Below are 144,179 nucleotides of genomic sequence, written 5' to 3'. Positions count from 1 at the left end.
TGCCTCCCGCCTCTGGTTGTGCTGCTAGACGCCGGAGCAGACGGAGCGGCTGCGGCGTTTGTCTTCTTTCGTGCTTGCTTACAAGGCGGAGGAGAAGGAGTACGACACACCGGAGAAGCCGGGGCGGTGGCGGGTCTCTTCTGCCCTTGCTGGCGAGGCGGAGAAGGAGGATGCTGCTGGCTACTCGGGAGCGCCGGCGCAGGCGGAGAAGGAGGCGGAGTGCCGCCATGCGCCGGAGAAGGAGGCGGAGTGCCGCCACGCGTGCCCTGATCGTCACTCGCCGGAGGAGGAGGCGGTGGAGGAGGCGGAGTGCCCTGACTCGCCGGAGCAGGAGAAGGAGGCGGAGGCGTCCAGTTCAAAAGGTTGATGAGCTCCTTCTTCCATAGGCATGGAATCTTCAGAGCAGAACCCAGCCTAGTCTCCCCTTCACCGGTAGGGTGGTCAAGCACGAGGTCCTCAAATCCCTCCATTATTTCATCCACCATCACCTTAGCATATCCTTTTGGAATCGGCTGGCAGTGATAAGTTGTGCCGGGTCCACTAGGATAAACTTGGCCAACAGCCGCCTTGACCTTCAAAGTCATCCATCGCGCCATCATGTGGCAATTTTGAGACTCCGTGATACCATCCACGGGATAGCTGGTAGGAGCCGTCAAGACATGGTCCGGCTGAAGCAGCTCGGTGGAAGCCACGCTGCTTCCCGGCTGAGATGGCGGGGTAGCTTCGGGGGAAGCTTCGGCAGGTCTTTTGCTGCGATCTGCTGCTTCTCGTTCCTCTTCTCGATCCTCTAGCCCCATTACCATTTCGTGTAGCGCCTGCAGTTGGTCCTGCTCCAGTTTCTTCCTCCTCTCGTGGGTTTTGTAACCCCCTGCGTCCGGAAAACCAACCTTCCACGGAATGGAGCTTGGCGTGCCTCGTGTCCGTCCAGGGTGCTCAGGATTCCCAAGGGCCATTGTGAGCTCGTCCTTCTCCCTGTTTGGAAGGAACGTCCCTCGCTGCGCTGCATCGATATTGTGTCGAAGGTTCTTGACTGGTATTTCCAATTGCTTGTCTGTCCACTGGCAAAACCCTGTTACAGGGTCCAAGGTTCCGCCAGACCCGAAGAACCAAGTCCGGCAACGGTCTGGCCATCTCATTGTCTCTGGTTCGATCCCTTTTTCAAGCAGATCATTCTCAGCCTTGGACCACTTAGGCCGGGCTTGCAGGTAGCCACCTGACCCCGTGCGATGGTGAAGCTTCTTCTTCGCAGCATTTTTCTTGTTTGTCTCCGACATCTTCTTACTCTTTTCTGATGTCTTGTGGGCCACAAATGCGGGCCAGTGATCTTTGATCTTCTCATATTTGCCGATGAATTCTGGTGTCTTTTTATCTTTGACAAACTGGTTCAGCTCTTTCCTCCACCTCCTCATTAGGGTTGCCATCTTCTTAAGAGCACAAGACTTGATTAATTCCTCTTTAACTGGCTTCTCCGGATCCTCCTCTGGCGGTAGGGTGAAATTTGCCTTCAGCTGAGTCCAAAGATCTTCTTTCTGCATATCATTGACATAAGACACCTCAGCGTCTTCCTCCTTAGGCTTATACCATTGCTGGATACTGATCGGGATCTTGTCCCTAACAAGAACCCCGCACTGAGAAGAAAATGCCTTCCTTGTCCGGAGGGTTCAATCGGTTCGCCGTCGGGCGCGATTTCTATGATCTCAAACTTTTCATCCGAGCTCAACTTTTTCTTCGGGCCTCGCCTCCTTACCGAAGTTGTGCTCGATCCGGAGGGCTAGAAATTATAAGGAAGAAAGACGAGAGTAATTAATATGTGTACATATACCAAAACAATGGAAGCATCAATTAACTAGTCAGCACGGGCTTAACTAATATATATATACCTGGCCGGGCTCGGTTCGGTCACCGGAGCAGTCAGCACGGTCTCCTTCTTGTTCCTCCATTGTGTCACCGGAGCCATCATGAACATAGTCCTGTTCTTGTACCGGCATTAATGGGCCGAAGCCATCATGAACATAGCCCTCTTCTTCACCCCGTTCTTCCAGCTGACCAACAACGGTGTCGAGGAGAAATGACGCAACTTCATCCCTTCCATTTGAGATTATGTCCCTCAATATCGCTTCTGTTTCTTCGTCTCGGCAGTGCTCCATAGTTTCTGCAAATATTTACAACATGTTTATATATGGTGCAGATGGAACTAGTGGCAAACGTAGAACTAGCCAGCTAATCACAATAAGGAATCATGTTAGTGGCCTCGACGCTGCTTCTCTAGGGTTTGGGGTCGCCTCGACACAACAACGCTTCGAGAGAGTTAATTTGTCGGGTAGGGGCGCGGCGGGAGGGGGTAGGAGACCAACATCGTTTTCTCTCTAGGGTTTGGGTGTCCTCGAGAGTTTTGGTCGAGCGAGAGGGCCGAGGGGGGGGGTATTTATATCGACCGCCCCTCATGTCGAAGTTATCTCGAGGGGGTTATATCGACAACGACGCGACAACGACGAGAAAGGAAAATTATTAAGGAAAAGGAAGAAAAGAGGAAGAAGGAAGAAGGAAGAAGAAGAAAAAAAAGAGGAGAAGAAGAAAGGAATAGAGGAGAAGAAGAAAAAATAGAATTTTTTTCTATTTTTCTTCTTCTCCTCTATTCCTTTCTTCTTCTCCTCTTCTTTTTCTTCTTTTTCCTCTTCTTATTTATTTCTCCTCTTCTTCCTCTCCTCTTCTTCATCTTCTTATTTTCCTTTTTCCTCTCATTCTTTTTCTTCTTCTTTCTTCCTTCTTCCTTCTTCCTCTTTTCTTCCTTTTCCTTATTTTACTTTAAATTTCTCCTCACTAACCTAAAATGCACTAACCTAAAATCGATATCTACTAACAACTTAAAAAAATAATACATATATGAAAAAATGCATATATGAAAAAAAACATCATCATATCATCAACAGAAAAAATAGTATTTTTTCTAAAAATCTATCTTTTGCATATATACATCAACATATATATACACTAACCTAAAATGCACAAAAATGCTATCGGAGAGGGGGTATATCGACCCCCCTCATGTATCCACATACATACATCTATACATACATATATACTTACATATATGTATAAATTTTGCATATATAAATTTTGCATATATAAAGTTTTTCTAAAATCTAACTTTTGCATATATGAACATATATACACAGAGAACATATACATATATATACACAGAGAACATATACATAAAATGCAAAAAGAAAGAGGAAAGGGCGCCGGCGGCCAGACCGAAGGCGGCGGCGTGTGGTTGGGGCGACGGCGACGGGGTTGGGGAAGGGGCAGCGCGCACGGCGACGGCGACGGGGTCAGGGAACGGGTGGCGCGCGCGGCGACGACGACGGGGTCGGGGCAGGGGTGGCGCGCGCGGCGACGGCGACGGCGACGGGGTCGGGGCAGGGGCGGCGCGCGCGGCGACGGTGACAGGGGTCGGGGCCGGTAGGGGCGGCGGGCGCGGCGACGGTGTCGGGGCAGTGGCTCGGCGGCGGCGACGGCGAGGTGGACCAGCCTGACGGCGTCGGGGTAGGGCTCGGCGGCGACGGTGACGAGGAGCAGAGGCGTCGGGGCGAGAAGAAACAGATGGATTTTGGCGAAAACTGCCAAGTGCTGTATATATACGAAGGGCATTGGTCCCGGTTCGTGACTCCAACCGGGACTAATGCCCCCTTTAGTCCCGGTTGGTGCCACCAACCGGGACCAAAGGCCTCTTTTTCGGCAGCCCAAAGGGCGGGAACCGGCGGCCTTTGGTCCCGGTTGGTGGCACCAACCGGGACTAATGCCCACCCTTTAGTCCCGGTTGGTGCCACCAACCGGGACCAAAGGCCTCTGTGCTGCCCGCCTCGGGGCCAAAGTTTAGTCCCACCTCGCTAGTCGAGAGGGGCGCGCAGTGGTTTATAAGCCCCACTGCCGCACCCCTCTCGAGCTCCTCTCCACCGCAGGCTTTTGGGCCTACTTGCTATTGCTTTACCTGATGGGCCTTCTGGGCCTACTGCGGGCCTGAATCCTGGCCCATAGTAGGGTTTCTAGTCGTATTCAGGCCGTGGGGGCCCAGTAGGAGGCATTTTTTTTGTTTTTTTGTTTTCTTTACTTATTGTTGCTATATTTATTTTTTTTCTAGTTTTTTTCTTTTGTTTTCTGCATTATTTATTTTCTTTTGTTTTTTGCTTTATTTTTTAATTGTTTTTGCTTTTAGATTTAGGAAAATTATAAACTTTCTGTTAGTGCCATTAGTTTTCAAATTTGAAAACACTTTTTTTGTTTTTTTGTTTTCTTTCTTGCTTTATTTATTTTATTTTGTTTCTACTTACAACAAAATACTTATTGTTGTTTTTTCTTTTGTTTTCTGCATTATTTATTTTCTTTTGTTTTTTGCTTTATTTTTTAATTGTTTTTGCTTTTAGTTTTAGGAAAATTATAAACTTTCTGTTAGTGCCATTAGTTTTCAAATTTGAAAACACTTTTTTTGTTTTTTTGTTTTCTTTCTTGCTTTATTTATTTATTTGTTTCTACTTACAACAAAATACTTATTGTTGTTTTTTCTTTTGTTTTCTGCATTATTTATTTTCTTTTGTTTTTTGCTTTATTTTTAATTGTTTTTGCTTTTAGTTTTAGGAAAATTATAAACTTTCTGTTAGTGCCATTAGTTTTCAAATTTGAAAACACTTTTTTGTTTTTTGTTTTCTTTCTTGCTTTATTTATTTTATTTTGTTTCTACTTACAACAAAATACTTATTGTTGCTATTTTTAATTATTACGAGGGCCGAACCATAAGACATTAAAGCATTTCAAATGAACTATGAAAAAGTTGAAAGTTGGCATGGTATCATAAATTGACCCACATAGCATGTGCATGTACAAAACGGACAATGGTATCATACTCGTCAGTTACAAAGTTGGCATGGTATCATCATAATAGTTGCGGGAGAAAGTCTTCACTTTTTCTTCGCTTGTGTCATTTGCTTATTGCGCCGTAACCATGGATAATCTTCATCGTTTATCAGGATGCTGGGGTCAGCCTTGACTTTGAAGGGAGGAATTTCATGAAACTTTTCATAATCTTCAGACATGTCTGTCTTGTCCTCCACTCCCACGATGTCCCTTTTTCCTGAAAGAACTATGTGGCGCTTTGGCTCATCGTATGATGTATTCGCTTCCTTATCTTTTCTCTTTCTCGGTCTGGTAGACATGTCCTTCACATAGATAACCTGTGCCACATCATTGGCTAGGACGAACGGTTCGTCAGTGTACCCAAGATTTTTCAGATCCACTGTTGTCATTCCGTACTGTGGGTCTACCTGTACCCCGCCTCCTGACAGATTGACCCATTTGCACTTAAACAAAGGGACCTTAAAATCTACTCCGTAGTCAAGTTCCCATATGTCCACTATGTAACCATAATATGTGTCCTTTCCCCTCTCGGTTGTTGCATCAAAGCGGACACCGCTGTTTTGGTTGGTGCTCTTTTGATCTTGGTCAATCGTGTAAAATGTATTCCCATTTATCTCGTATCCTTTCCAAATCAATACAGTCAAAGATGGTCCCCTGGACAACAAGTACAGCTCATCACAAACAGTGTTGTCACCTCTGATACGTGCTTCCAACCAACTGCTAAAAGTCCTGATGTGTTCACATGTAATCCAGTCGTCGCACTGCTCCGGGTGTTTGGAGCGCAGACTGTTCTTGTGTTCATCGACATACGGGGTCACCAAGGTAGAGTTCTGTAGAACTGTGTAGTGTGCTTGAGACCAAGAATATCCGTCCCTGCATATTATTGAGTCCCTTCCAAGCGTGCCTTTTCCAGTCAGTCTCCCCTCATACCGCGATTTAGGGAGACCTATCTTCTTAAGGCCAGGAATGAAGTCAACACAAAACCCGATGACATCCTCTGTTTGATGGCCCATGGAGATGCTTCCTTCTGGCCTAGCGCGGTTACGGACATATTTCTTTAGGACTCCCATGAACCTCTCAAAGGGGTACATATTGTGTAGAAATACGGGGCCCAGAATGACAATCTCGTCAACTAGATGAACTAGGACGTGCGTCATGATATTGAAGAAGGATGGTGGGAACACCAGCTCGAAACTGACAAGACATTGCACCACATCACTCCTTAGCCTTGGTATGATTTCTGGATCGATCACCTTCTGAGAGATTGCATTGAGGAATGCACATAGCTTCACAATGGCTAATCGGACGTTTTCCGGTAGAAGCCCCCTCAATGCAACCGGAAGCAGTTGCGTCATAATCACGTGGCAGTCATGAGACTTTAGGTTCTGAAACTTTTTGTCTGCCATATTTATTATTCCTTTTATATTAGACGAGAAGCCAGTCGGGACCTTCATACTAAGCAGGCATTCAAAGAAGATTTCCTTCTCTTCTTTGGTAAGAGCATAGCTGGCAGGACCTTCATACTGCTTTGGAGGCATGCCGTCTTTTTCGTGCAAACGTTGTAGGTCCTCCCGTGCCTCAGCTGTATCTTTTGTCTTCCCATACACGCCCAAGAAGCCTAGCAGATTCACGCAAAGGTTCTTCGTCACGTGCATCACGTCGATCGAAGAGCGGACCTCTAGGTCTTTCCAGTAGGGTAGGTCCCAAAATATAGATTTCTTCTTCCACATGGGTGCGTGTCCCCCAGCGTCACTCGGAACAGCTAGTGCGCCGGGACCCTTTCCAAAGATTACGTGTAAATCATTGACCATAGCAAGTACGTGATCACCGGTACGCATGGCGGGCTTCTTCCGGTGATCTGCCTCGCCTTTGAAATGCTTGCCTTTCTTTCGACATTGATGGTTGGTCGGAAGAAATCGACGATGGCCCAGGTACACATTCTTCCTGCAGCTTGCCAGGTATATACTATCGGTGTCAAGTAAACAGTGCGTGCATGCGTGGTATCCCTTGTTTGTCTGTCCTGAAAGGTTACTGAGAGCGGGCCAATCGTTGATGGTCACGAACAACAACGCCTTTAGGTTAAATTCCTCCTGTTTGTGCTCATCCCACGTACGTACACCGTTTCCATTCCACAGCTGTAAAAGTTCTTCAACTAATGGCCTTAGGTACACATCAATGTCGTTGCCGGGTTGCTTAGGGCCTTGGATGAGAACTGGCATCATAATGAACTTCCGCTTCATGCACATCCAAGGAGGAAGGTTATACATACATAGAGTCACGGGCCAGGTGCTGTGATTGCTGCTCTGCTCCCCGAAAGGATTAATGCCATCCGCGCTTAAAGCAAACCATACGTTCCTTGGCTCACTTGCAAACTCATCCCAGTACTTTCTCTCGATTTTTCTCCACTGCGACCCGTCAGCGGGTGCTCTCAACTTCCCGTCTTTCTTACGGTCCTCACTGTGCCATCGCATCAACTTGGCATGCTCTCCATTTCTGAACAGACGTTTCAACCGTGGTATTATAGGAGCATACCACATCACCTTCGCAGGAACCCTCTTCCTGGGGGGCTCGCCGTCAACATCACCAGGGTCATCTCGTCTGATCTTATACCGTAATGCACCGCATACCGGGCATGCGTTCAGATCCTTGTACGCACCGCGGAAGAGGATGCAGTCATTAGGGCATGCATGTATCTTCTGCACCTCCAATCCTAGAGGGCATACGACCTTCTTTGCTGCGTATGTACTGTCGGGCAATTCGTTATCCTTTGGAAGCTTCTTCTTCAATATTTTCAGTAGCTTCTCAAATCCTTTGTCAGGCACAGCATTCTCTGCCTTCCACTGCAGCAATTCCAGTACGGTACCGAGCTTTGTGTTGCCATCTTCGCAATTGGGGTACAACCCTTTTTTGTGGTCCTCTAACATGCGATCGAACTTCAGCTTCTCCTTTTGACTTTCGCATTGCGTCCTTGCATCGACAATGACCCGGCGGAGATCATCATCATCGGGCACATCGTCTGGTTCCTCTTGATCTTCAGCAGCTTCGCCCGTTGCAGCATCATCGTGCACATCGTCTGGTTCCTCTTGATCTTCAGTAGCATCACCGTATTCAGGGGGCACATAGTTGTCATCGTACTCTTCTTCTTCGCCGTCTTCCATCATAACCCCTATTTCTCCGTGCCTCGTCCAAACATTATAGTGTGGCATGAAACCCTTGTAAAGCAGGTGGGTGTGGAGGATTTTCCGGTCAGAGTAAGACTTCGTATTCCCACATATAGGGCATGGACAACACATAAAACCATTCTGCTTGTTTGCCTCAGCCACTTCGAGAAAATCATGCACGCCCTTAATGTACTCGGAGGTGTGTCTTGAACCGTACATCCATTGCCGGTTCATCTGCGTGCATTATATATAATTAAGTGTGTCAAAAATCATTACAGAACATCATGAATAGATAATTAAGTGACCAAATTAATAGAAGTTCATCATCACATTAAAACCAAAGTACATACATAGTTCTCATCTAACAACATAAAGCTCTGCAGAGCATCTAAATTAATTAAACCATACACTGAAACTATGTAAAACATTTCAATGCGAAAACAAATGCGATCATAATCGCAACCAATGTAACAACTGATCCAACGGCATAATGATACCAAGCCTCGGTATGAATGGCATATTTTCTAATCTTTCTAATCTTCAAGCGCATTGCATCCATCTTGATCTTGTGATCATCGACGACATCCGCAACATGCAACTCCAATATCATCTTCTCCTCCTCAATTTTTCTAATTTTTTCCTTCAACAAATTGTTTTCTTCTTCAACTAAATTTAACCTCTCGACAATAGGGTCGGTTGGAATTTCCGGTTCAACAACCTCCTAGATAAATAAAATCTATGTCACGTTGGTCGGCATAATTGTCATAAACAATAAATGAACCAATAGTTATGAAAAGATAATATATACCACATCTGAATCATAGACAGGACGAGGGCCGACGGGGGCAGATACCAAAACCATCGCACTATATAAGATGCAATAATAAAAATAAGAAAATTATACAAGTATCTATATAAACATACAAGTAAGAGTTTTTTTCCTTTCAGAAAGAAGATAAGAACAAGAGGCTCACCACGGTGGTGCCGGCGACGAGATCGGCGCGGGCGATCGACGGCGGTGAAGACGGGGACGGGACATGACAGACCGCTAAACCTAGACAAATATTGAGAAAAATGGAGCTTGGAGATGGAGCTTGGAGGGGAGAAAGCTTAAGTAGTGTGGCTCGGGCATTCCATTGAACACCTCGTGTGCATAGGACGTGAGCTAGAGCACCACAAAGCTCTCTCCTCGCCGGCCACGAAAAATAGAGCAGTGAGAGTGCTCTGCTCGCGGGGTATATATAGGCAATTAATTGGTCCCGGTTCGTGGCTTGAGCCGGGACTAAAGGGAAGCCTATGGTCCCGGTTCAGGCCACCAACCGGGACAAATGGTGGTGGGCCAGGAGCAAGGCACATTGGTCCCGGTTCGTCCCACCAACCGGGACCAAAAGGTCCAGACGAACCGGGACCAATGGCGCACGTGGCCCGGCCGGCCCCCGGGGCTAACGAACCGGGTCCAATGCCCCCATTGGTCCCGGTTCTGGATTGAACCGGGACTAATGGTCTGACTCGGCCTGGACCATTGCCCCCCTTTTCTACTAGTGCCCTTAAGGCGTTATCAGGCATCTGCCGGTGGTGAAACAATCGATCCTCAGGCTTCACTATAGTACCCTTCCCCACATCCACCAACCCGCCCTTCATGTTGTAAAGGAGGGTGCACGGAGTGGAGTCGGCCTACAAAGACATATACGTGCGGCGTTAGAGATCCAAAAAGAACGGCAACTGAAGAATAATTAATTAGTTGAGTTGATGAAGGTGCAAGACGCGTATTTACCGTGAGGGCGTCGATCTCAGCCAATGTCGACGGCCCGACATTCAAGCCAGAGACGGAGCTAGGGCTCCTGTGAGAGCTGGGCGGAGGAGCAGGTGCTGGAGGAGGTGCGGGTGCGATTACCATACTAGGCATGGGTATGGGTGCGGTATTCATTGAGTTGCTCCCGGTGAAGCTGGGCATGGGAAAATCACTTGGTGGCGCATTTGGATTTTGTTGCACCCATGTGACCACTGTTGGAAACAAGCTTGTAAAGGCAGCCACCATATCAGATCTACACGCAGCGATTATCTCAGCTTTGGTCTCAACTTTTGCTTTATCCATCGCCCATGCCACCTTCTCGTCGATAGTCACTTGACTGAACTTCTTTCTCTGTCTTTTGGCCACGGGGTCCTCGCTATAATAGTACTTCCAAGTGGCCCCATCCCCGGCGCCATGCACACGTCCATATTGCAGCCGCTGGCCGGGCGGGTGTCCCATCATTATGTTCATGGCCCGGTTGAAAGGAGTGTCCCACTTCTACTTCGCCGATGACTGAGCCGACGAGTTGCTCTCGACCGCAATCTTGTGTTGCTCTCTCTGCAAAAATGGACCGTGAATCATTTACGAATGCGACTAGAATGTAATAGACTTCGTTGATCAGAGCCTAATATGTAAGGTGGTAAAAGAATAATTACCAGTAATCTCATGAATTTCCTAGTCGGCCTGTCGGTGAAAAAAAATCTTTTTCTTGGGGTCCCACGAGAATCGGGCCCCGATGAAGTCGTGCTCCTGCTGGTCGGTGAACTCAGCCAATGGGTCTGGGATCCCCTGACGTTCACGTTTTGTGTCCTCCTTAGCCCACACGGGCCTCTTTCCCGTGTAACCACGACTTCCAAGGGAACATGAATCTTGCGTGCAACGTAGTTAGAAGCAGCTTCTTCAATTGTTCATTCTTCCGTATTTTTGTGGTGTTGATGTTAGCGGTATCCCGTAGAATGCATGCTAGTTGGTTGCCATAACACGCTGCCACTTCTTGTGGCTCTATTGGCTCGAACTCGCCAGGGTGCACCGCCATGACCACCAGTCTTCCGGTGTCGAGCTCATTTGGGAGTCGTGTCCTCTTTTCCTTCTTTCCCTCACTGGCTTGGGAGGTCCCACCTTCCGTGCTATAGTTAGGAATATCATCAGCGCCAGTCTCAGTGCCGGTGTGGTTGGTGGCATCAGTGTCGGCGTCGGCACCACCACCGTGGTCATCCTTCATGACAAGGCGGTCTGGACACCCAGCTTCCTGTCTCTCCTGATCCGCCAGAAAGTCGAGGTAGGCGTGTGCTCGACCTAATTGGGAGTGAGAACCTCCGGCCTCATCGGTGTCGGTCATGTTTCCTAGGGTTCAATGTCGTAGTCGTTTAATTATCGAGCTTTATATAATAAAGTGAATAATGACAAAAAAGTGACCTTTCTTTTGCCAGAAATGTCGTTTCATTCCCGTCGCGACAAATCTCAAGCACTCGATATGTCCAATTTTCTAGCACAAGTCATACCGAAATTCATGGAAAATTTCGGCATGACCTTTGCAAGAAATTGCACATATAGAGCGCCTGAAATTTGCCGGAATGGAAATGAATCAACACTTCCGGCAAAACATAGGTCACTTAGCAATTGGTTTCCCTGCAAATGACAATAAGCACTATGTGGTGAAGTGATGTGTGTCATCACATGCATGTCAAGTGGATTCACATTACCCAGAGGTGTGCAACAATGATCAAGTCTCACAACATCAAGTGCACTTTAGTTTAGGCAACAGAAGAAAACTCATTACATCTCCACATGGCTAGGCAAATAACAAAAGCAGTAGACTAAGAAGGCAGCATTGCCTCTATTTAGATGCAACAAAATAAGAAAAAGCATATTAACAGCATTCTAACAATAGGCATTTTAACATCAAGCATTTGAACAACATGCATTTTAACAAAAAACATTTGAACACTCTAACAATAGGCATTTTAGCATTTGAACACTCTATGGCAGCAAGTGTGGACTATTGTGCCGATGAATGACAACCCCTATCTCCAAACCCCAAACTCTCTAACACTTAGCTCGCCTAAACGTGTCCCTAGACAGGCTTAAAATCCATGGAAACCACAACCAAGGAAATGAACATGGTGGCCGTCAGCTAACAAAAACCAGATCAATCAACACTACGTTGTCTGTCCTGCGGCTTCGGCATCAATAACAAACTCTGATATACGTCTTCAGTTGCTGATTCTACCAATTATTTCATCTTCAGCTAATTACCTAAACTTGTTGCTTTCACCTAAGTTTATTTTCATTTGTTAACAACAATCAGACTAGGCCACGGATGTCTCAAACAGGACAAGAGTCGGAGAGGAAGGAAGAGGGGGCGAGGGGCCATACCGGAGCGGGAGGGGGTCGGTGGCCGGCGTCGGGGTCGCCTTGTTGATCTGCAAAGACCAAATTTGGCCAGAGAGAGAGAGAGAGAGCTGGGGCTGAGGGGTCGGAGAGGAAGGAAGAGGGGGCGCAGGGCCATACCGGAGCGGGAGGGGGTCGGTGGCCGGCGTCGGGGTCGCCTTGTTGATCTGCAAAGACGAGATTTGGTCAGAGAGAGAGAGAGAGAGAGCTGGGGCTGAGGGGTCGGAGAGGAAGGAAGAGGGGGCGGGGGGCCATACCAGAGCGGGAGGGGGTTGGTGGCCGACGTCGGGGTCGAGGCGGCGGCGGCGGCGGCGCGGGAGGGGGTACTTCTCCTCCTCGTCGATCTGCAAAACCAAATTTAGTCAGAGAGAGAGCCGGGGCAGAGGGGTCGAAGAGGAAGGAAGAGGGGGCGGGGGGCATACCCGAGCGGGAGGGGGTCGGGGCAAGGTGGGGCGGGGCTGGCGTCGGTGGTGGCGTGGGCGGGGCGGCGTCAGCGATGGCATCAGAGGGGATCGACGAGCGGAGCAAGTGAGAGAGACAAGAAAGAGGGGGCTAGCGGACTGGTGCTATAGCTAACTTAGCTATAGCGCGTGTTGGCAAAACGCGCTATAGCTAAGTTAGCTATAGCGCTGGTCCAACAAAAACGCGCTACTGCTAGTTTTTTTCCTTTATTTATTATTCTTTTTTTAGTTTCCTTTTTCTTAGCTATAGCGCTTCCCTGGATAAAACGCGCTACTGCTAACTTTTTTTCTTTATTTTTTTATTTTTCTTGCACTTCATTTTAACTTATTAGTTCCTTTTTCTTTTTCTTTTCATTTCATTTTGCAAAACTTCCTTTATTTTTCTTTTTCTTTTTATTTCATTTGCACTTTTCTTTTTCTTTTTCTTTCATTTTGCAATATACCATTGTTACCCTCCGGATAATAATTAGTATAATATATATCTTACATCATTTGACTGCTATCGGCGGTATACAAGATAGCTAGACACGTACACAAACTTTGGGATTAGTTTGTCAGCTTGGGCGACGACGACTCTTCAGACTGATCTTCTTCCCTCTTTTGTTCGTTGTCGAATAATTGAGCCCATGGTCGTGACTTTTCCTACTCCAGGGATTACGATCTTTCGTAGGTAATGTAGTCTCCATTCTTCTTTTGACATATGTTTCATCGTCATCAGCATCATATTCCCTCATCGGATCACCGTACTGGTCATAGTCTTCCTCGTTGGCGATTCCATCCATTCCGGCGATGCTCCTTTTGCTTCTCCTCACGACAACACGGCTGGGATTGATCGGATCAGTTATCAAGAAACATTGTGTCACGTGTTTAGCGTGTACCCATGGCTCATTTTTGGCGATGGCGTTGACGGTACCGCTATCATCGGAGTCGGGTATACACAGGGTAGTGAAATGTCGGTTTTCTCTGTGTACATTTTTAGCCCATCTGACACGGAACATCGTCGCACTATGCAATCCAGAGTAGTTAAGCTCCCATATCTCTTCGACCCTTTCGTAATATCTTTCAATTACATTCCTGGTCATGGCTTCCATCGTCACCCCTGAGTTTTGGTCATCACTATTTATATCTTTCTCCTCCGTGTAGAACGTGTATCCGTTGATATCGTATGCTTGATAAGTCGCGAGGTTTGTCGAGGGGCCATCTGCTAAGGCGCATATGAGTGTTCCATTCGGACAACCCTCTTCCGGGGGATTAGCCAGAACTCGCTGTTTGAACCAATGCAAGAAAGTGGAGTTGTGCTCTCTAATAACTTCAACGTCCGTCCTGTGCACCCCACGGTCACGGTACTTCTTTGCGATGGTCTCTTTGTGCAGTGTCACGAAATCTTCTAGCACATCTAGGTGTTGTAGCACTACTAAGTTTGCCCAGTCAAGGTCGTTTTGTCTGCCCGAGCGTAACACATTCACATCCCTATGACCCTTGGTGTGACCTTCGCCTTCGAGCCTTCCATAGTGCTTGTTGACGGGCAAACCAACAACAGGGTCTTTGGTCAGATAACTCTCACAAAAAGAGATGCACTCTTTGGTCAGATATCCCTGGGCTGTGCTTCCATCTGGACGGGACATGTTACGAACGAATCCTTTGATGATGACCCCATTCATCCTCTCGAACAACATCATGCTATGCAGGAACGTCGGCCCTAGGTCGATGATGTCGTCCACGATGTGGACACATACATGCACCATGACATCAAAGAACGCGGGCGGGAAGTACATCTCTAGCTCATTGAGTATGACAACGATCTCTTCCTGTAGCCTATGCAGTTGCTTCACACTGATCGACTTTCGAGAGATAGCATCAAAAAAGTGGCATAGTTCAGTAAGCGTCTCACGCACATGTGTGTCCATAATCCCTCTAAGTGCAACGGGAGTAACTGTGTCATCATCACATGACAGTCGTGAGACTTCATCCCACTGAACCTTTTTTTCTTAGTGTCCAGATATCTGCTTATCTTCCCATAGTATCCAGAACTAACTTTGATTCCGGCAAGGCACTTGATCAATTGATCGGCCTCCTTCAGATCTAAGGTGAAGCAAGAGGGGGGGGGGGCAATATTGTTCTTCCTTCTTGTTTACTTTTTTGCCCCTATCTTCCATCTCCGTCTCCGTCCCGGTCTCCTTTGACAACCTTTTACCGGGCATTTGGAGATCTTTCCTGATTTTCAAAAATTCCAAGTCTTTTCTTGCCTTCGGCCCATCCTTGGTCCTCTCCGGCATGTTCGTTAATGTTCCAAGCAAACTCTCAAGTATATTTCTTGTGATATGCATTTGATCAAGGCTATGTGGCATGTCGAGTATGGGCCAGTATTCCAAGTCCCATAAAACAGATCTTGTCTTACATATCTTCAGTAGGGGCTCCGGCGCCTTTTTCTTAGTCTTTCCAGGCGAGGGGCACTCTTCCTAGTTCTTCAATAACTCATATATTTCTGGATCGCTACGCTTACGTGGAGGACCTCGATGCTCAGCCTTACCATTGAATAGATCTCCACGCTTTCTCCATGGGTCATCCTTCTCGAGGCATCTTTGATGCCCCATGTACACGATTTTCAAAGACCCTCCATCTTTCGATAGCTACAGAGATGTTGTGTCATCCATGTACCTCGTGCATCCGCAATATTCGTGGCACACCTGGCCGGAGAGATAGCCGTAACCGAGATAGACCTGCACCGTCGTGATCAGCGCGGCTCTCATGTACAAATACTCTCCTTTGCTTACATCCCGTGTCTTGGCCGATGTTGTCCATAAGGTCTGTAACTCCTCTTTCAGTAACCCGAGATAAAGATTTATATCATTTCCCGGTTGTCTCGTCCCTTGAATAAGCATAGCCATGTGTATGTATTTTTCCTTCATGCACAACCAGGGGGAGGTTGTACATCCATACAAACACGGGCTATGTGCTATGATTGGTGTTCTGGTTGCCAAATGGATTCATGCCATCACTACTAGCGCCAAGCACGATGTTCCTTGGATCATTTGCAAAAAATTCAAATTCAGCATTTAATGCTGTCCACTGGCTAGCATCTGCGAGGTGTCTCAGCTTCTGTTCATCTCTGTCATCTAGCTTCACCCTCTCCGCGTGCCAGCGCATAAGCTTTGCTTCTTTCACTACTAGGAAAAGGGCTATAGATAGGATTGATACTAATGGCGCACCAGGTAAGTAGTGCGCCACTACTATATTCTAATGGCGCACCGGTTGGAGGTGCGCCATTAGTGTGGAAGACACTAATGGCGCACCAGACACACGGTGCGCCACTAGTATTGAATTTTTTTTCCATTTTTCCATACATACTAATGGCGCATGATGTCAAAGTGCGCCATTACTAGTTCTAACTAGTTATGGTGCACCTTATAGACAGTGCGCCATTAGTATATTTTTTTTACTTTTTTGCAAAACTACTAATGGCGCACCGTGTCAAAGTGCGCCATTACTAGTTTAAACTACTAATGGCGCACCTTTCCACAGTGTGCCATTAGTATGTATATATATATATATATATATATATATATATATATATATATATATATATATATATTACTATTCTGCAAAAACTACCAATGGCGCACCACCCGCAGGTGCGCCATTAGTAACCAGGGTTACTAATGGCGCATTTGCTGGTGGTGCGCCATTAGTAACCTGGGACCGACAAGATATTTTGGACAGCCCACCTACCCACTCACTTCCCCACTTCATTCTCTCCACCTCGTCCTCCAAGCTTGTCTCGGCTGCCTCCTCCTCCTCAACTCATTTCCACCATAGATTCATCAAAATTAAGTGGTGAAATTACCTTTTTCGATAGGTAAGTAAGGGGAAAGCTATCTTCATGATGTAGATCTACTTTTTTTCTCCCTAGCTCGCTCCAACAACGTGCACATGCACTTTTTGTGGCCTAGCTAGCTCTATGTATGTTTGTGGTGTTGCTTGTGTTTGTGGTGTTGCATATATGTTTGTGTTGGCAGGTACCGGTATTTGAAATGCGATAGTTGGCAATATTTTGCCAGAATGTTGATTCATTTCCGTTTCGGCGAGAATTTTGCCACTATGCATTCTTTTTGGTCCTATTTTTAGGGAAGGTCATGCCAAATTTTTTCTTGGTTCTAAAATATCGTTTTGCTCCACCCCGCAGGCGACCATAGTTTTTGAGCTCCGCGAAGGCCGAGATACTTCAAAAGAACGAGACGGATATAAGATGTCCGTGTCGAAGATGCAAGCTGAAGAGCCTTATTGCGGACCCGGATTCCGGGCAGTTGCGGGACCACCTGCTCTTGCATGGTTTCATGGATGGCTATCGGTGGCAAGGTGATGAAGATGACTATGAAGTCGTCCATGGGGGCCGGGCAAGAAATGAGGAAGGGCAACAAGACAAGTACCACTGCGGCGAGGGCGGGCGAGAAGACGAAGAATCTCCAGGACATGATCACGACGGTGATGCTATACACAGTCATCATGTAGAAGATGTCGTACATGACGATGAGGAAGATCAAGACGAAGGGCATGATCATGAAGACGAAGATGCCGGAGCAGACGACGATGGAGGCTGGGTGCAGGACCCTCATATTCAAGAGCTGCTTCTCATCCAGACAGATAACACAAGAGCTGCCGCACGAGAGAAAGCCAAGCTGGATCAACTGGAGATAGACGCGGTTACTCCATTGTATGAAGGATGCAGGCCTGAGGATACCCGCCTGAAAGTAACGCTCATGGCTCTGGAGATGAAGGTAAAACAGAAAATGACCGACGCATGCTTCGACGAGAACATGTCATTCTGGCACGAACGTCTTCCCAAGGGGAACAAGTGCCCGACCAGTTTCGAGGAGGCGAAGAAAATCGTGTGTCCTCTGGATTTACCGCACGTGAAATACCATGTGTGCATGAACAATTGCATCATTTATCGGGACAAGCACGCGGAGTCTACCATATGTCCAGTGTGCGGCGTCACTCGATACAAGAAGAGGAAGAAAGCTCCTCGAAAATCGGTGTGGTATTTTCCGATCACTCCTCATTTGCAGCGGTATTTTGCGGACCCTAAGGTAGCAAAGCTCCTGCGTTGGCACGCGGGAAGATGATGCAAAATGATCCGGAGAAAAATAAAAGAGACAAGATGCTGAGTCACCCTAAGGATGCGAGCCAGTGGCAAGTGTTGAACTTCGAATACCTAGAATTTGGGAAGGATCCAAGGAACATCGTGCTGGGCACGAGCACCGATGGAGTCAATCCGTTTGGCAACCAGAGAAGCACACATAGCACCTGGCCTGTGTTTGTGTGGATGTACAACCTTCCCCCCTGGTTGTGCATGAAGAGGAAGTACATTCACATGAGTATGCTAATTGAAGGGCCGAAACAACCAGGGAACGACATCAATCTGTATCTGGGGCTGCTGAAGGAGGAGCTAGACACGCTGTGGAAAACGCCAGCCAATACGTGGGACGCCGCAGAGAAAGAATATTTCCCTATGAGAGCCGCACTGCTCATGACGGTGCACGACTATCTCGGTTACGAATATCTCGCGGGGCAGGTAGTCCACGGCTTTTCTGGATGTGTAAGGTGCATGGATGACACAACGTATCGCCAGCTAGATAGAGATCCCGGGTCTTCGAAAACCGTGTTCATGGGACATCGAAGGTGGCTTCGCGACGATGACCCGTGGAGGAAACGCAAGGATCTGTTCGATGGTGAAACCGAACCCCGAAAACGCCCGTGTACGAGGAGCGGCGAGGAAATAGACGAGATGTTGAAAAATTGGAAAGACTTCCCACTGCCGGGAAAGAAGCAAAAGGCGCCAGAGCCAGGAAAAAAGCGAAAGGCGCCAGAGCCGCTGCTGAAGGTATGGAAAACAAGGTCTGTTTTCTAGGACTTGCCGTACTGGAAGATCCACCGTGTGCCTCACAGCCTTGATGTCATGCATATCACGAAGAACATGTGCGAGAGTCTGCTTGGTACCCCTGCTCAACATGCCAGAGAGGACCAAAGATGGGCCGAAAGCAAGGGCAGACTTGAAATCAATGGGCATCAGGCAGGAGCTTCACGCTAATGATGATGATGATGATGATGATGAGGCGAAGCAGGACACAGAAAGTCGTCGCAAAGGCAAAAAGGCCAAGAAGACCGGAAATGACTACCCTCCCGCGTGCTTCACTCTAAGTCAGGAGGAGATCGAGCAGTTTTTCACCTGCCTCCTAGGAGTAAAACTTCCTTACGGTTACGCGGGGAAGATAAGCAGATACCTAGACCCAGCGAAGCAGAAGTTCAGCGGGATGAAGTCTCACGACTGTCACGTGCTGATGACGCAGATACTTCCAGTTGCAATCCGTGGGATCATGGACGCGCACGTCCGTGAAACGCTATTTGGCCTATGCAACTTTTTCGACGTCATCTCTCGGAAGTCGATTGGCGTGAGGCAACTCAGAAGGCTACAGGAAGAGATCGTGGTGATACTATGCGAGCTTGAGATGTACTTCCCGCCCGCATTCTTCGACGTTATGGTGCATCTGCTGGTCCATATCGTGGAGGATATCATCCAACTCGGGCCGACGTTCCTGCACAGCATGATGCCGTTCGAAAGGATGAATGGTGTCATCAAAGGATACGTTCGCAACATGTCACGTCCAGAGGGAAGTATAGCCAGGGGCTTTCTGACCGAAGAGTGCATCTCCTACTGCACGAATTATCTAGGCATCGAGAACCCCGTTGGTCTGCCCGTCAACAGGCACCTAGGCAGGCTCGCTGGATGGGGTCACCGTGAGGGTCGCCGCGAAATGCATGTCGACTTCGAGGGTCGACTCGCCGACTTTGAAAGAGCAAACCTAGTCGCGCTACAACACATAGACGTGGTCGATCCTTGGGTGGTAGAGCACAAAACCTTTATTGAGAAGACGTACAATGACCGAGGCCAACAGAGGACGGACGGAGATATAATCAAAGAGCACAACTCATGTTTCACGCGTTGGTTCAAGCAGAAGCTTCTGTCGTACCCTTTACATGAGGATTCTTCCGCGGAAGAACAACTCATATTCGCCTTGTCACAGGGCGCCGAGCACAACCTGATGACCTATGAGGCGTACGATATCAACGGCTACACATTCTACACCGAGGACAAGGACATGAAGAGCGATGGTTATCAGAACTCCGGGGTAACGATGGAATCCTACACCGGCAACGACAAGGACAGATACTACGGAAGGATCGAGGAGATCTGGGAGCTGAGCTACGCTGGAGAGAAGGTCCCGATGTTCCGTGTCAGATGGGCCAAGAGCGTCCTAAAAGAAGACCGGTATTTCACCACCATGGTTATACCCGAAGCCAAATCCAAGACCGCGGGCGCAAACGTCACCGCGAAAAATGAGCCATGGGTACTGGCTTCCCAAGTGGACCAATGCTTCTTCATTACCGACCCGTCAAAGCCCAGTCGTGTTGTCGTGAGGAGAGGCAAAAGGAAGATCATCGGAATGGATGGAGTAGCCAATGAGCAAGACTTCGACAAGTACGGCGACCCGAAGATCGAACATGACGACGACGATGAAGTAGCAGCACACACCACAAGAAGAAGCAGGACAACCCTACCTAAAGGACGTCCGTTCCACAGAAGAACTCCATTTGCGAAAAAGAAGGGCAAGAAGATTGTGAACAGATAGCTAGCTAAGATCGATTGTATTTAAATCGTAGTCTTCATTTCTCGATTGTATTTCATGGGCACTTTTTGATATCATGAATATTTTTAAATTTCATGGACACTTTTTGATCTAAATCTCGATCCCACCCGCACCCTCCCCCGCTAGCTCCACCGCCGCCGACGACCCACCGCAACCTCCCCGCTCCACCGCCGCCGACGAGCACCCCCCCCCGCACCCTCCCCGCTCCACCACCGCCGACGAGCACCCCCCGCACCCTCCCCCGCTCCACCGCCGCCGACGAGCACCCCCCGTTTCATATTCATATTCATTTTTTAAAAAATAATAATAAAAAGTGTAGACTACAATTGTAGTTAAACAACAATTATTACTGTTTTTATAAAAAATATTACTGTTTCATATTCATATTCATTTTCTAAAAAATTATTACATGCAACAAAAAATAAAAAAAAGATTACTAATGGCGCACCTCTGCCTGGTGCGCCATTGCTATGTAAAAAAATTACTAATGGCGCACCGACCGCGGGTGCGCCATTAGTAAGATTCCCCCTAGCTAATTCCCTCCCTCTCGCCAGATCCCCTTCGTCCCTCTCCCTCGCCAGATCCACTTCCCCCCGCTGCCCCGACCCAGCGCCCGCCCCCGCGCCTCCTCCGTCGCCCCCCAGTCAGCCCCTGCCCTGCCCCCCATCGCCGTCCGCTCCCAATCCACCCCCTCCCTCGCCTTCACCGCACCCACCCACCCCCTCCCTCGCCTTCCCAGCCCTCGAGCTCCACCGTGCGAGGCGACAGGCAAGGCGGCGGGCAGAATCTGCTTCAACACCGGGCCGGCGAGCCGCGGAACCAGGGCGCGATGGCGCTCGACCCCTCCACCCCCCCTCCACCTCTTCTTCCTCGGGTCGCCGCTGTCTTCCTCAACTCCGGCCACCTCTGTTGCTACTAAGCTGTCGCAGGGCCTCCTTGCGCCTCCCCGGTGAGCTCCGCCTCCTCTCCCCTCTTCCTTCTCGCAAACACTCTGTTTGTCCAGCAAATCGGCGATAATCCTGTTGATTCCGGCTGTAGTATTTCAATCCAACAGTAGCGCCGAACGGCAGTGGCATCATTCTGGGGTATAGTTAGGGCCATGATGGCACAAGCATTTAAACAACTGATACAATATTACAAAAAACAATGCACAATGATTTTGCTAGTAGTTAAGCAAAGAGCAACTTTTCCCCAAGAAAACGAAGAGAATTAGTTTGTAAATACCACTGACAAATGGAACACGCCGATCAGTTATCACTGCAATTTCCAACATATATATGACATTTGCTGTTTGAGTTGTTAGTTTTTCCCATTTCTCGTTCAGTCAATTCAGCCAAATGCTAAACCTTTATACAGAGAGATGGAAACAGATGCTTCCTGTGTAGTATAATTTTTTTACTAGGTTGCCAGAAGAGGGGGGCTTACAGGTAAAACTACCGGGAATTGTTATGCACAAATTGCTAGTGGTTGCTTGGCCACTCACTACAACTAATTTCACATAACCAAAATGATAAAAAGGGAGATGATGGCAACCAGTTTAGAAAACATTGTACTAGTGAGTGGTAACTAGTTTGAAGAAAATTGTAAATAAGATTCCAACTAGTTTGAAGAAAATTGTAAATAAGATTCCAGCAAATTAGTGATCTAATTGTGATAATCCTGCTCACATCCCCACTTGCAGCAGAGGCAGGCAATGCCTCTATATGCTCTGTTTTACTGCCTAGCTAGAGCACAAACCTAGCCCCAGTTGTGTATTCCCAATTGCTAGTGGTCTAACTGATGTTTCCCTAGTTGGGTGAGACTGACTTGGCTCTTTCTTGGAGGAGACAGATCAAACAAGTGTTGTCAGTTTTTGTTTGAACTTCAAAGAGTGTTGTGACTTGGCTCTTAATCAAAAGACTGTTGTCAGTTTTTGTTTGAACTTTGTTTGACTGGAGGAAATTACTCTTAAATGCTAGTCCTATTCTGGTGGAGATTTTTCTTGTCCTGAGTTACACTGAAGATATTTTTCTGATAATATTATAAAAACTGCCTGGTGTGTGTTCAACTTGTATCTTCTAGCTTAAGTTTAACTTGTCCTGAGTTACACTCAAGTTATAATGTGTTTAACTTGTAGCTTCTAGCTTAAGTGAGTAGCCAGTACTGTAGTCAGTAGCTTAACTTGTTTAAGTACTGCTAGTTAGTTGTACTGATATTAAATGATGCCTGAAATGATGTATCATGTATCTTTAGCATGATCTGTTTCAGATAATAAATGATGCTTGAAATGAATTCTTGTGTAAGTGAAGGCTTGCTATGTTGTTGCAGCCAGCTATTTTCTGTTTCCTCATTTGGATTACTCAGTTATTTAGTTTATTATTACTTGGGAAAAGTACTATGAGAAAAAAATGATTATCTGCATTCCATTGTTAAATGTTGTACTTGGGCACAATACCTTTTCATCCATACTTTACACTGTGAATCCAATACCAGTTGCCCATGCTGATTATTTCACTTCAAACAGGCCACCTAGTGGCACAAAGCTCCATCAGAAACAGAATCAAAGCAGTGTAGTGGCATGGCCATTGACCTGTGGCTGGCATCTAGACACCACACACATACATACAGAGGCACATTGACTATTACTATGGCAAGTACTGTGTCAAGTACTCCATGTGTTTTTTTTGGCAGTTTATCATGAAATTGCAGGTACCCCGAGAGGCCCTTGAGTTTGCCGGAATGTCGATTAACTTCCGTTCCGGCAAATTCGGGTACTCCATATGTCCTATTTTCAGCAAAGGTCATGCTGAAATTTTCCGTGAATTTAGCATGACTTTGCTAAAAATAGGACATATGGGGTACTTGCGACTAATGCATGGGCCGGGGTATCTTAGTACTTAATTAAGTAGGATCAACTACCCCGCCATTCTTGCTGCATTAAACCATAGGTGGCAATAGAGCCAAGTGATTAGGCCCAACTTAGAATTCTCCTTAGCATCGATAAACCCTAGATGATAAACCCAACATAGGTGGCAATAGAGCCAAGTGATTAGTGCCAAGTGATTAGGCCCAACCTAGGGTGCCTCGGCTTAGGCTTTTAGGGTGCCTCGGCGTCAACAAACCCTAAATGATAAAAGCTTAGCTTTTAGGATGCCTCGGTGTCGACAAACCCTAAATGTTGAGACCATGATCTTGTTCCTTGACAATAACCAACTTTTTGACCAAACTTTTTTTCCTATTTAGAGCAAAACATGGCCCACAACGATGAGGCCGGTGGTTCGGGCGGCAAGCAATTCTGGGAGCTGTCCCAGGAGATGGAGGAACAACCTCACCGCTATGAGGACGCCGCGGAAGACACCGATCCTGACTACACAACCCCTAGTGGCTTCGGGGATGACACCACTGATGGTGCCGCCGAGGATGCCACCACTGATGATGGCGGCGCACACACAGATGGCAGCCAACCGAAGAAGCAAAGGAAGGACCGGCGCCCGAATGCGCTCCGCACCCTCAAGGAGGAATTCACTCAAGTGGACTCCGACGGGAATCCAACGGAGCCCAAACATATAGTCAAGGGGTACGCGCTTCAGCTCGGGTGCATTCTCCGGAGCACCGTCTCGATCAACACCGATAACCTTAGGAATAAGGACCACGGGAATTTGCGCAACCTCCTCTTCACGAAGCTGCACGAACGATACAAGTTCCCCGCCGAATTTGAAAACACACGCCTCTCAGGGAATAAAGTGAACAGTGCCGCCCTCACGAAGATGAGCACGGCCCTGTCTACTTGGAGAAGCGCGGTGAAGAGAATGATTGATAAAGGTGATACTTATGAGAAGATCAAGGCGAAATATCCTTTGATGAGCGAAGATGAGTACAAGGAGTTCAAGATCAAGTGCGAGAGCAGCGCAACCTCCGAATCAAGTCAGTGGGGGAAAGAAATGCGGGAGTTGAACTTAGGGGAACACAAACTCGGTCCCGGCGGTTACAGAGTGGCGGAGCCTATATGGGACAAGGAGGACGCGGAGCGTGCCGAGCAAGGCCTACCGCCCCGCTTCGAGAAATACAGCGGTAACAAGCAGACCAGGAACTATGTCAGGGCCCGGTACAAGGAGGACCCGATAACAAAGGAGCTTACCACGGATCCGAAGACCAGGGCGCTTGAGCTTGTTCTGGTAAGGAATACACCCCCGCGTAATTAGCTCCATATGGTTGCACTCTAATTAATCCCCAATATTTCTAAATGGTTCACGTTCCTTTCGCAGGACACTAAAAGCAGTAGCGCGGGGTCGTCTCAGAGCTCCCCTTTTGACACCCCTTTAAATAGGGCGTTGAACATAATGAAAAGCAAGGATAAGCTCACTAAGCCGACGTCAGCTGGTCGTGTGGCCGGCAAAGGCTTGTCCACAAAATGGGGGTCATACTATACCGCTGGTGTGCGGAAGGAGAAAAAGGCCAGCTCGGAAAGCCAGACGCGCGAGGTTGAAGCACTCAAGGCACAAGTGGCGCAGATTCCGGAGCTTGTCCAAGAGCAAGTGGAACAATAACTGGGAACAAAGCTCAACGCCATGGTGCCTACGTTGATTCATGGGCTGACGACGTGGATTGCGGGCGGCCAACAGGGGCCTCCCCCGGTTCCCAGCTTCACGGCCAGCAACTCACACAGCGCGCAGGCGGCGCCATTGGTGTCTCCGGCGGCGGTGCCATTGGTGTCTCCGGCGGAGGCGGTATTCGTGTCTCCGGCGCCGGCACGGGCATTGGAGCTTAATGCACCCGGGTGTACGCCGGCCGGCACCTCGCCAGCAAGCGCCCCCTCCGCCAGTTGCACGCCCGCTGTTGGCGGTGCCTCGACATTAGCCGAGCTCGACGGCATCATGGTAACTAAACCTCTCGGCCGATGACTTCATCTCCTTGCCTTTCACTGGGCATCCCTAACGCCCTGTACATGTTTTCGCAGGGCACCGCCGATGTTCCTTGCACTCTTCTGCACTTTGTGGGCGCCGAGTTGGTCGATATCGCCAATGGCAGAATCGTTCAACCAGGCAACCCCATGTTCCACGGTAATCCGATGCCACCCACAGTGTATAGGGTTGAAGTGGTTAGGGTGCTGCCAGGCTGCGACGAGATATTACTTCCGGTTCGACCCGCTGGGGCCGACGAAGAAGATGAGATGACCCTCAGCGCCTGCGTAAACTGGCCCCTGCTTTGGCCGAAGAGCCAGATTCGTTTGGGGGCGCCAAGACCGCCAGCCGTGCCGGCGCCAAGCCATGGCAAGAACGCCGCAACGCTACCGGACCTGCCGGACATCCCTATGTCGGACATCCCTATGGCACAGGATCCGGACAACCCTATGGCACAGGATCCGGACGACAACGACAACGATGATGGTACATTTACCAAAGTCGATAAGTACTTTGCCGAACATGGGTACGCTGACGAGTTTTGCGGGCCTCTTTCTCAAGAACCCAACCAAGCCGACCGCAATCTAGCTGGTATGGCGGAGAAATCCAATTGCAATAGGCGTCGTCTGGCTTTCAGTTCTCAGGAGACGCCTCCAGCTCCCGCCTTCACCGAGCCTCAGATAGCTGAGGTGCGAAATATTATCAGCCCCAACACGCTCAAGAAGGCGGTCTGTGAGCAGAACTCGGTCCCATTACAGGAGATCAAGAAGAAGGGACGAAAACGAAAGACTAACAAGGGCGCCGGTGCGAGCCAGCCGGCACCGAGTTCGATCCATGCTCAGGAAGGGCCACCTTCACCAAAGGATATCTGAGGAGGGTGCATGTGGCGGGTAGGGTGATGCTACCGCCAAATATGCTGAATGCTGCAACCGGTGCTATGCGGAGTCTGCACGACAGTGTTCTTTCTTTGGAGAAGCGGCGTCTCAGAGAGAAGGATGTGGCATACCCGGTTTTCGTGGCCAAGGTGCCAGAGGGCAAGGGCTTTGTGGATGGCGACATCGGGGGTACGATCGTCCTGCGGTTTGATGACATCTTTGCTATGTTTAACCTTCATCCGCTGCACTACACCTTCGTTCGGCTGTTTTCGCTGAGTATGGAGATGCGGATCATTAGAGACAAGACCCCGGACATCGTGATAGTCGACCCCTTCTACATGCGTGCCAAGCACTTGAGCAGCGCTGGGGACCGCCAAGTTGCGAGTTCACACCTCGAAGGCGTCATTCTGGCAAACCCAGATAAGGATAACTTCCTTGTGGCTTACTTTCCCGAGTAAGTCATCCCTTAACCGCCCCGTAACATATGATTTCTTAGATTTCGATCGTTCTTTTTTTTACAACATTCCATGTTCTGTGCAGTGACACACATTGCACACTCATCCTCTTAAGCCCGAAATATTCCATGGCCACGTATTTCGACCCGAACCGTAACTCCAAGATAGACTACACAAATGTCAAGAAAGTTCTTGATGATGTTCTCCCCGGCTACGCCAAATCTGGAGGCACCTTCACCAGGGCAGTTCGTAAGTACGGCAAGCACATGTTCTCACACAATACGAAGTTCTGCTGCGTCAAGCAGCCGCCTGGCGGTCAGAAGGATGCCTACTACGCCCTCCATCACATGCGGGCGATCGTAAGGGACCATCATCAACTTCTGCTACCAGATAATCTCAAAGGTTGGGCCGCGAAGGTTGTCGGCAATCCAGGACGCGGACCTCAGACAAGAATTCTTTCGCATCCAGTCGGACTTTGCGGACATCATCCATCAAGATGCCCTTCATACCTCGGGGCAGTTCTACCTCAGATATCAACCGTCCAACAATGAGATAGATGGAATGCTACAAATGCAGGGTGACAACGACCACGATTTCATGACCATCACGACAGACGGCGGCTTCATCCACGCTCCTGTCCGATGAGTCGAGTCGAAAGTAGTGATGTGTAGTTCTGAAACATTGATTGGCTCATGTTGTAATTAAACTTTAATGAATTCGTATGTCTCTTTGGTTTGGACAGTCGTTCAACTTAGATGTAATCGATGCTATTTATTAGTAGGACCATGAATCGTGCTATTAATGTCTTGCTTTTCTCTTCCGATCCTTTTGTTGCATACTTACATATTGCTTATGTATTGTCTGTTGTTTTGGCTTGTGCATAGAGATGCCGTCGTATGTCGTGTACAAGGGTAAGGTTCGCGGAGTCTACGACGACTGGGAGGAGTGTCGGAGACAGGTTCACCATTTCAGCGGTAACAGTTACAAAGGGTACACCACTAGGGCGGAGGCCGTATCTAGATATGCCCGCTATCTAGCGGGAGAGAGGAGAGAGCGTTGGAGGAACCGGATGAAGACCAGTTTGATCGCGATGATGCTCATCGTGATGACCACAACTCTCTTTTATGTGATGGTAGTATAGATGATCGATATCGACTTGTAATGTGAAGACAAACTCGATACTCGCGGTCTTGAGACTTGTAATGTTTTATCTTTGTTCGGTCTTTTGAATTCTGAGACTAATATGATGAATTGTATTCGGAGACTAATCTTCTATTGTATTCGATGAATCTGATGTTGCTGTGTGCTGCTGTCTATATTCTGTCCAATAATATATTTTGTAACCTGTGCAAAAATCAGAAAAGCCAAAAAAAAACAACAAAATTCATACTAATGGCGCATCACCACCAGGTGCGCCATTAGTATGCCAAAAGGATACTAATGGCGCATCAAGGCAGGATGCGCCATTAGTATGACAAAGCACATGGTTACATATGGGCCCCCGGGAGGCATACCAATGGCGCACAGTGTTACATACTACTGGCGCACTTCCTGGTGCGCCATTAGTACACCAGATACTAATGGCGCACAAGAGGTGCGCCATTAGTAAAAAATACTAGTGGCGTGCTACTAATGGCGCACCGGTAGTGCGCCATTAGTAGGCAAAACCGGTGCGCCATTAGTAGCCCTTTTCCTAGTAGTTTTTAGGATCTACGAAATACTGCTGTAGACGCGGAGTGATGTAAAGTACCATACAACTTTCTGTGGAGCTTTCTTTCTGGCCTTTTTATATTGTGAAGCATTGCACTTTGGACAGATGGGTTTTTCGGCGTGCTCGTTCCGATATGTGATGAAATCATTGATGCATGCATGATAACTAATATGTGGCAGATCAAGAGGGCACACGATTTTCTTTGCCTCCTCGACACTAGTAGGACACAGGCTTCCTGCGGGAAGAACCTTCTTTAGGTACTTCAGAAGCTCATCCAGGCTTGTATCTGTCCATTTCTTTTTTGCCTTCATCTTTAGAAGTTCTAGTGTGAAACTCAAGCAGGTCACCTCGGGATTATTGCAACCATCATACAAAGGAATCATCGAGTCTACCTCCAGTTGCGCCAGTTTGGCCTCCTCTCTAGAAGCAGCTATGTCGCTAGTCGTCTTCTTGCGAAGCAGGTCTCGAACATGCGGGTCCCGCATGGCTGAACTTAGTAGCGACGAAGATGGTGGCGTGTCCACGTCTTCTCCGCCTTGAACTGCCTCTTCGCCATCGACATTTCCAAGGCCGTCTTCCTCTTCGGGCACATAATCGGTCATCTCTTCGTCTGGTGGCCCCATGTTGTTATTTCCTGCCCCGTCATCCTCCTCCTCCTCATCATCATCATCATCATCACCTTCACTTATCCACCGAGTATGCCCATGCATGAAACCATGCATGAGCAGGTGCGCCTTGAATTTACCACCCTTAAACGGGTTGAGCCTGACTCTTCCTTTGCATTTTCGACACGGACATAAAACATCCCTCAGTATTTTTTCATACATGTCATCCACAACGGATTGCTAGTATCTTTCCACCATCCTTCCATTGACCTTCATGATCACCTGCGGGTGGAACAAATATTATAACCGCATATATATGCATGCATGGATCAAATTCATACAAAAATTCGGCATGACCTTCCCTAAACATAGGACATATTGAGTTTGCATGCCCGAAATTCGCCGAAACAGAATTGAATCGACAATTCGGCAAAACATAGGCAACTCATGTCACCCACATTATTTCATCAAATACACAATGTAGGCAACTCAAATTATGCCACACACAATTCGGTATATTCTCATATCACCCATATATATATATAGTTTCGGTCCTATCCACACAAACATTTTTTTGCTCACCTATGTGTCAAGAGGGATATCGAGCACCTTTCTTCTTAATTACCTAGTAGCTCTATAGATGGGAGGGCTCTAATGGAGGGGTGGTGGAGGTGCAAAGAAGAGGGGGGTGATGGAAGGGCAAAGAAGAGAGGAAGGGAGGGCTCTAATGGAGGGGTGGTGGAGGGGGAGCATTGGAACAAGTAAGGTGCAAGGAAAGGGGGGAGAAAGGAAGGGGGTAGGAAGAAGGAAGGGGAGGAAGGAGGGGAAAGGTGGTAGGTGGCTGGCGGGCATAGCAGTAGTCGGGTCTCCTATGCGCGCTACTGCTATGGCAGCATGCAAATGATCTACGGCTGGTGGTGCACTACCTATAGCGCGGGCTAAAATAACACACTACTGGTAAAATTTTATAGATAGAAAAAATAGCAGTAGCGCGTTGATATCAACATGCGCTATAAATCCAAAACTAACAGTAGCGCTGGTTGGGTGACAAGCGCTGCTAATATTTAGTGATCAGATATTGTGATGTGTTACACTTAGCAGTAGCGTGGGTTTAGGTAACAAGCGCTACTGCTAACTTATACCAGTAGCGCTCTTTCTACCCAGCGCTACTACTAACTACTAGTAGCGTGGGGTCACAAACAAACGCTACTGGTAAACTTCTATCTATAAGCGTTTTCCTACTAGTGCAGCCACCTGCCACCAATCCATCTTCAGAGATGTACTGCTGCTTCTACCTTGCCCGGTCTAGCTGCCATCGACGCCACCACGATGCCAAACAACGCCACCATCCCGCACTTCTACCTTGCACGTTCCTCCCTCGCAGCCATCTACCTTGCACGTTCCTCCCTTTCTTTTTTAGTTTGCTTTATGCAACTCTATCATGTTAAAAGATGCAATCTTTCATTCTCAGAAAAAGGAAGTGCCGATCTGTCCATGAATCATATTTTCGGTAGCATTTTCATTTTTGTATGCATACACATGTGCTGGTCCAGCAGCACACTCTAAAAGTTAATTGACTTTCTTTCAACTTATTCCTTCAGCCACTTGCCCCCTGTTTAGCCATTCCAGGGAGAGGAACCGGAGCATATAGAAAGTTACGCAGACGGTCAAAACCTACCTTACTAATTTGTGAAAAAATTGAAAGGTTAATAATCGCCCACAGTTTGGATGTTTTTACTGCTGTTAAAGTGTTAATCATGCTTCCTGAAATGGCATTATGTGGCTTCTGGCTAAACAAACAGATTGGGATGCTCAGTGCAGTTCTACCTAAGAAGCAAAGACCGCTTTCTTGAAACTAAAATACACACACCGAAGCGCGTAGCTTTTTCCGGTTTGGGTGCGACAGAAGCATATTTAACAACACTAAGGAATGCTTTTCAGCAAGATTAGCATAACGCAGAATCACAGAGCATGCAGCGGTTGCCCTCATGGTGTAAACCGCTCAATATATATCATGTGAACACTTGTGCCGATACCAATAGTTCTTAGAGCATGTATGCGAGTGCTTAATTGGATAGGTGCTTTTTGTAAAGAAGTTATTTTTCTTTGGCATGTGAGCTTGGAGATGTACGGGTCTATGACATAACTTTTCATTACAACCTATCCTAAATATGGTAGATCCTCTATAAGAATAGTGATCATCCATATCCTACTAGTGGTTCCGTAATGTTATTAGTGCTCACAAGCTTTGATAGAACATATCAACAAAGTGTGCTTTATGCTGGGGCTTAAAATACTTTTTGAGAATAACTGCAAAAGTTTTTGTAATAAATTAACTTTAGAAGTGCTCGGAAAGCACTGCACTATTTAAAATATGGGACAACTTCTCTTTTGCAGAATATTACTCCATCCTTTTCTTGTTTGGCACAGGTGATCCCTACCCAAAATTCGATCCAATTCGTGTTGCATGGAATATGCAAAAGAAATCTGCATCATGGAAAATGCAATGGTACTGTCTCCACAAGAGATGCTCTTATTTACATAGGATTACCGATCAAGATCTTGCACGATGGCAAATTAGAAATTAACCACTTGATACTACATAATGGGTGGCACCAGTCTACAATAATTAGGACTTCCGGTGGATAATCACCTCCACGGACCGAGATCTAGCAAAATTTTTGGTGCTCATCCATGCCCATCCTTGGTGGCACCCTGCAATTTGTCCCCCAGCCAATCTGGCTTCCACTTTTCTACCAAGAATGTTCCCTCCCTTTGGTTTATTCAAGTTTAAGCATATTGTGTGTGGCTGAACAACCATTTCGCCATATCCAATTAGAAGAGGAGGTAGAGCCGCAGATTCCACCAGGCCTGTATAGGAGAATAAAGGCAGCGTATGGAATGCACCAGCAAATGACAGGTGATTATCCATTTTTTTCTCCCTATATACCTTGTATTGCAATTGAATAAGCCCACGTGCCAAATGGTGTTCTTTCTTTTCTATTTCCTTGCAAGTGGCTCATATGTTTGTGATGTTAGATTTGTTAATTTTCTTGGAGTTTGATGACATCATTTTCCTCCTTGAAGGTTAAAATGATGAAAAGTTATCAGGGACAAAATTTGGAGGAATGATCTGATTTAAGTACATTCTTTAGTAACAGTAACCATGTCTTAAGCTCAGACTCTAATGCCGGTCCATGTCAATTGTGAGCATTTTCAAACTAATGAAGGAAGTGTAGACACAGATCTCATGACTCAAGACCCAGTCCACCGAACTGATTATTGTTGTGAGAATCAAAAATATTCCCTAGAGCAATGAACACACAGTGGATCGACATGCCACAATGTAAATCATTACGTTCAGGATCTATAGGATCTAGACCTGTGCTTGGCTTGCCATGAAAAAAACGGCAAAACATATCCATCTTCATAGTGAACCTTGTTAGTCTATCTGCATGGCAAGTATTGGGCAGAACAACAAATGCCCTAACTAAATTCTTCTTGTCTTGAAAACTTGTGTTCCGACAAGTCGGTGGGTACATGAACATGGATGGAGCATCGGCAACCGTCATTCTTTTGATCTCTGCGACGCAATAGCATAACACAACAAGGCACAATTGATCGGACAAGCATTATTGCCCCAAACTCAAACAGTCCGGGGGATGCTACCTGCCGTAGCACCACCCGACATGACTCGTCGCAATCAATCTCTTGCGGACCATGTAAGTATGAAGAAAGTGTCACATGGTAAGCGCACATAGCATCTTTTGCCTACTTTGTCACCTCTTGGCCCATTTTAAATTCCTGCTTTTTTTGCAGATAGGCCGAAGGCATTCTACAATATTGCCCTTACAGAAATTGGAAAGTACATCCAAAAACGTTTGAGTGCCGAGGTTTTTTCCTTCCTAAATGATAAGTGCCACGGTTGTAGCACGAAACACTCATGTCCTGATGTTTTTTACAACCAAAGTTGTCATCTGAAAAGAGAAAAAAAAACAAAAAAAAAACTGAAACTTGCCGTCCGAAAAAAGTTGTCATGCTTGACAACTAAAGATTTCTTTCTCGCGTCACTAAACTTGCCATAAAGAATGTTCGGAACTTCCATGTGTTCATGCCACACGGGTGACACTTATCAGGGTCCTTTTCCTTCAGCATCCATCGATGGCGTACCGTGAGAAAAAAATGTTGCCTCCACTCGGCCTCCATTGGAAGTCCAACTTCTCCGCAACAAACAACCCAAAACAATCCCACGGACATGCCAAAGAGTCAACCACTGCCATCACCCTGCCATCATTGTCAAAGAAATCCCGACACCACAATCGCCACCTTCCACAAGTCTCTCTTGCCGATGCCCCGCTTAAAAATTGATCATGTGAGGAGGGAAGACGACACAGAGATTCCGCCATCATCAAATGTCATGGATATAGACCGGAAGAGCGCGACATGGGGTTGAGCGGTTGAGAGCCCACATTGTGTTTCGGGTCATGTGTGTGATTGCTTACCCCAGTTGTTTGACTTGGCAGACGACCAATTATAGAACCAAGTTCTATCTGTCTTGAAGAAATCGTGTTCCAGGATCGATGAACATGGAGGGAGTATCCCCAACAGTCAGCCTTGCCACCCTGCCACGCATGGCCAACCCAATCAGACTGCTTGACTTGGGTTGGGGGAGCACGACCTCGACACCACTGTGCGGAAGCTCAAACTCACTGGCTTAGTATAGACGAGGACGAACAACTGGGCGGGTGAGACGTGTAATGTGTGAACATGATTACTGGCTTTTCCCGTTGTGTCCAGCATGAGCTCGTCTCTGGCCAAAACTCAGGAGTGACGATGGAAGCCATGACCGGGAATGTAATTGAAAGATATTATGGAAGGGTCGAAGAGATATGAGAGCTTAACTACTCTGGATTGCATAACGCGACGATGTTCCAGATGGGCTAAGAATGTACAGAGAGAAAATCAACATTTCACTACCATGTGTATACCCGACTCCGATAGCGGTACCGTCAACGCCATCGCCAAAAATGAGCCATGGGTACACGCTAAACACGTGACACAATGTTTCTTCATAATTGACCCGATCAATCCCAGCCGTGTTGTCGTGAGGAGAAGCAAAAGGAGCATCGCCAGAATGGATGGAGTCGCCAACGAGGAAGACTACGACCAGTATGGTGATCCAATGTGGGAAGATGATGTTGATGACGATGAAACATACGTCAAAAGCAGAATGAAGACAACATTACCTACGAAAGATCGTAATCCCTGGAGAAGGAAAAGTCACGACCATGGGCTCAATTATTCGACAACGAACAAAAGAGCGAAGAAGATTAGTCTGAAGCATCGTTGTCGCCCAAGCTGATGAACTAATCCACAAATTTTGTGTGTGTTTATTTTGTATACCGCCGTTAGCGGTCAAATGATGTTATATATATTATACTAATGATTATCCGGAGGGTAACAGTGGTATTTCTCCAACGACATACCACATTAAACCCTAGCTAGCTAGAGCTATATATACCCCTTCTGTACAAACTTGTACAAATGCAAATGGAAGATAAGAAAAAGAAAATTGTAAATGAAAGAAAAAGAAAAAGAAAAAGAAAGGAAGTTTTGCAAAATGAAATGTAAGAAAAACAAAAAGGAACTAATAAGTTGCGGAGAAAGAAAAAGAAAAAGAAAAAGAAAAAGGAAAAGTTAGTAGTAGCGCGGTTTGTGCTGGGCAGCGCTATATCTAAGTTAGCTATAGCACGTTTTGCTGCACCGAGCTATAGCACATTTTGCCACTCCTCGCTATAGCTAAGTTGCCTACATCACCGAGAGCTCCTATCTATTCCTCTGCCCTCTCTCTCGTCGGCCGATCCCCTTTTCTCCCACGCCACCGCCGACGCCGCACCACCCACGCCACCACCCACGTCACCCGTCACCCCCTTCCCCTGTGACGCCCCATGGCCCGGACCCTCCCCCCGTGCCGCCGCTCCCCGGACCACCTCAACCGCTCCCCAACGCAGGTCTCCCTCCCTCCCTCCCTCTCTCTCTCTCCCTCCCTCGCTCCCTCTCTCTCTCTAAACAAATTTTGTCTCTGCAGATCGACCCCGACCCCCTCACCCCCGGCGACCCCTACCACGACGCCGACGTCCTCAACCCCGACGCCGACCCACTCAACCACCGCAATCCCGACCCCGAGGCGCGGTCAGCCATCTCCTTCCTTTCTTGTTGTTCTTAAATTAGCATCTTCCATGTAGGGTGTCTGAGGGAGTCCCGGACTAGGGGGTGTCCGGATAGCCGAACTATCATTATCGGCCAGACTCCAAGACTATGAAGATACAAGATTGAAGACTTCGTCCCGTGTTCGGATGGGACTTTCCTTGGCGTGGAAGGCAAGCTTGGCGATACGGATATGTAGATCTCCTACCATTGTAACCGACTCTGTGTAACCCTAGCCCTCTCCGGTGTCTATATAAACCAGATGGCTTTAGTCCGTAGGACGAACAACAATCATACCATAGGCTAGCTTCTAGGGTTTAGGCTCCTTGATCTCGTGGTAAATCTACTCTTGTAATACCCGCACCATCAATATCAATCAAGCAGGATGTAGGGTTTTACCTCCATAAAGAGGGCCCGAACCTGGGTAAAAACATCGTGTCCCTCGTCTCATGTTACCATCCGCCTAGACACACAGTTCGGGACCCCCTACCCGAGATCTGCCGGTTTTCACACCGACATTGGTGCTTTCATTGAGAGTTCCTCTGTGTCGTCACCGATAGGCTCGATGGCTTCTTCGATCATCACCAACGACGCAGTCCAGGGTGAGACTTTTCTCCCCGGACAGATCTTCGTATTCGGCGGCTTCACACTGCGGGCCAATTCGCTTTGCCATCTGGAGCAGATCGAGAGCTACGCTCCTGGCCGTCAGGTCAGATTCGGAAGTTTGAACTTCACGGCTGACATCCGCGGAGACTTGATCTTTGATGGATTCGAGCCACAGCCGAGCGTGCCGCATTGTCACGATGGGCATGATTTAGCTCTGCAGCCGGACAGTGCCCTGGAGGCCGCACACGAGCCCGCTCCGACCCTCGATTCGGAGCCGGTTGCGCATATCGAGGCCGGGTGGCTAGACACCGCCTCGGGGGCTGCAACCTCTACGGCGATGGAGCCGAATACTGGCCTTGTCCCTTGTGAAGCTCGTGACTCCGAGGTGCCGGACTCCGTACCTCCCGCGACCCCTCCAATCGAATCCGATTGGGCGCCGATCATGGAGTTCACCGCCGCGGACATCTTTTAACACTCACCTTTCGGCGACATCTTGAGTTCGCTAAAGTATCTCTCGTTATCAGGAGAGCCCTGGCCGGACTGCGATTAGAACGGTTGGGATGCGGACGACGAAGAAATTCAAAACCCACCCACCACCCACCTAGTAGCCACTGTCGACGATCTAACCGACATGCTAGACTTCGACTCCGAAGACATCGACGGTATGGACGACGATGCCGGAGATGACCAAGAACCAGCGCCTACTGGGCACTGGAAAGCCACCTCATCATATGACATATACATGGTGGATATCCCAAAGGATGGGAACGGCGGAGGAACAGAGGAGGATGACCCGTCCAAGAAACAGCCCAAACGCCGGCGTCAGCGGCGCCGCTCTAAATCCCGCCAAAGCAAGAATGGAGATTCCGACACCGGAGATAATAACACCCCAGACAGTGCCGAAGACAACCCCCTGCAGCAAGATTCAGCACAGGAGGACGGAGACGCCAGCCCTCATGAGAGAGTGGCAGATGAAGAGGTAGAGGATGATAATTACATGCCTCCCTCCGGAGACGAGGAAAGCCTCGACGACGACTAATTTGTCGTGCCTGAGGATCCCGCCGAACAAGAGCGTTTTAAATACAGGCTTATGGCCATGGCAAACAGCCTCAAGAAAAAGCAGCAACAACTTTGAGCTGATCAAGATCTGCTAGCCGACAGATGGACTGAAGTCCTTGCGGCCGAAGAGCATGAGCTCGAACGCCCCTCCAAAAGCTACCCCAAACGCAAGATGCTACCCCGATTAGAGGAGGAGGCATATAAACCCGCATCACCAGAGCACGATACGGCTGACCGGCCACCCCGTGGCCGCGACAGAGAGGCCTCTAGGCCCTCCATTAGAACCGTACCCCGGCATCGCTCGAAAAGCACAAGACCACAGGGGAACGCTCCGGACTTGCGAGATATATTGGAGGATAAGGCAAGACAATCAAGATCGATCTACGGCTCGCGGGGGCGCCCCATGATACGTGACGACAACCGTCGCGCCGGACACAACACCTCCAACCGGGCCGAACACAGTAGACAAAACTCTTTTGAGCTTCGTCGTGATATAGCCCAATACAGAGGCGCCGCACACCCACTATGCTTCACAGATGAAGTAATGGATCATCAAATCCCCGAAGGGTTTAAACCCGTGAATATTGAATCTTATGATGGCACAACGGACCCCGCAGTTTGGATCGAAGACTATCTCCTTCATATCCACATGGCCCGCGGTGATGATCTCCACGCCATCAAATACCTCCCACTCAAGCTTAAAGGACCAGCTCGGCATTGGCTTAATAGCTTACCACCAGAATCAATTGGGAGTTGGGACGACCTGGAAGACGCATTCCTTGATAACTTCCAGGGCACGTATCTGCGACCACCAGACGCTGACGACCTAAGCCACATAATTCAGCAGCCAGACGAATCGGCCAGACAATTCTGGACACGGTTCTTAACTAAGAAAAATCAAATCGTTGATGGATTTAACCTCACCAGAGTCCTGATGGACGGCGGCAGCAGCCTGAACCTGCTTTATCAGGATACAGTGTGCAAAATGGGCATAGACCCCTCAAGGATTAAACCTACAAAGACGACCTTTAAAGGCGTCATACCAGGTGTAGAGGCCAATTGTACAGGCTCAATTACACTGGAAGTGGTCTTCTGATCCCCGGATAACTTCCGAAGTGAGGAGTTAATCTTCGACATAGTTCCCTTCCGCAGCGGCTATCATGCTCTGCTCGGACGTACCGCGTTTGCAAAGTTCAACGCGGTGCCGCACTACGCATACCTCAAGCTCAAGATGACGGGCCCTTGAGGAGTCATCACGGTCAACGGAAACACGGAACGCTCTCTTCGAACGGAGGAACATACAGCGGCTCTCGCGGCAGAAGTACAGTGCAGCCTCTTAAGGCAATTCTCGAGTCCGGCCGTTAAGCGACCGGACACGGCTAAACGCGCCCGGAGTAACCTACAACAAGACCACCTGGCACGTTCCGAGCACGCGTAGCAATGCGGCCCCAACCCCAGCCCCTGCAAAATTGCAAGACCGGTCCTTCGCGTACATCATATCGTTCTGCATTCACAGCAGTATTACTTGAATAAAAAATGCAACACCTTTTTGCTTATAATTGCATTTCTTTCTTATACATATGTTCATTTATGACATGTTGCATCCGTACACTTTGGTATGGCTAAATACACCAGGGGCTTATGTTTCCCACATTATGGTGTGATAAGTCCGAACACTTTCACAAGTCCGGCACCCCGAACTTATAGCATTATATGCATCGACTCCGAATCATGTCTTGGGTCAATAGTTGGGTTTGCCCAGCTCCTATGTTTTGGTACCTTACGTTCTGTTATATCGGCTAAGGTAGCACTGGGAGAACCACTGCGATTGCGCCCCAGTTGAGCTGGGCGAGCGCCTCAGTGGAGAAAGCTAAAACTGACCGTCATGATGAGGCGAGAGACGGTCGCTGTTCGAGATCTTTTTCTTGAGTCCCTAAAGACTTATGCCGCTTAGAGCGAGGAACTGGCTTTGTCCGGCCCAGGCGTGGATAGCGCCCCAAATTCGGCCTTCCGAACACCAGGGGCTTCGCCAAAATTTAAAATTATAGAATTCTATGGCTAAGTGAGAGTGTTCAAGCATTATAAGTCCGGTTGCCTGGTTTGCTATGTTGAGCGCCTCCCTAGATGGACCCAAAAATGGGAACAAGAGTGCTCAAATTTATCCCGAACACCCCAGCACTCGTGGCATGGGGGCTGAAGCCGACGACTTGCCATCTCTCAGATTTGATAAACGGCCGCACAGAAGGTAATATTTTAAATTAACAAGCGTTGCTTAGCGCATATGAACAAAGTTTTCAGCGCACAGGATAACAAAATGCGAGTCTACTCAAATATTACATCTTTGGAGCACTCACCCGCAATAATGCGGGCACCCTTCAGGACACTCTTATAATACATCTCGGGCGTGCGATACTCCTTGCCCGGCGGTGGGGCGTCCGTCACAAGCTTCTCAGCATCCATCTTGCCCCAGTGCACCTTTGCGCGGGCAACGGCCTGACGGGCACCTTCAATACAGGCGGAGTGATTGATGACTTCAACCCATGGACACGCATCCACCAGCCGCCGCACCAGGCCGAAGTAGCTCCCAGGCATGGCCTCCTTGGGCCACAGCCGAACTATGAGGCCCTTCATGGCCTGTTGGGCCACCTTGTGGAGCTCGACCAGCTGCTTCAGCTGGTCGCTAAGGGGCAGCGGATGTCCGGCCTCAGCATACTGAGACCAGAAGGCCTTCTCCGTCGAGCTCCCCTCCTCGGCCCTATAGAAAGCGGTAGCATCGGACACGCTGCAGGGCAGATCTGCGAACGCTCCTGGAGAGCTCCGAATTCGGGTAAGTGATAGGTAATTCACACTCGCATGCTTACTTTGCATGAAAAATGCCTTACCCGCCCCTATTTTCTTCAACGCCTCGATTTCCTGGAGGGCCTTGTAGTCTTCGGCCTTAGCGGCTTTGGCACTCTCAAGAGCCAATGCGAGCTCGGACTCTTGAGTCTTCGAGTCGCGCTCCAAACTCTCATGTTTTTCCACGAGAGCCTGGAGCTCTTGCTGTACCTCCGCCACCCGCACCTCCTGCTTCTCTCGCTCGGTGCGCTTTGCGGCCGCGTTACGTTCGGCTGCGGACACCGCCTCCTTCAGGGTCGCCACCTCGTTCGTGGCCCCTGCAATACCCACGTTATCCTTGTCATTTTTCTCGCAACCAAATCCTTTTCTGTAAGGTACAATTTTAATAAGGTGTTACTCACCTTCCTTGTCCTCGAGCTGCTTCTTGGCACGGCCGAGCTCGTTCTCGGACCGCTCGAGGCTTTGCTTCAAAGTATTAACCTCCGCAGTCAGTGCGGCAGAGGTCAGCAGCACAGCCTGCAATCCCATATTGACATAATTTTTATGACTCCTGCGTGTATCTTTTTAGATCCTCAGTCCGGTTTTTCTTTCCAAACACCGAACCGAGCATCAGGGGCTACTGTCTATGCGGTACTATTTTACATATATCAAAATTCTTACCTCAAAGCCTGTTAGAAGGCTGCTGCAGGCTTCGGTCAGCCTGCTCTTGGCGAGCTGAACCTTCTAAATCACCGCACCCATGACGGTGCGGTGTTCCTCTTCGATGGAAGCGCCGTTGAGCGCCTCCAGCAAGCTATCCGGCGCCTCCGGTTGGACGGAGGCCGCTGGTGTCACGGTCTTGCCCTTCTTACGAAGGGGCCGCCCGCCGGACTCCGGAGCCACTACAGGTTTCGGTGCGGAGTCCGGTGCAAAGTCCGGGAGGTTGCCCTGCGGCACCTCCGGGGCCTCCTGCTCCTGGTGGGTCCCTTCTCGGGATCCCACCTCGGCATCATCCGCATCACGGGGGGAGGAGGCGGTCGGAAGGGAATCCATATCCGACGCACCCAAGGACCCGCTCGACGAAGCGGGAAGATCCTCCTTGGGCGGACTGCAGGGTTGTATGCGGCATTAGAAAGACACCATGTGGTGAAAATAAAAATCATGAACTTATTTGGGAGTCCAGATACTTACGATCTTGCCAGGGGCTTGGCCCTTGGAGGCCAATCCTCGTCGTCGTCGCTGGCGTTGGCAGAGCAGTCCGGGGAAGAGTCCTTCCCTTCTTGGACCCTTCGGCCTCCCTCGTTGGGGAGGCCTTCCTTTTCTTCCCTCCCCCTGCTAGGGGAGAGGCCTCTTTCTTCTCCTCCATGCCTTCATGGGAGGAGTCCGCCTCGGTGTCATCATCCAATGACACCTGAAAACGGGAACTCTTTCGAGTGCTCGTGTCCTTCTTCTTGGCCTTCTTCTCCGGCACCACATGGGGTGCCAGAGCTAGCAGCCCCGTTAAGCGGGCGTCCGCTGGGTCTTCTGGCAAAGGGGCCGGACAGATAGTCTGCTCAGCCTTCTTCAGCCAGTCCTGTCAAAGGAGAGGGAGTTTAGATCCCACATAGAATCAAACTATGGAAAACAAGCATCCCGTAAAGGGCAAAATCGCTTACCTCGCTAGCCGGACGCTGCGAGCTGAATCCGCGATCTTCGGTGGCGGATGCGGGAGCCTCGGCGCCCTTAAACAGCACCCTCCAGGCCTCTTCGTACGTAGTGTCGAAGAGCCCACTCAAGGTCTGGTGCTGCGCCGAATCGAAGTCCCACATATTGAAGTCCCGTTGTTGGCACGGGAGAATCCGGCGGATGAGCATGACCTGGACTACGTTGACAAGCTTGAGCTTCTTTTTCACTAGCTTTTGGATGCAGGCTTGAAGTCCGGTCAGCTGCTCCGAATCGCCCCATATCCGGCCACTCTCCTTCCAGGAGGTGAGCCGTACGGGGATGCCAGATCTGAATTCGGGGGCCGCTGCCCATTCAGGGTCACGCGGCTCGGTGATGTAGAACCACCCCGATTGCCACCCCTTAATGGTTTCCACGAAGGTGCCCTCAAGCCAAGTAACATTGGGCATCTTGCCCACAATGGCGCCTCCGCACTCCGCTTGGCTGCCCTTCACAACCTTCAGCTTGACACTGAAGGTCTTGAGCCACAAGCCGAAGTGGGGCTTGATGCAGAGGAAGGCCTCACACACGACGATAAACGTCGAGATGTTGAGGATGAAATTCGGGGCCAGATCATGGAAATCCAGGCCGTAGTAGAACATGAGCCCCCGGACAAAGGGATGGAGTGGGAAGCCCAGTCCGCGGAGGAAATGGGAAAGAAATACTACCCTCTCATGGGGCCTGGGGGTGGGGATGAGCTCCCCCTCGTCGGGGAGCCGGTGCGCAATGTCGCTGGACAGGTATCCGGCGCTGCGCAGCTTCTGGATATGCCCCTCCGTAACGGAGGAGGCCATCCACTTGCCTCCCGCTCCGGACATAGTTGGAGAAGGTTGAGGTGAGATGTGCGGACTTGGGCGCTGGAGCTCGAGTTCGTGGAGATCGATAGGCAAAGGAGGAAGAAGGCGTAGGTAAAAGGGTGGATCTTTATCCCCTTATATGGGCGGACGAAACCATACGTCCCCACCGGCCTGATAAAACTCGCTTATCTCCCAAGCGCCACAATCAATGGTGCGGTTGGGTTACCCACGTCGGTATTGATGGGAATCCCGGAATAAGGGGAACACGATCTCTGCTTCGACAAGACGTGCCAAGGAAACCGCTTCGCTAAACGCGCTGAGGTGGTACAATAAAAACAATTCGAGTAAAGGCTTGGTAGTGGTGTGACGTCACGCCACAAAATACGTCAGCAGATTGAACTTGTGTAAATATTATTCTCGCTACGGTGGTATGTGGAATTTATTTTGCAGAGCCGGACACTATCCTGGTGTTCATAATCTTCTATAAATTATTCGGAGGAGGGACCCGCCTTGCAATGTCGAAGACAATATGCGCGCCGGACTCATCGTCATTGAAGCCTGGTTCAGGGGCTACTGAGGGAGTCCCGGACTAGGGGGTGTCCGGATAGCCGAACTATCATTATCGGCCGGACTCCAAGACTATGAAGATACAAGATTGAAGACTTCGTCCTGTGTCCGGATGGGACTTTCCTTGGCATGGAAGGAAAGCTTGGCGATACGGATATGTAGATCTCCTACCATTGTAACCGACTCTGTGTAACCCTAGCCCTCTCCGGTGTCTATATAAACCGAATGGCTTTAGTCCGTAGGACGAACAACAACAATACCATAAGCTAGCTTCTAGGTTTTAGCCTCCTTGATCTCGTGGTAGATCTACTCTTGTAATACCCACATCATCAATATCAAGCAAGCAGGACGTAGGGTTTTACCTCCATCAAGAGGGCCCGAACCTGGGTAAAAACATCGTGTCCCTCGTCTCCTGTTACCATCCGCCTAGATGCACAGTTCGGGAACCCCTACCCGAGATCCGCCGGTTTTGACACCGACAGTGTCCAAATTGAGTTCATGAGAAGCATTTGTTACTTTATGTTGCTGTCCATTTGATGTTTTTTAAATTTGTAGTTGATGTCCATTTGTAGTTCATGAGGCAAAACAAAAAGTAAATGAATATGAAACTGAGGATTTTTAATTTGTAGTTGATGTCCATTTTGAAAATGATGATAAATGAAAATGAAATTAGCTTATGTTGCTACCCATTTTGAAAATGAAAATTAGCTTATGTATTTGATATTACTTGATTTAGTTCAACTATCTGTCCTATTGTGTATTTTTTTGGTGCATGGTGGAGTGCTAAAAGTAGTTTATCCATAAGAAAATTGAGACCATGTGGTTCCTTCAGGGCTTGATATTATTCATTTCCATTCGCTCTTCAAGATGCGATTTCCTCATGCAAGCGCACAAGAGAAAGTGTGGTGCATGTGGCGGAGAAGGCACCCAACATTACCAGCGAGTTCGTCAGCCTGTGTCGGTGATCACTCGAGGCCTCCCACCCTGCCCCTCCGGTGGCCTCTTCTTCTTCTTCGATCGGTAAGCCAATCGGTTCCTCTCTCCTTCTTTCTCTTTTGTTCACTAATATGCTTTGAGTACTGCGACCATTCAAATTTCACTGGTGAGTGCAACACTTGGAACTGTTAATTCTGAGTATTTTAGAGTTACCCCACAAAAAAATAAGTGTATTTTACACGTAGGTCTAAACAACTAATCATCGTCTACCACCTGATTAGCATGAATTTTGAGAAATAAAAGCAATTGATATGCTAACTAAATGAACATTGGTAGAATTGAACCTAAACAGAGAATGATGAGCAATAGCATGGATGTGATGACACACATCACTTGACATGCAGATGAGTATGCTCATGCTCACACTTATTTACACTGTACTTATCAAACTTTCACTTTGATGGCTGCATCTCCGTGATTGTTAGTGAAATGCTACTTCAGCACATAGTGCTTGTTGTCATTTGTAGGGAAACCGATTGCGAGTGACCTATGTTTTGCCGGAAATGTTGATTCATTTCCATTCCGGTAAATTTCAGGCACCCTATATGTGCACCTTCTAGCAAAGGTCATGCCGAAATTTTCCGTGAATTTCAGCATGACTTGTGCTAGAAAATTGGACATATCGAGTGCTCCAGATTTGTCGCAACGGGAGTGAAACGACATTCAGGCAAAAGAAAGGTCACTTTTTTTGTTCACTTTATTATATAAAGCTCGATAATTAAACGACTACGACATTGAACCCTAGGAAACATGACCGACACCAATGAGGCCGGAGGTTCTCAGTCCCAATTAGGTCGAGCACATGCCTACCTCGACTTTCTGGCGGATCAAGAGAGACATCAATTAGCTGGGTGTCAGGACCCCTTTGTCATGACGGACGACAACGGTGGTGGCACTGGCGCCGACACTAATGCCACTAATGACATAGGCACTGAGACTGGCGCTGATGATGTTGCTAACTACAGCACGGAAGGAGGGACCTCCCAAGCCAGTGAAGGAAAGAAGGAAAAGAAGACACGACGCCCAAATGAGCTTGGCACAGGAAGACTGGTGGTCACGGCGGTGCACCCTGGCGAGTTCGAGCCAATAGAGCCGCGGGAAGTGGCAACGTGTTACGGCAACCAACTAGCATGCATCCTACGGGATACCTCTAACATGAACACCACGAAAATACGAAAGAATGAACATTTGAAGAAGCTGCTCCTGACTAGGTTGCACGCAAGATTCCTGTTCCCCGATCGGAAAGACGATGTTTACCCATGGGATGATGATGGCATGAAAAAATCAACAACAAAGCCCTAGGGAAGTTCAGCAACGCATTGAGCGCTTGGAAAACGAGGGTGATAAAGGCGATTGAATTGGACCATGAAACCTATGCCGAGATTGTTGCAGACAATCCAAAATTTACGATAGAGGACTTTGAAAAGTTAAAGGAGACTTGCAATGAAGAAGCTGCCAAGGCCAGGTCGGAGAGAGGCAAGCAGCTGTAGGCAAAGAACATGGGGAACCACCGCCTTGGCAGTTGTGGTTACAAGGGAAAGAGGCCCGTGTGGACTAAGGAGGACGCAAAACGTGAACGTCAGGGGATCCCAGACCCATTGGCTGAGTTCACCGACCAGCAGGAGCACGACTTCATCAAGGCCCGATTCTCGTGGAACCCCAAAAAAAAATCACCGATGGGCCGACTAGGAAATTCATGAGATTACTAGTAATTATCCTTGTACCACCCTACATATTAGCTTCTGATCAATGAAGTCTACTACATTCTAGTCGCATTCGTAAATGATTCACACTCCATTTTGCAGAGAGAGCAACACAAGCTTGCGTCCGAAAGCGACTCATCGACTCAGTCGACTCAGTTGTCGGTGAAGTACAAGTGGGACACTCCTTTTAACCGGGCCATGAACATAATGATGGGACACCCGCCAGACCAGCGACCACAATATGGATGTGTGCACGGCACCGGGGACAACGCCAACAAGGACCCCGAGGCTAAAAGATAGAGAACGAAGTTCAGTCAAATCACTATCGACGAGAAGGTGGCGCGGGCGATTGAGAAGACAAAAGATGAGACCAAAGTTGAGGCAATCCGGGAAGCGGTAGCTTCCTGTAGGCATGATATGGTGGCTGCCTTTACAAGCTTCATTCCAACTGTGGTCACCTGGGTGCAACAAAATCCAAACGCGCCACCAACTGATTTTCCCATGCCCAGCTTCACCGGGAGCAACTCAATGAACACCGCACCCGCACCCGCACCTACTCCAGCACCTGCTCCTCCACCCAACTCTCACAGCAGCCCTGGCTCCGTCTCTGGCTTGATTGTTGGGCCATCGACATTGGCTGAGCTCGATGCCCTCACGGTAAATATGCGTCATACCCTCATCAGCTCAACTAATTAATTAATCTTCAGTTGCCATTCTTTTTGGATCTCTGACGCCGCACGTATATGTCTTTGTAGGCCGACTCCACTCCGTGCACCCTCCTTTACCACATGAAGGGCGGGTTGGTGGATGTGGGGAAGGGTACTATAGTGAAGCCCATGGATCGATTATTCCACTGCTGGCAGATGCCTGATAACGCCTTAAGGGTCTCCATGGCGACTGTGAAAGCGGGCTACGAGGGTTTCCCTCGTCGGATACAAACTGATGGAGAGAATGACGAGACCCCCATGCAGCTTGGCCAATGCAAAAATTGGCCGATCCTGTGGCCAAAAAATCTTCTTCGTGCCGAGGTGACCAGGAGCACACCAATGGGACCTCAGGAAGGTATGACAACAACCCCACCTACACAAGTACAACCATCATCTGTGCTACTTGCCGAGATCGAGAGACACGAGGAAGGAGGGTCAACCGTTCCGGCAGATGATGCCATGTGCCCCATGGAAGAGGATATGGATCATGACATGGAGGAGGCCGATGACCCTCTCTAGTATTTCAATATCGGCTATTAATACGAAGTAACAATGAGTCAACCATATGAATATGAGATGCATGTACCAGAGTCGGAGCGTCCTCGGGAGTGCAAGAAGTCTTTGTTCATGCAATCCTTGCAAGACACGCCTCCAGATGCCGGTTCCACCCAAGCTCAACTAATTAGCTAGAGTCGTCTAATGCTGAGCCTGACAACACTAGGGGTGGTGCTCAGGGATGGTCTGACAGACCCACCAGCACCTAAGCCCACCAAGAAGAATCAGAGGAAGAGACCGACGGTGAAAAAATCCAAAAAAGCTAGCAATGTTGGTTCTAGCAGCCAGCCGCCTTCGACCAAGGTTGACAGTGTACCGATGAAACATGCGCCATTAATCCATGTCAAGGGAGAGCCAATGGTACCAGCGAATGCACTAGCTGCCATAACAGGGGATCTCAGGAGACTCCATGACCATGTGCTTTCGACAGAGAGAAGCCTCCTAGCCTCGGATGATCCAGGATACCCACTTAATACGGTTCATGTGCTGAGTAGTTGCAAGATATACATCCACACATGCCCCACGGACCTCTCCTTCCTGCGATTGTATTACATCTTCCAGATGTTTGAAATGAGGACACTCGATTTTACGTTCATCCGCCTGTATGCGTTGCACATGAACTACATCGTCAGGAGAGAGCTAGTCACTGGTCTTGCGGTCGCGGACCCATACTACATGCATGACGGCTTGTTGTCAATCAACGACGCCAACCGTGCGACTCAGTGCATCGAAGAATTCTTGGTCAGCAATAAGGACAAAGAAACGATTCTCCTACCTTAACATCCCGGGTAAGTCATCCGCGGATAGCACTATAACACATACATCCTTTCGTGCATTTCAATAATTAATTTGCACGCATGGAGGCTAACTTGATCGTGTATTTTGCGCAACAGGGGGTGTTGTGTCGTTCTCATCGTTCTTTACCTATGTTACTCACGCGCTCTATATTTGGACCTGTCGAAGAACATATAGAACAAAGATTACACGCACATAAAGTATGTTCTGGACAGAGCTATGTTGGGCTTCAGCATGCGGGGTGGCTACATCCAATGAAAAAATTAAAATATGGTTGGGCTCTGTTTCGGCCACAACACTGACTTCTGTTGCATCCAGCAACCGGCAAGAAGTGAGAACGATAGATTCTACGTCATCCATCTAATGATGTAGTGCAGAAGGGATGTGCAATCACCTTGCATGAAATCTTCATCCGATACCCATATCAAGATATGGGCCGAAGCCTTTGGAGCCGTGCCGGATAATAGACTTCAAAATGATTCCTACCGGATCCAGTAGGAAATTGTGTCCATCATCATGAAAGATGTCCTCGAAGAGAATGGGATGTTCTACGGCGGCCGAATATCGCGAGCTGACGTCCGAACCCGCATTGCCCTACAGCGTCAGGACATGACCCTTTCACTAAGCTTGAGTCTATCCTCCCGGATATGGACAGATGGGAAGAGCCCACTACTTAAAAACAATGTGTCTCTTTAGTTACTTGTTACTTTCTGTACGATGAAACTATTAGATGTAAATGGTGTTGCGCTCTAGTTAATTACTTTCGGTAGATGAAATTTGTTAACTATGTTTACTATATATGTTGCTTCTATTTCATAACTATTTCGTTGAATTCACTTCATGATATATATATATATATATATATATATATATTTCGAGTGTGTATGATGAGTGGCCAGAGCGTCAGGCCCAAGTCTCTGGCTTCTCGAGCGGAAGGCAGAAAGGGTTGGATAGCAGAGCGGAAGCCGAAGCTAGTTACTTGAGATTCATAGCAAAATAGGGGATTCAGAACCAGCGCCACAGAAACTACTACATACTATCGCTTTTGATCATCGTGATCGCTCTTATCTTCTATGCGGTCATATCATAATCTACATAGATGATGAAACATGAGTATGTGACCATGTAGTTGGGAACTTGTAATGACTTGTAACGCTATTTCGAGACATGTGTTTGACCATGATTGATGATGATGAGATACTTGAGACATGTCGAGACTTCTAATAACTTTGGCTCATCGATGACTCACTTGCATTTCAATGAATATGCATGTTATTGTAAAAATGGTGGATCTGTTTAAATGTGTATAGAGCCAAAACGCCAAAAAAAACTACAAAACTTAGCAGTGGCGTGGGGGTAAAGATTACCAGTAGCACTCAAATAACAGTAGCGTTGGCTAGCTACACGCGATGTAGATAATTATCAGTAGCACTGGAGGGAAAGAGCGCTACAGCTAGCTTCAGCTACTAGTAGCGCTGGGTCAAACAAGCGCTACTGCTAAAAAATAGCTGTAGCGCCGTAGCAGTAGCGCGCCTGCCCCCACTACTAATAGCAAAAAAACAGCGCTACTGGTAAGGTTTTTCCTAGTAGTGCGTGCGGATCCTACGGGTTCGAGAACTATGTAGACATGATCGAGACACATCTCCGACCAATAACCAATAGCGGAACCTGGATGCTCATATTGGCTCCTACATATTCTACGAAGATCTTTATCGATCAAACCGCACAACAACATACGTTGTTCCCTTTGTCATCGGTATGTTACTTGCCCAAGATTCGATCGTCGGTATCATCATACCTAGTTCAATCTCGATACTGGCATGTCTCTTTACTCGTTCGGTAATGCTTCATCCCGTAACTAACTCATTAGTCACATTGCTTGCAAGGCTTATAGTGATGAGCGTTACCGAGAGAAGCCAGAGATAGCTCTTCGATACACGGAGTGACAAAATCCTAATCTCGATCTATGCCAACCCAACAAACACCTTCGGAGACACATGTAGAGCATCTTTATAATCACCCACTTACATTGTGACGTTTGATAGCACACAAGGTGTTCCTCCGATATTCGGGAGTTGCACAATCTCATAGTCAGAGGAACATGTATAAGTCATGAAGAAAGCTATAGCAATAAAACTTAACGATCATTATGCTAAGTTAACGGATGGGTCTTGTCCATCACATCATTCTCTAATGATCTAATAACGTTCATCAAATGACAACACATATCTATGGTCAGGAAACATAACCATCTTTGATGAACGAGCTAGTCAAGTAGAGACAGGGACACTTTGTTTTGTCTATGTATTCACACATGTGGATGATGTACAGAGAATTAATAGTATATCATGATAAATGTTTATATCATGATAAATGTTTGTTTTGTTTATGTATTCACACATGTGGGTGATGAGCATTACCGGTTAATACAATTCTAGCATGAATAATAAACATTTATCATGATATAAGGAAATATAAATAACAACTTTATTATTGCCTCTAGGGCATATTTCCTTCACGTGCAGATTGGGCTATGCGATGTGGATGATGTACTTGTTGAGCCCAAATATCAACCAAGGGAAAGCAATCAACTTGGTCAATCAAGCAACAGAGAATTAATGGACGGGGATCTCAGAGTAGGGAACCTATACTGGATCCGCGACGGCAGGGCCGATCTGGCAAGCTCGATGCGCTCTTCAGCGAGATGACGGCGGCGCGAGGCGGAGGGGCCGGATGTTGACATGTTAGGTGGGGCGGGTAGGGCCAGGGTCTGATCAGGCAAGGAAGTGAGACGGACGTTGCTGTCTTGCTTCCTGCCTTGCCTAATTGTCTCTTGTGCTAGGGTTGCCGCCGTTGCGCCTGATACATCACCACCTATGAGGATGGGAATGATGAGAGTGGTGTCACAGAGCGAGAACAGATGGCGCCGCCACTGGAGGTCATGGTCAGGGTGGCGAAGGTGGAGGTACCCCACGTCGGTCGTCCATGGTGAGGCGCCGCAACGTGAGTGTGCGAGCGAAAGAGGCCAGCGTCACGAGCGTCCAGTTTTAGGGTTTTCCACTTTTGTGTTGGACAGGATCCTAATACAGGCCCAGTAGGCCCAATTGAATCGCATATGTCCAAAAAACCACCGGACCAGCGGCTCGATAAGGTTAGCGCTCGTCAGCAATGAGGGTCCAATCAGTAGCAAATCTGACGGCCAAAGAGGCCTAATAGTGATGATCCAATGGCTAGAAATTCTAATACCCTGAGAGGGCAGGAAAAGCGTCAGTTATAATGTATCTAAATAATCTTAGGGCATCTCCAAAGGAGACTCATCTCTTATGGTGTCCAGATCATTTGTGTCAACTTTTATCGTTCAATGAGAACGCCATTGGATTGGTGCGGACGTCCGTCTTTTGACAAATCCGAGACAAACTTGAGGGAGCTATACCCAAGTCCGGACATGCAGCTGACCAACCAAAAGCCCTCATTGTATTCCTCCTACACAAGCATGGTCCCTCTCTTATCTATCTCCTTCCAACTGGACATATAAGGAATAATTTATGAATAACATTGAATGACTCTCTCTGGCATCATGTCCGCGGACCATGTCCGGACACAAAAACGGAGTTGCATGACACATCGAGTACGATAATTAATGGAAAACAAAGTTTGATACAAGGCCAACAATGACCCATCCCGTGACACAGCGCGGAAGACCCTATGTTAACAAAATCTAGTGACCTATTGTAGGCCGGCGATGCACCGTGGGCGAACAAGGACAAAAGCCACCCTAGCTTGTGTTGCGAGTCCTCGATGCCGCACGGAGTTGAGTACACTTGGAGCGGATGTTGTTGATAAACGCATCAAGCCACGCACTGTCGTGGTTTTTCCCAAAAGGTCTCTAAAGCTGCAATAAGACCATAATTTTTTAAATGAGGTCAGTCGAGTGTTTTAAAAAAACACTCTCAATGAGCGCGATCAACAGCGCCCACCTCTATCCAAGCTAGTATATCCAGCACCCATGACACATCGTGAGTGTGCACCGTCTCTTACACGGTGGAAAATGTGGCACACTTGAATCGTGTCCGTGTTACGGATATCGACACAAACTTGACTCACAGCCGGTGCTGGGCGCCCCAGTACTTCGGCGGCAGCTGTGACATCGGATACGAAGCTCGTGGTGCTGGCGCAGTGGCTCGAAGCTGCGGCAGTGAGGTGGCGACGGAGCTCGGAAGGAGTGGGTGTCGAGGTCTGAGAAGAAGACAAGGGGGCACTCTCGTCCGTGCGGGGAGCGGTGGCGGCATTGGGGATGTGGCCTCGGAATCTCGGAGAGGCGGCGGAGCTCAAACGGTAGCCGTGACATCGGGCTCGAGGAAGGCGGTGGTGGCGGCGGCGGCTTGAATCGGGGGCAGCGGTTGGAAAAATGGGTGAGCGGTGGGGGTGGCCTAGGGTTTTATAGCCACTGCCAGGGCAATGAATGCTGGAGGGGAGTAGTCTCCCCATTTTTACTAAGAAGGCCTCCTTCTAGAGCAAAAATAGGCCAATGAGGACGGAAGGTTTTGAGAATGAAAAGCTATTTTTGAAGGATTAAAGCTTTTGGAATCGGCTAGCTGGATCTTAATCCCCAGACCATAATTTTTTCCCCAAATATAGCCTTTGCAGATCTGCTAGAGATGTGCTCTAAGAGGTTAGAAAGCAGAGAGAAATATGGTATCTAGTAACCATTCGGGATGAAGCTATCTCAAAAGCAACGAAAACATATGGTATTTAGTCATTTTCTTCACGTGCAGATTGGGCTATGCGATGTGGATGATGTACTTGTTGAGCCCAAATATCAACCAAGGGAAAGTAATCAACTTGGCCAATCAAGCAACAGAGAACTAATGGACGGGGATCTCAGAGTAGGGAACCTATACTGGATCCGCGACGGCAGGGCCGATCTGGCAAGCTCGACGCGCTCTTCAGCGAGATGACGGCGGCGCAGAGGCGGAGGGGCCCGATGTTGACACGCTAGGTGGGGCGGGTAGGGCCAGGGTCTGATCAGCCAAGGAAGTGAGACGGACGCTGCTGTCTTGCTTCTTGCCTTGCCTAATTGTCTCTTCTGCTAGGGTTGCCGCCGTTGCGCCTGATACATCACCACCTATGAGGATGGGAATGATGAGAGTGGTGGCACAGAGCGAGAACAGATGGCGCGGCCACTGGAGGTCATGGTCAAGGTGGCGAAGGTGGAGGTACCCCACGTCGGTCGGCCATGGCGAGGGGCCGCAACACGAGGGTGCTAGCGAAAGAGGCCAGCGTCACAAGCGTCCAGTTTTAGGGTTTTCCACTTTTGTGTTGGACGGGATCCTAATACAGGCTCAGTAGGCCGAATTGAATCGCATATGTCCAAAAAAACACCGGACCAGCGGCTCGATAAGGTTAGCGCTCGTCAGGGATGTGGGTCCAATCAGTAGCAAATCTGACGGCCAAAAAGGCCTAATAGTGATGATCCAATGGCTAGAAATTCTAATATCCTGAGAGGGCAGGAAAAGCGTCAGTTATAATGTATCTAAATAATCTTAGGGCATCTCTAAAGGAGACTCATCTCTTATGGTGTCCAGATCATTTGTGTCAACTTTTACCGTCCAATGAGAACGCCATTGGATTGCTGCGGACGTCCGTTTTGCGACAAATCCGAGACAAACTTGAGGGAGCTATACCCAAGTCCGGACATGCAGCTGACCAACCAAAAGCCCTCATCATGGTCATCCTACACAAGCATGGTCCCTTTCTTATCTCTCTTCTTCCAACTGGACATATAAGGAATAATTTATGACTAACATTGAATGACTCTCTCTGGCATCATGTCCGCAGACCATGTCCGGACAGAAAAACGGAGTTGCATGACACATCGAGTACGATAATTAATGGAAAACAAAGTTTGATACAAGGCCAACAATGACCCATCCCGTGACACAGCGCGGAAGACCCTATGTTAACAAAATCTAGTGACCTATTGTAGGCCGGCGATGCACCGCGGGAGAACGAGGACAAAAGCCACCCTAGCTTGTGTTGCCAGTCCTCGATGCCGCATGGAGTTGAGTACACTTGGAGCGGATGATGTTGATAAATGCATCAGGCCACGCATTGTCGTGGTTTCTTCCAAAAGGTCTCTAAAGCTGCAATAAGACCATAATTTTATAAATGAGGTCAGTCGAGTGTTTAAAAAAAAACACTCTCAATGAGCGCGATGAACAGCCTCCACCTCTATCCAAGATAGTATATCCAGCACCCATGACACATCGTGAGTGTGCGCAGCCTCTTACACGATGGAAAATGTGGCACTCTTGAATCGTGTCCGTGTTACGGATATCCGACACAAACTTGACTCACAGCCGGTGCCGGGCGCCCCAGTACTTCGGCGGCAGCTGTGACATTGGATACTAAGCTCGGGGTGCTGGCGCAGTGGCTCGAAGCTGCGGCAGTGAGGTGGCGACGGAGGTCGGAAGGAGTGGGTGTCGAGTTCTGAGAAGAAGACAAGGGGGGCACTCTCGTCCGCGCGGGGAGCGGTGGCGGCATTGGGGATGTGGCCTCGGAATCTCGGAGAGGTGGCGGAGCTCAAATGGTAGCTGTGACATCGGGGATTGGGCTCGAGGAAGGCGGTGGTGGCGGCGGCTTGAATCGGGGACGGCGGTTGGAAAAATGGGTGAGCGGTGGGGGTGGCCTAGGGTTTTATAGCCACTGCCAGGGCAATGAATGCTGGAGGGGAGTAGTCTCCCCGTTTTTACTGAGAATGCCTCCTTCTAGAGTAAAAATAGGCCAATGAGGACGGAAGGTTTTGAGAATGAAAAGCTATTTTTGAAGGATTAAAGCTTTTGGAATCGGCTAGCTGGATCTTAATCCCCAGACCATTTTTTTTTTCCCAAATATAGCCTTTGCAGATCTGCTAGAGATGTGCTCTAAGAGGCGAGAAAGCAGAGAGAAATATGGTATCCAGTAACCATTCGGGATGAAGCTATCTCAAAAGCAACGAAAACATATGGTATCTAGTCATTTTCTTCAGGTACTTCGGTCTTGCTGCGGTAGGTAGCATCCCCAAGTCACAAGTCACGGTGCACTTACTATTGATTTCTCCGGACTGTTTGAGTTCGGGGTAATAATGCTTGGCCGGTCGGCTATTGTGGTCAGCTATTGTGTCGCGGACGGTGAGAGACTGACTGTTGACCATGCTCCCAGTGTTCAAAATACCCACTGATTTGCGGGAGATAGGTTTCCGGTTTCGTTCCGCCACATTTTTCCCTAGGCAGACAGACTAGCAAGTTTCCCAATAAAGATAGGTTTTGCTGGACAAAATTTTCATGGCCGGCAAGCCAGGCACAAGCCGGATTCTGGTGGCCAAAACAGGGCTAGTTTTCAGTAATCGAGTTCAGTTAACACTCTGACAGGCTCGTTAACATCCTTGTAAACTTCTGGAGAATATTCTGCTTCCCTGAACAATTTATGAGTTCGGTGGACTGGGTCATGGCAATGACTTGTGATGACGGACCGAAAATTTGTGTCACTACTAACTACACTTGGTTCCTTGGTTTGAACATGCCTTTCCATTGAAGACCATTGACCTGTACTGGGACTAGTGTCTACGTTTTTCAGATAACGCTCTCCGGTGGTCAGTGTCAGGCCTTACCATCTTTCCGATTTACTCTTTTTTTGTGGCAATCTTTCCGGATTACTTACAGTTCTGATTAACTGAGATCATCCCTCCCAATTTTGTATGCTTTTTCCATCGCCATTTTTTGAGTTTTTCCTTTACTTTCATCATTTGGACCTCCATATGGAAAGTGTGATGTCATAAACTTCCAAGAAAAACAACAAATATGACGTCAGAAAACATCTGACTCACTTGCCAGAAAATAGAGAACAAAACACATCGAACGGGCCCTTCACCTTTTCTTTGCTGCTGTATTCCATATGCCGCTGCCTTTATTCTCATACACACTTTGTGGAATCTGGTGCCCTCTCTTCTGTTCTCACTCAATATGGTGAAATGATTGACCATCCACTCAACGATATACTTAATCAAGAAGAAAACAAAGGGAGGGTACATTCTTGGTAGCAAGGGAGGGGGGGGGGGGGGGGCAGAATTGGATAGGGAACAAGTTGCAGGGCGCCACCAAGGCACAGAGGATGGGCATGTATATGCACTGAAAAGTTATTTATAACTCAATCTATGAAGGTCATTGTCCACCGAAAGTCTTCATTATTGGAGATCGATGCCACTTGTTATGGATTATGTTGTATCAAGTGGCTAACTTCTGGTTTACTCACGAAGATCTTGATCGGTATATGTAAATAAAATCATCTCACTGAGAGATCGAATATTTGGTTTTTCACGATGGAGATTTCTTTGAATATTCCATGCAGGTGGAATTGGATCAAACTTTGCAGTGGGATTGCCCATGCGAAACTAGAATTAAATTCTAATATTTTGCAAAAGAGAAGTTGTATCTTCTTTTAAATAGTGCAGTGCTTTTCGAGATGTTCGTCAGTTAATTAATTAAATATAGTTCTGCAGTTATTCTCAAAGTATTTTATAAGCCTCGGCGTAAAGCACACAAGCTTTTGTGGAGACGTATATCACCTAACTAAAGGTCATATTGGAAATTCTCTATAATTTACAATGATCTGTCTGCACCTAAAAAGCACCCGAGCACTTTAGAATTAGGGAATAACTAGTTGGATACAGACGGTCACTGTTCTGGTGGAATATCCATGTTTCACTATATAATCACTAAGTTAAGTACACATGACCAACGGAGTGAGCACTCATCTAATTAAACACATGTGTACATGCTCTAAAAGTGATTGTTATTGCCTTATTGACACTTATCTTCACAAGATAGACCTTTTCTGTCTTTGAAATAAGGTTTATTTTTACTCTTAAAACAACCCCCAAGTTCCTTTGTGCTTGGTTGTGAAAGAAATATGTCCTAGAGGCAATAATAAAGTTATTATTTATTTCCTTATATCATGATAAATGTTTATTATTCATGCTCGAATTGTATTAACCAGAAACATAATACATGTCTGAATACATAGACACACATAGTGTCACTAATATGCCTCTACTTGACTAGCTCGTTGATCAAAGATGGGTGTGTTTCCTAACCATAGACATGAGTTGTCATTTGATTAACGGGATCACATCATTAGGAAATTATGTGATTGACTTGACCCATTCCGTTAGCTTAGCACTTGATCGTTTAGTACTTTGCTATTGCTTTCTTCATGACTTATACATGTTCGTATGACTATGAGATTATGCAACTCCCGTTTACCGGAGGAACACTTTGTGTGCTACCAAACGTCACAACGTAACTGGGTGATTATAAAGTAGCTCTACAGGTGTCTCCGAAGGTACTTGTTGAGTTGGCGTATTTCGAGATTAGGATTTGTCACTCCGATTGTCGGAGAGGTATCTCTCGGCCCTCTCGGTAATACTCATCACTATAAGCCTTGCAAGCATTGTGACTAATAAGTTAGTTGCGGAATGAAGTATTACGGAACGAGTAAAGAGACTTGCGGGTAACGAGATTGAACTAGGTATGATAATATTGACGATCGAATCTCGGGCAAGTAACATACCGATGACAAGGGGAACAACGTATGTTGTTATGCGGTTCGACCGATAAAGATCTTCGTAGAATATGTAGGAGCCAATGTGGGCATCCAGGTTCTGCTATTGGTTATTGACCAGAGAAGTGTCTCGGTCATGTCTACATAGTTCTCGAACCCGTAGGGTCCGCACGCTTAACGTTCCTTGACGATATAGTATTATATGAGTTATGTATGTTGGTGACCGAATGTTGTTCGGAGTCCCGGATATGATCACGGACATGACGAGGAACTCCCGAATGGTATGGAGATAAAGATTGATATATGGGATAATAGTGTTTGGTCTCCGGAAGGGTTCCGGAATTCACCGGAAGGGGTTCCGGATGTTTCCCGAAATGTTTGGGTACCAGAACACTTTATTTGGGCCAAAGGGGAAAGCCCACAAGGTTTTTGGAATGCGCAAAAGGAAGTTTTGCGGAGTCCAGGGGCCAGGCGCCATGGTCCCTGGCATCTGGGTCCAGACGCCGGGAACCCTGGCGTCTGGCCCTGGAGTCCGAGAAGGACTGTTGCCTTTCGGGTGAAACCGTCTTTGTGGAGGCTTTTACTCCAAGTTTCGACCCCAAGGCTCAACATATAAATAGAGGGGCAGGGCTAGCACGAAAGACACATCAAGAAACACCAAGCCGTGTGCCAGTAACCCCGACCCCTCTAGTTTATACTCCGTCATAGTTTTCATAGTGCTTAGGCAAAGCCCTACGGAGATTGCCCTACGGAGATTGTTCTTCACCAACACCGTCATCACGTCGTCGTGCTGCCGGAGCTCATCTACTGCTTCGCCCGTCTTGCTGGATTGAGAAGGCGAGGACGTCATCGAGCTGAACGTGTGCTGAACGCGGAGGTGCCGTACGTTCGGTACTTGATCGGGGCGGATCATGAAGGTGTACGACTATATCAACCGCATTGATAAACGCTTCCGCTTAGCAATCTTGAAGGGTATGAAGATACACTCCTCCTCTCGTTGCTATGCATCACCATGATCTTGCGTGTGCGTAGGAAAATTTTGAAAGTACTACATTCCCCAACAGTGGCATCCGAGCCAGGTTTTCTGCATAGATATTATATGCACGAGTAGAACACAAGTGAGTTGTGGGCGATACAAGTCATACTGCTTACCAGCATGTCATACTTTGGTTCAGCGGTATTGTTGGATGAAGCGGCCCGGACCGACATTACGCGTACGCTTACTCGAGACTGGTTCTACCGACCTGCTTTGCACATAGCTGGCTGGCGGGTGTTAGTTTCTCCAACTTTAGTTGAACCGAGTGTGGCTACGCCCGGTCCTTGAGAAGGTTAAAACAACACTAACTTGACGAACTGTCATTGTGGTTTTCATGCGTAGGTAAGAACGGTTCTTGCTCTGCCCGTAGCAGCCATGTAAAACTTGCAATAACAAAGTAGAGAACGTCTAACTTGTTTTTGCAGGGCATGTTGTGATGTGATATGGTCAAGATGTGATGCTCTATTTTATTGTATGAGATGATCATGTTTTGTAACTAAGTTATCGGCAACTGGCAGGAGCCATATGGTTGTCGCTTCATTGAATGCAATGCAATCGCCCTGTAATTGCTTTACTTTATCACTAAGCGGTAGCGATAGACGTAGAAGCAATAGGTGCTGAAACGACAACGATGCTATGATGAAGATCAAGGTGTCGCGCCGGTGATAATGGTGATGATGATGGTGCTTCAGAGATGGAGATCACAAGCACAAGATGATGATGGCCATATCATATCACTTATATTGATTGCATGTGATGTTTATATTTTATGCATCTTATTTTGCTTTGATTGACGGTAGCATTATAAGATGATCTCTCACTAAATTTCAAGGTATAAGTGTTCTCCCTGAGTATACACCGTTGCAAAAGTTCTTCGTGCTGAGACACCACGTGATGATCGGGTGTCATAGGTTCTACGTTCAAATACAACGGGTGCAAAACAGTTGCACACGCGGAATACTCAGGTTAAACTTGACGAGCCTAGCATATACAGATATGGCCTCGGAACACTGAGACCGAAAGGTCGAGCGTGCATCATGTAGTAGATATGATCAACATAATGATGTTCACCATTGAAAACTACTCCATCTCATGTGATGATCGGACATGGTTTAGTTGATTTGGATCACGTGATCACTTAGATGATTAGAGGGATGTCTATCTAGGTGGGAGTTCTTAAGTAATATGATTAATTGAACTTAAATTTATCATGAACTTAGTACCTGATAGTATTTTGCTTGTCTATGTTTGTTGTAGATAGATGGCTCGTGCTGTTGTTCCGTTGAATTTTAATGCGTTCCGTGAGAAAGCTAAGTTGAAAGATGATGGTAGCAAATACACGAACTGGGTCCGTAACTTGAAGATTATCCTCATTGCTGCACAGAAGAGTTACGTCCTGGAAGCACCGCTAGGTGTACCACCTGCGCCAGCAACTGCAGACATTGTGAATGCCTGGCAGACGTGTGTTGATGACTACTCTATAGTTCAGTGTGCCATGCTTTACGGCTTAGAACCGGGACTTCAACGATGTTTTGAACGTCATGGAGCATATGAGATGTTCCAGGAGTTGAAGTTAATATTTCAAGAAAATTCCCGAATTGAGAGATATGAAGTCTCCAATAAGTTCTATAGCTGCAAGATGGAGGAGAATAATTCTGTCAGTGAACATATACTCAAAATGTCTGGGTTTTGCAATCACTTGATTCACTGGGAATTAATCTTCCTGATGATAGTGTCGTTGACAGAATTCTTCAATCACTGCCACCAAGCTACAAGAGCTTCGTGATGAACTATAATATGCAAGGGATGAACAAGACTATTCCCGAGCTCTTCGCAATGCTAAAAGCTATGGAGGTAGAAATCAAAAAGGAGCATCAAGTGTTGATGGTCAACAAGACCACCAGTTTCAAGAAAAAGGGTAAAGGGAAGAAGAAGGGGAACTTCAAGAAGAACGGCAAACAAGTTGCTGCTCAAGAGAAGAAACCCAAGTCTGGACCTAAGCCTGAGACTGAGTGCTTCTACTGCAAGCAGACTGGTCACTGGAAGCGGAACTGCCCCAAGTATTTGGCGGATAAGAAGGATGGCAAGGTGAATAACGGTATATGTGATATACATGTCATTGATGTGTACCTTACTAATGCTCGCAGTAGCACCTGGGTATTTGATACTGGTTCTATTGCTAATATTTGCAACTCGAAACAGGGACTACGGATTAAGCGAAGATTGGCTAAGGACGAGGTGCCGATGCGCGTGGGAAATGGTTCCAAAGTCGATGTGATCGCGGTCAGCACGCTACCTCTACATCTACCTGACTAATTGTTATTTGGTGCCAGCGTTAAGCATGAACATTATATCGAGATCTTGTTTGATGCGAGACGGTTATTCATTTAAATCAGAGAATAATGGTTGTTCTATTTATATGAATAATATCTTTTATGGGCATGCACCCTTTAAGAGTGGTCTATTTTTATTGAATCTCGATAGTAGTGATACACATATTCATAATGTTGAAGCCAAAAGATGCAGAGTTGATAATGATAGTGCAACTTATTTGTGGCACTGTCGTTTGGGTCATATTGGTGTAAAGCGCATGAAGAAACTCCATACTGATGGAATTCTGGAATCACTTGATGATGAATCAGTTTGTACTTGCGAGCCGTGCCTCATGGGCAAGATGACTAAAACGCCGTTCTCCGGAACTATGGAGAGAGCAACAGATTTGCTGGAAATCATACATACTAATGTATGTGGTCCAATGAACATTGAGGCTCGGGGCGGGTATCGTTATTTTCTCACCTTCACAGATGATTTGAGCAGATATGGGTATATCTACTTAATGAAACATAAGTCTGAAACATTTGAAAAGTTCAAAGAATTTTAGAGTGAAGTGGAAAATCATCGTAACAAGAAAATAAAGTTTCTACAATCTGATCCTGGAGGAGAATATTTGAGTTACGAGTTTGGTTTACATTTGAAACAATGCAGAATAGTTTCGCAACTCACGCCACCCGGAATACCACAACGTAATGGTGTGTCCAAACGTCGTAATCGTATTTTACTAGATATGGTGCAATCTATGATGTCCCTTACTGATTTACCACTATCGTTCTGGGGCTATGCTTTAGAGACGGTCGTATTCACATTAAATAGGGCACCATCAAAATCTGTTGAGATGACACCTTATGAACTGTGGTTTGGCAAGAAACCTAAGTTGTCATTTCTTAAAGTTTGGGGCTTCGATGCTTATGTGAAAAAACATCAACCTGATAAGCTCGAACCCAAATCGGAGAAATGTGTCTTCATAGGATACCCAAAGGAGACTATTGGGTACACCTTCTATCACAGATCTGAAGGCAAGACTTTTGTTGCTAAATTTGGATCCTTTCTAGAGAAGGAGTTTCTCTCGAAAAAAGTGAGTGGGAGGAAAGTAGAACTTGATGAGGTAACTGTACCTGCTCCCTTATTGGAAAGTAGTTCAGCACAGAAACCGGTTCCTGTGACGACTACACCAATTAGTGAGGAAGCTAATGATATTGATCAGGAAACTTCAGATCAAGTTACTACCGAACCTCGTGAGTCAACCAGAGTTAGATCCGCACTAGAGTGGTACGGTAATCCTATTCTAGAGGTCATGTTACTTGACCATGGCGAACCTACGAACTATGAGGAAGCGTTGATGAGCCCAGATTCCGCAACTTGGCTTGAGGCCATGAAATCTGAGATGGGATCCATATATGAGAACAAAGTATGGACTTTGGTTGACTTGCCCGATGATCAGCAAGTCATCGAGAATAAATGGATCTTCAAGAAGAAGGCTGACACTGATGGTAATGTTACTTTCTACAAAGCTCGACTTGTTATGAAAGGTTTTTGACAAGTTCAAGGGGTTGACTATCATGAGACTTTCTCACCCGTAGCGATGCTTAAGTCTGTCCGAACCATGTTAGCAATTGCCGCATTTTATGATTATGAAATATGGCAAATGGATGTCAAAACTGCATTCCTGATTGGATTTCTAGAAGAAGAGTTGTATATGATGCAACCAGAAGGTATTGTCGATCCAAAAGGTGCTAACAAAGTGTGCAAGCTCTAGCGATCCATTTATGGACTGGTGCAAGCCTCTTGGAGTTGGAATAAACGCTTTGATAGTGTGATCAAAGCATATGGTTTTATACAAACTTTTGGAGAAGCTTGTATTTACAAGAAAGTGAGTGGGAGCTCTAAAGCATTTCTGATATTATATGTAGACGACATATTGTTGACTGGAAATGATATAGAATTTCTGGATAGCATAAAAGGATACTTGAATAAAAGTTTTTCAATGAAAGACCTCGGTGAAGCTGCTTATATATTACGCATCAAGATCTATAGAGATATATCAAGACGTTTAATTGGACTTTCACAAATCACATACCTTGATAAAGTTTTGAAAAAGTTCAAAATGGATCAAGCAAAGAAAGGGTTTTGCCTGTATTACAAGGTGTGAAGTTGAGTCAAACTCAATGCCCGACCATAGTAGAAGATAGAGAGAAAATGAAAGATGTTGCCTATGCTTCAGCCATAGGCTCTATCATGTATGCAATGCTGTGTACTAGACCTGATATATGCTTAGCAATAACTTCAGCGAGGAGGTACCAAAGTAATCCAGGAGTGGATCACTGGACAACGGTCAAGAATATCCTGAAATACCTGAAAAGGACTAAGGATATGTTTCCTGTTTATGGAGGTGACAAAGAGCTAGTTGTAAATAGTTACGTCGATGGAAGCTTTGACATTGATCCGGACGATTCTAAATCGCAAACCGGATACGTGTTTATATTGAACGGTGAAGCTGTCAGTTGGTGTAGTTCTAAACAAAGCATCGTGGCGGGATCTACATGTGAAGCGGAGTACATAGCTGGTTCGGAAGAAGCAAATGAAGGTGTTTGGATGAAGGAGTTCATATCCGATCTAGGTGTCATACATAGTGCATTGGGTCCAATGAAAATCTTTTGTGACAATCACTAGTGCAGAACCGGGCTTTAGCGCCGATTCGTAAGGGCCTTTAGTGCCGGTTCTACAACCTGCACTAAAGAGTGGAGACTAAAGCCCCCCCCCCCTTTACTACCGGTTCGGCACGAATCAGCGCTAAAGTGCCACCACGTGGCATGAGCCAGACCCGGATGCTGGTAGACCATTAGTACCGGTTGGTAAGACCAACCGGTACTAAATGTTTGGGAGCGGGGGTTTGGTTTTATTTTTTATTTTCCATTAATTTTGTGTTTTCTATTTAATAATTTTTTTGTTTGCTGGTATTTTATGATACTACATATTGTACACGTTATGCATATATATAAATAGATTTTCTCGTAGAACCGCGTATATATATAAATATATATCATCGAATGTCTCACAACCAACACCATTAATTATTCACACATACACATGTGTATATATATATATATATACACAATTTCTCCTACATGTTGCCTTGGTGCCTTCGGAACACGATGACAAGTAGTTCATGGGGGCGGTAGCGGGTAATAGTATTCTCCTTTGGGATCTATGACCTGGTCGAGCAAAAATCCCGCTATTTCCTCTTGAAGTGCTAGTATGCGCTCCTTTGGTAGGAGCTCCTCCCGCACCTCTCTGAACTATTAAGAAGGAGATCAATATGCATGTGTATTAGTTGTGTGACTAGATATCTATAATGGTGTAAAAATTTGTGAATAGTGTTCTGACAAACGTACCTAGTCCTGTCTTTGAGATCTGCTCCTTTAGGACGCCATCATGCGAATGTTCTCGCAAGCGTACTATGCACACAGATCAGTCCCCGACGCCTGCTTCAGTGCCTTCACGAGAATGGAATTGAATCAGATAATGATTAATCAAGCATGATAATTAATTAATGGTATTGAAACAAGAATTAAAGAGATGGTAGCTAGCTAGCTAGCTAGTACTACTTAATTACTTACCTTTGGTCGATACCAAAACAGCTTTTTTGCACATTTGCCTGGAGTCACCTTGATGAACTTTGCCCAAGCCCTGCCTGTCGCGAAAGAAAAATTAATAAAGGGGTTATTAAATAGTTCATATCAGGAAATGAAGAACTAAATAGGCCAAGATATAGTTAATAATGATTGAAATTACCTGTTGACTATCCCCTTCAAGATGGTGTAGTCACTTTCTTTTTTAAGTAGTGAGTCCAGTACTTCAACTTTTCCTTCTTCAACTTTAATGTCTAACAAGATCCGGTGGAAACTGCATGCGCACACATTTGCATGTCTTAATTAAGAGGGCATGTGCATAACACTAATCAACTACCGTAAACCCTATACACTTAATTATTAACATCTAGCTAGTTAGTAAGCAAAAACAGAAGTTGTAAGAAAGTAGTATATCTTCATTGGTATTGAGGCACTTGAAGAACTCTAGCATGATTTCCTCTAAACTTGCTCAACAACTTGGAATATTCCATGTGTACTCATTAATGGTATTTCGGTCAATAAACCTAATGCCATAGCGTCCAGAATTTTTTCATTTCATACATCTTCATCCTGCATATAATACCACAGAAAAGAATATAGTGAGGATAACTACATGTAATGATTGATCAAAATGATCACTACAGCTAGCTTGAGACTTAAATTACAGAAAGAAATCACTTACAGACAATAGCAACTGACGATAGATTTGTCGAGTGCATCTTGATTGTATAATTGAAATAGTTCTGAATACTCAACGAACACAGCTTTCTCATGGAAGTAATGCTGCTCCTTGACATTCACCATGAGGGACTCTCGATTGAAAATCTTGGTAATGTTCATGTACCATTGATGCAATTCATACATTCTCGTTGGGAGGTTCTTGACCTCGTCTGGCTCGACCAAAGGTTGGCCCCGGACATATTTCCGTTTTATTTCCTCCTCTCTAAGGGGAGACATGGGCTCGATTTCGAGGATTTGTCCAACAGTGATCTTGAGCATTTCAGCCTGCATTATATGCTCCTCGGTTATTACCACATCGCCCAACTGGGAAACGTTAACGGTTTGCACACAATAATATTGGGCGCGCGTACTCTCATGTGTTGTTGGCACAACAAGCGGGGGGGATCGATTGTGCCGCCTGTTCTTCCAGCTGGGGAACGGTTTTCCCGCATATTTTGACAGCTGCTTGTTGGCTCGAGCTCGAGCTCGCCTCCTTCTTTAGTCGTGCTTGATGTAGCTTCCTGAGTTGGTGCTCAAAGTCTGAGTCAACAGGCTTGGGAGCTGGTTTTCTTGCCATATGAATAAAGTTGTCCACTTTCTCAGGCACATTCTCCCTTGGCGGCGGTGTCGGTTTCGGTCCAAAATGGGCGTCCATTTGGGACCGCACTATGGCTGCCTTTTGCTCCTCGGTCATGTCGTAAGGCCTCTGGGGAAGAGGAGCGAGGCTTGGACCATATTTATAATGGTTGTCTCCGCCTGTACTTCCTGTACTACCTCAACTCGTAATGCTACGCACCATAGCTGCAGCGTGTCTCTTCTGCGATTGCTGAGACGGCGGAGACGGCTGACGTGGCTGAGCTGGAGCAGGAGGAGTGGCATGACGCTATGCCAGACTTGAAGCAGGAGGTGTGGCCTGACACGGTTTTGGACTTGAAACAGGAGGAGTGGCCTGACACTATGCCGGACTTGAAGCAGGAGTCTCCTCACGCGTTCATGGACTTGGAGGTGGTGGCAGACTTCGAGGAGGAGTCGGCTCACGCGTTCGTGGACTTGGAGGAGCGGGAGTCTGCTGACTCGGTGGCGGACTTCAAGGAGGAGTCGGCAGACGCGGTGTCGGTGGCTTTCGAAAGATGATGCAATCCTTTCTCCATAGGATGATACGAAGTATGGCCTCTCCCAGTGTGTGCTCGTCGTCACCTCCAGGAAAGTCAAGCTATAGCCCCGAATATGGGCCCACCACTTCATCAACCAAGACACGAGCATAGCCCACTGGAATCGGGGTGCAATGGAAGGTTGCTTCAGGGGTAATTGTAAAAGAACCGGCGTCCGCTACCTTCATGGATATGTTCTTCATTTTGAAGTGTAGCTCACAGTTAGTGTTCTCTATGATGTCATCCACAGGGTATGTATCCAACAGTGTGTCGCCCGGGGTGGAACCAACGCTGCTTCTCGGCATGGATGGGACGGTGCGATCCAATGCTAGATGATCATTCGCTTGCTGCTGCCGCTGCTGAGACCCCCTTTCCTGGCTAAGTGAGTCGATCTGCTGCTGCTGCTGCTGGAATTTGAGTGCCAAGTCGGCATGCCTTGCTTCTAGGCCTTGAAGGCGTTCTATGTCCTGCTTCCTCTGCTCCTCCTCCAGCTTCCTCTTCTTCTCCTCCTCCATCTTCTTTCTTGCACGGGCAATGTAGTCGTCGTTCCATTCCGAAAATCCCTCATACCAGGGAATAACGCCCTTGCCTCGTGTTCTTCCCGGGTGTTCAGGATTTCCCAGGGCGCGCGTAAGCTCGTCGTTCTCTTTGGTGAGCGTGAACATCCCCTTTCGAGCATCTTCTATTGCGTCAAGTAACTTTTGTTCGGCTCCTTTTAGACTTGCCTTCTTCGAAACCAGGCCTGTCTTCGGGTCCAATGCCCCCCATGCGCATAGAACCAAGTTCTGTACCTGGGGGGCCATCTCCTAGTAACCGGAGTGACCCCTGCACCATCCATCTCTTGCTCAGACTTATCCCACTTAGGCATTGCCACCGCGTAGCCACCTGGACCCAGCCTATGGAACTGCGTCTTTTTTGCGGCACTGGCCTTGTTTTTTCTCGACCGTTCCTTAGATAATTTTGATTCCTTGAATTTCAAGAAAGCGGGGCAGTCTTCTCTTTGATTCTCCAGTGTTCCCTTGAATTCTGGAGTCTTCCTTTCCGCAGCGAAGTAGTTGGCCCATGCAGTTTTCTTGTGGGTGTTGTATGCAATTGCCATCTTCTTAAGAGCAGCGTCCTTGACTTTCTGCACATCTGCATCAGTGAAATAATCTGGTAGGGTGAAATGTTCCATCAGAGATTCCCAAAGCTTTTGTTTTGCTCTGTTGTCGACCCAAGTAACATCTGGAAGTTTAGTTTTTGTCTCTTTCCATTCTTGAATGGAGATCGGGAGTTGGTCCTTCACAAGAACTCCGCACTGACGATTCCACTTGTTCGCAATGTTCTTAGACGTGAGGGGTTTGCCATTAGCTTTGATGGAGTCGATGTTGTACTTTACACCCTCCTTCAACTTTTTACCCGAGCCTCGCTTTGTCCTGCTGTCTGTAGAAGCAAATTTGCTCGATCCGGAGGGCTGAAAGAAGAAATATCGATTCGTTAATATATCTTCAAATAAAAAAACATGTGATGATTGAGGGAGTCCTGGATTAGGGGGTATCCGGACAGCCGGACTGTGTACAACGTCCGGACTATTGAAGCGTGAAGATACAAGACTCAAGACTTCGGCCCGTGTCCCGATGGGACTTTCCTTGGCGTGGAAGGCAAGCTTGGCGATCCGGATATTATATTTCCTTCCTTGTAACCGACTCCATGTAAACCCTAGCCCTCTCCGGTGTCTATATAAACCGGAGAGGTTGGTCCTTATAAGGCCGATAACAATTACATTCATACCATCATAGGCTAGCTCCTAGGGTTTAGCCTCTACGATCCCGTGGTAGATCTACTCTTGTACTACCCATATCATCAATATTAATCAAGCAGGAAGAAGGGTTTTACCTCCATCGAGACAACCCGAACCTGGGTAAACATCTGTGTCCCTTACTTCTTGTTACCATCAGCCTTGACGCACAGATCGGGACCCCCTACCCGAGATCCGCCGGTTTTGACACCGACATTGGTGCTTTCATTGAGAGTTCCTCTGTGACGTTGTTGCAAGGCTTGATGGCTCGACTCATCTTCAAGGACGATATTACTTCGGAGGGAGCTCTGGCTGCAGGCCAAACGCTCCGGCTCAGCGGCTTTATCATGGCCGCCCCATCGGCGACGGAGCCGACAATGGCCTCTCGGGTCATCAATCATAACCTTCGGGTCAGTTCAGAACTTGTCGAACAGATGGATCCAAGAGCTCTCCTCCTTTAATGAACTGTTGGATCGCATCGCGGCTCTGGGATTCGCGATGAATTATGAATGGATTGGGCTTAAACCCGACCGAAGGGACATCAGATCCCCACCGGCCACCCATGAGATGGCGATTGTGGAAGAACCACACGCAGATCGTCCCCCAACTTTGAGGATGAATTATGTTTGGATCGTCGAACTCTTTGAGCCGAAAATATGCTCAGAGGACAACTTGCCCTAGGTCCCGGACATAGAATCGGGCATTGGGCCAAAGGAATTGGGTAACACTCCGGATTCCGAGTTGCTGGGCTTGGAACCGCCCGCACCCTTGGGCGTTAGATCGTATCATAATCCGGATTCTGCTAACAATACCTATTTGGACTTAAGTTGTCTCTCCCGCATCAGGAAAGAGCCCCAGAAGACGGCGCATCATTACTGGGCCAGATTCCTCCTTGCGCTTAACAAGGTTAAGGACTGCCGCGAGGAGAACATGGTCTCACTCTTCTGCAAATACTTCACGGACGAAGAGCTCCTTAATGCTTTAGCCGCCGCGAAATAATATGTTTCGCGGACTTTGCAGTCATAGTACGTAAGTACTGTGCGATGGAGAGCGCTTGGAAGACCCAAACAGAATTTTGGGACAGTACCACTCTCACCAAGACCTTTGTCCGAACCAAATGAACGAACTCTCGTAGGACTTCCGATCCTATCCCCAAGAAACTGAAGCCCACCCCAGGGTGGGGATCCGTATTGGAAGGATGGCTCGACAGGCCATGTAAGCTCCACGGTACGCTGGATACAATGCCAACTCATAGCCTTAGGGCATGTTGGATACTCCGTCAGGTGGCAAAAAGCGGCGAGGATCTTCTTGCGAGCCATAAAGCGGAACAATATCCTGCCCGCGGACACAATACGGTGCTAACAGTCTTCGAGACTTTCACCTCGAACAACAGGCGCAAGCGGGCTCACCGAAGCTCTGCAGAAATTTGCTGTGTGGCAAAGATAAACCCCTGGAGCGACACGGCTATAAATTTCAATGCCAGTGACGAACCTCGATTCCAGACTGTCCGGGCACCGGCCGCTTTGGTCCTTAGCCCAGTCGTGGACGGCTTCCGGCTCACCAAAGTACTCATGGACGGCAGAAGCGGGTTAAACTTGATATATGAAAAAACGCTCAACAAAATGGGGATGGATAGAGGCCGCATTGAGCAAAGCGGCACCACCTTCAGGGGAATCATCCCTACTCGGGAAGCACGGTGCGCGCGAAAAATCACACTTGATGTGGTGTTCGGCACCCCGGAGAATTATAGGTCCGAAGAAATCACATTCCAAGTGGCTCCTTTCAGCAGTGGATACCATGCCCTTCTAGGGCGGGACGCGTTTACGAGCTTTCAAGCTGTACCCCATTACGGGGACATGAAGCTTAAAATGCCCGGGCCCAACGGAATCATCACTCTAGCCAGCGATCCGGATGTCGCGCTCCGCGCCGAAAACAAAACCGCAGCACTAGCCTTGGAAGCATTATCTGAAGCCCTAGCAGCCAAGGAATTAACAACACTGCGGGCCACCGTGGACAGGGACGGCGTGATACTCGATAAACGACCCAAGTCCACCTCATTTAAACCTGCAGACGAGATAGTCAAATTCCAGGTCCACCCAACGGATCCCACGAAGACAGCATCCATCGAAACACAATTGAGCCCCGTGATGGACACCGCACTACGAGATTTCTGACGCGAGAATTGGGAAATTTTCGCCTGGCACCCTTCAGACATGCCACGCATCCCACGCCGGCTGGCCGAACACAGCCTCAATATTCTAAAGGGATACAAACCGGTCAAACAGACCCTAAGGCAGTTTTCAGAACCCAAACGGCAAGCCATGGGGGAAGAGCTAGCCAAACTGCTTGAGGCCGGATTCATCAGAGATATTAAACATCCGGATTGGCTGGCGAATTTGGTAATGGTTCCAAAAAAGGACAAATCCTGACGCCTATGCGTCGACTTCAAAGACCTCAACAAGGCTTGCCCTAAGGATCCCTTTCCCCTCCCTCGCACCGATCAAATCATCCATGCCACAGCTGGACACGACTCGCTATGTTTTCTTGACGTATACTCTGGATACCATCAAATAAAGATGGCAGAGTCTGACCAAGCTGCAACAGCTTTTATAACGCCATATGGCCCTTTTTGCTTCAACACTATGCCCTTCGGGCTCAAGAATGCCGGCGCAACTTATCAACGCATGATTCAAACATGTCTGGAGAAACAAATCGGCAAAACAGTGGAAGCATACGTGGACGACATTGTCATGAAAACCAGACACGTCGAAACCCTGATAGATGACTTGAGGCTCACATTCGATAACCTCCGGGCATACGACATCAAGTTGAATCCGGAAAAATGTGTTTTCGGTGTCCCTTTGGGGAAGCTCCTAGGCTTCATTGATATCATGCTTAGGAGAAGAAGATCCAAGTTTAAGAGAATTAACATCAAGCGAAAGTCTATCAATGTTCCTAGCCCAATCATCAACTTTGACCAATTTTTATTCAAGAAAAGCATTAAAATTCTTTTGAGAAATCATAAATTCTTTCACACTATTCTCAAAATCAGAGGGCATCTTATTAAAATTACCATAAGAATTATTGTAGGAATTTCCATAATTATTAGAGGGATTACTCGGGAACGGTCTAGCATTAAAATTTCCTCTATAGGCGTTGTTTCCAAAACTATTCCTACCAACAAAATTCACATTCATAGATTCATTATTATTCTCAATCAAGGAAGACAAAGGCATATCATTGGGATTAAGAGGAGTATTTTTAGTAGCAAACATCTTCATAAGTTCATCCATCTTTCCACTCAAAACATTGATTTCTTCTATAGCATGCACTTTTTTACTAGAAGATCTTTCGGTGTGCCATTGAGAATAATTATCCATAATATTATCAAGCAATTTTGTAGCATCTCCTAATGTGATTTCCATAAAGGTGCCTCCCGCGGCCGAATCTAAGAGATTTCTAGAAGCAAAGTTCAAACCGGCATAAAATTTTTGTATGATCATCCATAAATTCAAACCATGAGTAGGGCAATTGCGAAGCATCAAGTTCATTCTTTCCCAAGATTGGGCAACATGCTCATGATCAAGTTGTTTAAAATTCATAATATCGTTCCTAAGAGTGATGATCTTAGCGGGAGGAAAATATTTAGAGATAAAATCATCTTTGCACTTGTTCCAAGAATCAATACTATTTTTAGGCAAAGACGAAAACCAAACTTTAGCACGATCTCTAAGTGAAAATGGAAAAAACTTCAATTTAACAATATCATTATCCGTATCTTTCTTCTTTTGCATATCACACAAATCAACAAAATTGTTTAGATGCATAGCGGCATCTTCACTAGGAAGCCCGGCAAATTGATCTTTCATAACAAGATTTAGCAAAGCGGTATTGGTTTCACAAGACTCAACATCATTAAGAGGAGCAACCGGAGTACTATGGAAATCATTATTATTGGTATTCGAGAAGTCACACAAGTTGGTATTATCTTGTGCCATGGCAACAAGTAATCCAATACACAAGCAAACAGATAAACGGCAAGCGAAAAGAGAGGAGGAGATTGGGAAAGAGAGGGCGAATAAAACGGCAAGGGTGAAGTGGGGGAGAGGAAAACGAGAGGCAAATGGCAAATAATGGAAATGCGAGGGAGATGGGTTTGTGATGGATACTTGGTATGTCTTGACTTGAGCGAAGACCTCCCCAGCATCGGCGCCAGAAATCCTTCTTGCTACGTCTTGAGCTTGCGTTGGTTTTCCTCGAAGAGGAGAGGGTGATGCAGCAAAGTGTAGTGTAAGTATTTCCCTTAGTTTTGAGAACCAAGGTATCAATCCAGTAGGAGGTTCCTCAAAAGTCCCACGCACCTACACAAACAAACTGAGAACTCGCAACCAACGCAATAAAGGGGTTGTCAATCCCTTCACGGCACTTGCGAAAGTGACATCTAATAAATATAGTATGATAAGATAAATATTTTTCTGGTATTTTATAATATAGATGCAAAAAGTAAAGATGCAAATAAAGTACATGGAAAGCAAATATGATAAGAGATAGACCCGGGGGCCATAGGTTTCACTAGAGGCTTCTCTCAAGATAGCGTAAGTATTACGGTGGGTGAACAAATTACTATCGGGCAATTGATAGAAAAGCGCACAGTTATGAGATTATCTAGGCATGATCATGTATATAGGCATCACGTTCATGACAAGTAGACCAACTCCTGCCTTCATCTACTACTATTACTCCACACATCGACCGCTATCCAGCATGCATCTAGAGTATTAAGTTCATAAGAACAGAGCAACGCATTAAGCAAGATGACATGATGTAGAGGGATAAACACATGCAACATGATATAAACCCCATCTTGTTATCCTCGATGGCAACAATATATTACGTATCTTGCAACCCTTTCTGTCACTGGGTAAGAACATCGCAAGATTGAACCCAAAGCTAAGCACTTCTCCCATGGCAAGAAGAACCAATCTAGTAGGCCAAACCAAACTGATAATTCGAAGAGACTTGCAAAGATAACTCAATCATACATAAAAGAATTCAGAGAAGATTCAAATATTATTCATAGATAAAGTTGATCATAAACCCACAATTCATCAGATCTCGACAAACACACCACAAAAAGAGTTTACATCGAATAGATCTCCACAAGAGAGGGGGAGAACATTGAATTGAGATCCAAAAAGAGAGAAGAAGCCATCTAGCTAATAACTATGGACCCATAGGTCTGTGGTAAACTACTCACAACTCATCGGAGGGGCAAGGACGTTGATGTAGAGGCCCTCCGTGGTTGCTTCCCCCTCCGGCAGACTGCTGGCAAGGGCTCCAAGATGGGATCTCGCAGATACAGAAGGTTACGGCGGTGGAAATTGTGTTTCGTGGTGCTCCTGGATGTTTTCGGGGTACGTAGGTATATATAGGAGGAAGAAGTACGTCGGTGGACGCCCAAGGGGCCCATGAGACACGGGGGCGCGCCCTATAGGGGGGGAGCGAGCCCTCCTATCTCGTGAGGCCCTCGGAGCTTTATTGAGTTGCACTCCAGGCTCTCCAGATCAGATTTGTTCCAAAAATAATGCTCCCGAAGGTTTCATTCCGTTTGGACTCCGTTTGATATTCCTTTTCTTTGAAATACTGAAATAGGCAAAAAAAACAGCAATATGGGCTGGGCCTCCGGTTAGTAGGTTAGTCCCGAAAATGATATAAATGTGTAAAATAAAGCCCATAAACATCCAAAAGAGGTAATATAATAGCATGGAATAATCAAAAATTATAGATACGTTGGAGACGTATCAGTATGATTTCTGGATCGATTACCTTCTGAGAGATTGTATTGAGGAATGCACATAGCTTCACAGTGGCTAATTGAACGTTTTTCGGTAGAAGCCCCCTCAATGCAACCGGAAGCAGTTGTGTCATAATCACATGGCAGTCATGAGACATTAGGTTCTGGAACTTTTTCTCTGCCATATTTATTATTCCCTTTATATTCGACGGGAAGTCAGACGGTACCTTCATACTGAGCAAGCATTTAAAGAAGATTTCCTTCTCTTCTTTGGTAAGAGCGTACCTGGCCTTACCCTGATGTATGTAGTCTTTTACGTGCATACCTTGCTGGTCCTCCCATGCCTCTGGTCTATCTTTTGTCTTCCCATACACGCCCAAGAAGCCAAGCAGGGTCACGCACAGATTCTTCATCATGTGCATCACGTCGATTGCGAAGCGGACCTCTAGGTCTTTCCAATATGGCAGGTCCCAAAATATAGATTTCTTCTTCCACATGGGTACGCATCCGTCAGCATCCTTTGGGATAGGTTGTCCGCCAGGACCCTTTCCAAAGATTACCTTCAAATCCTTGACCATATCATGTACATCAGCACCAGTAGGGTGGCGAGGCTTCGTCCGGTGATCCGTTCACCTTTGAAATGCTTGCCTTTCTTTATTATGGGATGCCTGCTCGGAAGAAATCGACGATGTCCCATGTACACATTCTTCCTACAACTATCCAAATATATACTGTCGGTATCATCCAAACAGTGCGTGCATCCGTGGTATCCCTTGTTTGTCTGTCCTGAAAGGTTACTGAGAGCAGGACAATCATTGATGGTCACGAACAGCAATGCCTTTAGGTCAAATTCTTCCTGTTTGTGCTCATACCACACACGTACACCTTTTCATCCCACAACTGTAATAGTTCTTCAACTAATGGCCTTATGTACACATCAATGTCGTTGCCGGGTTGCTTAGGGCCTTGGATGAGCACTGGCATCATAATGAACTTCCGCTTCATGCACAACCAAGGAGGAAGGTTATACAAACATAGAGTCACAGGCCACGTGCTATGGTTGCTGGTCTGCTCCCCAAAAGGATTAATGTCATCTGCGCTTAGACTAAACCATACGTTCCTTGGGTCACCTGCAAACTACTCCATGTACTTTCTCTCGATTTTTCTCCACTGCGTCCCGCCAGCGGGTACTCTCAACTTTCCATCTTTCTTACGGTCTTCTCCGTGCCATCACATCGCCTTCGCATGCTCTTTGTTTTGGAACAAACGTTTCAACCGTGGTATTATAGGAGCATACCACATCACCTTGGCAGGAATCTTCTTCCTGGGGCGCTCGCCCTCGACATCACCAGGGTCATCGCAACTGATCTTATAACGCAATGCACCGCATACCGGGCAAGCGTTCAAATCCTCGTACTCACCGCGGTAGAGGATGCAGTCATTAGGGCATGCATGTATCTTCTGCACCTCTAACCCTAAAGGGCATGCAACCTTCTTTGCTTCATACGTACTTACAGGCAATTCGTTGTCCTTTGGAAGCATATTCTTTATCATTACCAGCAACTTTCCAAATCCCTTGTCAGAAACACCATTCGCTGCCTTCCATTGCAGCAATTCCAGTGTGGTGCCCAACTTTTTTTTGTCAGCTTCGCAATTCGGGTACAACAATTTCTTGTGATCCTCTAACATTCTCTGCAACTTCTTCTTCTCCAAATCACTTGCGTAGTTTCTCTTTGCATCAGCAATGGCCCGACCTAGATCATCAGCGGGCTCATCTAATGCCTCTTCGTCAGCTTCTTCCTGCATTGCAGGCTCAGCTTCTTCCCCCATTGTTGTATCATCGTATTCAGGGAACCCATGGCCAGGATAGCTGTCGTCGTCCTCTTCTTCTTCATTGTCTTCCATCATAACCCCTCTTTCTCCGTGCTTGGTCCAAACATTATAGTGGGGCATGAAACCGGACTCAAATAGGTGGACGTGAATGGTTCTTGACGTAGAGTAATTGTGATATTCTTACAGCTAGCACATGGACAAGGCATAAAACCATCGGCCCGCTTGTTTGCCTCAGCGGCAAGCAGAAAAGTATGCACGCCATTAATGAACTCAGGAGAGCATCAGTCATCATACATCCATTGTCGGCTCATCTTCCTTACACAACACCGAAAAGACCAAATTAATACAAGTTCATACATATATATAGTTCATACAACACTTAAATGCAACAAACAAATAACTCTCTAGCTAAAGCATTTAAATGCAACAACAAATGCAATGAAGATTACAACTAAGGTAACAATTGATCCAACAACATAATGATACCAAGCCTCACTATCAATGACATATTTTCCAATCTTTCTAATCTTCAAGCGCATTTTCTCCATCTTGATCTTGTGATCATCGATGACATCGGCAACATGCAACTCCAATTCCATCTTCTCCCCCTCAATTCTTTTCAATTTTCTTTCAAATACTCATTTTCTCTTTGAACTAAATTTAACCTCTCGACAATAGGGTTGGTTGGAATTTCCGGTTCACATGCCTCCTAGATAGAAATATCTATGTCAACTTGATGGGCATAACTTTTCATAAACACGATATGCAACAACTAGTTTTAAAAGAGAATATACCACATCCAAATCATAACAAGGACGAGGGCCGACAAGGACGGATATCAAAACCATGGCACTATGTATAACATACAATGTACGGGTAAGATAATTATACGAGTAACTATATATCCAAATCACACAAACATCAATTTGGTAATGTAAAACATTCATGAACAAGAGCCTCACCACAAGGTGGTGCCGGCGACGGGACGGTGCGGGTGATCGACGGTGGTTACGACGGAGATTTAGAAGGCACTAAGTAAACCACACCTACATATGCAAACTAAGTGTTATTTTTGACCTCAAATTGCATATAAATCAAATACTAGCACATATAATTCCTCCCAAATTACTAAACTCACAAATTAATCACTATACAAAGCATTGCTAGAGCTAATCTAGCAATGAGAGATGAAAGGACAAAGTTGCTAACCTTTGTGATCATTTGAATGGATGGGGGCCTTCAAATCTTGACAAATCTTGGGCAAAATGTGTGATGAGCTCGAGGAAGAGGGGAAGAACGGAGAAGGAGAGGGGAAAGGGGAAGAACAGAGCGAGCTGGGGTGGACGAAGGGTTTATGTAGGACGACCTGTAGTACCGGTTCGTAACACAAACCGGTGCTAAAGGTGCTGGAGGGGCCCAGACTGACAACACCCTGCCACCACTCACTTTAGTACCGGTTCGTGGCACGAACTAGTGCTAAAGGTTCGCCACGAACAGGTACTAATGAGAGCGGTCGGCTAGCCCTTGGAACCGGCACTGATGGACACATTAGTGCCGGCTCAAAATCAAACCGGCACTAATGTGCTTCACATTTGACCCTTTTTCTACTAGTGAATACTGGTGCAATTGCCTTGGCAAAGGAATCCAGATTTCACAAGAGAACCAAGCACATCAAGAAACGCTTCAATTCCATGCGGGACCAAGTCCAGGTGGGAGACATAGAGATTTGCAAGATACATATGGATCTGAATGTTGCAGACCCATTGACTAAGCTTCTTCCACGAGCAAAACATGATCAGCACCAAGGCTCCATGGGTGTTAGAATCATTACTGTGTAATCTAGATTATTGACTCTAGTTCAAGTGGGAGACTGAAGGAAATATGACCTAGAGGCAATAATAAAATTATTATTTATTTCCTTATATCATGATAAATGTTTATTATTCATGCTAGAATTATATTAACCGGAAACATAATACATGTGTGAATATATAGACAAACATAGTGTCACTAGTATGCCTCTACTTGACTAGCTCGTTGATCAAAGATGGTTGTGTTTCCTAACCATAGACATGAGTTGTCATTTGATTAACGCGATCACATCATTAGGAGAATGATGTGATTGACTTGACCCATTCCGTTAGCTTAGCACTTGATCGTTTAGTATGTTGCTATTGCTTTCTTCATGACTTATACATGTTCCTATGACTTTGAGATTATGCAACTCCCGTTTACCGGAGGAACACTTTGTGTGCTACCAAACGTCACAACATAACTGGGTGATTATAAAGGAGCTCTACAGGTGTCTCCGAAGGTACTTGTTGAGTTGTCGTATTTTGAGATTAGGAACTGTCACTCCGATTGTCGGAGAGGTATCTATGGGCCCTCTCAGTAATACTCATCACTATAAGCCTTGCAAGCATTGTGACTAATAAGTTAGTTGCGGGATGAAGTATTACGAAATGAGTAAAGAGACTGGCCGGTAACGAGATTGAACTAGGTATGAAAATACCGACGATCGAATCTCGGGCAAGTAACATACCGATGACAAAGGGAACAACGTATGTTGTTATGCGGTTCGATCGATAAATATCTTCGTAGAATATGTAGGAGCCAATATGGGCATCCAGGTTCCGCTATTGGTTATTGACCCGAGAAGTGTCTCGGTCATGTCTACATAGTTCTCGAACCCGTAGGGTCCGCATGCTTAATGTTCGTTGACGATATACTATTATATGAGTTTGTATGTTGATGACCGAATGTTGTTCGGAGTCCCGGATATGATCACGGACATGAAAAGGAACTCCGAAATGGTTCGGAGATAAAGATTGATATATGGGATAATAGTGTTTGGTCTCCGGAAGCGTTCCGGAATTCACCGGAAGGGGTTCCGGGTGTTTCCCGAAATGTTTGGGTACGAGAACACTCTATTTGGGCCAAAGGGGAAAGCCCACAAGGTTTTTGGAAAGCGCAAAAGGAAGTTTTGCGGAGTCCAGGGGCTAGAGGCCAGGGTCCCTGACGTCTGGGTCCAGACGCTGGGAACCCTGGTGTCTGGCCCCGGAGTCCGAGAAGGACTGTTGCCTTCCAGAGAAGGATGTTTCGACCCCAAGACTCAACATATAAATAGAGGGGCAGGGCTAGCACCAAAGACACATTAAAAAACACCAAGCCGTGTGCCGGCAACCCTGGCCCCTCTACTTTATCGTCCGTCATAGTTTCCGTAGTGCTTAGGCGAAGCCCTGCGGAGATTGTTCTTCACCAACACTGTCATCACGCCGTCGTGATGTCGGAACTCATCTACTACTTCGCCCGTCTTGCTGGATCGAGAAGGCGAGAACGTCATCGAGCTGAACGTGTGCTGAACGTGGAGGTGCCGTACGTTCGGTACTTGATCGGGGTGGATCGTGAAGGTGTACGACTACATCAACCGCGTTGATAAATGCTTCCGCTTAGTGATCTTCAAGGGTATGAAGATACACTCCTCCTCTCGTTGCTATACATCACCATGATCTTGCGTGTGCGTAGGAAAATTTTGAAATTACTACGTTCCCCAGCAGGTTGGTGCAAGATCTTGATCAGGAATCCTATGAAAGTACGATAATTTCCCTGGGTGATCTTTTTGTTTTTGCAAATAAATTTCCCCGAGAGGTCTAACAAATTGGATTTCCTGTGAAGATTTCTTTTGTATATTCTACGAGGGAGAAATTGGATCAAACTCTGCCTAGTGATTGCCCGGGCTGAACTAGGGAAAAGGTGTAATATTCTGAAATAGAGAAGTCATTTCTTTAAAATAGTTAGTGATATTACCCCTCATAGAAAACTTAGTGGTATTCTAGTGCTTTTCCAGTTAATTAATTATACATTTTAACCATTATTCTTGAGGGGGAACTTTTTTAATGGCAGCATAAAGGCTCACACTGAAAAATTAGATGATGTACAAAACCCGAACACACCGAGTTCAATGTCATAGAATACAAAAAGAATTAATGATGTCTCACCACATTCGAAGATGTACAAAACGCAAGCACTCCAGGTTCAAAGCATACATTGGTAAAGAAAAAAAATGGAAAAACATGGAAACAATTACAGGGTGTAGCAACGTCACTCATGTGACTTCACTGTAAACTCCTTCGCAGGCATGGAGAGCCAATCTCACGGTGGACATGTGGTACCAAGCCAGCCAAGCTATGTGACTATGCACCACATGTTTGTGCATTGTCTTTCACACAAAAATTTTTAATAAGATGACTGAAAGGCTACACCGTAAGTGCATCGACCCAAAACATGTCGCCACTACCCCCACTAGGCCACGCATATACGTTCTAAATGTATCTCTAATTTATGAACTCATTATGCTATTTTAAACATTTATGCATTGATTAATATCTTATTGGACCAACATATTAGTAAATGTCAAAAAGGCTAGTGGCATATCTTATATTTACAGTAATAACTTTCTTTTATTTTACTGTAGCTTATCATAATGTAATTTAAATTTTTGCCAAAGATTGCCTTTTTCTAGCTTTAAATACTGGTGTTTCATAATTATTGTATGAGAAGTGTGATTGATAATACTCTTCATCTCATTTCAAATCGGGAAAACAGCAGTAGAATGCTTTGTGAGGAAACAACACATTGACATTATTACCAAGGGATGAGTTAATTAAAGAGCACTTCCAGAATTTTGTAGCAGCAGAGTAGAGTACAACTAGTAAATTTCAGCCCTGGAAGGGTCACCAACCGTGGCCAGACGACATACTAACTTCTTTTAATATAGTTCATAAAAGGATCAACAATTTCTTCACTTGCTCAACTGTTTTTTTTTTAGAAAAACCATTAGCAGAAAAAAAAACATGTAGGGTATCCACCCCAAAGCCAGAAAGTAACCAAGTTTGGTGACCCTGCCACATGATATTTATTTTGCGCATGTGGACATGTTTATGTTGCTCATGCCTTAATCATCATTGATGATGAAGACTTCCCCATGCCTCCTGGTCCTATGAAAAAACATCCATTTGAGCTTCTCGAAATAATATATTATGATTGATTCACCGAGAAGATCAGAAGAACTGATTTAGATTTTGACCTCCAAGTACCATACGATGGCTTTGAATAAGATGTTAGGTGGTTGCATGTGTAGCCCCTGTCGGGAGGGGGATATAGGTGTAGGTGTGTGCTTGGGTGGGGGAAGGGGGTGAATGGGATCGAGTGTTAGGACATCGCTTCATGTTTTTAGGGGAGGACATTGCTTTATATGATGGGGACGAACCATTGGGTTAGAATACTGTTATGGTATTGTGCCTTTGCTGCCACATGAAGGTTATTTTCAAAAAATCCTATTTGTGATGCATAGCTATATATAGTACGTACACATTATAAAAAAGCGAAAGCACTAACCATATCTATCTACCACAAGTGAATGTAAAAAGATGCCAACAGAAAACGCCCCTTTGTGGCTATTCTCTTGTAACTAACTCAGCATCTCTCATATTTCTTAAACTTGTGTTATTTTCATCTTCAGTGCATACATGACGTCATCACCCTCCAGAAAAAACACAACCAATATGGTGTCAGAAGCACATGTGCCACTTGTCATGGAATATAAAAGGGAAAGCACATGGTTATAAAGATTTGTATTCGAGACTTCGTAGGAAATTCTGCTTTCTTCGAATGGATATCAGGGTCAACCTTTCTATGGACAAACTTAGTATTCCAAGCAGTAGATGAGGCGCCAAAAAATGATGTTCTCTGCCCTTGTAAAATATTGTGGTTTGAGTGCTTCAGAATGGCTGTAGATGAGAACAACCAGTGTACACACTTATTGTACAAAAGTTTGATTCAGGTATCAGCGACGGTGAACGCTAAACACACAGAGAAGCCTGGAATACCAAGAGCAGAGATGTGGACTCATATAAGTTTCACAATGCTTCTTTTCACTTGATTATATGATACAAGAAGAAATCAGCCACAGCTAAACTGCCAGAAACTACAGAAGAAGACTGGTAAAAGCTTTGCTGGAGCTAGAACATGTGCCGCACATCCACGGACAAATTCGTGGAGCTCTGATCAAAATCCACAGACCCCTATTCCAGGTGCCTTTTTCAGTCTCAGCAGATGAGAAGACGGATCAAAATGCAAAGAGAAAGAGAAAACAGAGGAAAAAACAGAGCTACCGGGCAGAAGCAGAGGGTGTGTAAGTTCAGGGCGAGGGAGGGGTTGATGAACTGCCACGCTAGCTTTTTTTTAGACAAACTACCAAACTAGCTAATCTGCCTTGCTAGTACCTGCCTAGAGCCGGGTAATCCATGGCAGCAGGTTCTTGGACATGGAGGCGCCCGGTGTAGGCGTCCTCGCCGACCTTGTTTTGCCACGTGGGAAGCTTCGGCGCCTCGAGGTCGGCCTTGTGTTGCGGGTAGGCGGCGTAACCGCCGCGGCCACCGGCGCCGTCGTCGTAGGCCTTGTGCCCGGCCTCGTCGACTGCGGCGGGCGGCTGGTTGTGGTACGCCACCTGCAGCGCCGCTTTGTGGTCAGCGGCGCCACCGTTGTAGGCGCTCCCGTGGTTCCCTCTGCGTTCGCGGCCACGAAGGCCACCGCTGTGCTCGTTGTTGCGATTGGGCCGCTCGCCGCCGTAGTCGTCCGTCCTTCCGCCGCCAAAACAGGAGCCGAACTCGAAGCACATTCTCAGGCCACTGAGGAGGCGAGGAGACGGGAGGCTACTGGCTGGATTACTGGACTAGTGTTATTGTTGATGCTCCGAAATGACAGTGCAGGGAGTGGGTTTATATATAATCTGGATCTCGTGTGGTGGGACGCAACGTGTATGCGAGGTCTTGGAAAACCGAGTAATCCTGTTCGCACTTCACAAGTCGATCTTCACAAGTGGTAGTGTTGGTGGTATGTCCGGGTCGTGCTCCCCCAACCCAAGTCAACCACCTTGCGAATCTAGGGATCAGAGGGAAGGCACCCCGCGAGAGATGAGCGTGTGGGGGGCTACGAGAGCGATGACTCGTGGCGGGCGGCGGCAGCATCGACGATCGATCCCGAGGCAGGCAAAGATGCCGCGGACAGTACTGTTTGGGCGGAGGCTGGTTGGTCTTGTTGTTAGAAGTATAATTATGTTTAAGTTAGAGATTAGGAGTTAGAGATAGGATTGGTTTAAACCATGTACGACTTGTCTCCTACTCTAAGTCTGTTTTACATATTGTACTCTATATATATCCCACACCTGGGTCTGATCAATACAACAACAGAATTATTAGTCATCCTATAATTTCTACATGGTATAAGAGCCATTAGACCAACGTCGCTAGATCCTTGGTCCTTCCACCACTTTCGCAGCGCGCCGCCCTCGGGGAGATCAATCTCCTCTCCCCGGGGGCGCGGCACCCGATCAATCAAAGATTAGATCGGTCACGTAGTTTTAGATTCAATTTTTCGAGTTCAGAATCAATAGATCAATTCCTTAGCTACATTCGATCAATTCCTTTTAGCCGCAAAATAAAAACTCTAAATCTACCCTCAAAATTCCGGTGAAAATCAAGCTTTGATTGGTGTACACGATGGTAGGGCACGTTGTCGACCGTTGGGGGACGCAGTCACCGATAGACTGCGGCTTACCAGGCTGCGGCTTCTCAGGCGGAGACGGCGCACCGGCCAGCAGCAGGGATCAAGATCACTCCCGTTTGGATCACGGGAGGGTGGACTCTCGCACGCGGATCTCCGGGCCAACACCTCCAGTACGCGGCTCGACATGTCTGCAGCTCCATCAACCCGCATGACCTCCAGGGACGGCCCCGCACGCACACGCGCCCTCAAGCGGCAGCAGTTCCAGGTACAGGACGAGTCACTCCCAGTAATTCATCACGCAGATGCACCATCAAGCTTCACATACATGCAGGGCACGACCAAGTGTGTGCTGATGGATATGAGCATGCTACGATCGAGCTCCAACCAGATAGCATCGGCATCGAGCTTCTTCGGGACCCGGCTCCATGCGTCTTCAGCTTCATCGACCCGTGCAATGTCCAGCATCAGCATCTCACGCACGCAGCGTCAATCAGCAGCAGTTCCTGCGGCACATCTACTCCAACACGGAGGGGTGCAGCTAGCCGAACACATTTACACCGAGCCGACCTGCTGTAACTGCATCGACATCTACACTAATCTGACACATCGATCCACACCGAGTGATCTGTATCAATATTCGACGATCCGAGCCGAACTACATCAATATTCGACCACACGGCTATGTCTACAGCAACTCATCGGCAACAACTCCAGTCAACAGCGTCCGTGTAGTCGTCCACGCCACTCCCGTTGTGACTGCGGGAGGGAATACAGGAGTAGGCAGGAAGGCACCAGAAGAGGACGCAGTCACCGCCCTAGGTGCCAACCCATCAGAGAAGGGCAAGACTTCAAATTCAGTCGTACTCGTCCGCTTCACTCTCGCTACGACAGAGGGGGAATGTTAGAAGTATAATTATGTTTAAGTTAGAGATTAGGAGCTAGAGATAGGATTGGTTTAAACCATGTACGACTTGTCCCCTACTCCAAGTCTCTCTCACATATTGTACTCTATATATATCCCACACCTAGGTCAGATCAATACAACAACAGAATTATTAGCCATCCTATAATTTCTACATATTGAATTCATGCTCCAGCCAACTCATCCAAAAGTCCGAACTGATGAAGGGAGGCGGGCAATATATTTCAACACTCCCCCTCACGTCTAGGCATTTTATTCCTTAGACGTGGGATCGATGTAGGCCACAGAATCGTTTATTTAATACTGCGTTGGCAGGGTCTTGAAATCAAGACCTCTTGGCTCTGATACCATATTAAATTCATGCTTCAGTCAACTCATCCAAAAGTCCGAACTGATGGAGGAAGACGGGCAATATATTTCAACACTTGTTGGGTTCTGTCCTAGGCTTGCTGCCCTGTGATACTGCCTCCATGTTCATCGATGCTCACTGACTCCCGGAACGCGTAGAATTTTTTTCCAAACATTGTCGTCTGCTGGGTGCTGTCGAAGCAAACAATCGAAATGTCAAAAAGAAGAATTCATGTTTTTGCGTTGCTTATGATTCAAATACAGGGTTTGGTCGACAGATTGTCATTGCCGCACAGGCCACGGATGTTAGGATTTATATTTGCGATTAGTTCACAACAGAAAACGGGAAGAAAATATATATTATATGTATTTTTAGGGTAATCTCTTTTAAAAAGGCGGTTTGCCTATGCATTGAATGATACAGAGAGCCATATATTTTTATTAGTCAAAAAAATCAAAGAGCCGAACAAAGTCGGCCTTTGAGAAAAATCGAAGGCCCATGCCGACTAAAAGATAAAAGATAAAAAGATAAAAAAATCACAAAATACACAACTCCTAGGCTAAGCCTTCAAGAAGGAATCGCCACACGTGCGCTCATGATGATGAGTCCAACCCAACATCAATCTCGGGATTTTCAATCCCAAAGCCAAGTTTCGATCCACCACCTTCAACATGGGCACGACACAAGCGTGCGTCGACATACCTAATCAGAGATATGATGTTTCGAGTGGAGTGCACATGTTCGTCCTTTAAGTCGTCTTTACTGTCAACACTTGTCCATCTACCAACACCTCGCTAGTCGGATATTGAAGGAAGAGAAAATCGAAGACAAAGACGTCCCATACCGCCTCGCCTTCATTCACTAGTCATTGTCGCATCACTTCCGATCTAGCAACAACAACCAAAACATGACACTGCCACAATGTAATACCGACCAACAACAGGCATGACTCGACGAGTCCGCATGAGACGTCATGCAACTTCACCTGCCGGTGACAAGCATGACTTGACACCTCTGAAAGAGATGCATGTGCCACACGCCGAGCCGCATCGAATCGGGTCCATTGGTGGAGGGGACGCCCCATATCGCAGCGAGCTTCAAAGAGTCATCACTACCTCAAAACCAACCCTCTGCGTCGCACACGACCATGAAGGCCGCCGTTGTTGAAGAAACAGGACCGCCGTCCCCAATGTCGAACTCCATCGCCATCGGATGAAGTCATATCGAGTAGATTGCGACCAGATCAGCTGCCGCTTGACCTGCCACTGCGCTGCCATGTAGCAACCACAGGCATTCACCACCATCATATTGTAATCCACTGTCAGCCTGCTCCGTAGGTCCTTCAGCCGAAGAACCGAGCCGCAACGGCATCGAGACCGTCATCGGGCTAGCACCGGCTGCCCTCACAATTGCGACGGTGTGGCTACCTGAATTATATTATCCCATCTCCGAATGGGATGATATCTATATGTAAATTATTTATGTTTTATAGGGGATTTTCTCATTATTCTAACCAACAAAAATTTGTTCATTTTCTTTATTATGTCCGGGGAAAAATATAATGGATTTTCTAAAGTCCTAAAAAAATTATTACCAAAATCTAAAATAATGATATCTTATAATACATGACTCTAAAAATGTTGATTTCAGTTGAACAATCCCGTGCTACCACCTCTCAATGGCTGCATCTAGATACCATAAGGTCCCACGCTTCTGCATGTTACAGTATGACCTCATACGGATCCATCTTATAGCGTGGAAAATAACTAACAATATATTATGAAAATTCACTCTGTTAAAAATACAATCATTACGACAATTTCAAAGAGCCGAAAGTAAAGCACAAACACCCATGCAGATGGGTCGTTTAGTTTTAGCCTCAAACCCCCTTGCCTACAGATATATCCTACTATTGGACCGCAATCCAAACCGATTGTTTGTATTCTGTGCTACCACCTCCCACTGGTTGCACCCAGATACCATAAGCTCCTGCGTTTCCGCATGTGTTACAGTAATGACCTCATACGGATCCATCCTATAGCTTGGAAAATAACTAACAAAATTCTGAAAATTCACTCTTTTAAAAATACAATAATACAATTCCAACCGAAAGTAAAGTACAAACACACCCATTTAACTCAAGCCCCCCCCCCCCCCAAAAAAAACAATTATGAACATATTATCTATATTGGTGGGCAGAGGTAAGCTGAATGCCACATGAATCATACACCATAAGATAGTAATGGGCAAAAAGTAAGCAAATAATGCATTGTTTCGACTTATCACAGAAACAACATTGTTTACTATGTTACCATCTCCGTTTTGCAAGATTATCTTTAGTAAGAATCACTCCCCTATGAACAAACCACATGAAAGTATTAATCTTGAGTGGTAATTTTGTTTTTCAAATTTGCTTTGAATGGAAGATCAAACAAGAGTTAATTAAATCCATATACATAGATTTCTCACAGAAAACCCCAGAAGGTGTAAACTTACAATGGAATGCATCCGGTTTTTTGTTAGGATGATACATATCAACCTTCATACTAAATGGAGCCACGCAGTTCATTTATCCTCGATAAATGCTCTCCTGAACTGGATATTTGATGAATTTGATCTCAAAACTGTGCTAAGGTAGTCTTGAACGCGTTGGAAAATATTATAAAGAGAGGGGTACCGTATGGATCAAATTAATAACCCGATCACACGAAGTGTATTTATCTTTATGTTTGTAGCATCTATTCCACATGGATTGGTAAGTTATTTATTTATTTTTTGTAATTTTTGGTAAGGTGTCCAAACTGTGTTTTGTATCATGACTGATGCACTGTTTGCAGTTGAAGGGGATTTTCTCGCAGTCGTTCCGATTGCTTAGTAGGTATGTTTACGAAGACATGGCCGTGTAGACGACCAATGTAAGAATCAAGTTCTATCTGTCTTGATGAAGTCAGTGTCCTGACAGTCCGTGAGCTTCAATGAACATGGAGGATGTATCGCTCCGTATGCAGTGGTGTTACCATGTTACGAAAAAGACTTCCGCCCTGCTTTATATATAAAGCAAACCGCCCAAGAATGAGAGAACACAAAAGTCCACACCACACACACAGATACGAAAATACGAGGGTTCTGTTGAGGGAACAGGTCAACAAGCCCTAATAGCAAAACAAAGAGACGATACACCCCAAGGGGAGCTAATCCGGCTCGTGTGGTGGCGGAGGTAGCGGAGGCGCCAAGCAAAGGGCCATCTGGCGAAGATCGCCGATGAAGGAGCTGATGGTGTCCTGATTCTGAGGGTGGCTAAGCGGCCGCCAGAGCTGCAAGTAACCACAAAGTTTGAAAACCGCATCAGAAGCACGGCGGAGAGGAATACGCTGGATCACAAGGTTATTGCGAACTGTCCATAGGGTCCAAGCTAGGACACCAATCTCAAGCAGCCTAATGTGGCGATTGGACCGGGAGGGGACGCCTGGATCTCGTCGAAGAGATCGAGGAAGTTGGAGGGGCACCAATTCGCACCCACGGCCTCCCGGAAGCAGCTCCAAAGAAACTGGGTTGTAACGCATGTGAAGAAGATGTGATTGGAATCCTCGGATGTCCCACAAAGTGGGCACAGACCATCGCCCGGGCCATTCCATTTGCGGACATCCACGATGATGTATGTGTTTCAACTTCACGTGTTTGAGTTGTGTACTTAGTGCAGAGACGAGGCATTAATGGCATGTTTGGTTGGCTGCATAAGAGTATCTCTAGCCTTTCGGCCCTCAGGGCGCATAAAAATCGTCCCCTGGGGGCGAGCAGGCGATTCTTTCGGCGCTGGGGGCAGTTTTTGCGCCCAGTCGTCGCCCCCAGCTCGCCCCCAGTCGCCGATTTTGGCCCACTTTTGAAGCCCCATTTCGGCAAAAAAGGCCCATATGGGCGAGAATAGGACATATTCGGCGTGATTGGCCGTGGCTCGGCGTTCAATTATCAACATAAATATTTTTTTATCACATATTTCATCACAGAAATTTCAAGTACTTCAACAAAATAGTACAACAACAATAGTTCAATACAAATTATATAGTACAACAAATAAAAACTCATATTTCATCACATGTCGCGCCCGGTGTCGCCCTTGAGCCTCCATAGGTGCTCTATCAGATCTTGCTGCAGTTGATGATGCACCTGTGGGTCTCGGATCTCCTGGCGCATACTGAGATAGGCAGTCCAGGTTGCCGGTAGCTGGTGATCAATTTGGGCAAGAGGCACTACTAGGAAAAACCTTATACACATAATCTTAGCAGCAGTGCAGCACAAAAGGAAGCGCTACTGCTAATTAGTAGTAGCGCGGGTTTTTAACCCTCGCTACTACTAAGTTGATAGTAGTAGCGCGGGTTTTTAACCCTCGCTACTACTAAGCGGTCTCTACCGTGCCCCCCGACACATGCGATAGTAGTAGCTTGGGGTATAAACCCGCGCTACTACTAAGTTGATAGTAGTAGCGCGGTTTATACCCCTTGCTACTACTAAGTATGAGGTAGGTGAAGTCGCCATATCCTTGGCCGAATCCCCATCTCCTCCCCCAAATCCCTCCTCTCGTCCAGCACTCTCTCCTCTCACTTTCCATACGCTCTCACATGGACCTCTTGCCCATGCACCCATCCTCCTCCATGGCGCCGAAAGAGGCCGCCGCCTCGCGCCACCGGCGTCTAGGAGCTCGCCGGTCTTCCACCGACGTCTAGGAGGCCGCCGCCCCGCGCCACCACACCGGGGCACCTTGCCACCAGTGACTAGCTCCGCTGCTCCCTACATCACCTTCCTCTCTTCCTCGGTTTTCCTTTTCTCTCTCTCCCTCTGGTTTGACTCACCCTCCCATGTCCATGCCCGTGCAGGTCGTTGCCATGGATGACCTGGAGCTATCTGGCATGGTCGAGAAGAGGAGCCCCATGCCGCTGCCTGGCTCTGCCATAGAAACGGGCCCTCTCCAACAGCCACTACTGGATCTGGTCTTCCGTTGTCTGTTCATGCCTCCGGCGACGCCAATCATCGCTAGATCTTACCAGTGCTGCCATTGACAACATGCACGGGATCGAGATTTTTTTGTTTTGAAAGTAATAGCAGTAGCCGGGGTATAAGACCCGCTACAGCTAATTAGCAGTAGCGATGTTTGCAATGCACGCTACAGCTAACCATGTATAGCAGTAGCGTGTGTCAACACGTGCTACTGCTACAAGTTAGCTGTGGTGCCGCATCAGTAGCGCGGTCACCCGCGCTACTAATACACCCAAAACCCGCGCTGCTGCTAGGCTTTTCCCTAGTAGTGGGACCCTGCCGGTGGTATGGTTCAGTGTCAAACACTAGCTCCTCCTGCTTGCTCTCAATGGTCATGTTGTGCAAGATGACACAGCGGGTCATGATCTCCCACATTTGATCTTTCGACAAGGTCTGAGCGGGGGTACCGGACAACAGCAAATCGAGATTGGAGGACACCATATGCCCGCTCGATATCCTTCCTGCAAGCCTCCGGAATCTTCGCAAACCAGGCGCTCTTGCCTCCAGGCACAAGGCTTTTGATGGTCTTGACAAATGTCGACCATCTCGGATAGATGCCATCAGCTAGATAGTACCTCTTGTTGTAGTGCCGCCCATTGATCTCGAAGTTCACCGGAGGAGAATGACCTTCAACAAGCTTGGCAAAGACAGGAGAGCACTACAGCACGTTGATGTCATTGTGAGTTCCTGGCATACCAAAGAAGGAGTGCCAAATCCAGAGGTCCTGTGTGGCCACCGCCTCAAGTACCACACTGCAAACGCCTTTGGCGCCTTTGTACATCCCCTGCCAAGCAAATGGGCAATTCTTCCATTTGCAATGCATGCAGTCGATGCTTCCAAGCATCCCAGGAAATCCTCTTGCTGCATTCTGTGCTAGGATCCGAGTAGTGTCTTCCACATTGGGTGTTCTCAAGTATTACGGTCCAAACACTTCCACCACTGCCCGACATAACTTGTAGAAACACTCTATGTTGGTGAACTCGGCCATGCGCCCATAGTCGTCTTGTGAGTCACCGGGAGCTCCGTATGCAAGCATCCTCATCGCTATCGTGCATTTCTGGATGGAGGTGAATCCAAGTTTGCCAGTGCAATCCATCTTGCATTTGAAGTAGTTGTCGAACTCCCGGATGGAATTCACAATCCTGAGGAAAAGTTTTCTGTTCATCCGATAACGGCGCCGAAATGTTATGTCGTCGTGAAGTGGAGCATCGGCGAAGTAGTCAAAGTAGAGCATGTAGTAGCCTTCGAGATGATGCCGGTTCTTTGCTTTCACCCGGCCCGGCGCCGAGCCACCTCGCCGCGGCTTTTCATTGCTCGCCAGCAGCTGGGCGAGGGCGGCGAGCACCATGAGTTGCTCTTCTTCCTGGAAGTCGGCCTCGGCTTCCTCCTCCAGCAGCACGGCGAGCACTTCCTCGTCATCCGAGTCCATCACCAAGGCAGGCAAATCGCTGAACACCTTGCGCGCCGCGGGCGTGCACCCGCCGCCAAACTGCCCCTCCGCGGCCGGAAAGGGCGGCCGGAAACGCCCAGCTGGTGCCGGAGGGGTTGTCGCGGCAAAACTATGCTTTTTTCCGACGGGGAATGACTATCTACCGGTGAAGAGCGGCGGGGCGGCGAGGGGCGGCGCCCGGGTATACCTACTTGCGGCCAAGAGCGCGGGGGGTGGGAGGCGGTCGGGGAAGAAAATCTTGACTTTTCACCTGACGGCGTGGGCCAGCCGCACTTTTCCCTTGCACCGGAGCCCCCAGGCGCCCCCAGCGCGCCGGGTTCGGCCTGCGGCCACCGGGCGGAAAAAAGGGCTGAATCGGCGCTTTTCATTGTCCTGGGGGTGCGACTGGGCCGTTTTTTTTGGTGCCGGCGCCGAAAAAGTGGCCTGGGGGGCCTGTTGGCGGCGCGGCTGGAGATGCTCTAAGGCCCAACCAGGCCAGCTCGGTAAGGAAATGGGTTGATTGGTTGCCTGCATATACTATTCGATGTGCATAGCACAAATTTTAAGCACCTCCGAGGCAGGCCCTACGCCTGAATCAGCAGTTTTGGAGAGCTAGGCCCGAGCGATGCACAACGAGGGCACATGTGTGGGCCCCTTGCACGAGGATGCAAGCTGTGTACGTGCTTCTTCTTCTACCTCCACTAAACTACTTTGTAATCTCCTTTTCTTCCTTCTCCCCTCTAATCAACACAACGATGCTTCGATTCAAGATAAGATCTACACGAAAAAGATGCACATCGATGTTACGGTTCCATTCAGGCGATCTGTTCGTTGTTTCGTCGACTGTAAATGCTGAATTTGTGTTCACATTTGAAGCTATTTTGGATAGATTTTGTCAGATTCGTCCCGCATGATCGACCGTTTGAAATTTCCTTTGGCCAGTAGCATAATCTTGCAGTTCCTCATGATATTCGTGTTGCAAGTTTCTTTTTCAAGATCCTACCGCGGTGACGATGCATTACACGCATACTGTATTTCTCCTCCCCCGTTATCTGCCTTAGTGCTCCTCCACATGGACTTTGTCTGTGACGACGACGCTAGCAACTAGTTCGCCGCGGCATGGGCAGGATTGCTCACCCGAGAGGTCGAGACTCCATGCTCGTCATGTCGAACGCGATGTCGTGGTCACCGTCCACCGCAGTCGTCCTGGTCTGACACACACTGCATTTCTTCTCCCCTGTCCTCTGCCTCAACGCTCCTTCGCGTGGACTTTCTCAGCGGCGGCGACGCTAGCAACTAGTTCACCGTTGCGCCAGCAGGAACGCCCGCTCGAGACTCTGTGCCTGTCGTGTCGGACGTGGCGCCGTGGTAACCATCCACCGCAGTCGCCAGGCACGGTGTAACTACGTGTGTTAAGTGTAAGTGTTATCTCTTAATCCTATGCTGCGTATACAACCAAACACCATGTAGTTTTGAGCCGAGCCAATGCAGGAAACTAAACGCTATGACAAAATTACTCCCCTAATACGAGAGAGCTAGATGCGGGCAACCAAACAATGTGCATGTGTTAGTTTTTCGCCTGTATTTCCTCAACCAGCTGAAGGAAATATGCCCTAGAGGCAATAATAAAGTTATTATTTATTTCCTTATATCATGATAAATGTTTATTATTCATGCTAGAATTGTATTAACCGGAAACATAATACATGTGTGAATACATAGACAAACATATTGTCACTAGTATGCCTCTACTTGACTAGCTCGTTGAATCGAAGATGGTTAAGTTTCCTAGCCATAGACATGAGTTGTCATTTGATTAACGGGATCACATCATTAGGAGAAAGATGTGATTGACTTGACCCATTCCGTTAGCTTAGCACTTGATCGTTAAGTATGTTGCTATTGCTTTCTTCATGACTTATACATGTTCCTGTAACTATGAGATTATGCAACTCCCGTTTACCGGAGGAACACTTTGGGTGCTACCAAACGTCACAACATAACTGGGTGATTATAAAGGAGTACTACAGGTGTCTCCAAAGGTACATATTGGGTTGGCGTATTTCGAGATTAGGTTTTGTCACTCCGATTGTCGGAGAGGTATCTCTGGGCCCTCTCGGTAATGCACATCACTATAAGCCTTGCAAGCATTGCAACTAATGAGTTAGTTGTGAGATGATGTATTACGTAACGAGTAAAGAGACTTGCCGATAACGAGATTGAACTAGGTATTGGATACCGATGATCGAATCTCGGGCAAGTAACATACCGATGACAAAGGGAACAACGTATGTTGTTATGCGGTTTGACCGATAAAGATCTTCGTAGAATATGTAGGAGCCAATATGGGCATCCAGGTTCCGCTATTGGTTATTGACCAAGAATAGTTCTAGGTCATGTCTACATAGTTCTCGAACCCGTAGGGTCCGCACGCTTAAGGTTTCGATGACAGTTATATTATGAGTTTATGAGTTTTGATGTACCGAAGGAGTTCGGAGTCCCAGATGAGATCGGGGACATGACGAGGAGCCATACGGGAATAGAGGAGAGAGGCCAAAAGGAAGGAGGCCTGCGCCCCCCCCCCCCCCTCTGGTCCGAATTGGACAAGGGGCACAGCCCCACTTTCCTTCTTCCTCTCCCCCTCTTTCCCCTTCTCCTACTCCAACAAGGGAGGTGGAATCCTACTAGGACTAGGGAGTCCTAGTAGGACTCCACACTTGGTGCGCCCCCTCCTAGGGCCGGCCACCTCCCCCCTTGCTCCTTTATATACGGGGGCAGGGGGGCACCCCATGACACACAAGTTGATCTACGGATCGTTCCTTAGCCGTGTGCGGTGTCCCCCTCCACCATATTCCACCTCGGTCATATCGTCGCGGAGTTTAGGCGAAGCCCTGCGCCGGTAGAGCATCGTCATCGTCACCATGCCGTCGTGCTGACGGAACTCATCCCCGAAGCTTTGCTGGATCGGAGCCAGGGATCGTCATCGAGCTGAACGTGTGCTGAACTCGGAGGTGCCGTACGTTCGGTACTTGGATCGGTCGGATCGTGAAGACGTACGACTACATCAACCGTGTTGTCATAACGCTTCCGCTTACGGTCTACGAGTGTACGTGGACAACACTCTCCCCTCTCGTTGCTATGCCATCACCATGATCTTGCGTGTACGTATGAAATTTTTGAAATTACTACGTTCCCCAACAGTGGCATCCGAGCCTAGGTTTTATGCGTTGATGTTATATGCACGAGTAGAGCACAAGTGAGTTGTGGGCGATACAAGTCATACTACTTACCAGCATGTCATACTTTGGTTCGGCGGTATTGTTGGATGAAGCGGCCCGGACCAACATTACGCGTACGCTTACGCGAGACTTGTTTTACCGACGTGCTTTGCACACAGGTGACTAGCGGGTGTCTGTTTCTCCAACTTTAGTTGAACCGAGTGTGGCTACGCCCGATCCTTGCGAAGGTTAAAACATCACTAACTTGACGAACTATCGTTGTGGTTTTGATGCGTAGGTAAGAACGGTTCTTGCTCAGCCCGTAGCAGCCACGTAAAATTTGCAACAACAAAGTAGAGGTCGTCTAACTTGTTTTTGCAGGGCATGTTGTGATGTGATCAAGACGTGATGAGATATAAGTTGTTGTATGAGATGATCATGTTTTGTTGAAGTTATCGGCAACTGGCAGAAGCCCTATGGTTGTCTCTTTGTTGCAAAAGATGCAAGTGCCAAATAATTGCTTTACTTTATCGCTATGCGATAGCAATAGTTGCAAGAGCAATACTTGGCGAGACGACCATGTGACGACACATTGATATAGATCAAGATGATGAAGATCATGGTGTAGTGCCGGTAACGATAGAGATCATGACAGTACTTTGGAGATGGAGATCAAAGGCGCAAGATGATCATGGCCATATCATGTCACATACTTTGATTGCACATGATGTTTATCTGTTATACATCTTATTCTATTTTGTTTGACAGTAGCATTTTAAGATGATCTCTCACTAATTATCAAGAAGTGTTCTCCCTGAGTATGCACGGTTGCGAATGTTCTTCGTGCTGAGACACCACGTGATGATCGGGTGTGATAGGCTCTACGTTCAAATACAACGGGTGCAAAACAGTTGCACACGCGGAATACTCGGGTTAAACTTGACGAGCCTAGCATATACAGATATGGCCTCGGAACACGGAGACCGAAAGGTCGAGCGTGAATCATATAGTAGATATGATCAACATAGTGATGTTCACCATTGAAAACTACTCCATCTCACGTGATGATCGGATATGGTTTAGTTGATTTGGATCACGTGATCACTTAGATGACTAGAGAGATGTCTGTCTAAGTGGGAGTTCTTAAGTAATATGATTAATTGAACTTTAATTTATCATGAACTTAGTCCTGGTAGTATTTTGCAAATTATGTTGTAGATCAATAGCTTGCGTTGTTGCTTTCATATGTTTATTTTGATATGTTCCTAGAGAAAATTGTGTTGAAAGATGTTAGTAGCAATGATGCGGATTCGATCCGTGATCTGAGGTTTATCCTCATTGCTGCACAGAAGAATTATGTTCTTAATGCACCGCTAGGTGACATACCTATTGCAGGAGCAGATGCAGACGTTATGAACGTTTGGCTAGCTCAATATGATGACTACTTGATAGTTTTGTGCACCATGCTTTATGGCTTAGAATCGGGACTTCAAAAACGTTTTGAACGTCATGGACCATATGAGATGTTCCAGGAATTGAAGTTAATATTTCAAGAAAATACCCGAGTTGAGAGATATGAAGTCTCCAACAAGTTCTATAGCTAAAAGATGGAGGAGAATCGCTCAACTAGTAAGCATGTGCTCAGATTGTCTGGGTACTTCAATCACTTGAATCAAGTGGGAGTTAATCTTCCAGATAAGATAGTGATTGACAGAATTCTCTAGTCACCATCACTAAGTTACTAGAACTTCGTGATGAACTATAGTATGCAAGGGATGACGAAAACAATTCCCGAGCTCTTCGTGATGTTGAAATCGACGAAGGTAGAAATCAAGAAAGAGCATCAAGTGTTGATGACTGACAAGACCACTAGTTTCAAGAAAAGGGCAAAGGGAAAGAAAGGGAAACTTCAAGTAGAATGGCAAAAAAGTTGTCACTCCCATGAAGAAGACCAAAGCTGGACCAAAGCCTGAAACTGAGTGCTTATACTGCAAAGGAAATGGTCACTAGAAGCGGAAATGCCTTGAATATTTGGTGGATAAGAAGGATGACAAAGTGAACAAAGGTATATTTGATATACAGGTGTTTGATGTGTGCCTTACTAGTGTTTATAGTAGCCCCTAAGTATTTTTGATACTTGTTCGGTTGCTAAGATTAGTAACTCGAAACAGGAGTTACAGAATAAACAGAAACTAGTTGAGGGTGAAGTGACGATGTGTGTTGGAAGTGGTTCCAAGATTGATATGATCATCATCGCACACTCCCTATACTTTCGGGATTAGTGTTGAACCTAAATAAATGTTATTTGGCATTTGCGTTGAGCATGAATATGATTTGATCATGTTTATTGCAATACGGTTATTCATTTAAAATCAGAGAATAATTGTTTTTCTGTTTAAATGAATAAAACATTTGATGGTCATACACCCAATAAAAATAGTTTGTTGGATCTCGATCGTAGTGATACACATATTCATAATATTGATGCCAAAAGATGCAAAGTTGATAATGATAGTGCAACTTATTTGTGGCACTGTCGTTTGGGTCATATCGGTGTAAAGCGCATGAAGAAACTCCATAAAGATGGACTTTCGGAATCACTTGGTAATGAATCATTTGATGCTTGCGAACCGTGCCTTTTGGGCAAGATGACTAAAACTCCGTTCTCCGGAACAATGAAACGAGCTACTGACTTATTGGAAATAATACATACCGATGTATGCGATCCTGGGTAAACATCTGTGTCCCTTACTTCTTGTTACCATCAGCCTTGACGCACAGATCGGGACCCCCTACCCGAGATCCGCCGGTTTTGACACCGACATTGGTGCTTTCATTGAGAGTTCCTCTGTGACGTTGTTGCAAGGCTTGATGGCTCGACTCATCTTCAAGGACGATATTACTTCGGAGGGAGCTCTGGCTGCAGGCCAAACGCTCCGGCTCAGCGGCTTTATCATGGCCGCCCCATCGGCGACGGAGCCGACAATGGCCTCTCGGGTCATCAATCATAACCTTCGGGTCAGTTCAGAACTTGCCGAACAGATGGATCCAAGAGCTCTCCTCCTTTAATGAACTGTTGGATCGCATCGCGGCTCTGGGATTCGCGATGAATTATGAATGGATTGGGCTTAAACCCGACCGAAGGGACATCAGATCCCCACCGGCCACCCATGAGATGGCGATTGTGGAAGAACCACACGCAGATCGTCCCCCAACTTTGAGGATGAATTATGTTTGGATCGTCGAACTCTTTGAGCCGAAAATATGCTCAGAGGACAACTTGCCCTAGGTCCCGGACATAGAATCGGGCATTGGGCCAAAGGAATTGGGTAACACTCCGGATTCCGAGTTGCTGGGCTTGGAACCGCCCGCACCCTTGGGCGTTAGATCGTATCATAATCCGGATTCTGCTAACAATACCTATTTGGACTTAAGTTGTCTCTCCCGCATCAGGAAAGAGCCCCAGAAGACGGCGCATCATTACTGGGCCAGATTCCTCCTTGCGCTTAACAAGGTTAAGGACTGCCGCGAGGAGAACATGGTCTCACTCTTCTGCAAATACTTCACGGACGAAGAGCTCCTTAATGCTTTAGCCGCCGCGAAATAATATGTTTCGCGGACTTTGCAGTCATAGTACGTAAGTACTGTGCGATGGAGAGCGCTTGGAAGACCCAAACAGAATTTTGGGACAGTACCACTCTCACCAAGACCTTTGTCCGAACCAAATGAACGAACTCTCGTAGGACTTCCGATCCTATCCCCAAGAAACTGAAGCCCACCCCAGGGTGGGGATCCGTATTGGAAGGATGGCTCGACAGGCCATGTAAGCTCCACGGTACGCTGGATACAATGCCAACTCATAGCCTTAGGGCATGTTGGATACTCCGTCAGGTGGCCAAAAAGCGGCGAGGATCTTCTTGCGAGCCATAAAGCGGAACAATATCCTGCCCGCGGACACAATACGGTGCTAACAGTCTTCGAGACTTTCACCTCGAACAACAGGCGCAAGCGGGCTCACCGAAGCTCTGCAGAAATTTGCTGTGTGGCAAAGATAAACCCCTGGAGCGACACGGCTATAAATTTCAATGCCAGTGACGAACCTCGATTCCAGACTGTCCGGGCACCGGCCGCTTTGGTCCTTAGCCCAGTCGTGGACGGCTTCCGGCTCACCAAAGTACTCATGGACGGCAGAAGCGGGTTAAACTTGATATATGAAAAAAACGCTCAACAAAATGGGGATGGATAGAGGCCGCATTGAGCAAAGCGGCACCACCTTCAGGGGAATCATCCCTACTCGGGAAGCACGGTGCGCGCGAAAAATCACACTTGATGTGGTGTTCGGCACCCCGGAGAATTATAGGTCCGAAGAAATCACATTCCAAGTGGCTCCTTTCAGCAGTGGATACCATGCCCTTCTAGGGCGGGACGCGTTTACGAGCTTTCAAGCTGTACCCCATTACGGGGACATGAAGCTTAAAATGCCCGGGCCCAACGGAATCATCACTCTAGCCAGCGATCCGGATGTCGCGCTCCGCGCCGAAAACAAAACCGCAGCACTAGCCTTGGAAGCATTATCTGAAGCCCTAGCAGCCAAGGAATTAACAACACTGCGGGCCACCGTGGACAGGGACGGCGTGATACTCGATAAACGACCCAAGTCCACCTCATTTAAACCTGCAGACGAGATAGTCAAATTCCAGGTCCACCCAACGGATCCCACGAAGACAGCATCCATCGAAACACAATTGAGCCCCGTGATGGACACCGCACTACGAGATTTCTGACGCGAGAATTGGGAAATTTTCGCCTGGCACCCTTCAGACATGCCACGCATCCCACGCCGGCTGGCCGAACACAGCCTCAATATTCTAAAGGGATACAAACCGGTCAAACAGACCCTAAGGCAGTTTTCAGAACCCAAACGGCAAGCCATGGGGGAAGAGCTAGCCAAACTGCTTGAGGCCGGATTCATCAGAGATATTAAACATCCGGATTGGCTGGCGAATTTGGTAATGGTTCCAAAAAAGGACAAATCCTGACGCCTATGCGTCGACTTCAAAGACCTCAACAAGGCTTGCCCTAAGGATCCCTTTCCCCTCCCTCGCACCGATCAAATCATCCATGCCACAGCTGGACACGACTCGCTATGTTTTCTTGACGTATACTCTGGATACCATCAAATAAAGATGGCAGAGTCTGACCAAGCTGCAACAGCTTTTATAACGCCATATGGCCCTTTTTGCTTCAACACTATGCCCTTCGGGCTCAAGAATGCCGGCGCAACTTATCAACGCATGATTCAAACATGTCTGGAGAAACAAATCGGCAAAACAGTGGAAGCATACGTGGACGACATTGTCATGAAAACCAGACACGTCGAAACCCTGATAGATGACTTGAGGCTCACATTCGATAACCTCCGGGCATACGACATCAAGTTGAATCCGGAAAAATGTGTTTTCGGTGTCCCTTTGGGGAAGCTCCTAGGCTTCATTGATATCATGCTTAGGAGAAGAAGATCCAAGTTTAAGAGAATTAACATCAAGCGAAAGTCTATCAATGTTCCTAGCCCAATCATCAACTTTGACCAATTTTTATTCAAGAAAAGCATTAAAATTCTTTTGAGAAATCATAAATTCTTTCACACTATTCTCAAAATCAGAGGGCATCTTATTAAAATTACCATAAGAATTATTGTAGGAATTTCCATAATTATTAGAGGGATTACTCGGGAACGGTCTAGCATTAAAATTTCCTCTATAGGCATTGTTTCCAAAACTATTCCTACCAACAAAATTCACATTCATAGATTCATTATTATTCTCAATCAAGGAAGACAAAGGCATATCATTGGGATTAAGAGGAGTATTTTTAGTAGCAAACATCTTCATAAGTTCATCCATCTTTCCACTCAAAACATTGATTTCTTCTATAGCATGCACTTTTTTACTAGAAGATCTTTCGGTGTGCCATTGAGAATAATTATCCATAATATTATCAAGCAATTTTGTAGCATCTCCTAATGTGATTTCCATAAAGGTGCCTCCCGCGGCCGAATCTAAGAGATTTCTAGAAGCAAAGTTCAAACCGGCATAAAATTTTTGTATGATCATCCATAAATTCAAACCATGAGTAGGGCAATTGCGAAGCATCAAGTTCATTCTTTCCCAAGATTGGGCAACATGCTCATGATCAAGTTGTTTAAAATTCATAATATCGTTCCTAAGAGTGATGATCTTAGCGGGAGGAAAATATTTAGAGATAAAATCATCTTTGCACTTGTTCCAAGAATCAATACTATTTTTAGGCAAAGACGAAAACCAAACTTTAGCACGATCTCTAAGTGAAAATGGAAAAAACTTCAATTTAACAATATCATTATCCGTATCTTTCTTCTTTTGCATATCACACAAATCAACAAAATTGTTTAGATGCATAGCGGCATCTTCACTAGGAAGCCCGGCAAATTGATCTTTCATAACAAGATTTAGCAAAGCGGTATTGGTTTCACAAGACTCAACATCATTAAGAGGAGCAACCGGAGTACTATGGAAATCATTATTATTGGTATTCGAGAAGTCACACAAGTTGGTATTATCTTGTGCCATGGCAACAAGTAATCCAATACACAAGCAAACAGATAAACGGCAAGCGAAAAGAGAGGAGGAGATTGGGAAAGAGAGGGCGAATAAAACGGCAAGGGTGAAGTGGGGGAGAGGAAAACGAGAGGCAAATGGCAAATAATGGAAATGCGAGGGAGATGGGTTTGTGATGGATACTTGGTATGTCTTGACTTGAGCGAAGACCTCCCCAGCATCGGCGCCAGAAATCCTTCTTGCTACGTCTTGAGCTTGCGTTGGTTTTCCTCGAAGAGGAGAGGGTGATGCAGCAAAGTGTAGTGTAAGTATTTCCCTTAGTTTTGAGAACCAAGGTATCAATCCAGTAGGAGGTTCCTCAAAAGTCCCACGCACCTACACAAACAAACTGAGAACTCGCAACCAACGCAATAAAGGGGTTGTCAATCCCTTCACGGCACTTGCGAAAGTGAGATCTAATAAATATAGTATGATAAGATAAATATTTTTCTGGTATTTTATAATATAGATGCAAAAAGTAAAGATGCAAATAAAGTACATGGAAAGCAAATATGATAAGAGATAGACCCGGGGGCCATAGGTTTCACTAGAGGCTTCTCTCAAGATAGCGTAAGTATTACGGTGGGTGAACAAATTACTATCGGGCAATTGATAGAAAAGCGCACAGTTATGAGATTATCTAGGCATGATCATGTATATAGGCATCACGTTCATGACAAGTAGACCAACTCCTGCCTTCATCTACTACTATTACTCCACACATCGACCGCTATCCAGCATGCATCTAGAGTATTAAGTTCATAAGAACAGAGCAACGCATTAAGCAAGATGACATGATGTAGAGGGATAAACACATGCAACATGATATAAACCCCATCTTGTTATCCTCGATGGCAACAATATATTACGTATCTTGCAACCCTTTCTGTCACTGGGTAAGAACATCGCAAGATTGAACCCAAAGCTAAGCACTTCTCCCATGGCAAGAAGAACCAATCTAGTAGGCCAAACCAAACTGATAATTCGAAGAGACTTGCAAAGATAACTCAATCATACATAAAAGAATTCAGAGAAGATTCAAATATTATTCATAGATAAAGTTGATCATAAACCCACAATTCATCAGATCTCGACAAACACACCACAAAAAGAGTTTACATCGAATAGATCTCCACAAGAGAGGGGGAGAACATTGAATTGAGATCCAAAAAGAGAGAAGAAGCCATCTAGCTAATAACTATGGACCCATAGGTCTGTGGTAAACTACTCACAACTCATCGGAGGGGCAAGGACGTTGATGTAGAGGCCCTCCGTGGTTGCTTCCCCCTCCGGCAGACTGCTGGCAAGGGCTCCAAGATGGGATCTCGCAGATACAGAAGGTTACGGCGGTGGAAATTGTGTTTCGTGGTGCTCCTGGATGTTTTCGGGGTACGTAGGTATATATAGGAGGAAGAAGTACGTCGGTGGACGCCCGAGGGGCCCATGAGACACGGGGGCGCGCCCTATAGGGGGGGAGCGAGCCCTCCTATCTCGTGAGGCCCTCGGAGCTTTCTTGAGTTGCACTCCAGGCTCTCCAGATCAGATTTGTTCCAAAAATAATGCTCCCGAAGGTTTCATTCCGTTTGGACTCCGTTTGATATTCCTTTTCTTTGAAATACTGAAATAGGCAAAAAAAACAGCAATATGGGCTGGGCCTCCGGTTAGTAGGTTAGTCCCGAAAATGATATAAATGTGTAAAATAAAGCCCATAAACATCCAAAAGAGGTAATATAATAGCATGGAATAATCAAAAATTATAGATACGTTGGAGACGTATCAGTATGATTTCTGGATCGATTACCTTCTGAGAGATTGTATTGAGGAATGCACATAGCTTCACAGTGGCTAATTGAACGTTTTTCGGTAGAAGCCCCCTCAATGCAACCGGAAGCAGTTGTGTCATAATCACATGGCAGTCATGAGACATTAGGTTCTGGAACTTTTTCTCTGCCATATTTATTATTCCCTTTATATTCGACGGGAAGTCAGACGGTACCTTCATACTGAGCAAGCATTTAAAGAAGATTTCCTTCTCTTCTTTGGTAAGAGCGTACCTGGCCTTACCCTGATGTATGTAGTCTTTTACGTGCATACCTTGCTGGTCCTCCCATGCCTCTGGTCTATCTTTTGTCTTCCCATACACGCCCAAGAAGCCAAGCAGGGTCACGCACAGATTCTTCATCATGTGCATCACGTCGATTGCGAAGCGGACCTCTAGGTCTTTCCAATATGGCAGGTCCCAAAATATAGATTTCTTCTTCCACATGGGTACGCATCCGTCAGCATCCTTTGGGATAGGTTGTCCGCCAGGACCCTTTCCAAAGATTACCTTCAAATCCTTGACCATATCATGTACATCAGCACCAGTAGGGTGGCGAGGCTTCGTCCGGTGATCCGTTCACCTTTGAAATGCTTGCCTTTCTTTATTATGGGATGCCTGCTCGGAAGAAATCGACGATGTCCCATGTACACATTCTTCCTACAACTATCCAAATATATACTGTCGGTATCATCCAAACAGTGCGTGCATCCGTGGTATCCCTTGTTTGTCTGTCCTGAAAGGTTACTGAGAGCAGGACAATCATTGATGGTCACGAACAGCAATGCCTTTAGGTCAAATTCTTCCTGTTTGTGCTCATACCACACACGTACACCTTTTCATCCCACAACTGTAATAGTTCTTCAACTAATGGCCTTATGTACACATCAATGTCGTTGCCGGGTTGCTTAGGGCCTTGGATGAGCACTGGCATCATAATGAACTTCCGCTTCATGCACAACCAAGGAGGAAGGTTATACAAACATAGAGTCACAGGCCACGTGCTATGGTTGCTGGTCTGCTCCCCAAAAGGATTAATGTCATCTGCGCTTAGACTAAACCATACGTTCCTTGGGTCACCTGCAAACTACTCCATGTACTTTCTCTCGATTTTTCTCCACTGCGTCCCGCCAGCGGGTACTCTCAACTTTCCATCTTTCTTACGGTCTTCTCCGTGCCATCACATCGCCTTCGCATGCTCTTTGTTTTGGAACAAACGTTTCAACCGTGGTATTATAGGAGCATACCACATCACCTTGGCAGGAATCTTCTTCCTGGGGCGCTCGCCCTCGACATCACCAGGGTCATCGCAACTGATCTTATAACGCAATGCACCGCATACCGGGCAAGCGTTCAAATCCTCGTACTCACCGCGGTAGAGGATGCAGTCATTAGGGCATGCATGTATCTTCTGCACCTCTAACCCTAAAGGGCATGCAACCTTCTTTGCTTCATACGTACTTACAGGCAATTCGTTGTCCTTTGGAAGCATATTCTTTATCATTACTAGCAACTTTCCAAATCCCTTGTCAGAAACACCATTCGCTGCCTTCCATTGCAGCAATTCCAGTGTGGTGCCCAACTTTTTTTTGTCAGCTTCGCAATTCGGGTACAACAATTTCTTGTGATCCTCTAACATGCTCTGCAACTTCTTCTTCTCCAAATCACTTGCGTAGTTTCTCTTTGCATCAGCAATGGCCCGACCTAGATCATCAGCGGGCTCATCTAATGCCTCTTCGTCAGCTTCTTCCTGCATTGCAGGCTCAGCTTCTTCCCCCATTGTTGTATCATCGTATTCAGGGAACGCATGGCCAGGATAGCTGTCGTCGTCCTCTTCTTCTTCATTGTCTTCCATCATAACCCCTCTTTCTCCGTGCTTGGTCCAAACATTATAGTGGGGCATGAAACCGGACTCAAATAGGTGGACGTGAATGGTTCTTGACGTAGAGTAATTGTGATATTCTTACAGCTAGCACATGGACAAGGCATAAAACCATCGGCCCGCTTGTTTGCCTCAGCGGCAAGCAGAAAAGTATGCACGCCATTAATGAACTCAGGAGAGCATCAGTCATCATACATCCATTGTCGGCTCATCTTCCTTACACAACACCGAAAAGACCAAATTAATACAAGTTCATACATATATATAGTTCATACAACACTTAAATGCAACAAACAAATAACTCTCTAGCTAAAGCATTTAAATGCAACAACAAATGCAATGAAGATTACAACTAAGGTAACAATTGATCCAACAACATAATGATACCAAGCCTCACTATCAATGACATATTTTCCAATCTTTCTAATCTTCAAGCGCATTTTCTCCATCTTGATCTTGTGATCATCGATGACATCGGCAACATGCAACTCCAATTCCATCTTCTCCCCCTCAATTCTTTTCAATTTTTCTTTCAAATACTCATTTTCTCTTTGAACTAAATTTAACCTCTCGACAATAGGGTTGGTTGGAATTTCCGGTTCACATGCCTCCTAGATAGAAATATCTATGTCAACTTGATGGGCATAACTTTTCATAAACACGATATGCAACAACTAGTTTTAAAAGAGAATATACCACATCCAAATCATAACAAGGACGAGGGCCGACAAGGACGGATATCAAAACCATGGCACTATGTATAACATACAATGTACGGGTAAGATAATTATACGAGTAACTATATATCCAAATCACACAAACATCAATTTGGTAATGTAAAACATTCATGAACAAGAGCCTCACCACAAGGTGGTGCCGGCGACGGGACGGTGCGGGTGATCGACGGTGGTTACGACGGAGATTTATAAGGCACTAAGTAAACCACACCTACATATGCAAACTAAGTGTTATTTTTGACCTCAAATTGCATATAAATCAAATACTAGCACATATAATTCCTCCCAAATTACTAAACTCACAAATTAATCACTATACAAAGCATTGCTAGAGCTAATCTAGCAATGAGAGATGAAAGGACAAAGTTGCTAACCTTTGTGATCATTTGAATGGATGGGGGCCTTCAAATCTTGACAAATCTTGGGCAAAATGTGTGATGAGCTCGAGGAAGAGGGGAAGAACGGAGAAGGAGAGGGGAAAGGGGAAGAACAGAGCGAGCTGGGGTGGACGAAGGGTTTATGTAGGACGACCTGTAGTACCGGTTCGTAACACAAACCGGTGCTAAAGGTGCTGGAGGGGCCCAGACTGACAACACCCTGCCACCACTCACTTTAGTACCGGTTCGTGGCACGAACTAGTGCTAAAGGTTCGCCACGAACAGGTACTAATGAGAGCGGTCGGCTAGCCCTTGGAACCGGCACTGATGGACACATTAGTGCCGGCTCAAAATCAAACCGGCACTAATGTGCTTCACATTTGACCCTTTTTCTACTAGTGAATACTGGTGCAATTGCCTTGGCAAAGGAATCCAGATTTCACAAGAGAACCAAGCACATCAAGAAACGCTTCAATTCCATGCGGGACCAAGTCCAGGTGGGAGACATAGAGATTTGCAAGATACATATGGATCTGAATGTTGCAGACCCATTGACTAAGCTTCTTCCACGAGCAAAACATGATCAGCACCAAGGCTCCATGGGTGTTAGAATCATTACTGTGTAATCTAGATTATTGACTCTAGTTCAAGTGGGAGACTGAAGGAAATATGACCTAGAGGCAATAATAAAATTATTATTTATTTCCTTATATCATGATAAATGTTTATTATTCATGCTAGAATTATATTAACCGGAAACATAATACATGTGTGAATATATAGACAAACATAGTGTCACTAGTATGCCTCTACTTGACTAGCTCGTTGATCAAAGATGGTTGTGTTTCCTAACCATAGACATGAGTTGTCATTTGATTAACGCGATCACATCATTAGGAGAATGATGTGATTGACTTGACCCATTCCGTTAGCTTAGCACTTGATCGTTTAGTATGTTGCTATTGCTTTCTTCATGACTTATACATGTTCCTATGACTTTGAGATTATGCAACTCCCGTTTACCGGAGGAACACTTTGTGTGCTACCAAACGTCACAACATAACTGGGTGATTATAAAGGAGCTCTACAGGTGTCTCCGAAGGTACTTGTTGAGTTGTCGTATTTTGAGATTAGGAACTGTCACTCCGATTGTCGGAGAGGTATCTATGGGCCCTCTCAGTAATACTCATCACTATAAGCCTTGCAAGCATTGTGACTAATAAGTTAGTTGCGGGATGAAGTATTACGAAATGAGTAAAGAGACTGGCCGGTAACGAGATTGAACTAGGTATGAAAATACCGACGATCGAATCTCGGGCAAGTAACATACCGATGACAAAGGGAACAACGTATGTTGTTATGCGGTTCGATCGATAAATATCTTCGTAGAATATGTAGGAGCCAATATGGGCATCCAGGTTCCGCTATTGGTTATTGACCCGAGAAGTGTCTCGGTCATGTCTACATAGTTCTCGAACCCGTAGGGTCCGCATGCTTAATGTTCGTTGACGATATACTATTATATGAGTTTGTATGTTGGTGACCGAATGTTGTTCGGAGTCCCGGATATGATCACGGACATGAAAAGGAACTCCAAAATGGTTCGGAGATAAAGATTGATATATGGGATAATAGTGTTTGGTCTCCGGAAGCGTTCCGGAATTCACCGGAAGGGGTTCCGGGTGTTTCCCGAAATGTTTGGGTACGAGAACACTCTATTTGGGCCAAAGGGGAAAGCCCACAAGGTTTTTGGAAAGCGCAAAAGGAAGTTTTGCGGAGTCCAGGGGCTAGAGGCCAGGGTCCCTGACGTCTGGGTCCAGACGCTGGGAACCCTGGCGTCTGGCCCCGGAGTCCGAGAAGGACTGTTGCCTTCCAGAGAAGGATGTTTCGACCCCAAGACTCAACATATAAATAGAGGGGCAGGGCTAGCACCAAAGATACATTAAAAAACACCAAGCCGTGTGCCGGCAACCCTGGCCCCTCTACTTTATCGTCCGTCATAGTTTCCGTAGTGCTTAGGCGAAGCCCTGCGGAGATTGTTCTTCACCAACACTGTCATCACGCCGTCGTGATGTCGGAACTCATCTACTACTTCGCCCGTCTTGCTGGATCGAGAAGGCGAGAACGTCATCAAGCTGAACGTGTGCTGAACGTGGAGGTGCCGTACGTTCGGTACTTGATCGGGGTGGATCGTGAAGGTGTACGACTACATCAACCGCGTTGATAAATGCTTCCGCTTAGTGATCTTCAAGGGTATGAAGATACACTCCTCCTCTCGTTGCTATACATCACCATGATCTTGCGTGTGCGTAGGAAAATTTTGAAATTACTACGTTCCCCAGCAGGTTGGTGCAAGATCTTGATCAGGAATCCTATGAAAGTACGATAATTTCCCTGGGTGATCTTTTTGTTTTTGCAAATAAATTTCCCCGAGAGGTCTAACAAATTGGATTTCCTGTGAAGATTTCTTTTGTATATTCTACGAGGGAGAAATTGGATCAAACTCTGCCTAGTGATTGCCCGGGCTGAACTAGGGAAAAGGTGTAATATTCTGAAATAGAGAAGTCATTTCTTTAAAATAGTTAGTGATATTACCCCTCATAGAAAACTTAGTGGTATTCTAGTGCTTTTCCAGTTAATTAATTATACATTTTAACCATTATTCTTGAGGGGGAACTTTTTTAATGGCAGCATAAAGGCTCACACTGAAAAATTAGATGATGTACAAAACCCGAACACACCGAGTTCAATGTCATAGAATACAAAAAGAATTAATGATGTCTCACCACATTCGAAGATGTACAAAACGCAAGCACTCCAGGTTCAAAGCATACATTGGTAAAGAAAAAAAATGGAAAAACATGGAAACAATTACAGGGTGTAGCAACGTCACTCATGTGACTTCACTGTAAACTCCTTCGCAGGCATGGAGAGCCAATCTCACGGTGGACATGTGGTACCAAGCCAGCCAAGCTATGTGACTATGCACCACATGTTTGTGCATTGTCTTTCACACAAAAATTTTTAATAAGATGACTGAAAGGCTACACCGTAAGTGCATCGACCCAAAACATGTCGCCACTACCCCCACTAGGCCACGCATATACGTTCTAAATGTATCTCTAATTTATGAACTCATTATGCTATTTTAAACATTTATGCATTGATTAATATCTTATTGGACCAACATATTAGTAAATGTCAAAAAGGCTAGTGGCATATCTTATATTTACAGTAATAACTTTCTTTTATTTTACTGTAGCTTATCATAATGTAATTTAAATTTTTGCCAAAGATTGCCTTTTTCTAGCTTTAAATACTGGTGTTTCATAATTATTGTATGAGAAGTGTGATTGATAATACTCTTCATCTCATTTCAAATCGGGAAAACAGCAGTAGAATGCTTTGTGAGGAAACAACACATTGACATTATTACCAAGGGATGAGTTAATTAAAGAGCACTTCCAGAATTTTGTAGCAGCAGAGTAGAGTACAACTAGTAAATTTCAGCCCTGGAAGGGTCACCAACCGTGGCCAGACGACATACTAACTTCTTTTAATATAGTTCATAAAAGGATCAACAATTTCTTCACTTGCTCAACTGTTTTTTTTTTAGAAAAACCATTAGCAGAAAAAAAAACATGTAGGGTATCCACCCCAAAGCCAGAAAGTAACCAAGTTTGGTGACCCTGCCACATGATATTTATTTTGCGCATGTGGACATGTTTATGTTGCTCATGCCTTAATCATCATTGATGATGAAGACTTCCCCATGCCTCCTGGTCCTATGAAAAAACATCCATTTGAGCTTCTCGAAATAATATATTATGATTGATTCACCGAGAAGATCAGAAGAACTGATTTAGATTTTGACCTCCAAGTACCATACGATGGCTTTGAATAAGATGTTAGGTGGTTGCATGTGTAGCCCCTGTCGGGAGGGGGATATAGGTGTAGGTGTGTGCTTGGGTGGGGGAAGGGGGTGAATGGGATCGAGTGTTAGGACATCGCTTCATGTTTTTAGGGGAGGACATTGCTTTATATGATGGGGACGAACCATTGGGTTAGAATACTGTTATGGTATTGTGCCTTTGCTGCCACATGAAGGTTATTTTCAAAAAATCCTATTTGTGATGCATAGCTATATATAGTACGTACACATTATAAAAAAGCGAAAGCACTAACCATATCTATCTACCACAAGTGAATGTAAAAAGATGCCAACAGAAAACGCCCCTTTGTGGCTATTCTCTTGTAACTAACTCAGCATCTCTCATATTTCTTAAACTTGTGTTATTTTCATCTTCAGTGCATACATGACGTCATCACCCTCCAGAAAAAACACAACCAATATGGTGTCAGAAGCACATGTGCCACTTGTCATGGAATATAAAAGGGAAAGCACATGGTTATAAAGATTTGTATTCGAGACTTCGTAGGAAATTCTGCTTTCTTCGAATGGATATCAGGGTCAACCTTTCTATGGACAAACTTAGTATTCCAAGCAGTAGATGAGGCGCCAAAAAATGATGTTCTCTGCCCTTGTAAAATATTGTGGTTTGAGTGCTTCAGAATGGCTGTAGATGAGAACAACCAGTGTACACACTTATTGTACAAAAGTTTGATTCAGGTATCAGCGACGGTGAACGCTAAACACACAGCGAAGCCTGGAATACCAAGAGCAGAGATGTGGACTCATATAAGTTTCACAATGCTTCTTTTCACTTGATTATATGATACAAGAAGAAATCAGCCACAGCTAAACTGCCAGAAACTACAGAAGAAGACTGGTAAAAGCTTTGCTGGAGCTAGAACATGTGCCGCACATCCACGGACAAATTCGTGGAGCTCTGATCAAAATCCACAGACCCCTATTCCAGGTGCCTTTTTCAGTCTCAGCAGATGAGAAGACGGATCAAAATGCAAAGAGAAAGAGAAAACAGAGGAAAAAACAGAGCTACCGGGCAGAAGCAGAGGGTGTGTAAGTTCAGGGCGAGGGAGGGGTTGATGAACTGCCACGCTAGCTTTTTTTTAGACAAACTACCAAACTAGCTAATCTGCCTTGCTAGTACCTGCCTAGAGCCGGGTAATCCATGGCAGCAGGTTCTTGGACATGGAGGCGCCCGGTGTAGGCGTCCTCGCCGACCTTGTTTTGCCACGTGGGAAGCTTCGGCGCCTCGAGGTCGGCCTTGTGTTGCGGGTAGGCGGCGTAACCGCCGCGGCCACCGGCGCCGTCGTCGTAGGCCTTGTGCCCGGCCTCGTCGACTGCGGCGGGCGGCTGGTTGTGGTACGCCACCTGCAGCGCCGCTTTGTGGTCAGCGGCGCCACCGTTGTAGGCGCTCCCGTGGTTCCCTCTGCGTTCGCGGCCACGAAGGCCACCGCTGTGCTCGTTGTTGCGATTGGGCCGCTCGCCGCCGTAGTCGTCCGTCCTTCCGCCGCCAAAACAGGAGCCGAACTCGAAGCACATTCTCAGGCCACTGAGGAGGCGAGGAGACGGGAGGCTACTGGCTGGATTACTGGACTAGTGTTATTGTTGATGCTCCGAAATGACAGTGCAGGGAGTGGGTTTATATATAATCTGGATCTCGTGTGGTGGGACGCAACGTGTATGCGAGGTCTTGGAAAACCGAGTAATCCTGTTCGCACTTCACAAGTCGATCTTCACAAGTGGTAGTGTTGGTGGTATGTCCGGGTCGTGCTCCCCCAACCCAAGTCAACCACCTTGCGAATCTAGGGATCAGAGGGAAGGCACCCCGCGAGAGATGAGCGTGTGGGGGGCTACGAGAGCGATGACTCGTGGCGGGCGGCGGCAGCATCGACGATCGATCCCGAGGCAGGCAAAGATGCCGCGGACAGTACTGTTTGGGCGGAGGCTGGTTGGTCTTGTTGTTAGAAGTATAATTATGTTTAAGTTAGAGATTAGGAGTTAGAGATAGGATTGGTTTAAACCATGTACGACTTGTCTCCTACTCTAAGTCTGTTTTACATATTGTACTCTATATATATCCCACACCTGGGTCTGATCAATACAACAACAGAATTATTAGTCATCCTATAATTTCTACATGGTATAAGAGCCATTAGACCAACGTCGCTAGATCCTTGGTCCTTCCACCACTTTCGCAGCGCGCCGCCCTCGGGGAGATCAATCTCCTCTCCCCGGGGGCGCGGCACCCGATCAATCAAAGATTAGATCGGTCACGTAGTTTTAGATTCAATTTTTCGAGTTCAGAATCAATAGATCAATTCCTTAGCTACATTCGATCAATTCCTTTTAGCCGCAAAATAAAAACTCTAAATCTACCCTCAAAATTCCGGTGAAAATCAAGCTTTGATTGGTGTACACGATGGTAGGGCACGTTGTCGACCGTTGGGGGACGCAGTCACCGATAGACTGCGGCTTACCAGGCTGCGGCTTCTCAGGCGGAGACGGCGCACCGGCCAGCAGCAGGGATCAAGATCACTCCCGTTTGGATCACGGGAGGGTGGACTCTCGCACGCGGATCTCCGGGCCAACACCTCCAGTACGCGGCTCGACATGTCTGCAGCTCCATCAACCCGCATGACCTCCAGGGACGGCCCCGCACGCACACGCGCCCTCAAGCGGCAGCAGTTCCAGGTACAGGACGAGTCACTCCCAGTAATTCATCACGCAGATGCACCATCAAGCTTCACATACATGCAGGGCACGACCAAGTGTGTGCTGATGGATATGAGCATGCTACGATCGAGCTCCAACCAGATAGCATCGGCATCGAGCTTCTTCGGGACCCGGCTCCATGCGTCTTCAGCTTCATCGACCCGTGCAATGTCCAGCATCAGCATCTCACGCACGCAGCGTCAATCAGCAGCAGTTCCTGCGGCACATCTACTCCAACACGGAGGGGTGCAGCTAGCCGAACACATTTACACCGAGCCGACCTGCTGTAACTGCATCGACATCTACACTAATCTGACACATCGATCCACACCGAGTGATCTGTATCAATATTCGACGATCCGAGCCGAACTACATCAACTTGTATGACTACGCCGGGCTATGAGCCAACATACTTCTTCAGCACGGCACGACATCGATACTTTGTCGCCGCGGAGGGATGCCTTACAGCGATGCAACAGCGTTGACATGCCGCTGCAACGTCAACGCCGATACTTCATCGCTAACATCTTCATCAACACACCGCCGCCGCCTCGTCCACAAGATGGGCACCTAGAGTCCTCTGACAGACTTTTCTGCAAGATGCGACCTCGACGACGGCAATGACCGCGTCACGACGACGGCATTGACCGCGTCATCCACGACGGCATGACTGCATCAATACGGCATCACTACAGTGACGACCCCACACGGCCACATGGTTCTGGCAAAACCGATGTGTGCTCGATGGGCTTCCTTCGATCTTGGCAAAACCGGCGGACTCATCGCCGACGGCACCCTGTGACATCCGCAAGGTGCATCGTCCACGTCTGAAGCCCCGTCATAGCGCATTTTTTTGCGCCTCCGGCTTTGTGCGGCTTCATCGTCCACGACGACCACACCATCGATCATGACTACCTCGACCACGGCTACATCACTATGACCGGCTACCACGACATCGACCACACGGCTATGTCTACAGCAACTCATCGGCAACAACTCCAGTCAACAGCGTCCGTGTAGTCGTCCACGCCACTCCCGTTGTGACTGCGGGAGGGAATACAGGAGTAGGCAGGAAGGCACCAGAAGAGGACGCAGTCAACGCCCTAGGTGCCAACCCATCAGAGAAGGGCAAGACTTCAAATTCAGTCGTACTCGTCCGCTTCACTCTCGCTACGACAGAGGGGGAATGTTAGAAGTATAATTATGTTTAAGTTAGAGATTAGGAGCTAGAGATAGGATTGGTTTAAACCATGTACGACTTGTCCCCTACTCCAAGTCTCTCTCACATATTGTACTCTATATATATCCCACACCTAGGTCAGATCAATACAACAACAGAATTATTAGCCATCCTATAATTTCTACATATTGAATTCATGCTCCAGCCAACTCATCCAAAAGTCCGAACTGATGAAGGGAGGCGGGCAATATATTTCAACACTCCCCCTCACGTCTAGGCATTTTATTCCTTAGACGTGGGATCGATGTAGGCCACAGAATCGTTTATTTAATACTGCGTTGGCAGGGTCTTGAAATCAAGACCTCTTGGCTCTGATACCATATTAAATTCATGCTTCAGTCAACTCATCCAAAAGTCCGAACTGATGGAGGAAGACGGGCAATATATTTCAACACTTGTTGGGTTCTGTCCTAGGCTTGCTGCCCTGTGATACTGCCTCCATGTTCATCGATGCTCACTGACTCCCGGAACGCGTAGAATTTTTTTCCAAACATTGTCGTCTGCTGGGTGCTGTCGAAGCAAACAATCGAAATGTCAAAAAGAAGAATTCATGTTTTTGCGTTGCTTATGATTCAAATACAGGGTTTGGTCGACAGATTGTCATTGCCGCACAGGCCACGGATGTTAGGATTTATATTTGCGATTAGTTCACAACAGAAAACGGGAAGAAAATATATATTATATGTATTTTTAGGGTAATCTCTTTTAAAAAGGCGGTTTGCCTATGCATTGAATGATACAGAGAGCCATATATTTTTATTAGTCAAAATCAAAGAGCCGAACAAAGTCGGCCTTTGAGAAAAATCGAAGGCCCATGCCGACTAAAAGATAAAAGATAAAAAGATAAAAAAATCACAAAATACACAACTCCTAGGCTAAGCCTTCAAGAAGGAATCGCCACACGTGCGCTCATGATGATGAGTCCAACCCAACATCAATCTCGGGATTTTCAATCCCAAAGCCAAGTTTTGATCCACCACCTTCAACATGGGCACGACACAAGCGTGCGTCGACATACCTAATCAGAGATATGATGTTTCGAGTGGAGTGCACATGTTCGTCCTTTAAGTCGTCTTTACTGTCAACACTTGTCCATCTACCAACACCTCGCTAGTCGGATATTGAAGGAAGAGAAAATCGAAGACAAAGACGTCCCATACCGCCTCGCCTTCATTCACTAGTCATTGTCGCATCACTTCCGATCTAGCAACAACAACCAAAAACATGACACTGCCACAATGTAATACCGACCAACAACAGGCATGACTCGACGAGTCCGCATGAGACGTCATGCAACTTCACCTGCCGGTGACAAGCATGACTTGACACCTCTGAAAGAGATGCATGTGCCACACGCCGAGCCGCATCGAATCGGGTCCATTGGTGGAGGGGACGCCCCATATCGCAGCGAGCTTCAAAGAGTCATCACTACCTCAAAACCAACCCTCTGCGTCGCACACGACCATGAAGGCCGCCGTTGTTGAAGAAACAGGACCGCCGTCCCCAATGTCGAACTCCATCGCCATCGGATGAAGTCATATCGAGTAGATTGCGACCAGATCAGCTGCCGCTTGACCTGCCACTGCGCTGCCATGTAGCAACCACAGGCATTCACCACCATCATATTGTAATCCACTGTCAGCCTGCTCCGTAGGTCCTTCAGCCGAAGAACCGAGCCGCAACGGCATCGAGACCGTCATCGGGCTAGCACCGGCTGCCCTCACAATTGCGACGGTGTGGCTACCTGAATTATATTATCCCATCTCCGAATGGGATGATATCTATATGTAAATTATTTATGTTTTATAGGGGATTTTCTCATTATTCTAACCAACAAAAATTTGTTCATTTTCTTTATTATGTCCGGGGAAAAATATAATGGATTTTCTAAAGTCCTAAAAAAATTATTACCAAAATCTAAAATAATGATATCTTATAATACATGACTCTAAAAATGTTGATTTCAGTTGAACAATCCCGTGCTACCACCTCTCAATGGCTGCATCTAGATACCATAAGGTCCCACGCTTCTGCATGTTACAGTATGACCTCATACGGATCCATCTTATAGCGTGGAAAATAACTAACAATATATTATGAAAATTCACTCTGTTAAAAATACAATCATTACGACAATTTCAAAGAGCCGAAAGTAAAGCACAAACACCCATGCAGATGGGTCGTTTAGTTTTAGCCTCAAACCCCCTTGCCTACAGATATATCCTACTATTGGACCGCAATCCAAACCGATTGTTTGTATTCTGTGCTACCACCTCCCACTGGTTGCACCCAGATACCATAAGCTCCTGCGTTTCCGCATGTGTTACAGTAATGACCTCATACGGATCCATCCTATAGCTTGGAAAATAACTAACAAAATTCTGAAAATTCACTCTTTTAAAAATACAATAATACAATTCCAACCGAAAGTAAAGTACAAACACCCATTTAACTCAAGCCCCCCCCCCCCCCCCCAAAAAAAACAATTATGAACATATTATCTATATTGGTGGGCAGAGGTAAGCTGAATGCCACATGAATCATACACCATAAGATAGTAATGGGCAAAAAGTAAGCAAATAATGCATTGTTTCGACTTATCACAGAAACAACATTGTTTACTATGTTACCATCTCCGTTTTGCAAGATTATCTTTAGTAAGAATCACTCCCCTATGAACAAACCACATGAAAGTATTAATCTTGAGTGGTAATTTTGTTTTTCAAATTTGCTTTGAATGGAAGATCAAACAAGAGTTAATTAAATCCATATACATAGATTTCTCACAGAAAACCCCAGAAGGTGTAAACTTACAATGGAATGCATCCGGTTTTTTGTTAGGATGATACATATCAACCTTCATACTAAATGGAGCCACGCAGTTCATTTATCCTCGATAAATGCTCTCCTGAACTGGATATTTGATGAATTTGATCTCAAAACTGTGCTAAGGTAGTCTTGAACGCGTTGGAAAATATTATAAAGAGAGGGGTACCGTATGGATCAAATTAATAACCCGATCACACGAAGTGTATTTATCTTTATGTTTGTAGCATCTATTCCACATGGATTGGTAAGTTATTTATTTTATTTTTTGTAATTTTTGGTAAGGTGTCCAAACTGTGTTTTGTATCATGACTGATGCACTGTTTGCAGTTGAAGGGGATTTTCTCGCAGTCGTTCCGATTGCTTAGTAGGTATGTTTACGAAGACATGGCCGTGTAGACGACCAATGTAAGAATCAAGTTCTATCTGTCTTGATGAAGTCAGTGTCCTGACAGTCCGTGAGCTTCAATGAACATGGAGGATGTATCGCTCCGTATGCAGTGGTGTTACCATGTTACGAAAAAGACTTCCGCCCTGCTTTATATATAAAGCAAACCGCCCAAGAATGAGAGAACACAAAAGTCCACACCACACACACAGATACGAAAATACGAGGGTTCTGTTGAGGGAACAGGTCAACAAGCCCTAATAGCAAAACAAAGAGACGATACACCCCAAGGGGAGCTAATCCGGCTCGTGTGGTGGCGGAGGTAGCGGAGGCGCCAAGCAAAGGGCCATCTGGCGAAGATCGCCGATGAAGGAGCTGATGGTGTCCTGATTCTGAGGGTGGCTAAGCGGCCGCCAGAGCTGCAAGTAACCACAAAGTTTGAAAACCGCATCAGAAGCACGGCGGAGAGGAATACGCTGGATCACAAGGTTATTGCGAACTGTCCATAGGGTCCAAGCTAGGACACCAATCTCAAGCAGCCTAATGTGGCGATTGGACCGGGAGGGGACGCCTGGATCTCGTCGAAGAGATCGAGGAAGTTGGAGGGGCACCAATTCGCACCCACGGCCTCCCGGAAGCAGCTCCAAAGAAACTGGGTTGTAACGCATGTGAAGAAGATGTGATTGGAATCCTCGGATGTCCCACAAAGTGGGCACAGACCATCGCCCGGGCCATTCCATTTGCGGACATCCACGATGATGTATGTGTTTCAACTTCACGTGTTTGAGTTGTGTACTTAGTGCAGAGACGAGGCATTAATGGCATGTTTGGTTGGCTGCATAAGAGTATCTCTAGCCTTTCGGCCCTCAGGGCGCATAAAAATCGTCCCCTGGGGGCGAGCAGGCGATTCTTTCGGCGCTGGGGGCAGTTTTGCGCCCAGTCGTCGCCCCCAGCTCGCCCCCAGTCGCCGATTTTGGCCCACTTTTGAAGCCCCATTTCGGCAAAAAAGGCCCATATGGGCGAGAATAGGACATATTCGGCGTGATTGGCCGTGGCTCGGCGTTCAATTATCAACATAAATATTTTTTTATCACATATTTCATCACAGAAATTTCAAGTACTTCAACAAAATAGTACAACAACAAATAGTTCAATACAAATTATATAGTACAACAAATAAAAACTCATATTTCATCACATGTCGCGCCCGGTGTCGCCCTTGAGCCTCCATAGGTGCTCTATCAGATCTTGCTGCAGTTGATGATGCACCTGTGGGTCTCGGATCTCCTGGCGCATACTGAGATAGGCAGTCCAGGTTGCCGGTAGCTGGTGATCAATTTGGGCAAGAGGCACTACTAGGAAAAACCTTATACACATAATCTTAGCAGCAGCGCAGCACAAAAGGAAGCGCTACTGCTAATTAGTAGTAGCGCGGGTTTTTAACCCTCGCTACTACTAAGTTGATAGTAGTAGCGCGGGTTTTTAACCCTCGCTACTACTAAGCGGTCTCTACCGTGCCCCCCGACACATGCGATAGTAGTAGCTTGGGGTATAAACCCGCGCTACTACTAAGTTGATAGTAGTAGCGCGGTTTATACCCCTTGCTACTACTAAGTATGAGGTAGGTGAAGTCGCCATATCCTTGGCCGAATCCCCATCTCCTCCCCCAAATCCCTCCTCTCGTCCAGCACTCTCTCCTCTCACTTTCCATACGCTCTCACATGGACCTCTTGCCCATGCACCCATCCTCCTCCATGGCGCCGAAAGAGGCCGCCGCCTCGCGCCACCGGCGTCTAGGAGCTCGCCGGTCTTCCACCGACGTCTAGGAGGCCGCCGCCCCGCGCCACCACACCGGGGCACCTTGCCACCAGTGACTAGCTCCGCTGCTCCCTACATCACCTTCCTCTCTTCCTCGGTTTTCCTTTTCTCTCTCTCCCTCTGGTTTGACTCACCCTCCCATGTCCATGCCCGTGCAGGTCGTTGCCATGGATGACCTGGAGCTATCTGGCATGGTCGAGAAGAGGAGCCCCATGCCGCTGCCTGGCTCTGCCATAGAAACGGGCCCTCTCCAACAGCCACTACTGGATCTGGTCTTCCGTTGTCTGTTCATGCCTCCGGCGACGCCAATCATCGCTAGATCTTACCAGTGCTGCCATTGACAACATGCACGGGATCGAGATTTTTTTGTTTTTGAAAGTAATAGCAGTAGCCGGGGTATAAGACCCGCTACAGCTAATTAGCAGTAGCGATGTTTGCAATGCACGCTACAGCTAACCATGTATAGCAGTAGCGTGTGTCAACACGTGCTACTGCTACAAGTTAGCTGTGGTGCCGCATCAGTAGCGCGGTCACCCGCGCTACTAATACACCCAAAACCCGCGCTGCTGCTAGGCTTTTCCCTAGTAGTGGGACCCTGCCGGTGGTATGGTTCAGTGTCAAACACTAGCTCCTCCTGCTTGCTCTCAATGGTCATGTTGTGCAAGATGACACAGCGGGTCATGATCTCCCACATTTGATCTTTCGACAAGGTCTGAGCGGGGGTACCGGACAACAGCAAATCGAGATTGGAGGACACCATATGCCCGCTCGATATCCTTCCTGCAAGCCTCCGGAATCTTCGCAAACCAGGCGCTCTTGCCTCCAGGCACAAGGCTTTTGATGGTCTTGACAAATGTCGACCATCTCGGATAGATGCCATCAGCTAGATAGTACCTCTTGTTGTAGTGCCGCCCATTGATCTCGAAGTTCACCGGAGGAGAATGACCTTCAACAAGCTTGGCAAAGACAGGAGAGCACTACAGCACGTTGATGTCATTGTGAGTTCCTGGCATACCAAAGAAGGAGTGCCAAATCCAGAGGTCCTGTGTGGCCACCGCCTCAAGTACCACACTGCAAACGCCTTTGGCGCCTTTGTACATCCCCTGCCAAGCAAATGGGCAATTCTTCCATTTGCAATGCATGCAGTCGATGCTTCCAAGCATCCCAGGAAATCCTCTTGCTGCATTCTGTGCTAGGATCCGAGTAGTGTCTTCCACATTGGGTGTTCTCAAGTATTACGGTCCAAACACTTCCACCACTGCCCGACATAACTTGTAGAAACACTCTATGTTGGTGAACTCGGCCATGCGCCCATAGTCGTCTTGTGAGTCACCGGGAGCTCCGTATGCAAGCATCCTCATCGCTATCGTGCATTTCTGGATGGAGGTGAATCCAAGTTTGCCAGTGCAATCCATCTTGCATTTGAAGTAGTTGTCGAACTCCCGGATGGAATTCACAATCCTGAGGAAAAGTTTTCTGTTCATCCGATAACGGCGCCGAAATGTTATGTCGTCGTGAAGTGGAGCATCGGCGAAGTAGTCAAAGTAGAGCATGTAGTAGCCTTCGAGATGATGCCGGTTCTTTGCTTTCACCCGGCCCGGCGCCGAGCCACCTCGCCGCGGCTTTTCATTGCTCGCCAGCAGCTGGGCGAGGGCGGCGAGCACCATGAGTTGCTCTTCTTCCTGGAAGTCGGCCTCGGCTTCCTCCTCCAGCAGCACGGCGAGCACTTCCTCGTCATCCGAGTCCATCACCAAGGCAGGCAAATCGCTGAACACCTTGCGCGCCGCGGGCGTGCACCCGCCGCCAAACTGCCCCTCCGCGGCCGGAAAGGGCGGCCGGAAACGCCCAGCTGGTGCCGGAGGGGTTGTCGCGGCAAAACTATGCTTTTTTCCGACGGGGAATGACTATCTACCGGTGAAGAGCGGCGGGGCGGCGAGGGGCGGCGCCCGGGTATACCTACTTGCGGCCAAGAGCGCGGGGGGTGGGAGGCGGTCGGGGAAGAAAATCTTGACTTTTCACCTGACGGCGTGGGCCAGCCGCACTTTTCCCTTGCACCGGAGCCCCCAGGCGCCCCCAGCGCGCCGGGTTCGGCCTGCGGCCACCGGGCGGAAAAAAGGGCTGAATCGGCGCTTTTCATTGTCCTGGGGGTGCGACTGGGCCGTTTTTTTGGTGCCGGCGCCGAAAAAGTGGCCTGGGGGGCCTGTTGGCGGCGCGGCTGGAGATGCTCTAAGGCCCAACCAGGCCAGCTCGGTAAGGAAATGGGTTGATTGGTTGCCTGCATATACTATTCGATGTGCATAGCACAAATTTTAAAGCACCTCCGAGGCAGGCCCTACGCCTGAATCAGCAGTTTTGGAGAGCTAGGCCCGAGCGATGCACAACGAGGGCACATGTGTGGGCCCCTTGCACGAGGATGCAAGCTGTGTACGTGCTTCTTCTTCTACCTCCACTAAACTACTTTGTAATCTCCTTTTCTTCCTTCTCCCCTCTAATCAACACAACGATGCTTCGATTCAAGATAAGATCTACACGAAAAAGATGCACATCGATGTTACGGTTCCATTCAGGCGATCTGTTCGTTGTTTCGTCGACTGTAAATGCTGAATTTGTGTTCACATTTGAAGCTATTTTGGATAGATTTTGTCAGATTCGTCCCGCATGATCGACCGTTTGAAATTTCCTTTGGCCAGTAGCATAATCTTGCAGTTCCTCATGATATTCGTGTTGCAAGTTTCTTTTTCAAGATCCTACCGCGGTGACGATGCATTACACGCATACTGTATTTCTCCTCCCCCGTTATCTGCCTTAGTGCTCCTCCACATGGACTTTGTCTGTGACGACGACGCTAGCAACTAGTTCGCCGCGGCATGGGCAGGATTGCTCACCCGAGAGGTCGAGACTCCATGCTCGTCATGTCGAACGCGATGTCGTGGTCACCGTCCACCGCAGTCGTCCTGGTCTGACACACACTGCATTTCTTCTCCCCTGTCCTCTGCCTCAACGCTCCTTCGCGTGGACTTTCTCAGCGGCGGCGACGCTAGCAACTAGTTCACCGTTGCGCCAGCAGGAACGCCCGCTCGAGACTCTGTGCCTGTCGTGTCGGACGTGGCGCCGTGGTAACCATCCACCGCAGTCGCCAGGCACGGTGTAACTACGTGTGTTAAGTGTAAGTGTTATCTCTTAATCCTATGCTGCGTATACAACCAAACACCATGTAGTTTTGAGCCGAGCCAATGCAGGAAACTAAACGCTATGACAAAATTACTCCCCTAATACGAGAGAGCTAGATGCGGGCAACCAAACAATGTGCATGTGTTAGTTTTTCGCCTGTATTTCCTCAACCAGCTGAAGGAAATATGCCCTAGAGGCAATAATAAAGTTATTATTTATTTCCTTATATCATGATAAATGTTTATTATTCATGCTAGAATTGTATTAACCGGAAACATAATACATGTGTGAATACATAGACAAACATATTGTCACTAGTATGCCTCTACTTGACTAGCTCGTTGAATCGAAGATGGTTAAGTTTCCTAGCCATAGACATGAGTTGTCATTTGATTAACGGGATCACATCATTAGGAGAAAGATGTGATTGACTTGACCCATTCCGTTAGCTTAGCACTTGATCGTTAAGTATGTTGCTATTGCTTTCTTCATGACTTATACATGTTCCTGTAACTATGAGATTATGCAACTCCCGTTTACCGGAGGAACACTTTGGGTGCTACCAAACGTCACAACATAACTGGGTGATTATAAAGGAGTACTACAGGTGTCTCCAAAGGTACATATTGGGTTGGCGTATTTCGAGATTAGGTTTTGTCACTCCGATTGTCGGAGAGGTATCTCTGGGCCCTCTCGGTAATGCACATCACTATAAGCCTTGCAAGCATTGCAACTAATGAGTTAGTTGTGAGATGATGTATTACGTAACGAGTAAAGAGACTTGCCGATAACGAGATTGAACTAGGTATTGGATACCGATGATCGAATCTCGGGCAAGTAACATACCGATGACAAAGGGAACAACGTATGTTGTTATGCGGTTTGACCGATAAAGATCTTCGTAGAATATGTAGGAGCCAATATGGGCATCCAGGTTCCGCTATTGGTTATTGACCAAGAATAGTTCTAGGTCATGTCTACATAGTTCTCGAACCCGTAGGGTCCGCACGCTTAAGGTTTCGATGACAGTTATATTATGAGTTTATGAGTTTTGATGTACCGAAGGAGTTCGGAGTCCCAGATGAGATCGGGGACATGACGAGGAGCCATACGGGAATAGAGGAGAGAGGCCAAAAGGAAGGAGGCCTGCGCCCCCCCCCCCCTCTGGTCCGAATTGGACAAGGGGCACAGCCCCACTTTCCTTCTTCCTCTCCCCCTCTTTCCCCTTCTCCTACTCCAACAAGGGAGGTGGAATCCTACTAGGACTAGGGAGTCCTAGTAGGACTCCACACTTGGTGCGCCCCCTCCTAGGGCCGGCCACCTCCCCCCTTGCTCCTTTATATACGGGGGCAGGGGGGCACCCCATGACACACAAGTTGATCTATGGATCGTTCCTTAGCCGTGTGCGGTGTCCCCCTCCACCATATTCCACCTCGGTCATATCGTCGCGGAGTTTAGGCGAAGCCCTGCGCCGGTAGAGCATCGTCATCGTCACCATGCCGTCGTGCTGACGGAACTCATCCCCGAAGCTTTGCTGGATCGGAGCCAGGGATCGTCATCGAGCTGAACGTGTGCTGAACTCGGAGGTGCCGTACGTTCGGTACTTGGATCGGTCGGATCGTGAAGACGTACGACTACATCAACCGTGTTGTCATAACGCTTCCGCTTACGGTCTACGAGTGTACGTGGACAACACTCTCCCCTCTCGTTGCTATGCCATCACCATGATCTTGCGTGTACGTATGAAATTTTTGAAATTACTACGTTCCCCAACAGTGGCATCCGAGCCTAGGTTTTATGCGTTGATGTTATATGCACGAGTAGAGCACAAGTGAGTTGTGGGCGATACAAGTCATACTACTTACCAGCATGTCATACTTTGGTTCGGCGGTATTGTTGGATGAAGCGGCCCGGACCAACATTACGCGTACGCTTACGCGAGACTTGTTTTACCGACGTGCTTTGCACACAGGTGACTAGCGGGTGTCTGTTTCTCCAACTTTAGTTGAACCGAGTGTGGCTACGCCCGATCCTTGCGAAGGTTAAAACATCACTAACTTGACGAACTATCGTTGTGGTTTTGATGCGTAGGTAAGAACGGTTCTTGCTCAGCCCGTAGCAGCCACGTAAAATTTGCAACAACAAAGTAGAGGTCGTCTAACTTGTTTTTGCAGGGCATGTTGTGATGTGATCAAGACGTGATGAGATATAAGTTGTTGTATGAGATGATCATGTTTTGTTGAAGTTATCGGCAACTGGCAGAAGCCCTATGGTTGTCTCTTTGTTGCAAAAGATGCAAGTGCCAAATAATTGCTTTACTTTATCGCTATGCGATAGCAATAGTTGCAAGAGCAATACTTGGCGAGACGACCATGTGACGACACATTGATATAGATCAAGATGATGAAGATCATGGTGTAGTGCCGGTAACGATAGAGATCATGACAGTACTTTGGAGATGGAGATCAAAGGCGCAAGATGATCATGGCCATATCATGTCACATACTTTGATTGCACATGATGTTTATCTGTTATACATCTTATTCTATTTTGTTTGACAGTAGCATTTTAAGATGATCTCTCACTAATTATCAAGAAGTGTTCTCCCTGAGTATGCACGGTTGCGAATGTTCTTCGTGCTGAGACACCACGTGATGATCGGGTGTGATAGGCTCTACGTTCAAATACAACGGGTGCAAAACAGTTGCACACGCGGAATACTCGGGTTAAACTTGACGAGCCTAGCATATACAGATATGGCCTCGGAACACGGAGACCGAAAGGTCGAGCGTGAATCATATAGTAGATATGATCAACATAGTGATGTTCACCATTGAAAACTACTCCATCTCACGTGATGATCGGATATGGTTTAGTTGATTTGGATCACGTGATCACTTAGATGACTAGAGAGATGTCTGTCTAAGTGGGAGTTCTTAAGTAATATGATTAATTGAACTTTAATTTATCATGAACTTAGTCCTGGTAGTATTTTGCAAATTATGTTGTAGATCAATAGCTTGCGTTGTTGCTTTCATATGTTTATTTTGATATGTTCCTAGAGAAAATTGTGTTGAAAGATGTTAGTAGCAATGATGCGGATTCGATCCGTGATCTGAGGTTTATCCTCATTGCTGCACAGAAGAATTATGTTCTTAATGCACCGCTAGGTGACATACCTATTGCAGGAGCAGATGCAGACGTTATGAACGTTTGGCTAGCTCAATATGATGACTACTTGATAGTTTTGTGCACCATGCTTTATGGCTTAGAATCGGGACTTCAAAAACGTTTTGAACGTCATGGACCATATGAGATGTTCCAGGAATTGAAGTTAATATTTCAAGAAAATACCCGAGTTGAGAGATATGAAGTCTCCAACAAGTTCTATAGCTAAAAGATGGAGGAGAATCGCTCAACTAGTAAGCATGTGCTCAGATTGTCTGGGTACTTCAATCACTTGAATCAAGTGGGAGTTAATCTTCCAGATAAGATAGTGATTGACAGAATTCTCTAGTCACCATCACTAAGTTACTAGAACTTCGTGATGAACTATAGTATGCAAGGGATGACGAAAACAATTCCCGAGCTCTTCGTGATGTTGAAATCGACGAAGGTAGAAATCAAGAAAGAGCATCAAGTGTTGATGACTGACAAGACCACTAGTTTCAAGAAAAGGGCAAAGGGAAAGAAAGGGAAACTTCAAGTAGAATGGCAAAAAAGTTGTCACTCCCATGAAGAAGACCAAAGCTGGACCAAAGCCTGAAACTGAGTGCTTATACTGCAAAGGAAATGCTCACTAGAAGCGGAAATGCCTTGAATATTTGGTGGATAAGAAGGATGACAAAGTGAACAAAGGTATATTTGATATACAGGTGTTTGATGTGTGCCTTACTAGTGTTTATAGTAGCCCCTAAGTATTTTGATACTTGTTCGGTTGCTAAGATTAGTAACTCGAAACAGGAGTTACAGAATAAACAGAAACTAGTTGAGGGTGAAGTGACGATGTGTGTTGGAAGTGGTTCCAAGATTGATATGATCATCATCGCACACTCCCTATACTTTCGGGATTAGTGTTGAACCTAAATAAATGTTATTTGGCATTTGCGTTGAGCATGAATATGATTTGATCATGTTTATTGCAATACGGTTATTCATTTAAAATCAGAGAATAATTGTTTTTCTGTTTAAATGAATAAAACATTTGATGGTCATACACCCAATAAAAATAGTTTGTTGGATCTCGATCGTAGTGATACACATATTCATAATATTGATGCCAAAAGATGCAAAGTTGATAATGATAGTGCAACTTATTTGTGGCACTGTCGTTTGGGTCATATCGGTGTAAAGCGCATGAAGAAACTCCATAAAGATGGACTTTTGGAATCACTTGGTAATGAATCATTTGATGCTTGCGAACCGTGCCTTTTGGGCAAGATGACTAAAACTCCGTTCTCCGGAACAATGAAACGAGCTACTGACTTATTGGAAATAATACATACCGATGTATGCGATCCTGGGTAAACATCTGTGTCCCTTACTTCTTGTTACCATCAGCCTTGACGCACAGATCGGGACCCCCTACCCGAGATCCGCCGGTTTTGACACCGACATTGGTGCTTTCATTGAGAGTTCCTCTGTGACGTTGTTGCAAGGCTTGATGGCTCGACTCATCTTCAAGGACGATATTACTTCGGAGGGAGCTCTGGCTGCAGGCCAAACGCTCCGGCTCAGCGGCTTTATCATGGCCGCCCCATCGGCGACGGAGCCGACAATGGCCTCTCGGGTCATCAATCATAACCTTCGGGTCAGTTCAGAACTTGCCGAACAGATGGATCCAAGAGCTCTCCTCCTTTAATGAACTGTTGGATCGCATCGCGGCTCTGGGATTCGCGATGAATTATGAATGGATTGGGCTTAAACCCGACCGAAGGGACATCAGATCCCCACCGGCCACCCATGAGATGGCGATTGTGGAAGAACCACACGCAGATCGTCCCCCAACTTTGAGGATGAATTATGTTTGGATCGTCGAACTCTTTGAGCCGAAAATATGCTCAGAGGACAACTTGCCCTAGGTCCCGGACATAGAATCGGGCATTGGGCCAAAGGAATTGGGTAACACTCCGGATTCCGAGTTGCTGGGCTTGGAACCGCCCGCACCCTTGGGCGTTAGATCGTATCATAATCCGGATTCTGCTAACAATACCTATTTGGACTTAAGTTGTCTCTCCCGCATCAGGAAAGAGCCCCAGAAGACGGCGCATCATTACTGGGCCAGATTCCTCCTTGCGCTTAACAAGGTTAAGGACTGCCGCGAGGAGAACATGGTCTCACTCTTCTGCAAATACTTCACGGACGAAGAGCTCCTTAATGCTTTAGCCGCCGCGAAATAATATGTTTCGCGGACTTTGCAGTCATAGTACGTAAGTACTGTGCGATGGAGAGCGCTTGGAAGACCCAAACAGAATTTTGGGACAGTACCACTCTCACCAAGACCTTTGTCCGAACCAAATGAACGAACTCTCGTAGGACTTCCGATCCTATCCCCAAGAAACTGAAGCCCACCCCAGGGTGGGGATCCGTATTGGAAGGATGGCTCGACAGGCCATGTAAGCTCCACGGTACGCTGGATACAATGCCAACTCATAGCCTTAGGGCATGTTGGATACTCCGTCAGGTGGCAAAAAGCGGCGAGGATCTTCTTGCGAGCCATAAAGCGGAACAATATCCTGCCCGCGGACACAATACGGTGCTAACAGTCTTCGAGACTTTCACCTCGAACAACAGGCGCAAGCGGGCTCACCGAAGCTCTGCAGAAATTTGCTGTGTGGCAAAGATAAACCCCTGGAGCGACACGGCTATAAATTTCAATGCCAGTGACGAACCTCGATTCCAGACTGTCCGGGCACCGGCCGCTTTGGTCCTTAGCCCAGTCGTGGACGGCTTCCGGCTCACCAAAGTACTCATGGACGGCAGAAGCGGGTTAAACTTGATATATGAAAAAACGCTCAACAAAATGGGGATGGATAGAGGCCGCATTGAGCAAAGCGGCACCACCTTCAGGGGAATCATCCCTACTCGGGAAGCACGGTGCGCGCGAAAAATCACACTTGATGTGGTGTTCGGCACCCCGGAGAATTATAGGTCCGAAGAAATCACATTCCAAGTGGCTCCTTTCAGCAGTGGATACCATGCCCTTCTAGGGCGGGACGCGTTTACGAGCTTTCAAGCTGTACCCCATTACGGGGACATGAAGCTTAAAATGCCCGGGCCCAACGGAATCATCACTCTAGCCAGCGATCCGGATGTCGCGCTCCGCGCCGAAAACAAAACCGCAGCACTAGCCTTGGAAGCATTATCTGAAGCCCTAGCAGCCAAGGAATTAACAACACTGCGGGCCACCGTGGACAGGGACGGCGTGATACTCGATAAACGACCCAAGTCCACCTCATTTAAACCTGCAGACGAGATAGTCAAATTCCAGGTCCACCCAACGGATCCCACGAAGACAGCATCCATCGAAACACAATTGAGCCCCGTGATGGACACCGCACTACGAGATTTCTGACGCGAGAATTGGGAAATTTTCGCCTGGCACCCTTCAGACATGCCACGCATCCCACGCCGGCTGGCCGAACACAGCCTCAATATTCTAAAGGGATACAAACCGGTCAAACAGACCCTAAGGCAGTTTTCAGAACCCAAACGGCAAGCCATGGGGGAAGAGCTAGCCAAACTGCTTGAGGCCGGATTCATCAGAGATATTAAACATCCGGATTGGCTGGCGAATTTGGTAATGGTTCCAAAAAAGGACAAATCCTGACGCCTATGCGTCGACTTCAAAGACCTCAACAAGGCTTGCCCTAAGGATCCCTTTCCCCTCCCTCGCACCGATCAAATCATCCATGCCACAGCTGGACACGACTCGCTATGTTTTCTTGACGTATACTCTGGATACCATCAAATAAAGATGGCAGAGTCTGACCAAGCTGCAACAGCTTTTATAACGCCATATGGCCCTTTTTGCTTCAACACTATGCCCTTCGGGCTCAAGAATGCCGGCGCAACTTATCAACGCATGATTCAAACATGTCTGGAGAAACAAATCGGCAAAACAGTGGAAGCATACGTGGACGACATTGTCATGAAAACCAGACACGTCGAAACCCTGATAGATGACTTGAGGCTCACATTCGATAACCTCCGGGCATACGACATCAAGTTGAATCCGGAAAAATGTGTTTTCGGTGTCCCTTTGGGGAAGCTCCTAGGCTTCATTGATATCATGCTTAGGAGAAGAAGATCCAAGTTTAAGAGAATTAACATCAAGCGAAAGTCTATCAATGTTCCTAGCCCAATCATCAACTTTGACCAATTTTTATTCAAGAAAAGCATTAAAATTCTTTTGAGAAATCATAAATTCTTTCACACTATTCTCAAAATCAGAGGGCATCTTATTAAAATTACCATAAGAATTATTGTAGGAATTTCCATAATTATTAGAGGGATTACTCGGGAACGGTCTAGCATTAAAATTTCCTCTATAGGCATTGTTTCCAAAACTATTCCTACCAACAAAATTCACATTCATAGATTCATTATTATTCTCAATCAAGGAAGACAAAGGCATATCATTGGGATTAAGAGGAGTATTTTTAGTAGCAAACATCTTCATAAGTTCATCCATCTTTCCACTCAAAACATTGATTTCTTCTATAGCATGCACTTTTTTACTAGAAGATCTTTCGGTGTGCCATTGAGAATAATTATCCATAATATTATCAAGCAATTTTGTAGCATCTCCTAATGTGATTTCCATAAAGGTGCCTCCCGCGGCCGAATCTAAGAGATTTCTAGAAGCAAAGTTCAAACCGGCATAAAATTTTTGTATGATCATCCATAAATTCAAACCATGAGTAGGGCAATTGCGAAGCATCAAGTTCATTCTTTCCCAAGATTGGGCAACATGCTCATGATCAAGTTGTTTAAAATTCATAATATCGTTCCTAAGAGTGATGATCTTAGCGGGAGGAAAATATTTAGAGATAAAATCATCTTTGCACTTGTTCCAAGAATCAATACTATTTTTAGGCAAAGACGAAAACCAAACTTTAGCACGATCTCTAAGTGAAAATGGAAAAAACTTCAATTTAACAATATCATTATCCGTATCTTTCTTCTTTTGCATATCACACAAATCAACAAAATTGTTTAGATGCATAGCGGCATCTTCACTAGGAAGCCCGGCAAATTGATCTTTCATAACAAGATTTAGCAAAGCGGTATTGGTTTCACAAGACTCAACATCATTAAGAGGAGCAACCGGAGTACTATGGAAATCATTATTATTGGTATTCGAGAAGTCACACAAGTTGGTATTATCTTGTGCCATGGCAACAAGTAATCCAATACACAAGCAAACAGATAAACGGCAAGCGAAAAGAGAGGAGGAGATTGGGAAAGAGAGGGCGAATAAAACGGCAAGGGTGAAGTGGGGGAGAGGAAAACGAGAGGCAAATGGCAAATAATGGAAATGCGAGGGAGATGGGTTTGTGATGGATACTTGGTATGTCTTGACTTGAGCGAAGACCTCCCCAGCATCGGCGCCAGAAATCCTTCTTGCTACGTCTTGAGCTTGCGTTGGTTTTCCTCGAAGAGGAGAGGGTGATGCAGCAAAGTGTAGTGTAAGTATTTCCCTTAGTTTGAGAACCAAGGTATCAATCCAGTAGGAGGTTCCTCAAAAGTCCCACGCACCTACACAAACAAACTGAGAACTCGCAACCAACGCAATAAAGGGGTTGTCAATCCCTTCACGGCACTTGCGAAAGTGAGATCTAATAAATATAGTATGATAAGATAAATATTTTCTGGTATTTTATAATATAGATGCAAAAAGTAAAGATGCAAATAAAGTACATGGAAAGCAAATATGATAAGAGATAGACCCGGGGGCCATAGGTTTCACTAGAGGCTTCTCTCAAGATAGCGTAAGTATTACGGTGGGTGAACAAATTACTATCGGGCAATTGATAGAAAAGCGCACAGTTATGAGATTATCTAGGCATGATCATGTATATAGGCATCACGTTCATGACAAGTAGACCAACTCCTGCCTTCATCTACTACTATTACTCCACACATCGACCGCTATCCAGCATGCATCTAGAGTATTAAGTTCATAAGAACAGAGCAACGCATTAAGCAAGATGACATGATGTAGAGGGATAAACACATGCAACATGATATAAACCCCATCTTGTTATCCTCGATGGCAACAATATATTACGTATCTTGCAACCCTTTCTGTCACTGGGTAAGAACATCGCAAGATTGAACCCAAAGCTAAGCACTTCTCCCATGGCAAGAAGAACCAATCTAGTAGGCCAAACCAAACTGATAATTCGAAGAGACTTGCAAAGATAACTCAATCATACATAAAAGAATTCAGAGAAGATTCAAATATTATTCATAGATAAAGTTGATCATAAACCCACAATTCATCAGATCTCGACAAACACACCACAAAAAGAGTTTACATCGAATAGATCTCCACAAGAGAGGGGGAGAACATTGAATTGAGATCCAAAAAGAGAGAAGAAGCCATCTAGCTAATAACTATGGACCCATAGGTCTGTGGTAAACTACTCACAACTCATCGGAGGGGCAAGGACGTTGATGTAGAGGCCCTCCGTGGTTGCTTCCCCCTCCGGCAGACTGCTGGCAAGGGCTCCAAGATGGGATCTCGCAGATACAGAAGGTTACGGCGGTGGAAATTGTGTTTCGTGGTGCTCCTGGATGTTTTCGGGGTACGTAGGTATATATAGGAGGAAGAAGTACGTCGGTGGACGCCCGAGGGGCCCATGAGACACGGGGGCGCGCCCTATAGGGGGGAGCGAGCCCTCCTATCTCGTGAGGCCCTCGGAGCTTTCTTGAGTTGCACTCCAGGCTCTCCAGATCAGATTTGTTCCAAAAATAATGCTCCCGAAGGTTTCATTCCGTTTGGACTCCGTTTGATATTCCTTTTCTTTGAAATACTGAAATAGGCAAAAAAAACAGCAATATGGGCTGGGCCTCCGGTTAGTAGGTTAGTCCCGAAAATGATATAAATGTGTAAAATAAAGCCCATAAACATCCAAAAGAGGTAATATAATAGCATGGAATAATCAAAAATTATAGATACGTTGGAGACGTATCAGTATGATTTCTGGATCGATTACCTTCTGAGAGATTGTATTGAGGAATGCACATAGCTTCACAGTGGCTAATTGAACGTTTTTCGGTAGAAGCCCCCTCAATGCAACCGGAAGCAGTTGTGTCATAATCACATGGCAGTCATGAGACATTAGGTTCTGGAACTTTTTCTCTGCCATATTTATTATTCCCTTTATATTCGACGGGAAGTCAGACGGTACCTTCATACTGAGCAAGCATTTAAAGAAGATTTCCTTCTCTTCTTTGGTAAGAGCGTACCTGGCCTTACCCTGATGTATGTAGTCTTTTACGTGCATACCTTGCTGGTCCTCCCATGCCTCTGGTCTATCTTTTGTCTTCCCATACACGCCCAAGAAGCCAAGCAGGGTCACGCACAGATTCTTCATCATGTGCATCACGTCGATTGCGAAGCGGACCTCTAGGTCTTTCCAATATGGCAGGTCCCAAAATATAGATTTCTTCTTCCACATGGGTACGCATCCGTCAGCATCCTTTGGGATAGGTTGTCCGCCAGGACCCTTTCCAAAGATTACCTTCAAATCCTTGACCATATCATGTACATCAGCACCAGTAGGGTGGCGAGGCTTCGTCCGGTGATCCGTTCACCTTTGAAATGCTTGCCTTTCTTTATTATGGGATGCCTGCTCGGAAGAAATCGACGATGTCCCATGTACACATTCTTCCTACAACTATCCAAATATATACTGTCGGTATCATCCAAACAGTGCGTGCATCCGTGGTATCCCTTGTTTGTCTGTCCTGAAAGGTTACTGAGAGCAGGACAATCATTGATGGTCACGAACAGCAATGCCTTTAGGTCAAATTCTTCCTGTTTGTGCTCATACCACACACGTACACCTTTTCATCCCACAACTGTAATAGTTCTTCAACTAATGGCCTTATGTACACATCAATGTCGTTGCCGGGTTGCTTAGGGCCTTGGATGAGCACTGGCATCATAATGAACTTCCGCTTCATGCACAACCAAGGAGGAAGGTTATACAAACATAGAGTCACAGGCCACGTGCTATGGTTGCTGGTCTGCTCCCCAAAAGGATTAATGTCATCTGCGCTTAGACTAAACCATACGTTCCTTGGGTCACCTGCAAACTACTCCATGTACTTTCTCTCGATTTTTCTCCACTGCGTCCCGCCAGCGGGTACTCTCAACTTTCCATCTTTCTTACGGTCTTCTCCGTGCCATCACATCGCCTTCGCATGCTCTTTGTTTTGGAACAAACGTTTCAACCGTGGTATTATAGGAGCATACCACATCACCTTGGCAGGAATCTTCTTCCTGGGGCGCTCGCCCTCGACATCACCAGGGTCATCGGCAACTGATCTTATAACGCAATGCACCGCATACCGGGCAAGCGTTCAAATCCTCGTACTCACCGCGGTAGAGGATGCAGTCATTAGGGCATGCATGTATCTTCTGCACCTCTAACCCTAAAGGGCATGCAACCTTCTTTGCTTCATACGTACTTACAGGCAATTCGTTGTCCTTTGGAAGCATATTCTTTATCATTACCAGCAACTTTCCAAATCCCTTGTCAGAAACACCATTCGCTGCCTTCCATTGCAGCAATTCCAGTGTGGTGCCCAACTTTTTTTGTCAGCTTCGCAATTCGGGTACAACAATTTCTTGTGATCCTCTAACATTCTCTGCAACTTCTTCTTCTCCAAATCACTTGCGTAGTTTCTCTTTGCATCAGCAATGGCCCGACCTAGATCATCAGCGGGCTCATCTAATGCCTCTTCGTCAGCTTCTTCCTGCATTGCAGGCTCAGCTTCTTCCCCCATTGTTGTATCATCGTATTCAGGAACCCATGGCCAGGATAGCTGTCGTCGTCCTCTTCTTCTTCATTGTCTTCCATCATAACCCCTCTTTCTCCGTGCTTGGTCCAAACATTATAGTGGGGCATGAAACCGGACTCAAATAGGTGGACGTGAATGGTTCTTGACGTAGAGTAATTGTGATATTCTTACAGCTAGCACATGGACAAGGCATAAAACCATCGGCCCGCTTGTTTGCCTCAGCGGCAAGCAGAAAAGTATGCACGCCATTAATGAACTCAGGAGAGCATCAGTCATCATACATCCATTGTCGGCTCATCTTCCTTACACAACACCGAAAAGACCAAATTAATACAAGTTCATACATATATATAGTTCATACAACACTTAAATGCAACAAACAAATAACTCTCTAGCTAAAGCATTTAAATGCAACAACAAATGCAATGAAGATTACAACTAAGGTAACAATTGATCCAACAACATAATGATACCAAGCCTCACTATCAATGACATATTTTCCAATCTTTCTAATCTTCAAGCGCATTTTCTCCATCTTGATCTTGTGATCATCGATGACATCGGCAACATGCAACTCCAATTCCATCTTCTCCCCCTCAATTCTTTTCAATTTTTCTTTCAAATACTCATTTTCTCTTTGAACTAAATTTAACCTCTCGACAATAGGGTTGGTTGGAATTTCCGGTTCACATGCCTCCTAGATAGAAATATCTATGTCAACTTGATGGGCATAACTTTTCATAAACACGATATGCAACAACTAGTTTTAAAAGAGAATATACCACATCCAAATCATAACAAGGACGAGGGCCGACAAGGACGGATATCAAAACCATGGCACTATGTATAACATACAATGTACGGGTAAGATAATTATACGAGTAACTATATATCCAAATCACACAAACATCAATTTGGTAATGTAAAACATTCATGAACAAGAGCCTCACCACAAGGTGGTGCCGGCGACGGGACGGTGCGGGTGATCGACGGTGGTTACGACGGAGATTTAGAAGGCACTAAGTAAACCACACCTACATATGCAAACTAAGTGTTATTTTGACCTCAAATTGCATATAAATCAAATACTAGCACATATAATTCCTCCCAAATTACTAAACTCACAAATTAATCACTATACAAAGCATTGCTAGAGCTAATCTAGCAATGAGAGATGAAAGGACAAAGTTGCTAACCTTTGTGATCATTTGAATGGATGGGGGCCTTCAAATCTTGACAAATCTTGGGCAAAATGTGTGATGAGCTCGAGGAAGAGGGGAAGAACGGAGAAGGAGAGGGGAAAGGGGAAGAACAGAGCGAGCTGGGGTGGACGAAGGGTTTATGTAGGACGACCTGTAGTACCGGTTCGTAACACAAACCGGTGCTAAAGGTGCTGGAGGGGCCCAGACTGACAACACCCTGCCACCACTCACTTTAGTACCGGTTCGTGGCACGAACTAGTGCTAAAGGTTCGCCACGAACAGGTACTAATGAGAGCGGTCGGCTAGCCCTTGGAACCGGCACTGATGGACACATTAGTGCCGGCTCAAAATCAAACCGGCACTAATGTGCTTCACATTTGACCCTTTTTCTACTAGTGAATACTGGTGCAATTGCCTTGGCAAAGGAATCCAGATTTCACAAGAGAACCAAGCACATCAAGAAACGCTTCAATTCCATGCGGGACCAAGTCCAGGTGGGAGACATAGAGATTTGCAAGATACATATGGATCTGAATGTTGCAGACCCATTGACTAAGCTTCTTCCACGAGCAAAACATGATCAGCACCAAGGCTCCATGGTGTTAGAATCATTACTGTGTAATCTAGATTATTGACTCTAGTTCAAGTGGGAGACTGAAGGAAATATGACCTAGAGGCAATAATAAAATTATTATTTATTTCCTTATATCATGATAAATGTTTATTATTCATGCTAGAATTATATTAACCGGAAACATAATACATGTGTGAATATATAGACAAACATAGTGTCACTAGTATGCCTCTACTTGACTAGCTCGTTGATCAAAGATGGTTGTGTTTCCTAACCATAGACATGAGTTGTCATTTGATTAACGCGATCACATCATTAGGAGAATGATGTGATTGACTTGACCCATTCCGTTAGCTTAGCACTTGATCGTTTAGTATGTTGCTATTGCTTTCTTCATGACTTATACATGTTCCTATGACTTTGAGATTATGCAACTCCCGTTTACCGGAGGAACACTTTGTGTGCTACCAAACGTCACAACATAACTGGGTGATTATAAAGGAGCTCTACAGGTGTCTCCGAAGGTACTTGTTGAGTTGTCGTATTTTGAGATTAGGAACTGTCACTCCGATTGTCGGAGAGGTATCTATGGGCCCTCTCAGTAATACTCATCACTATAAGCCTTGCAAGCATTGTGACTAATAAGTTAGTTGCGGGATGAAGTATTACGAAATGAGTAAAGAGACTGGCCGGTAACGAGATTGAACTAGGTATGAAAATACCGACGATCGAATCTCGGGCAAGTAACATACCGATGACAAAGGGGAACAACGTTATGTTGTTATGCGGTTCGATCGATAAATATCTCGGTAGAATATGTAGGAGCCAATATGGGCATCCAGGTTCCGCTATTGGTTATTGACCCGAGAAGTGTCTCGGTCATGTCTACATAGTTCTCTGAACCCGTAGGGTCCGCATGCTTAATGTTCGTTGACGATATACTATTATACTGAGTTTGTATGTTGATGACCCGAATGTTGTTCGGAGTCCCGGATATGATCACGGACATGAAAAGGAACTCCGAAATGGTTCGGAGATAAAGATTGATATATGGGATAATAGTGTTTGGTCTCCGGAAGCGTTCCGGAATTCACCGGAAGGGGTTCCGGGTGTTTCCCGAAATGTTTGGGTACGAGAACACTCTATTTGGGCCAAAGGGGAAAGCCCACAAGGTTTTTGGAAGCGCAAAAGGAAGTTTTGCGGGGTCCAGGGGCTAGAGGCCAGGGTCCCTGACGTCTGGGTCCAGACGCTGGGAACCCTGGTGTCTGGCCCCGGAGTCCGAGAAGGACTGTTGCCTTCCAGAGAAGGATGTTTCGACCCCAAGACTCAACATATAAATAGAGGGGCAGGGCTAGCACCAAAGACACCATTAAAAAACACCAAGCGTGTGCCGGCAACCCTGGCCCTCTACTTTATCGTCCGTCATAGTTTCCGTAGTGCTTAGGCGAGCCCTGCGGAGATTGTTCTTCACCAACACTGTCATCACGCCGTCGTGATGTCGGACTCATCTACTACTTATTGCCCGTCTTCTTGCTGGATCATGCACCGAAATCGCGTAGAGTCATAACTTGTCAATCAGAAGCACCATGAAACGTCCGTGGCTGAAACGTCTTGGAGGTGCCGTACGTTCGGTACTTGATCGGGGTGGATCGTGAAGGTGTACGACTACATCAACCGCGTTGATAAATGCTTCCGCTTAGTGATCTTCAAGGGTATGAAGATACACTCCTCCTCTCGTTGCTATACATCACCATGATCTTGCGTGTGCGTAGGAAAATTTTGAAATTACTACGTTCCCCAGCAGGTTGGTGCAAGATCTTGATCAGGAATCCTATGAAAGTACGATAATTTCCCTGGGTGATCTTTTTGTTTTTGCAAATAAATTTCCCCGAGAGGTCTAACAAATTGGATTTCCTGTGAAGATTTCTTTTGTATATTCTACGAGGGAGAAATTGGATCAAACTCTGCCTAGTGATTGCCCGGGCTGAACTAGGGAAAAGGTGTAATATTCTGAAATAGAGAAGTCATTTCTTTAAAATAGTTAGTGATATTACCCCTCATAGAAAACTTAGTGGTATTCTAGTGCTTTTCCAGTTAATTAATTATACATTTTAACCATTATTCTTGAGGGGGAACTTTTTTAATGGCAGCATAAAGGCTCACACTGAAAAATTAGATGATGTACAAAACCCGAACACACCGAGTTCAATGTCATAGAATACAAAAAGAATTAATGATGTCTCACCACATTCGAAGATGTACAAAACGCAAGCACTCCAGGTTCAAAGCATACATTGGTAAAGAAAAAAAATGGAAAAACATGGAAACAATTACAGGGTGTAGCAACGTCACTCATGTGACTTCACTGTAAACTCCTTCGCAGGCATGGAGAGCCAATCTCACGGTGGACATGTGGTACCAAGCCAGCCAAGCTATGTGACTATGCACCACATGTTTGTGCATTGTCTTTCACACAAAAATTTTTAATAAGATGACTGAAAGGCTACACCGTAAGTGCATCGACCCAAAACATGTCGCCACTACCCCCACTAGGCCACGCATATACGTTCTAAATGTATCTCTAATTTATGAACTCATTATGCTATTTTAAACATTTATGCATTGATTAATATCTTATTGGACCAACATATTAGTAAATGTCAAAAAGGCTAGTGGCATATCTTATATTTACAGTAATAACTTTCTTTTATTTTACTGTAGCTTATCATAATGTAATTTAAATTTTTGCCAAAGATTGCCTTTTTCTAGCTTTAAATACTGGTGTTTCATAATTATTGTATGAGAAGTGTGATTGATAATACTCTTCATCTCATTTCAAATCGGGAAAACAGCAGTAGAATGCTTTGTGAGGAAACAACACATTGACATTATTACCAAGGGATGAGTTAATTAAAGAGCACTTCCAGAATTTTGTAGCAGCAGAGTAGAGTACAACTAGTAAATTTCAGCCCTGGAAGGGTCACCAACCGTGGCCAGACGACATACTAACTTCTTTTAATATAGTTCATAAAAGGATCAACAATTTCTTCACTTGCTCAACTGTTTTTTTTTTAGAAAAACCATTAGCAGAAAAAAAAACATGTAGGGTATCCACCCCAAAGCCAGAAAGTAACCAAGTTTGGTGACCCTGCCACATGATATTTATTTTGCGCATGTGGACATGTTTATGTTGCTCATGCCTTAATCATCATTGATGATGAAGACTTCCCCATGCCTCCTGGTCCTATGAAAAAACATCCATTTGAGCTTCTCGAAATAATATATTATGATTGATTCACCGAGAAGATCAGAAGAACTGATTTAGATTTTGACCTCCAAGTACCATACGATGGCTTTGAATAAGATGTTAGGTGGTTGCATGTGTAGCCCCTGTCGGGAGGGGGATATAGGTGTAGGTGTGTGCTTGGGTGGGGGAAGGGGGTGAATGGGATCGAGTGTTAGGACATCGCTTCATGTTTTTAGGGGAGGACATTGCTTTATATGATGGGGACGAACCATTGGGTTAGAATACTGTTATGGTATTGTGCCTTTGCTGCCACATGAAGGTTATTTTCAAAAAATCCTATTTGTGATGCATAGCTATATATAGTACGTACACATTATAAAAAAGCGAAAGCACTAACCATATCTATCTACCACAAGTGAATGTAAAAAGATGCCAACAGAAAACGCCCCTTTGTGGCTATTCTCTTGTAACTAACTCAGCATCTCTCATATTTCTTAAACTTGTGTTATTTTCATCTTCAGTGCATACATGACGTCATCACCCTCCAGAAAAAACACAACCAATATGGTGTCAGAAGCACATGTGCCACTTGTCATGGAATATAAAAGGGAAAGCACATGGTTATAAAGATTTGTATTCGAGACTTCGTAGGAAATTCTGCTTTCTTCGAATGGATATCAGGGTCAACCTTTCTATGGACAAACTTAGTATTCCAAGCAGTAGATGAGGCGCCAAAAAATGATGTTCTCTGCCCTTGTAAAATATTGTGGTTTGAGTGCTTCAGAATGGCTGTAGATGAGAACAACCAGTGTACACACTTATTGTACAAAAGTTTGATTCAGGTATCAGCGACGGTGAACGCTAAACACACAGAGAAGCCTGGAATACCAAGAGCAGAGATGTGGACTCATATAAGTTTCACAATGCTTCTTTTCACTTGATTATATGATACAAGAAGAAATCAGCCACAGCTAAACTGCCAGAAACTACAGAAGAAGACTGGTAAAAGCTTTGCTGGAGCTAGAACATGTGCCGCACATCCACGGACAAATTCGTGGAAGCTCTGATCAAAATCCACAGACCCCTATTCCAGGTGCCTTTTTCAGTCTCAGCAGATGAGAAGACGGATCAAAATGCAAAGAGAAAGAGAAAACAGAGGAAAAAACAGAGCTACCGGGCAGAAGCAGAGGGTGTGTAAGTTCAGGGCGAGGGAGGGGGTTGATGAACTGCCACGCTAGCTTTTTTTTAGACAAACTACCAAACTAGTAATCTGCCTTGCTAGTACCTGCCTAGAGCCGGGTAATCCATGGCAGCAGGTTCTTGGACATGGAGGCGCCCGGTGTAGGCGTCCTCGCCGACCTTGTTTTGCCACGTGGGAAGCTTCGGCGCCTCGAGGTCGGCCTTGTGTTGCGGGTAGGCGGCGTAACCGCCGCGGCCACCGGCGCCGTCGTCGTAGGCCTTGTGCCCGGCCTCGTCGACTGCGGCGGCGCGGCTGGTTGTGGTACGCCACCTGCAGCGCCGCTTTGTGGTCAGCGGCGCCACCGTTGTAGGCGCTCCCGTGGTTCCCTCTGCGTTCGCGGCCACGAAGGCCACCGCTGTGCTCGTTGTTGCGATTGGGGCCGCTCGCCGCCGTAGTCGTCCGTCCTTCCCGCCGCCAAAACAGGAGCCGAACTCGAAGCACATTCTCAGGCCACTGAGGAGGCGAGGAGACGGGAGGCTACTGGCTGGATTACTGGACTAGTGTTATTGTTGATGCTCCGAAATGACAGTGCAGGGAGTGGGTTTATATATAATCTGGATCTCGTGTGGTGGGACGCAACGTGTATGCGAGGTCTTGGAAAACCGAGTAATCCTGTTCGCACTTCACAAGTCGATCTTCACAAGTGGTAGTGTTGGTGGTTATGTCGGGTCGTGCTCCCCCAACCCAAGTCAACCACCTTGCGAATCTAGGGATCAGAGGGAAGGCACCCCGCGAGAGATGAGCGTGTGGGGGGCTACGAGAGCGATGACTCGTGGGCGGGCGGCGGCAGCATCGACGATCGATCCCGAGGCAGGCAAGATGCCGCGGACCAGTACTGTTTGGGCGGAGGCTGGTTGGTCTTGTTGTTAGAAGTATAATTATGTTTAAGTTAGAGATTAGGAGTTAGAGATAGGATTGGTTTAAACCATGTACGACTTGTCTCCTACTCTAAGTCTGTTTTACATATTGTACTCTATATATATCCCACACCTGGGTCTGATCAATACAACAACAGAATTATTAGTCATCCTATAATTTCTACATGGTATAAGAGCCATTAGACCAACGTCGCTAGATCCTTGGTCCTTCCACCACTTTCGCAGCGCGCCGCCCTCGGGGAGATCAATCTCCTCTCCCCGGGGGCGCGGCACCCGATCAATCAAAAGATTAGATCGGTCACGTAGTTTTAGATTCAATTTTCGAGTTCAGAATCAATAGATCAATTCTTAGCTACATTCGATCAATTCCTTTTAGCCGCAAAATAAAAACTCTAAATCTACCCTCAAAATTCCGGTGAAAATCAAGCTTTGATTGGTGTACACGATGGTAGGGCACGTTGTCGACCGTTGGGGGACGCAGTCACCGATAGACTGCGGCTTACCAGGCTGCGGCTTCTCAGGCGGAGACGGCGCACCGGCCAGCAGCAGGGATCAAGATCACTCCCGTTTGGATCACGGGAGGGTGGACTCTCGCACGCGGATCTCCGGGCCAACACCTCCAGTACGCCGGCTCGACATGTCTGCAGCTCCATCAACCCGCATGACCTCCAGGGACGGCCCCGCACGCACACGCGCCCTCAAGCGGCAGCAGTTCCAGGTACAGGACGAGTCACTCCCAGTAATTCATCACGCAGATGCACCATCAAGCTTCACATACATGCAGGGCACGACCAAGTGTGTGCTGATGGATATGAGCATGCTACGATCGAGCTCCAACCAGATAGCATCGGCATCGAGCTTCTTCGGGACCCGGCTCCATGCGTCTTCAGCTTCATCGACCCGTTGCAATGTCCAGCATCAGCATCTCACGCACGCAGCGTCAATCAGCAGCAGTTCCTGCGGCACATCTACTCCAACACGGAGGGGTGCAGCTAGCCGAACACATTTACACCGAGCCGACCTGCTGTAACTGCATCGACATCTACACTAATCTGACACATCGATCCACACCGAGTGATCTGTATCAATATTCGACGATCCGAGCCGAACTACATCAACTTGTATGACTACGCCGGGCTATGAGCCAACATACTTCTTCAGCACGGCACGACATCGATACTTTGTCGCCGCGGAGGGATGCCTTACAGCGATGCAACAGCGTTGACATGCCGCTGCAACGTCAACGCCGATACTTCATCGCTAACATCTTCATCAACACACCGCCGCCGCCTCGTCCACAAGATGGGCACCTAGAGTCCTCTGACAGACTTTTCTGCAAGATGCGACCTCGACGACGGCAATGACCGCGTCACGACGACGGCATTGACCGCGTCATCCACGACGGCATGACTGCATCAATACGGCATCACTACAGTGACGACCCCACACGGCCACATGGTTCTGGCAAAACCGATGTGTGCTCGATGGGCTTCCTTCGATCTTGGCAAAACCGGCGGACTCATCGCCGACGGCACCCTGTGACATCCGCAAGGTGCATCGTCCACGTCTGAAGCCCCGTCATAGCGCATTTTTTTGCGCCTCCGGCTTTGTGCGGCTTCATCGTCCACGACGACCACACCATCGATCATGACTACCTCGACCACGGCTACATCACTATGACCGGCTACCACGACATCGACCACACGGCTATGTCTACAGCAACTCATCGGCAACAACTCCAGTCAACAGCGTCCGTGTAGTCGTCCACGCCACTCCCGTTGTGACTGCGGGAGGGAATACAGGAGTAGGCAGGAAGGCACCAGAAGAGGACGCAGTCACCCGCCCTAGGTGCCAACCCATCAGAGAAGGGCAAGACTTCAAATTCAGTCGTACTCGTCCGCTTCACTCTCGCTACGACAGAGGGGGAATGTTAGAAGTATAATTATGTTTAAGTTAGAGATTAGGAGCTAGAGATAGGATTGGTTTAAACCATGTACGACTTGTCCCCTACTCCAAGTCTCTCTCACATATTGTACTCTATATATATCCCACACCTAGGTCAGATCAATACAACAACAGAATTATTAGCCATCCTATAATTTCTACATATTGAATTCATGCTCCAGCCAACTCATCCAAAAGTCCGAACTGATGAAGGGAGGCGGGCAATATATTTCAACACTCCCCCTCACGTCTAGGCATTTTATTCCTTAGACGTGGGATCGATGTAGGCCACAGAATCGTTTATTTAATACTGCGTTGGCAGGGTCTTGAAATCAAGACCTCTTGGCTCTGATACCATATTAAATTCATGCTTCAGTCAACTCATCCAAAAGTCCGAACTGATGGAGGAAGACGGGCAATATATTTCAACACTTGTTGGGTTCTGTCCTAGGCTTGCTGCCCTGTGATACTGCCTCCATGTTCATCGATGCTCACTGACTCCCGGAACGCGTAGAATTTTTTTCCAAACATTGTCGTCTGCTGGGTGCTGTCGAAGCAAACAATCGAAATGTCAAAAAGAAGAATTCATGTTTTTGCGTTGCTTATGATTCAAATACAGGGTTTGGTCGACAGATTGTCATTGCCGCACAGGCCACGGATGTTAGGATTTATATTTGCGATTAGTTCACAACAGAAAACGGGAAGAAAATATATATTATATGTATTTTTAGGGTAATCTCTTTTAAAAAGGCGGTTTGCCTATGCATTGAATGATACAGAGAGCCATATATTTTTATTAGTCAAAATCAAAGAGCCGAACAAAGTCGGCCTTTGAGAAAAATCGAAGGCCCATGCCGACTAAAAGATAAAAGATAAAAAGATAAAAAAATCACAAAATACACAACTCCTAGGCTAAGCCTTCAAGAAGGAATCGCCACACGTGCGCTCATGATGATGAGTCCAACCCAACATCAATCTCGGGATTTTCAATCCCAAAGCCAAGTTTCGATCCACCACCTTCAACATGGGCACGACACAAGCGTGCGTCGACATACCTAATCAGAGATATGATGTTTCGAGTGGAGTGCACATGTTCGTCCTTTAAGTTGTCTTTACTGTCAACACTTGTCCATCTACCAACACCTCGCTAGTCGGATATTGAAGGAAGAGAAAATCGAAGACAAAGACGTCCCATACCGCCTCGCCTTCATTCACTAGTCATTGTCGCATCACTTCCGATCTAGCAACAACAACCAAAAACATGACACTGCCACAATGTAATACCGACCAACAACAGGCATGACTCGACGAGTCCGCATGAGACGTCATGCAACTTCACCTGCCGGTGACAAGCATGACTTGACACCTCTGAAAGAGATGCATGTGCCACACGCCGAGCCGCATCGAATCGGGTCCATTGGTGGAGGGGACGCCCCATATCGCAGCGAGCTTCAAAGAGTCATCACTACCTCAAAACCAACCCTCTGCGTCGCACACGACCATGAAGGCCGCCGTTGTTGAAGAAACAGGACCGCCGTCCCCCAATGTCGAACTCCATCGCCATCGGATGAAGTCATATCGAGTAGATTGCGACCAGATCAGCTGCCGCTTGACCTGCCACTGCGCTGCCATGTAGCAACCACAGGCATTCACCACCATCATATTGTAATCCACTGTC

Source organism: Triticum aestivum, chromosome 3B, assembly GCF_018294505.1.
Source record: "Triticum aestivum cultivar Chinese Spring chromosome 3B, IWGSC CS RefSeq v2.1, whole genome shotgun sequence".
Taxonomy (NCBI): domain Eukaryota; kingdom Viridiplantae; phylum Streptophyta; class Magnoliopsida; order Poales; family Poaceae; genus Triticum; species Triticum aestivum.
This window is presented reverse-complemented; position numbering follows the sequence as displayed.